The following is a 126,206-nucleotide window of genomic DNA, read 5'->3' as shown; positions in this document are numbered from 1 at the left end:
AAATGAATAGAGTTGAACTTCTTGATGGATTGTAATTCGGCGGTTTCATGTTGCAACCTCCCTTTGAAATTCCTTTATTGAAGCATGACCATTTTAAAATCAGCGGTGGACTGCTCTGGTACTCTGGCCTGAGTAAAAAATGGTTTACTTTCCCAGTAGGTAAGTTAACTAAGTACCGTACTTTTCCATCTATAAGACGCCCCCATGTATAAGAGGCCCCCTGTTTTTGGGGACTCAAATTTAAGAAAATGGGGAGAGATGGCACAGAGTTGTTGAGCTTTTTGGGGGGGTTGCCAAAAATCACTCATCCACACGCGTCCAAAAATAGCCTTTGGTCTGCCCCCTTGTGTGCCCAATTGCTGCAGCATCAGCCAATCAACACCAGCCATTGACGCAGCAACCAATAATACGGTCAATAGCCACTGACAGCCAGGGCAGCAACCAATCAAAGGTCCACTTATGCACCGCCCATGTATAAGACAACCCCCACTTTTAAGCATAATTTTTAAAGGAAAAAACCTAGTCTTATACTGTACATGGAAACGTACGGTAGCTTTATTATGTGTTATTATATTGTAAGGGCTCACCGTTTTATTGCGCATGCTTTCAGGCTAATGGAATTATCGGTTTGCATTTCGTTTTCCTCTCATGCTGCAATTTTAACTCCTCCCTTTACACTGGATGCATCTGATGTAGCGAACACAAAAGCTTGTGTTACAATTTGTTAAACTTTCAAGGGGCCACAAGACTTTGCTTTCATCCCACCCTTGTGCTGTGTGTCACCCGACACACAATGGGTGATGCCCAACAGCACCAGCCCGTTTGCAGAATTACGTCCACTCTGGCAATGGTACATGTGCCCCCTGCAGCCACCCAGATGCCCCCCACCTGCTCTGAAAGGTAGGGGATCACTGGAGCAAATGAGCAGAGGGAGGAGAGCAAAGGGAAGCTCGTCTGCTTATGTGTTGTACATTGGCCAGTACTTTTTGCTATGTGTACAACTCTCTCCCACTTCATCTGGGAATCCTTCACAGGCCAGCTGCTGCCTCAGAAGCTGGACATAGCATATTAGCCAAAGCTTTGCACGTAGATTGCTTTCAAAGATTTCTGCTAAGAGGGTTTTCCTCCCGGACACTGGTTGTTCTGGGAGTTGTCACAGGTACGGCTGGTGACACAAACACGCAGTGCTTTATTGATAATGAGGATAATTAAGTGCATGGTGGTGCCATGTCTGCGGGAATGACCTATAGAAAATAAAATGATGACAATGAAATGTTTGTTGGAAATCACCCAATTCCTTCCCTGGGAATCCTGCCCACCCACCCTCAACCCACTTCAACCTGAGGCATGTGGAAGGTGGTGCCGATTTTGATGAAACGGCAAGTTGGGCATCCTCAGGAACCTTGTCTGTCTCCAGGCAGAGAGGAAAAGAGCAAGTCATGGAGGGGGCTCTTTTGTTGCAACCATAAAATGAATAAGCCAACTGCATTTTTGGTGGTGATCAACCTGTAGCCAATTAAAAAAAAAAAACTATTACAGTGGTACCTTGGTTCTCAAATGCCTTGGTTCTCAAACGCCGAAAACCCAGAAGTAAGTGTTCCCGTTTTTGAATGTTTTTCGGAAGCCGAATGTCCGATGTGGCTGTCAGCTATTGTTTCCGGGGCACCTGCACTAATCGGAAGCTGCGCCTTGGTTTTCGAACATTTCAGAAGTCGAAGAGACTTCCGGAACGGGTTAAGTTTGGCACTTTTGTTTTCGCTATTTGTTTTGCGTCTTTGTTTTGGAGGCTTTTTCGGGTTAATTTGTTTTTGCGACCGTGTGGAACCCAGTTCAGCTACTAATTGATGGATTGTGTGACTGCGAAATGGATAAAAGCCCCCCATCCAAACAATCACTATCATTGATGCTTCTAAGATTTTTTTTCTTAATTTTTATCATCTACAATACTGTCTTATTTATTTTATAGTACGGTACATTGATTATTGCTTTCATTTTACGGATCAATGGTCTCGTTAGATGGTAAAATTCATGTTAAATTGCTGTTTTAGGGGTTGTTTTTAAAAGTCTGGAACGGATTAATCCGTTTTGCATTACTTTCTATGGGAAAGCGCACCTTGGTTTTGGAACGGACTTCCGGAACGGATTAAGTTTGAGAACCAAGGTACTACTGTACTACATATGCCTGCATGAGATGAGCAATTATTCTAGTATTTGTTGAGAAATTGTCCCCTAGGATAAAAATGCACCAATTCCCCATAGAATTGTAGAGTTGGAAGGGACCCTGATATTCATCTCGTTCAACCGCCTCCGATGCAGGAATATGCAGCTGCTCCATATGGGATTCGAACTTGCAACCTTGGCATTATCAGCACCACGCTCTACCCAACTGAGCTACGGGAGGTGAACATAGTTTGACGGTGAAAATCAGATTCTCCCGGGCTCAAATGCTGTTGGTCCGAAGGCCCTGCATCTCCCGCCGCCGGGTCACACACACCTGCTAAGGAAGGCACACAGACCCCACACAGGCGTACAGCAGCGAGGGGGGTTGTGCGGAGGAGAGGAAAGTGGGGCTAGACAGAGCAAGAGAGGACATCGAGGCAGCCAGACTTCACGCCCACACAGCCCAGTGTAAACAGTTGCCTCTCTCAGCTCCCGGCTCGCACTTGACCTTCATTATACAAATGCCAGAGGCAGGAATGCGAAACAGGATCAGGAGGGTACGAAATGGTGGCACGGAGTCAAACCTCCCGGCGGGAGGTGACGGGGCACCCTCCCAGGCGTGACTAGCAGTGCCAACGAGGCAGGCTGCTGCTCTTCAGCAAGATGGCGCGGCTACAACACAATGGGGGAGATGGGCGGGTGCCCACCAGCGACCAGTTAGCAATTCTCCGGCATGCCGGGCAGAGCTCTCAGTCCTCGCCCTTCTCCCTGCTGGCAGCAGCAGCAGGGGCTGAACTTGAGACCCCAGGAGCGGACCTGAGTTATGGCCTCATTACTGCCGCCAGGGTAAAGACAGAGGGTGCACCCTATAGAGCGAAGGCCCTTCAGACATGTCTGGTGAGAGACAGGGGTCTTTATCACACGCAAATGTGGACAGTTCAAAGGCACCCTGATCCACAGACCTACACGAGCTCCAGTGACAGCATGGAGTGAGTGCTGTCCTTATAAGCCCTAAACGGCCTTGGCCCAGTATACTTGAAGGAGTGTCTCCACACACACACCATCGTTCAGCCCGGACACTGAGGTCCAGCTCCGAGGGCCTTCTGGCAGTTCCCTCCATGCGAGAAGTGAGGTTATAGGGAACCAGGCAGAGGGCCTTCTCGTCTGTCCTGTGGAACGCCCTCCCATCAGATGTCGAGGAAATAAACAACTATCTGACTTTTAGAAGACATCTGAAGGCAGGGAAGTTTTTAATATTTGAAGTTTTATTCTGTTTTTAGTGTTCTGTTGGGAGCTGCCCAGAGTGGCTGGGGAAATCCAGCCAGATGGGCGGGGTAGAAATAATAAATTATTATTTTTATTATGTTTTTATATATGTTGGTAGCTGCTCAGAGTGGTTGGAGCAACCGAGTCAGATGGTGGGGTATAATAAATAAATAAATAAATAATAATAATAATAATAATATCCAAGCATAAATGTGCTTCTCTTTGGATCCTGGTTCGCAGTCTTAATGCGTACTGTTTCCTTGTGTGCATGCATGCGCCATCCATCACATTGCAGTGCAATGCCCTGTTGCTGCTTCAGCCTGTCCCCTCCTCCTGGTTTGGGAGCCTGTAGCCCTTTGTTGCCACATCACAAATTGCTTAGTGTTTATAAGCAGCCCTGTATCGGGAAGTTTTTAATGTCTGGTGTTTTATTGTGTTTTTAATATTCTGTTGGGAACCGCCCAGGGTGGCTGGAGAAACCCAGCCAGATGGGTGGGATATAAATAAATTTATTATTATTATTATTATTATTACTACTACTACTACTACTATTACTGCTACTACTACTACTACAGAGTACCCCATTCTTCTCCATGAGGACTATGGGTTCATGAACTGAAAAATGTTGTGGGCGCAAGTCACTTGTTGGCTGCACTGAAATGAGCAGGACAGCAACAGCGAGCTGTCTGCACAAGCACTTTCAAACTCTCCAACCCGCAGGAAACAACTGGGTTTGGAACAATGTATGGAATCCCAGTGGCGTAGCATGGGTTGCCGGGGCCCGGGCCACCCCCTAACCCATGGACTGTGGTAAAGAGCAGGAACAGAAGCGGCTTCCTGCCCAAGCCAGGAGCTCCCCCCTCCCCCAAAAAAATTATATTGTGAGAGGAGTCAGAGAAATTATCTTTAGTAAAACACACATAAAAACACTACTGTAAAAAAGGGGGTGGGGGAAAGAGACGTTAAAACACAGCTTACAAAACACAACCCCACCTCTCGCAATCCTCTTCCTGGCAAAACGTCAAATTAATACCCACCATGAGACAAGAGGTGGCAACAGACCACACTTAAATTACTACTTTATAAATATAAAAATAAAAACTCTGAAGCGGCAGCTAAGAGTTACAACAGGCTCCGCAAGTGTGAAGGAATGGACTTTTTAAGTTTCAGCAGTTAAGTGTTAAGATGGCCCCCACCCCACAAATGCGCAGAGCGGGGGTGGGGGTGAGCTTCGCATGAGGTCCAGGTGGCAGAGAAAGGAAGGGGACAAAGGGGTTGTGGCTTCCCATCATCACAGAACCAGCCAGTTGCCCCAGCCTACAGAATAAGAAGGCAGCCCTTTCTCTGCGAGAGACTGGAGTCTTCCATCTTGAACCCACCCACCTACCCCCCGCCTCCCTTCCCATTGAATCCAGTGTTGTGACTTAGGTTAAGTCAAGGATGCCAGGTTAAAGTGACCCTGTGCACGCCAAGTTTCAAAGCACCCGCGCTGCAAATAGGACCCTCGGGCTCATTGCCCAGTCCTGTCTGAAGACTACATCATTGCGGACGCACCTCTAGAATTAGGGGCAGCCCCAATGGAACCCCTCGGTTATTTTTGTATGTCTTCTGAATACTGCAGTGCACCTCTGGAGGTGGGGGGGGGGAGGGGGTAAGGGCAAGGGCACAGGCCCAATTCATTCTCCCAGACCTCCTTGGCATGAAATCTCTCGTTTGTGCCCCCCCCACCCTTGCCCCACTCATCTTTGCGGAGCAGCCGCAGAGGGAGAAGAGCAACATCTCGTTTTATGCTAATGTCAAGCAATGGTCGGGACAACCATCTGGAATGAGGGAAATCCACCCCACCCACTAAAAACCAGACGGTGGGGCTTACTGGCTTTGTGCTAAATTTAGGAGGAGGAGGAGGGACGGAGAGCGCCTTTCGACGTTTGCAAGCTCCACAGACACGTCTGGATAAAGCCCAGGGCCTTCTGAACGCAGCCCACGGCAGGCGCATTCAAGTCATGCATTCCAAATCCTACGCTGCTCTCCCTGCCGACAAACCCTTTCTCTCTCTTTCACTGCAAGTGGCTTCACGAGGCATCAGCAGATGCAGAGGTTTTCAGCCTATTTGGGTCCACGGCTCCCTTGACCGACTGCATTCTTTCTGCGGCACCCTTGTGGGGCTCAGGAGCCCAGTTAGGTCACCCCTTGCCTGCAGAGCCAGCAGCCCCTCACTCCTTGTGGAGTGTTCTCTCGGCCTCCCTCTCCTCTCCCATCTCCTTGGGCGTGCTCTGGGCAGCTGCCGCCACTGCCCTTGGTCTCTGAGCTACCCTCCTCCCCACCCCAAAGAGAGGTGCCTCCGTCCTCACACTGCCCTACAGGGAACCGGGAAGCACCCCCTGGCGAGCCCCAAAGGCACCGCTCGCCTGTGGTGCTTGTAGCCAGGGCTGCTGCTGCAACAAACAGCTGTGCCAGGCTTTGGGAGGCAGAGACGTAAGAGGGCATCAGAGGAGGGAGGGAAGGAAAGAGGGACAGAGGCCAGTGTTGCCCGCGGCACCCCTGACCATCATTCAAGGTGCCCCAAGTTGCCATGCCACACCAGTTTAAAACCACTGATCTAAGGAATTATTGCCAACAGGGGCCAAGCTGGAGTCCAAACTCTCTATCCTTGTCTTATGGCTAGATGAGCTTAAATCTGCACGGCAGGCTGGAGTCTCTATGGGCGAAGCGTGTCCTGGCCCAGCACGCCCCACGCCAGCCGGTACAGGAACTGTGAATACCAATGCATGCCCGTCTCCTGGGCGCTGCAGTTCCTGGCTTCGCCTGCGAGAGGCAGCAGCGAGAGGAGGCGGTGAGCCAACCTTAGCGGGGTGAAAGCACGATGGGCCCATTGGTGGCTTTCGAGGACGGCGTAGCACGAAGCCAGCACCCCGTTCACCAGAATGGTGCCGTGCGAAGTCAAAGGGGCGTACACCCCGACGCCCTCTTGCCGCCACACGCGGACCACCCGAGCGGGGTGCAGCTGGCGGCCGCCTGCCCGGTGCGCCAGCACAGAGTCCCCCACGCGCACGCGGCTGGCAAACACCGGAGAGAAGTCCGCCGTGCTGTTGGCTGGGTCCCGTGCGGCAAAGACGAGGTGCGAGGGCGTGAGGAGGAGCCGGCGGACGGGGCCGTCCGTCTCGATAGCCACGAAGGTGGTCCGCCGGTGCTGGTCCCGGTCGAGGAACAGCAAAACCTCGCTGGGAGTCACCTGTCCACTCTGGTCGACGCTGAGCACGTGGTCCCCTCGCCAGAGCTCCGAGAGGCCTCTCTTCTCGCCGTTCCGCAAAGTCACCGCTGCGTCGCCAGGAAAACAGCCTCCAGCACGGATAGCCATGGAGTTATCTAAGGGAGCAGAAGGAGATAATATTTATACATACATACATACATACATACATACATACATACATACATACATACATACATACCCCACCCCATTTGGCTAGGTTTCCCCAGCCACTCTCCCAACAGCAGTGCCGGATTTACCTATAAGCTAAACAAGCTATAGCTTAGGGCCCTACTCTCTTGGGGCCCCCCAAAAAATTAAAGGGAAAAAACAACTGGATTTACATTTCCAAAATGTAAGATATAAAACAAATAAAATAAGACCTTTAAATAAATAAAATATTTTGTTATATGGCTTTAGATACCTATTAGGTCCATAAAGTACCATATAGCATATATTCAACATAAAAAAACAGCGACAATGTGTTGTTGACAAAGGACAGCTTTACCTTCAGTAGCTTAGGGCCTCATCAAACCTAAATCCGGCCCTGCCCAACAGAATAATAATAATAATAATAATAATAAAGCAATAAAACATCAAACATTTAAAACTTCCCTAAACAGGGCTGCCTTCAGATGCCTTCTAAAAGTCAGGTAGTTGTTTATTTCCTTGACATCTGATGGGAGGGCATTCCAAAGGGAGGGCACCACTACCGAGAAGGCCCTCTGTCTGATTACCTGTAGCTTCATGTCTTGTAGTGAGGGACCCGCCAGAAGGCCCTCAGAGCTGGACCTCAGTGTCCGGGCTGAATGATGCAGGTGGAGATGTCATTAGAAGTGCTGTGGCCTTTCATCTCACAGAGAAGGGAAGTGTCCCCCTAGTTCCCTCAGACCCTTCAAGGGTCCCTATTTTCCAGGGACAGACCCACATTTACAGAAGCCATCCTGGAATCCCCTGCCTTTCCTTAGGATGTCCCTATTTTCATCAGAGGATTGTTGGAAGGTATGGAGTTATGCAACCCCCAAAGCCAAGGGGATCAGCAACTATACAGCCTTTAGAAGACACCTGAAGGCAATCCTGTATAGTTTTATTCTGTTATAATATACGTTGGAAGCCACCCAGAGTGGCTGGGCAACCCAGTCAAATGGGCGGGGATAGAATTTCCCTGTTCTCATGAGAAATGTTGGAAGGTATGCTCCGTATGTGGAATGCAAGGAGTTCTGTCTCCTGCTCAAGGCCAGCCCTACCATCGGACAGCCTTGGCAGCTTGTGAAGTGGGCAGCATGAATGATGTTGCAGGAAAGTATTTTCTACAAGGCTCTCTAGAAGCCACGCCTTATTAGGAACAGTCGAAGGAGCTGGGTATGTTTAGCCTTGAAAGGAGGAGCCTGAGAGGAGATGTGATTGCCGTCGTCAAATGTCTCAAGGGCTGTCACATGGAAGATGGAGCAAGCTGATTTTTCTCCTGCTCTGCAGGGTAGGACTCGAACCAATGGCTTCAAGTCACAAGAAAGGAGATTCCCACTAAACATCAGGAAGAACTTTCTGATGGTAGGAGCTGTCCAACAGTGGAACGGTCTCCCTTGGGAGGTTGCAGACTCTCCTTCCATGGAGGTTTTTAAGCAGAGGTTGGGTGGCCATCTGTCAAGGATGCTTTAACTAGGAATCCTGCATTGCAGGGGGTTGGACTAGATGACCCTCAGGGTCCCTTCCAACTCAACAATTCTATGCTTCTATGGGGAGCAGGAGAAGAAGAAAAAGAAGAAGAGTTTGGATTTGATATCCCGCTTTTCACTACCCGAAGGAGTCTCAAAGCGGCTAACATTCTCCTTTCCCTTCCTCCCCCACAACAAACACTCTGTGAGGTGAGTGGGGCTGAGAGACTTCAGAGAAGTGTGACTAGCCCAAGGTCACCCAGCAGCTGCATGTGGAGGAGCGGAGACGCAAACCCGGTTCACCAGATTACGAGTCTACCGCTCTTAACCACTACACCACAGGAGAGACATGTATGCAGCCTTGAACTTCTTGGAGGGAAAGGTGGTGTATCATGTAATAACAAACGAAATAGGCGGCAGGCGAAGAGACGCCTTGGGAAGGAGGGAAGCAAGGGGACACCAAGCCAAGCATGAGCTGCAAGCCCAGAATATGTGTGTGTGTGTGTGTAGATTCCCTGTTGGAGGATCAAGAACCCGGGAATGAATGAAAAGGGCCAGTTGTAGGACACAAACAGTTCTTTGCACTGTTGGGCAAAAACCAAACCACACTATTTGGGAAATTATATATAATGAGTTGAAAAACATGTTTAAAATAACCTTTGTTAAAAAGCCTGAAGCCTTCCCTTTAAGAGTTCTAGGAGCCAAAATCCCAAAGGAGCAGGAAAGACTATTTATGTATGCGACCACGGCTGCATGGATGTTACTGGCCCAGAGATGGAAAGAAGATAAAGTTCCTACCAGAGAGAAAAATGGCAGATGAAGTAGATGGACTATGCTGAAATGGCTAAAATGACCGGAAGAGACAGAAATAGGGAAGAACAACATTTTTACAAGGAATGGGGGAGATTTTAAACTTATTTTAAAGACCATTGGAAAGAGTTAAAATCGTTAGTAGGATTGGAATATCACTTGTAGCTTAAGGTTGAATTCTGGACATAATGGAAGAGGTAAACGGTTTGGATTATCATAAAAGATGCCGAAGGAATTGATTAATAATAGGACCCACATAGGGGAGGATGGAAGTCCAGGAGATTCCTTGGAGTCTTGTCTTTATGATTTATAGGTAGGTATATTTATAGGTAGGTATAGTGTGCATGCACACAAAAGCTCCTACCAAGAACAAACTTAGTTGGTCTCTAAGGTGCTACTGGAAGGAATTTTTTTATGATTTATGTTTGATATATTTTAAGTTGAAAAACCAAATAAATAAATTTAAAAAACCTTAGTTTACCTTAGCACACTAAGGTAGCAAAAATGTCCCAAATTTTGGTCTTGCTCCCGTTCCTTAAACGGAGCATGCGATACCTGCCCTCTCCCAAAACTGGAGAAGCATCCCACAGCCCTCACATTCATGGCCTCTTGTGCAAATCTCACTAACAGGATCTTCCACCGCCACCCTTTTTCCAGAACTGGGAACCCCAACTTGAGCTCCTTCCTCCTGTTTACCTGCTCTCACAGACACGTGAATGTGTGCCTTCGACTCGTAGTAAACCCAGTCGAAACCAGCCTCTACTGCTAAGCGGGCCAGCATGCCGTATTTCTCCCTGTCGCGGTCAGATGTCGTGATGTCCAGCGCCCGGCCTTCGTAGTGCAAGGAGTCAGGCAGGTGGTGTCCGTCTTCATCCCAGCCCTCCGTCACTCGCAGCCTCGTTCCCGGCCACATGTTCATCACCGCAATGGCCAAGGCATTCACCCGGTCCTTGCAACGCTGCAGGAAGCAGAGGTGGAGGGAACACTGAACATTCATGCTTTGTATATGGGAGGGGAAAGTGCTCTAAGGGAGAGACTCTGGACATCAGTCAAAAGACAGCATTTTACATGCGTTATAAATATGCAACACCAGGTGGCGCTGTAGAGCAAAAAACTTTTCTATGCGATTTTAAATGGAGTTTTTTTCCATTTAATTTATGACTTATTTATAGCTGTTGCTTTTCCCTGTATGTAGATCCACCCACACGTTGCCTGGAAGAAGCTGGCTTAAGAGAAATTGGGAGCAGAGGAAACTGCCTTATACAGAGTCAAGCACCTGGTCCATCTAAGGCTGCAGTGTCATAAGTTTATAGGGTGCCTGGACTCCCCTTCTGATTTCTGGGTGCCAGATATTGAATTTAGCATGTTGAAATACAAGCAAAGGGACCGACCTGGTGATGGCTTAATAAAGCTGAGTCCTTACGTGGGACAATGGAGTGGCTCTGTGCTAGGGGGCAATTAGGGACATGGGTGGCGCTGGGGTCTAAACCATTGAGCCTCTTGGGCTTACCAATCAGAAGGTTGGCGGTTCGAATCTGCATGATGGTGGTGAGCTCCCGTTGCTCTGTCCCAGCCCCTGCCAACCTAGCAGTTCGAAAGCACGCCAGCGCAAGTAGATAAATAGGTGCCACTGCGATGGGAAGGTAAATGGCGTTTTCATGCACTCTGGCTTCCGTCACAGTGTCCTGTTGCACCAGAAGCGGTTTAGTCATGCTGGCCACATGATCTGGAAAGCTGTCTGCGGGCTAACGCTGGCTCCCTTGGCTTGAAATGGGAGGTGGGGCCCTCCCTCAGTTAGTAGGACAAAAGGCCAGTGGGGCAGAGTTTTTGTAGGATTTCAGATCACAGGGCAAGGTGGGCAGGCTGTTTTTATGCTGCTTAAAGGAGACGCAGAACATGGCTGATTCCTATTTGAATCCAGGACTGTGCCTATGGGAGAAGCAAGAGCTTTTTGGGGTGTCAGTGCTGTGAACCCCTCCACGGCAGGCTCAGGTTGCATATATGTGTAAATAAACCATATACCCTAAAGACAACCACAGTCTCTGCTGTGCCTCATTTTCAAAGGAAACACAGATGCTGAGTAAATGCCTGGAACCTCTGGAATTTCACACCGCTGTGAGGATTGGGCCGGCAACTGACCCTAAATTCCCAGCAGTGCAGCAAAACAAAGACAAAGAGGCACAGAAGAAGCAAGAGAAGACCTAGACACATTGGCAACCCACCAGTCATTCTGCTGGACTACGATTATGGCCACACACTCAACTATGCGTGCAAGAAGGAAGAAACGATTGGACGTGTGTGGCATGATGATGTCACATATGATGTCATGGTGCCCTCTGGTGAAGACAGCAGCAGGTGGCATCCTCTGGCTCTTGCAAGAGCTCAGAGCTGAAGCCCCCTCCCCATGCAAATCCATGACTAAGCAGAACAGCACAGGCTCCACATACAAGGTTCCAGGTTTGTCCCCTCCCAGGAGAACAGGATGGAGAAGGCCACATACCAAATATGAAAATCAGGGTGACTAGCATTTGACCCAGTGCCCTCACTCAGGTAACAGATTTTGTGCATGTCAATGTTATCGTTAGCTGCAACAAGCTTTTGCAGGTGGAAATCAAAATAACTAAGGAAGGCAAGGAGGTACCAGTTCCAGAATAGACTTCTTCTCACCTTTCAAGCCTTTTCTCTGCTAAATCTAATTATCAAATGCCGTATCTGACAAGAAGGAGAGCAAAATAATCAAACAAGCACCTTGCAATCAAAAATGCAATTGCAGAAAGTTTTCAGGAGCCCAGTAAGGTTTTGCTTTAGAACAAACACAAATCTGCTCTGAAAGTATTTGTTTATTTTCTCGGAAATATTTTCTAAGCAGCTTTAATACACTTTCCCCTCCACCCTCCGATTGCTGCGAGGTCAGTTTATTAAAAAAAACCACCTAAGAAAGCAAGCTTTTTAAAGCAGGGGGTGAGGGAGCCAGTGGGCTGGATCCTGGCCACTGAGAATTAACCATTAACTCTTTGACATTAGCCTACCTCCTTCCTGGAGCAGCCATGTGGAAAAAAAGCAGTCCAGTTTGTTACTAGCTGCCCTGAGAAAAACACATTCTGATTTGCTCTCTGGTTTTTAATTAACCTGCTTTCGTCTGTGCAGGGTGAAGGGTGGGCAGATATAGAAATTTTGGGACCTGAGCAAAAATCCTGCTCGCTCTGGCCACTACTTCCAACAGCTCCCCCTGTTGGCCTAAATTGAACCAGGACATTGCTCTTTAACAGCCTGTTTCAAACGAAATCCCTAGGAGAGAAAAAAGGGGAAAAAGACGCTTCTGGCATCTTAAAAACACATGGCTTTCATGGAGTAGAATCGTCTTCGTTGGATGCATGAAGTTCATACCTTAAACATGTGGGTTTTTTTAAAGGTGCCCCAAAACTGTTGCTTTTGCCGCCACAGACTAGCGTGGTGACGATAAACACCATCTCCAACTCCTTGAAAGATTCCATCAATGGTGTCACCAATTTTTTTTGCACATCACTTGGGAAGACATGTGAACTAATGCCACATTATTGGAAGAAGCAAAGTTCACCAGTGTTGAAGCAATGATTCTTCAACATCAACTTCGTTGGACTGGTCATGTTGTGCGGATGCCTGATTATCGTCTTCCAAAGCAACTACTCTATTCCGAACTTCAAAATGGAAAGTGTAATACTGGTGAACAACAAAAGAGGTTTAAATACTGTCTCAAGGCAAATCTTTAAAAAATGTAGTATAAACACTGACAACTGGGAAACACTGGCCTGCAAACGCTCCAGTTGGAGAACAGCCTTTACCAAAGGTGTCATGGGCTTTGAAGACGCTCGAACTCAGCAGAAACATGCTAAGAGGAAGGCACGCTTGGCAAACCCTCACCGTGATCAATTCCTGCCCTGAAACCTATGTCCCCACTGTGGAAGGACGTGTGAATCCAGAATTGTCTCCACAGTCAATCACGGACTCACTGTTAAGACCGTGTTCATGGAAGACAATCTTACTGGGCTATGAGCGATTGCAGAAGAAGAAGAAGAAGAAGAAGAAGAAGAAGAAGAAGAAGAAGCAGAAGCAGCTTCTGGAAATTGGGAGAGAAAAGATATCTGGATGATTGTATCCATTTTCTCGCCATCACTTTGCACAGTTATCTCCTGCGATGACAGAATCACAGGCATCCCATCCTTGGTCCGTTTCTTACAGCACCCCCTGCTGTGACTAGAAAAAAATGTAAACGCGTGGAGATACGGTAAATTGTGTCACAGAAGGACAATGCATGAGCGCCTATCTCAGTTCCTAGGGTGAAGCCATAACAGTTAAACTGTTTGCCAAGGGATTGAAACAAAAACAAGAAAGTTTTTATCGCTTGTGCTACCAGTGCAAAGAGAATGCTATCATCGTATGATGGACAGGGTGTAGCCTTGATGAAACAGGAACAACTAGTGCCAATATTCCCAGTTTGGGAGGGAGGGGAGGGTCAGGGTGATGGAAGTGGAACTGGAAAAGCACTTGTCCATTTTTCCTTTGCCTAGGCCTTGCTGATCAGAAGGTCGGCGGTTCGAATCCCCGCGACGAGGTGAGCTCCCATTGTTCGGTCCCAGCTCCTGCCAACCTAGCAGTTCAAAAGCACGTCAAGTGCAAGTAGATAAATAGGTACTGCTCCGGTGGGAAGGTAAACGGCGTTTCCGTGTGCTGCTCTGGTTCGCCAGAAGTGGCTTAGTCATGCTGGCCACATGACCCGGAAGTTGTACACTGGCTCCCTCGGCCAATAAAGCGAGATGAGCACCGCAACCCCAGACTCATCCGCGACTGGACCTAACGGTCAGGGGTACCTTTATCTTTACCTACTCGAAACATCTTAGGTACATATCTTCCTTGGGGGGGGGGGAGCACTTGTGAGGGTGCTGTGACTGGCTGTGGCTTCCTGTTCTGTGCACACTGTTTGGCACTCCTAGGTTTCACCTCTGCATCATGTGCAGAAGGGCCATGTACCATTCACAGCCCATCATGCAACCAGGGGCACACTTTGGTGTTTCAAACTTCAGAAGCACCCTGTGCAAGGCCAAAATCGTGCTGCCCCCTCCCCTCGGGCCTCTCACTTTCCGATCTGCTCAATTCACTATGTCACACACTTGCAGTGCCCCCTACGCTGGCAGCTCAGTGGGGCGGAACTGGTCACACTGCCATAAATTCAGCCCCAAAATCATGGGAGGAGTGTTGCCAGGTACTGTTGTAATTTTTGCTTATTACTGTACCCCACCCTTTGCCCTTGGAAGCCTTATAAGAAACTGTTGCAGGAGAGGAACTGTGAGCAACATTCGGGGAGGGGAGTTTCTCAGGTGAAACGGCGAAGCTCCTTTGTTATTTTTCCTATTGCGTGCTGTTGTTTAAATAACCTTGTTATGATAGAATGATAGAAGATAGGGGCTGTGTATTTCTTTTATTTTTAAGATGGAAAAACATATGATATAGAAATTGCCAAAGTTGATATATAATGAAAATCAGAAAGGAGGGTCTTTGGGGAAGTCCACCTAAGATGAATATGAAAATAAGGATTAGAAAATGTATAATTACCTATATGTTTTGTTGAGTTTTTGTTTTTGTCTCAAGATGTTGTTTTGTGTTGTTTGTATTTTATGTTTTTTTTTCTTTTTCTTTTTTCTCTGTTTGAAAATCTTAATAAATTTTATTTAAAATAAATAAATAAATAACCTTGTTATATTTATGGTTTTTGGTATGTTATTATATTCACAACTGTTTTGCTATGATTACGAGATTGCTTTCGTTGTGTTTCCTTGAAATACGTCCCTGTTTCTTTGTTGCAAGCCACTTTGAACCGGATTTTTTTGTGAGCATGGAAAAGCAGCATACAAATAAAAGGAATGAATGAATCGGTTTCATCTGTTGCGTGCGATGCAGTTACACACATGCACACACACAATTCCTGTGACTTATAAAAACAGCCAAATCTGCTTACATAATTTTTGTGGTGCAGTTTGGTGACGTATAAAATTACTTGTTTATACAGAGATCCTGTGGTCAGCATTAAGATGCAGTTACAGCAGGAGTAGCCCTATAACAGGGTAAAGGTAAAGGTAAATGGACCCCTGACCCTTAGGTCCAGTCGTGGACGACTCTGGGGTTGCGGCGCTCATCTCGCTTTATTAGCCGAAGGAGCCGACGTACAGCTTCCGGGTCATGTGGCCAGCATGACTAAGCCGCTTCTGGCAAACCAGAGCAGCGCATGGAAACGCCGTTTACCTTCCTGCCAGAGTGATACCTATTTATCTACTTGCACTCTGACATGCTTTCGAACTGTTAGGTTGGACCAAGCAACGGAAGCTCACCCCGTCGCGGGGATTCGAACCGCCGACCTTCTGATCGGCAAGCTCTAGGCTCTGTGGTTTAACCCACAGGGTAGAAGCTTTTAATGTGCAATGGGAAGCTTTTAAAAGTGTAACGTTTTATTATGTTTTTATATAAGAAGTCGCCCAGAGTGGCTGGGGAACCCAGTCAGATGGGCTGGGTACAAATAATAAAATTGTTGTTGTTGTTGTTGTTGTTAGACAACAAGACACAGATGAAGAAGGAAGGAAGGAAGGAAGGAAGGAAGGAAGGAAGGAAGGAAGGAAGGTGTTAAAAATGCAACTCCCTGATTTTCTCATGATGCAAAATTACAGCAATTTGAAACAAAGGTGGAAAGCCAGATAAAGCTCTATGGGAAGATGATAAAAGCTGTGCCAGCCAGAAATTTTAACTCCCCTTCAAGGCAACCGTATGCAACTAGCTCACTGCCTCTGTCCCATAAGCTCTCTGCCCCTGCCCCATGGCTGGCAAACTGATTTCTTCCACACTCAGACAAGGCAAACATCTGGCCAAATGGCACGACCTCTTCTTAGAAAGAGCCAGGAGATGGAGATATGAGCACCGTTCTAGTAGGGTGGTGCAGAAAAGAGAGAGATGGGATTTAATAAAAAGGGAATATAAGCCTTATCTATAGTGAAAGGAGCACGCTTGAAGCCCAAAGAGGAATGTGCGACACTTTCCATCGGCTCCTGGGCCGGAGGACAATAGCTGTTTTCCAGGCCCAGAATTACTTAACGCAGCGAGAATTCAAGCTCCTCGGGTAATAACAGCAAAATCATCAACTTTGCCACAAAGGACTCTTTCAGCTGCTCCACACTCCCTGCGCTGGTGTCAGTGCAGCGGGGGGGAAAGGGCACCGTAGGACGTGTCATAGATGGGACCTTGCCGGGTTGACCAATCCTCCCCCTGCTACTCCCACTGGGGTTCCTTCAGCACCCAGCGAACGGAGCAGAAGGCGTCCAGACCAAGCGGCTGGTTTGTCTCTGCCGATTGTGAGCTGCAAGGAACTACGAAGCTAGGAGACTTGCTGGAAGGCCATTTGATTTTTAAAAAATCATCTCCCTGCCCACTCACATTCATGGGCCTCGTCACGGAACAGACTCGTTCCCCAGCCAAAAATCATCCAAGCTGGATTTATCGCTGGAGGCTATCAGAGACACCTGCCCTCTGGCACATTTGACAGACAAATGCAAATCACAGAAGGTTCAGCCCCAAAAACTATTAGCCGGCTTTTAAATCTGTTTTCAGGATCTTAACCCAAACAGAATCCACATAACAAGGGATGGATGTATAATAGCTCAGTTGGAAGAGCATGAAACTCTTAAAACTCTGGGTCATGGGTTCGAGTCCCATGTTGGGTGAAAGATCCCTGGATTGCAGGGGGTTGGACTGAATGACCTTTGGGATCCCTTCCAACTTTACAATTCTATGATTCCCTTATGCAAGCCATTTACACAGTTCTGGGAAGCCAGACACTTGATGGTGGGAAGCCTGAGGGAACTACAAAAACTAAATCCATGTGTATCATGGGCTGAATCCAACTAAGACTTCACTCTGGGGCGCTGTGGTCTAAACCACTGAGCCTCTTGGGCTTGCCAATCAAAAGGACAGCGGTTCGAATCCCCATGATGGAGTGAGCTCCCGTTGCTCTGTCCTAGCTCCTGCCAACCTAGCAGATCAAAAGCACGCCAGCGCAAGTAGATAAATAGGTACTGCTGCAGCGGGAAGGTAAACAGCATCTGGTTTCCATCACGGTATCGATTGCGCCAGAAGCAGTTTAGTCATGCTGGCCACATCACCTGGAAAGCTGTGTGTGGACAAACGCCGGCTCCCTCGGCTTGAAAGTGAGATGAGCGCCACAACCCCATAGTTGCCTTTGACTGGACTTAACCCTCCAGGGGTCCTTTACCTTTACCCTAAATTTAAAGCACCAGCATGCCACTTTAAATAGTAATGACTTCCATCAAAGAGTTCTGGGCACTAAGTTTGTTAAGAGTGTCGAGACCCCTAATACCCGCACAAAGCTACACTTCTCAGAGTTCCCTAGGAAAAGGGATTGATAGCAAGAGTGAGTCATATGGTTGGGTCTGACAGGAAGTCGGGTGGGTGTGGAATATTTCTTGGTACTGTTTTTCTAAATTTTGGGGTGGGTGGGGGAGTGAGTGTATTCCTTTTTTCCTTGCTGTTTTGTTTATGTTTTGTTTAATGATATGTTATGTTTGGTGTATTATTTAAATTATTACAGATTCCCTTGCAATAATTTATAGGGGAATAGAATTGGATATCAGTTAAGAATAATAACCAAACCAAGCGATTTCAGTAACTGTAAATATTTTTTCCAAAGCTTTTACTTTTGTTTGTATATGGAACGTTTATTGTGCATTCTTGTTAAACAGTGTACAAATGATAAATAAACGATAAAAAAAGGAAAAGGGATTGATTGTTAAACTACTCTGTGACATGAATAGGAGTTTCTTAACAACTCTTGGCACCTTTAACAAACTACCGTTTCCAGATTTTTTGCGGGAGGAACGTTGACTGTTTGAGTTGGTATGAGGCTGCTTTCAATGTACAGACCAGACGGTGCTTTCGCCCTACTAAGAACAGGACCCTTAAAATTAATGGGCAGCATAACTCACCCATTTCAGTGGGTCTCCTCTGAGTATGACTTAATTCAATAAGCCCAAATGTAATACAGGTAATTTAATATAATTAGAAATACAATTGTGGAGTGCTTGTTAAGACGTCTCTGTGCTTTTTGCACTCAAGATAGTGTAAAGTAGTAGAGACAACTTCAGCAAACGTTTCAGCAGGAAATGGGTGTAATGTTCTACATTCCTGAAAATAAAAGCAATTTTTTAATTGACTGATTCATTGATTGAATTCATATACCGCCCTATACCCAGAGGTCTCAGGGCGGTTCACAGAATTGGAGATCAACACACACAGAGAAGAACCGATTTTAAAGGGTTCCACAGATCTTATCTCTCACTTTCCAGAAGCACGTTTGAAAGCACGAGAGCCAGCACAAGTCTAGGCAGAAAGAGAAACTCCTTTTACAAGTAAGACCATGTAAGTAGCAGTTTGAAGTAGCCTTGAAATTATTTTCATATCACAACGGCAAGGCTGGAAGTCTCAACATGAGGCTGCAGACTCACTTGCATATTTGGTAGAGTTCTCCTTGCCGTTTGTCCATTTGGGATCAAATTATCGAAGCCAGGGATAGTACAAACAGATTAAAAATTGATCCTCTTATTAGTCATTGAGAAGGAGGGTTTCAGAGTTGCAAATCTGCTTTGCCTCTTCCCCAGATTGATTCTGCTACCATTTCCTTAATTTGCCACTGTCCCTATTTATTGGAGTAGGTTTTTTGTTTTTAATAATGCATTTACTGGAATTTTGCTCTGGCAAGTGAAAGCATGTCTCCATACCACTGGTGGTAAGGCTATATAACACAGGGCCAGGGAGTCTTTTTCAGTCCGAGGGCCACACTCTCCTCTGGGTAACCTCCCAGGGGCCACATGTTGAGGGGAGGAAGCAGAGGTCAGAGTAAACAAAGGAATTTAAGAAGTACCTTTTGTACAGGAGAGTATTTTCCACAAGGCTCTAGGAACAGTTGAAGGAGCTGGGTATGTTTAGCCTGGAAAAGAGGAGCCTGAGAGGAGACTGTCCTCAAATGTCTCAAGGGCTGTCACATGCAAGATGGAGCAAGCTCATTTTCTCCTGCTCTGGAGGGTAGGACTCGAACCAATGGCTTCAAGTCACAAGAAAGGAGATTCTGACTAAACATCAGGAAGAACCCTCTGACAGTAAGAACTGTTCAATAGTGGAATGGTCTCCCTTGGGACGTTGTGGGCTCTCCTTCCTTGGAGGATTTTGAGCAGAGGTTGGACGGCCGTGGATGCTTTACCTGAGATTTCTGCATTGGGAGGGGATTGGACTTAGGTGACCCTTGGGGTCTCTTCCAACTCTACAATTCTAAGATTCTGTGATACAAACCCCCTTCGCTGTCCTCCGCCCAGGGAAGCAAAATGCACTATCAGAATTCAAGGACACATTCCAGCCAGACATAAACACTCACAAAGGGGTGCAAAACTGAGTTGGGGCGGGGTGCAGCCTGAGTAGAGGGTCTGTAGCTGGGGACAGTGTATGAGGAGAGTCCCATGAAGCAGAAACAAAGGCAGGGGGGAGCTGAATCTGAAGTTTCCCACCCATGCTATAGATTCATATATATCAGGCATGTCCAACAAGGTTGACTGTGATTCACAATCCAATATAAAAACTGGCAGGGATGGGTGCAGGGGGGAAGGGCACGTGCCACCTGTGTCCCCCCCCCCCATATTGGCTGCTTCCTCTGACATGGTGGGGGTGGATGCAGGGAGGGTGTGCGCTGATGGGGTAGGGGTGGGCGCGTGTGCAGCGTCAAAACAGCCCCTCCCAACGCCTCCAGCGGAGGGTGGGTGGCGGTTGACCAGAATTCATCACAGGACCTAGCCATCAATCACAATCGACGCATTGGACATGTCTGATATATATCATCAGCGATCCCTGCTTTATGTCCCGACTGTAAAACCATCATGGCATCACATCAGAAAGGAATCCTGATGCCCTCTAGCCCTGCTCATTGCCCTAACACCCTCTAGGCCGGGGTCCCCAAACTAACGGCCAGGGGCCGGATGCGGCCCAATCGCCTTCTAAATCTGGCCCGCGGATGGTCCGGGAATCAGTGTGTTTTTACATGAGTAGAATGTGTGCTTTTATTTAAAATGCATCTCTGGGTTATTTGTGGGGCCTGCCTGGTGTTTTTACATGAGTAGAATGTGTGCTTTTATTTAAAATGCATCTCTGGGTTATTTGTGGGGCCTGCCTGGTGTTTTTACATGAGTAGAATGTGTGCTTTTATTTAAAATGCATCTCTGGGTTATTTGTGGGGCCTGCCTGGTGTTTTTACATGAGTAGAATGTGTCCTTTTATTTAAAATGCATCTCTGGGTTATTTGTGGGGCCTGCCTGGTGTTTTTACATGAGTAGAATGTGTGCTTTTATTTAAAATGCGTCTCTGGGTTATTTGTGGGGCCTGCCTGGTGTTTTTACATGAGTAGAATGTGTGCTTTTATTTAAAATGCGTCTCTGGGTTATTTGTGGGGCCTGCCTGGTGTTTTTACATGAGTAGAATGTGTGCTTTTATTTAAAACGCATCTCTGGGTTATTTGGGGGGCCTGCCTGGTGTTTTTACATGAGTAGAATGTGTGCTTTTATTTAAAATGCATCTCTGGGTTATTTGTGGGGCCTGCCTGGTGTTTTTACATGAGTAGAATGTGTGCTTTTATTTAAAATGCATCTCTGGGTTATTTGTGGGGCCTGCCTGGTGTTTTTACATGAGTAGAATGTGTCCTTTTATTTAAAATGCATCTCTGGGTTATTTGTGGGGCCTGCCTGGTGTTTTTACATGAGTAGAATGTGTGCTTTTATTTAAAATGCATCTCTGGGTTATTTGGGGTCCTGCCTGGTGTTTTTACATGAGTAGAATGTGTGCTTTTATTTAAAATGCGTCTCTGGGTTATTTGTGGGGCCTGCCTGGTGTTTTTACATGAGTAGAATGTGTGCTTTTATTTAAAATGCATTTCTGGGTTATTTGTGGTGCCTGTCTGGTATTTTTACATGAGTAGAATGTGTGCTTTTATTTAAAATGCATCTCTGGGTTATTTGTGGGGCATAGGAATTCATTCATATATTTTTCTCCAAAATATAGTCTGGCCCCCCCACAAGGTCTGAGGGACAGTGTACCGGCCCCCTGCTGAAAAAGTTTGCTGACCCCTGCTCTAGGTGTTGCTGAACTATGTCAGCCCCAGGCAGCATGGCCAATGGACCACAGTGGTACCTCTAATTACGAACTTAATTCTTTCCGGAGGTCCTTTCTTAACCTGAAACTGTTCTTAACTAGAGGCGCGCTTTCACTAACGGGGCCTCTTGCTGCCGCTGCGCCGCCGGCACACGATTTCCGTTCTCATCCTGGGGCAAAGTTGTCAGCTCAAGGTAACCCTTCCAGGTTAGCGGAGTTTGTAACCTGAGGCGTTTGCAACCTGAGACGTTTATAACTCGAGGTACCACTGTACAGGATCCTACTCCCCTGAGTGACACACACACACCCAATCCAGATTGCAGCAGGCAACCATGGGAGAGAAGCTCTCAAAGAGCTGAGAGCTACTGACAACTTGGGCCAGTGAGACAAGAAATGCAGTACTTCCAGAAGGCCCAAACAAACCGGGATCTCTGTCTGATCTGAGCTGGTCAACCCCAGATATGACCGTCAGCTCCTGAGCATGAACAAAATACCTCCATAATGGAAGCGCCCTCTGGAATATTTGCAATGGAGCCGAAGCCCACGCTGTCCAGCTTCCTGTCTCCATTTAGGGCAGACCTCAGTGCCCCAGAGGATCCAGCCAACCTTCCTGCAATTCTTCCCTTTGTTCTCTCAACACCCCCATAGCTATTAAACGTTAAATGCCGGCTGCCAACCCTCACCCACCCTGCCTTCGGATGGCATGTTGTGACTCAGCAGCAGGAAACTGGAATGAAGTCAGCTTTCTATTCACAAAAAGGCGAAATGTCGTTGTTCCATTCTCCTCTCCCTCCGCCGATGCCCTGACAAAATTGATAGACAATAAATAGGACCTTTGCGGGGAAATAATACAGGGAACAGTATGCAATTTACACCTGCATGATGCAGACATGATGTTTCTGCCAGGTTATGTCTGCTGGTGAAATGGTACTGCACAATTGTGACTTAACAGTAGCACCCTTTAGGCCAGGAATTTGCAGCACACAACTGCCCTATTCCCAAGTTCCCTATTTCTTAGGCTACACTGATGTAGAAAACACCTATCCTAAATTGAAAACATGATATATATATATATATTTCAATCCCCACCGTTTCTATCCCTCTGCCCCAATCTTCCATTTGAGGCTCTGTCATATCTTTGTATGCTCAATTTAAGGTGGGGTCATTTAACTAGGAATATAGTTCTGCAAAACATGAAAACAAAAGCGATTCCATTCACAGCTCTCCAAGCTATTGGGTCAAACAAGTTATATACCATGGTAGATCTGCACATCTTTGGACCGAGTCAAATGCAGCTCACCAGCTGCATACTGTGGACTGTCGAATGCTCAGTGCACAAACATCACTCAGAGACTGTGCAGTCCAAGGCAGGCGGCAAAAAACTGTGGCACCAATTGGAGTTTTGCATTTGGCTTCAAAGGCAGCAGGTTCTGCAGGTCTGTCCTGCCTAAATCAGACAAGATGCAAAACTTCATGAGGTCTTCCTCCTTCACATTTACAGGATTGTATGTTAGAACTGGGAACAGGAACGGTTTTCACTGTGATCCAAAGGAAACTTCAGATGTTGGTGAGACCTCACACAAATGCAAAGAGACAGACCTCTACTTTTCCAATTTAAGACGTCCTCTAGGATCAGAGTGAAAGAGATTATTGTGTACACTTCTGAACTTTCCAGGGCACAGCTGAGAAGACAGGGAGCAATAGGTGTTATTGTCATTAATGCCCAAAGACTAACCAGAACCGTGTGGCTTCTCTTAACAAGTATTTTCCCCTAAGGATATACAAAGAGTCCTGGTGGATCAGACTAAAATGCCTTCTGCCCTGCTTTCCAAAATAGCCAATGGAAATTCCACAAGGTAGGCACAAAGACAGTACAGTGCTACCTTGGTTCTCAAACGCCTTGGTTCTCAAACACCGAAAAGGTACCACTGTATATTTGGTGCTTTTGTTTTTGCTGTTTATCTTGCATTTTTGTTTTCGAGGCTTTTTCAGTTCACTGGTTTTTGTGACTGTGTGGAACCCAGTTCAGCTACCGATTGATTGTGTGACTGCAGAAATGGATAAAAGCCCCCCATCTAAACAATGACTATTATCAGTGCAGGTTAAGAAAAAATAATAATTTTAATTTTCATCATCTACAATATTGTCTTATTTATTTTATAGTATACAGTAGTGCATTGATTATTGCTTTCATTTTATGGATCAATGTTTTTTTAAAAGTCTGGAACAGATTAATCCGTTTTGCATTACTTTCTATGGGAAAGCACGCCTTGGTTTTGGAACGCTTTGGTTTTGGAATGGACTTCCGGAACGGATGAAGTTTGAGAACTAAGGTACCACTTACAGGTAGGTAGCCGTGTTGGTCTGCCATAGTCAAAACCAAATGAAAAATAAATAAAAAATTCCTTCGAGTAGCACCTTAGAGTACCACTGTAATGCTCTCCTGATCTGGCTCTCTGGCAGCAGATATCCAAAGGCCACTTAACTGCCTCTTAACATGGAGGTTCTCTTTAGCTACTAAGATTGCTCGCAATGGATAGTCCTGTTTTTCATACATTTGTCCAATGCCCAATCTACCTATTGGCTACTGATGGGACATGACCGGGTTCATCAATTTCTATCAGCCGACACTGGGTACAATCCATTGGATACAATCCAGTTTTTTAGTTATTTACTTTTACAGCTCCTGTTTGCTTATGTCCGTTGTGTGTTGCGTCGCCTATCTGATCTGAGTTTTGTGGGTTAACATGCGGAGATGAGTTTGGATTACCTTCTTGCAAGGACATCAGGAAACCAAAGAGGAAAAGCAATGAGGAGGGAGTTGGAAATGTCCAAGGGAGAAAACAAAAGCAAAGGTCAGGACATATTTAACAATTAGGAAATTGGAAAGACGGCTCCGGGGTTGTTGTTTTTTTCCCCTAGTTAGAAATTGACCAGACTAAAATGTAACTCTCTGAAAGTTGTGTTTTGCCTTAAATGGGAGGTTTGAAAGAAAGAAAGAGGAAACGGCTCTCCTTTTCTCAGCCTGTCTCAGTGGTTTATCACTCACACTGCCCAACACTGATTCATCTGAATCCCAGGAAACTTAAAGCAGGAGCTGGAAGCAGTTTTGTACCTACATTGTGCCAGTTTTAAGGGCTGTATGAGGTCCTGGAGATAGAGGGGGCACTCAGTATTATGCCCTGATTTAAACACACTCAAGTTTAACTTCCCTACCGCTTGATCAACCTACCACTGAAGGGCTCTTTCATGCATTCATCAATCTCCATGGAGAAAACATGTGCAGTCCATATTTTCTTTCCTGCACTGAAATTGATTTATACATTCTACCCCCCCACCCCTTTTCCATTTAAAAACACTCAAGGTGCCTCAAGATCATAGACTTTTCCAGCACCAAAATAAAAAATAAAAAATGATGGCAGTTAAGATGCAGAATTAAAAACTAACTTCAACAATAAAGTACCCTGAGAAAAAGATAGCCTTTGTGTGTTAAGAAATGACAAAGTTGCTACGGCTATTAGTAATAATTAATACCAACAACAACACCAACACCTTGGGCTATTCCGTCATTCCTTGCAAAGTGTAGCAAACGTCTTGAGATAAGATGGTTTTCCATGCTGCAGATTAAAGACCATACATTTCAGTGGTCATGGAATACGGTGTTCACAAACGTTATCTGCATTTAAGAGAACATCTTTCTTGTGTGAAGAGAAGCCCTCAGAGCGCTTTCAGACACAACACTTGAGACTTATCTCCTGAGTCTCTCTCATACTCTGCAACACATGTGAATGTTGTTTACTGCAGGGTTGAAATGGGAAAAAAGCCATCTAAAAACAAAGTGTTTGCTCTGGCCGCTGTAGGTTTTATGGGTGTGCACGAAGTCCTGAGAGCGATAATGTATCTCCTGCTTGATATCTGAATGCCTCAAAGGTTCTTTTCTCAGATACTGTCAAAGGGCGAAAAGGATGAAGGGGAGGCCATTCACAGCTTGGAAGGAGACCGACAGGATTAGGTCCTCCTCTCCTTCCTTCATTAGTGGATCTGTGAGATTTCAGATTAGCCAAGCGCTATAAACCTGCCTGAGGAAGTAGAGGTAGGTGACTCTCCCAGAGATCCGATTGCCCAAGAAGATAAACTAACTCCCTAAAGAAAGTTCACTGCTAGCAATTGATCCCAGACACGGTGAGTTAGCAAATGCCACCTGCTCCTATAGGCTCTGTCACTCTCCTTTCAAGTTCCCAAAGCCCGAGTTCCTGGCAGTGGCACAAAAGAATTAAGTTTGTTGAAGATCCTCTCTGTACCAAGTAGCGTAGTCTGAAAATAGCAGGTTATAACTCAGATCTGCCCTGCCCAGCAGGAAAAGCTCTCTCTCTCTCTCTCTCTCTCTGGGTGAAACAGAGATCCGCAGAACTAGTTTATCTTAAAACTAGAGGTTCCCTAGAAAAAGGCTAGTCTATAGGTAGCTACTGGTGTTTGATTATTTGAGCTTGAGCCCAGCTTCAATTCCTACATGGGAATTATGGGAGAGAGCAGTGGTTAATACTCAGAGAAAGAGATAATGAAACCTGATGAGAAGTCATATCCTCTAGTGTGGATATCGCAATGATGTGTCAAGATTTATTCCAGTTAGTAGTGAGTGGAAAGGTGGTCAACCATATAATCAAATATACTAGGCCGAGACCTGCGTCAAATTAAGCCCTGGATGTGTCAAAGGCCCCCGGAGATCTGGGCTCCACCTTGGCCCAACCAACTGGCAGCACCCACCTCAGTCATCAGCCGGTCTGCCCCTGTGTTCTCTTCGTCCTTGAAGATGATGTCTGGGTTGTAATTGGGCACCAGGTCCTTGAAGCGCTCCGAGCGGCGTCCGATCTTGCCCTCCGCTTTCCCGCTGGCGCCCAGGGTCTGCTCCGCCACATTGGGGACAAACTGCTTGTACTGCAGCGGGGTCAAGTTCTTGCGGCTAGACTGCTTCCGACCCACCGGGCCCCTACCCGGGCCGCAGCCCCGAGCAGGGCGCCAAAGGCAGCTGGCCAAGCAAAGCCCGAGCAAGACGGCAAGGCGGCGCCAGGCCATGGCAAGCCAGGTGCCCGCAGGGCTGCCTGGCCCTCTTGCTCCCCAAGCTCTCCACTCTCTCCCGTCAGTCACCAGGGAGGATGTCCAGTAAGACGGGCATCATCACCACCAGGGCAAGGCTGCCTTGGGATGCCTTGGCACCAGCCCACACATGCAGCTGCCCACCGCTGGTGCCAACCAGAGCCTGCGCCAGCACGTGGATCCTCTCTTCTAACTCATGCAGTGCCACCCACCAGTGTCCATAGGAAAGCCTGGCTCCTCCCCGTGCCAAGCGCGCAGTGCCCCTTCAAGCCGGCCATCCCAGCCGGGCAACACCTTCCGAGGGCAGCCCGGCTCCTTCTCGCGGGCGGCCGGCCCGATGCTGCCCTCCCGCCGAGGTGGCCGTGGCGGGGCACCGCAGCCGGGCTCCTGCGTCCTTCGCCCGGCTCCGCCTGGAAGCCCGGCCCCCGCGAGCAGCTGTGCCAGCGCCATCCCATCTGGTGCCGCCCTGGGCCCGGAGGGAGGCGCGCCCCGCAGACACCCGCTGCCTGCCTAGGGCGGGCTCCCACCCGCGGGGCTCGCAGCGCCTCCGATCGAGCCCCCTCGACGGCGCATCGCCATCCCGGCTCTGGCAGCGAGGGCCTCCTAGGCCGGCTCGGGGGAGCCCTCTGCTGCCGAGACGGCGTCGGTGCAGGCGGGAGGCTCCTATCTTCCTCAGCGCTCCCTGCTAATAACAGAGGGCGGTGGGCCTACATCCCCTCCGACATTTCTCCCATGAAATTAGGGACGTCCCATTCCATACCCTCCAACATTTCTCCTAAGAAAATAGGGACATCCTACCACCCCTCCAACATTTCTCCCATGGAAATGGGGACGTCCCATTCCATAATGATAATTTTACTATTTATACCTCACCCATCTGACTGGGTTGCCCCAGCCACTCTTCCAACTATATGTAAATACACAACAAAACATTCAACATTTTATTTTATTTTAAACCCCTTCCCTATACAGGATTGCCTTCAGATGGCTCAGGGGTTGGATAACTCCATACCCTCTGACATTTCTCTGATGAAAATAGGGGTGTCCTAAGGAAAAGCGGGACATTCCGGGATCAAATCAGAAAATAGGGACACTTGCAGGGTCTGGGCATAGAAGCCAACTCCTAGGGGTTGAGATCTCTTCAGTACCCCCCAATAAAATATTTAAGTGGGCTAAGCACCCCCCCAAAGTTAATGGGCATTGCCATTCAAATGGTGTGTCTGGGGTGCCAACTTGAATAAAATATTGGGGGGTGGGAGCTCCACCCCACATAATCACATGGCTTCCCTCTCTCTCTGAATGGCAATGCCCATTAACTTGGGGGGCTCAAATATTTTATTGGGGGGGGGTCAAAGATTCCTCGGCCCCTTAGGAATTGGCTCCTATGGTGTGTACGCACTGCATCTTCTGATTATGTGGGGGAGGGCTTACCTGCCCCCCCAAATTTTTTTTTAAAGTTGGCACCCCTGGCAGTTTCTAGAGGCCCAGGAAAGAAGCTACTACCATTCCTAGCTTTGGCCATATTAGACAAACCACCTCCTCTTTATTTTCAACCAATTTTCTGTCCTTCCCCCTCAACCAACTTTCCAAGAACCACATTTCCTCCCTCACAAGAGGAAGGCAGGCAGGGAGCAGGTCTAGGTCACTGGGGCAGTGTGCACAGCCAAGGGGAATTGGGAGTAGTTATGACTTCACTTCCTGCCCTCTCGAGTCGGTTTCCTGCATGCCCGGATACGTGGAAACAAACCAAACAAGGTCAAAATGCAAGACCTGTTCATTCTCTGCAGGCAAACTGCCCATCTTCCTGCCTTCCTGAGACCCCTTTCCCCTTGCCAGCCCCCTCCCCCCAATCCAACAAAGGCTTGCCTTTCTGCTTACCTTCCAGCTAAAAGGGCGAGAACTAGCTTTCCCCCTTCGAAAAAATTGTGCTTCTTATGAAGAGTTGGATTATTTTCACCCGCAACAGTGGGCAGGCAACCAGAAAACATTAAAAAGGGGGGGGGGGAGAAAACACCTTCTCCAGTATAGGGCTAAGAGCCAATACAAACACAAAACACCTCAAGTTTACCCAGGCGTGTGTGAAGCATAACCCAGGCCCCACCTTTAAGGTTAATAATGTGGCATTGCAGGAGAGGTACAGGGAGGCGGGTGGCTCTGTGGTCTAAACCACTGAGCCTTTTGGGCTTGCCAATCAGAAGGTCGGTGGTTCAAATTCCCACGACGGGGTGATCTCTTGTTGCTCTGTCCCAGCTCCTGCCAACCTAGCAGTTTGAAAGCACACCAGCACAAGTAGATAAATAGGTACCACTGTGGCAGGAAGGTAAACGCCGCTTCTGTGCGTTCTGTTTTCCGTCACAGTGTCCCGTTGCTCCAGAAGTGGTTTAGTCATGCTGGCTACATGACCCGGAAAGCTGTCTGTGGACAAATGCCGGCTCCCTCGGCCTGAAAGCGAGATGAGCGTCACACCACATAGTTGCCTTTGACTGGACTTAACAGTCCAGGGACCGTTTACCTTTTACCTAATCCATTGTGCTACCAGTTGTTTCGGTGTGCATTGTGAATTTGTGTTATGTGTAGACCACTCTTCTTGAAGTGAATTCACATAAGGATGCGCAGAAGAATTGCTGCTCCCTTTTGTCACCAATGTATGACACAGTGCCAAATTGAGGATGGCGGAAGAGCAATGTGTTGGGCAGCGATCATCACCTGTTCCAATCAAGAGTAGCCGGTGGTTGGTGCAAATAATACTGGCAACATGTGTCTGCTGGCCCCTGCCTCTTTTCTACTATCGTACAAGGGCAACCGGTGAAGTTGCTTTAATTATTTCCTCTACAAAGTCAGCTCCTTAACTTCTCACAAAAACCTTCACGGCCTGTGCAGGTAAACCGTAGCTTTAGGAACAAGCGTGCCATGTGAGGGGGAGCAGGAAGAGAATTGCTTCAGAGCAGACAAGTCATCTTTACAAGAACACCCCTCTCTGTGCAGTGCACAGGCCATGCCAACCAAGTAGCTGTGCTGCAGGGGGCTTGCCGCAAAATATGGAGGTCAAAATTTATGTTGCTTAATAAGCTTCGTTTCAGGCTCAATATACATGAGCAATTGTGCAACCACCTGTTTTAAGGCAAACACATATGTAAGTATATAAACCATGTGTCTGAAATAGTACAGGAGAGCAACCATGAAGCCATTTCGACTCTCCCAAATTGACCTCAAATATTTCTTTGCAAGGAGGAAGGAAATGGGAAAAGCTTTCCAACTGTCTTTGGACTGTAGGGGCTTACACCTCCCTGCAAATACAGTCTGGCAAGTTATCTGTTAAGCTGAGCGAACTATCAATATTTGTAAGAGATTCAGAAACTAAAGTATTTACCATCTCCAAGGAATGGCCCGGCTACCCAGAAAATGCAATTAAGTAAGGCATTATCGGGTATTCTAGCAGACAGGAGAGAAGCAACACTCTCAAATTTCTGCTGGAGACCACCTCCTTCTGTGATGTATGTACCGGTATGATGTTTTGGGGGGTGGTCTTGGGTTACAGGGTGGGCAATTTCAAATGTCTTTATAGGGGCTTGCACACCATTGTTCAGGCTTCTCCTCCCCCGTGCATGTGTTGAGTGGGGTCCCTGTTGCAACAGTTCCTTTAATAAAGACCAGGCTTACTAGCCGCCTTGCTTCTCAATATACTCTGGTTGGGCTGTTATTTTTCTCCTACCAATAGGGAACCCACTTAAGGACTCTCTCTTATGGGTTATTGCAGAGTCTGTATAAAGGGAGCAATTTTCTTATAACACTCTGGAGGCTTAAACCCACCTTTAATCCCAACCTGCACCATGGGACCAAGTTTAACATTGACTTGCGCATGTGCTTCTCTTTCTTCTTTTCTCTCTTAGAACAGGGAGGCATAAAAGGCAGCCCCAATTCCTCTGTTGGACTCCTACCTCCCATCAGCCGAAGCCAAGATGGCCGACCGTCAGGGATAATGGGAATTGTGTAACATGAGGGAGTGAGGCCATGTTTCTCACCCGTCCAAAATGAGCCAATACCAAAAAGGTCAAGGCTCCCATGCCAGTCACAGATGTGTAGGCAAGATGTCCCCACCCTATGAGATATAACAGAGCCATTCTCCTGCTTTGCACTGGGGTGTTCCCAGTCACAGCCCAGCCCTAGACAAAAAGAAAATGGGGCATGAGCGGTGTGTTGGTCTCAACCCACTTGCTAAAATACTAAGGCAGGGGTAGTCAATGTGGAGGCCTCCTGATGTCGTTGGACAACAACTCCCATCAGCCCCAAGCTGATTGACAACTGTCTATCAAGTCAATTGTCAGGGATGATGGGAGTTGACATCCAACAATTTCTCCATGCCAGTTTACAGCCCTTGGACGGTCCGGGAATCAGCATGTTTTTTCATGAGTAGAATGTGTGCTTTTATTTAAATGCATCTCTGGGTTATTTGTGGGGCCTGCCTGGTGTTTTTGCATGAGTAGAATGTGTGCTTTTATTTAAAATGCATCTCTGGGTTATTTGTGGGGCATATGAATTCGTTCATTTTTTTTTCTTCCAAAATATAGTCCGGCCCCCCACAAGGTCTAACGGACGATGGACCGGCCCACAGCTGAAAAAGTTTGCTGACCCGTTTTAAATAGTAATTTGTAATGGGAGTAGCTAGCTACTTAGCTTAAAGATGCAGAAAAATCACCCTGCCTTATATAATCTGGATCGGCTGTTGTGACTCAAAACAGTCCTTGCTTCATTTGCGGTATGACAAACCACAAAATCCAGGGTGCTCATTTGCATGGCAAATGCCTCGCTTCCCCATTAAATAATGACCCAATATTCAAATGCACAAACACACACGACGTAACCGGCTGCACATGAATAATGCTCTTCAACAAAGTGTAAAGATCAACAAAGTAAAAACAAAATAAAATAAAAAATTCCTTCCAGTAGCACCTTAGAGACCAACTAAGTTTGTTCTTGGTATGAGCTTTCGTGTGCATGCACACTTCTTCAGATACACTGAAACGGAAGTCACCAGACCCTTAAATATAGTGAGGGAGTGGGGAGGGGTATTACTCAGAAGGGTGGTGGGAATGGGTGATCGGCTGATAGGTGTGGAAAACCTGTTTGTATATTGAAGAGCATTATTTATGTGCAGCCGGTTACGTCGTGTGTTTGTGAATGTATTTCACATAACCTTAGGTTTGATGTTGGTTTCCAATATTCAAATGAACAGGATTACAGAGGCTCAGAAAGGGAATCTGAGACTCTCTCTATGAAACATTCATTGAGTAACAAACAAATGCTCGGGAGATACAGCTAGCTGGAAAGTTTTCTCTCTACCGGGTCAGGACAGACATCATCTTTTTTTCCACAGCCTCCCACAACACAAAAGAAGCACCTAGAGAGAAGAGGGGAGATAAAAGAGGACTAGGCAATTTATTGCTTACATGGATACGAGCCCCATGGACAGTATAGTACTGAGATCGGACTAGTCGCTACATGAAGCAAGAAAGGTAGGCAGGGGTCACAAGTCTCCATTTCGGTTGGGCCCCTCTGAAGCGGGGCCTGCAATCCGCAATAGATTCCTGCAACAAAATAATTCATTCTCACACAACCCTTCCCCTCCCAAGCAGTGGTGAGGATGCAGGACTTGTGTGTGTGCAGCCTCCTATGTTCAGCTCCGGCTATGAAATTTATGGAGATTATAGTTGCCACAATAACAAGAGCTCAGCAATCTCCCGTTCTTCAAAATCGCCCGCGAGGGGCACCCATGTGGCTTGAAGCAAACGTCTGCATTTTCTGCAAACAAGGGGCATAGGCAGTTGTGGTCTAGCCCGGCACACATACATACACACTGCAAAACAATGGTGCCACAAAGACAGGGAGGAAAAAGACACACACACACACACACACACACACACACACACCAGCAACTGCTACCATAAAACTCAAAAGACACAACTGTAAAATGGCCACTCCCATCTGGGCTGGTAAATTTGATACCTCTCTGCTTTCCTGCCCTTTAGGCTCAAACTGGGTAATTGACATAGAGCTTCCACATTAACAGAGAATTAAAATAAGGGATTCAACTTCCTCATATAATTCCTATCCAGCACTGGGTATAGCGTCCTGACAAACTGGAGAACACAGGCTGGCATCCAAACACTGAGAGATGCCCAAATGATGCACTCCTAGTAAAGGGGGCTGATTCCCATTGCATCATTTTTCCACATTAACCGTGTTCTAACATGCCTCTGCCATTCCCCAGATTTAAAAAATATATACCTCCATATTGAACAGATTCACCTTCCAAGCCACCCACCCAGGTAACGGGAGATCTTCCTACAAGCTGGGAGTATCTAGAGCAGTAGTCAATGTGGTGTCTGTTCTCCAGCTGTTCTTGAACTCCAACTCAGCCAGGGATGATGGGGGGGGGGACATAGTTGAGCAGCACCTGAACGACACCACGATGGCTCCCTCTGATCTAAAACAGCGTTTCCCAAACTTGGGTTTCCAGCTGTTTCGGACTACAGTTCCCATAATCCTTGACCACTGGGTCCTGCTAGCTAGAGATGATGGGCGCTGTAATCCAAAAAAACAGCTGGAGACTCAAGTTTGGGAAACACTGATAGAGTGTGGAGAGCAAAGCAAGTTATACAGGCTGTGAAGTCTGCCCTTGAAGGGAATTGGATTGCATGAAGCAAGGCATGGGGGTCACAGGGCAAGAAAAGAGCTGCGTCAGTGTTCTTGAGGTCTGTTCTTAATTTCGGAAAAGGTCAAACTCTGCAACCGCCTCTCAATGGTCCAAGAGTTGGAAGGGTGGCCATTGTGGCAAGTTCTCCCTCCTTGCTGGGCAAGGGCACTCTCTGTAGCCTGCTTCCCCTTACACAGTTTCCATTTGGGGGGAGAAACGGAAAGGAAACTTATTAGATGTGTCCACCATTACTTTGAGGCGACAACCCAGTGTTATGGACAAGGGAAGCTTACATGTTGCAGGGCAAATTTTAAAGAACACGAAGCGCTCGCTCGCTCGCTCGCATACACACAGACACACACATAAAATAGTCTCTCACAGAGATGGCTGCTGAACAGAAAGCCATGGATAGATGGCTCAATAGCGCCAGCTTATATTGCACTTGAGTGAGGTATGTAAACAATGGAACGGAGTTCGATCTACTACACAGAACTGGCTCAGAATTCCTAACTGGAAACGTTTTCGGCCCTACGGTCTAGTGAGAGGCCACCATGGGCATGAGGTTTAAGACAATGTCAAATGTAAACAAGGGAGAGAGGGAGCAAGAGCAGGAATCTGCAGCACCCCTGTGGGGGCAAGGGACTTTCCCCCACAGTCTCTCTCTCCCGCGTTGCTCCCTAACAATGCCCCGGGGCCAATTCTACATCGATCTCTCTCTTAGACAGTCCCAAGGCTTCTTTCTCCACAACCAATTCACACTGCCCCAGTTCCAAAGTCACAGTGTGAGCTACTGAGATGTTCCCTCAGCTGGCAGGAACAGGGACCTCAGAGAGGATGGTGAGGTCTCAAGAGAATTCAAGTCTATCGCCCTCCTCGGGCTTCTGGGAAACAGGGAGGAGAGGCTGAAAATGCCACCTTCCCTCCTTTCCGACAAGTCATTGGTCAAAATGAAGGCAGGGCAAAGGCAGCTCTCTGCCCTGCCCTCGTCTGCTGCAGTCCGATGGCTCAGAAGACAAGCAACAATCACGACGTCAAGGTAAGGATGTCCCGGCAGTGGCTCACAGGCAAGGTGGGCGGCCTTGCCAGGCTTGGTTCAGGCACAAACACTGATCCTAGCTGAGCTTGCACGGCTGATGGGATCGAGTCACAGGTAGAGGCAGCTTGTGGAGGCCTGGAGAGAAAGAAAGGAGGAGGAGGAGATTATGGATTAAAAGCCGAAGCCTGTAGTCTCTCATCCCAATACCCAGGCAGGAAGAAGACCAACTGAACAAGTTGTTCTGTCGTTGCAATTTTATTACAGTGCTACCTTGGTTCTCAAACGCCTTGGTTCCCAAATACCGAAAACCCGGAAGTACGTAAGTGTTCCGGTTTCCGAATGTTTTTCGGAAGCCGAACATCCGATGCAGCTGTCGGCTATTGTTTCCGGGGCGCCTGCACCAATCAGAAGCTGCGCCTTGGTTTTTGAGCATTACGGAGGTCAAACAGACTTCCGGAACGGATTAAGTTTGGCACTTTTGTTTTTGCTATTTATTTTGCATTTTTGTTTTTGAGGCTTTTTCGGTTCATTTGTTTTTGTGACTGTGTGGAACCCAGTTCAGCTACTGACTGATTGCGTGACTGCAGAAATGGATAAAAGTCCCCCCCCCTCATCCAAACAATGACTATCATCAGTGCAGGTAAGAATTTTTTTTTTTTAATCATCTACAATGCGGTCTTATTTATTTCATAGGACATTGATTATTGCTTTCATTGTATGGACCAATGGTCTCGTTAGATAGTAAAATTCATGTTAAATAGCTGTTTTAGGGGTTGTTTTTAAAAGTCTGGAACGGATTAATCTGTTTTGCATTACTTTCCTTTAAAAAATTTTTTTATTGAATTTTACTTATTTTTATCATCATTACATCATTCACGTAACAGAAAACAAAAAGAATGTTTTGCATTACTTTCCATGGGAAAGCACGCCTTGGTTTTGGAACGGACTTCCGGAACGGATTAAGTTTGAGAACCAAAGTACCACTGTATTTGTTGCAAGCCTTTCCAACCGTGTGGGTGGAAAGGGGCTGATAAGAATAGTAAATAAAATGAACACACACAGAGCAAGCCTGCCCAGACAGGAAATGAACTGGGGGTGGGGAGGGGGAGTTTCCTCACATGCAAAACAGTTGTTCCATAGGCAGAAAAGTTTTCCAGGCTTGTCAACCGACAACCCTAGGTAGGTTCAGAATGCTCCAAGCAACCCCCAGGGCCCACCACACTTCGGCCTGGTTCGTGAATCAGGTAAGCCAAATTATGGCCTAGCATCTTGTCCAAACCAAGACTGGCAGTTTAGCTGCCTCAGATAAACCACAGGGGAAAACCTTGGTTCCAGCTCATGGTTAGCTTGGAGAGAGCTGAACTTACAAAGCTGGGTTCAGATGATGTGCTAAGCCAAGCCAAAGCACAGCAAAGCGGCATGACTGAAGAATAGCAAGTGGCTCTCCTCTTCCCAAGCCCATGCGTTTGCACCAAGCCATGGTTTAGCTTAGCACGACATGGAAACTAGGTTATAGTCAACCTCCACAGAAGGAAGCCGCAACCCTAATGGGACCACATCTTATGCTCTTTCCCTTCTACCCAGGACATGGTGGTCCCTTTGTTGCTGATCAGACTACTTAACAGTTGTCTTTTCCAAAATCGCTGTAACAAATAGAGGAGAGTTTGAAGCGGGGGAGGGGGGCAGGGACGGGACACCAGCACTTACCAAATGCCCTGATGAGTTCAGCTTGCACAGCCCAGGTGAATTTTTTCACCAGGCAAAGAGTTGTGAGGCCAGCAAAGAGCATGTTGTAGAGAAAGACAATGTAGAAGTTTCCTAGCCAGTTAAACCTCCCAAAGTCGCCAAGCAGGTCAAACCTCGTGATTCCTGAGATGGAGAAAAAATAAATAAATAAATAAATAAATAAATAAATAAATAAATAAATAAATAAATAATGCTGGCCATGCAGCACACACTTGAATCTTCAAGGTCATCTGCAATATTTTAAAGATCTGTGATTAATTGTACTATCTACTGATTTATGCTCCTTGCAAGAGTTTTCTGAACATTGTACAGAGGGCGACCATTTTGCATGGGGTTTCCGTTCCTGGCCCTTGCACATGTCAGTAGATTGAGTATAAGCGTGCCCCTTTCTGCCCTCTTCTGGGTCCAAAAGGCAGTACACTACCCTCTTTGAAGCTACATAAACTTTGCAGGGGACAGGCCTCCTCCCAGAGGATCAGTGGAAGCAAAATAGTGCCAATAAAGCAAATGAATACACAAATACAGTGGTACCCTGGTTCTCAAACGCCTTGGAACCCAAACATTGCAAACCCGGAAGTAAGTGTTCCGGTTTGCAAACCTTTTTCGGAAGCTGAATGTGCTCTGTTTTGAGTGTTACGCTGTGGTCTGTCTGTTTTTGCGATTTATTTTGCGTTGGTTTTTTTTGCGGCTTTTCCATTTTGCTTTTGTGATTGTGTGGAACTCAGTTCAGCTACTGATTGATTGATTGATTGATTGTGTGACTGCAGTACATTGTTTATCGCTTTCATTTCATGGTCTTGTTAAATAGTAAAATTCATGTTAAATGCCTGTTTTAGGGGTTTGCTTTTAATAGTCTGGAATGGATTAATCCATTTTGCATTCCTTTCTATGGGAAAGCGTGCCTTGGTTTTGGAACGCTTTGGTTTTGGAACGGACTTCCGGAACAGATTAAGTTTGAGAACCAAGGTACCACTGTATGCGTAGCCCGTATTACTTATCAAACTCAAAAAAATTGGTTTGTGGTTGTTGTTGTTTTTTCCTTGAGCTGGGTGTATTTGTTTTGAAAACCCACAGCCCTGCCTATATGGGAGTTTTTCAACAGTGAGGATGAATTTTACTGATGCGCTCTTAAGAAGATGAGGAGGACAGAGTGAAGTAGGCAAAACTCACCCAAAGTCCGAGACAAAACTGGGAGGGCAGAGCTCAACACCAACAACGAGACACAGTTTCCGATTATCTGCAAGGAGAAGCATCTTGAAATAAACATCGCTCAGAGGCAGGGCATGCAGAGAGAAGTTCCCAGGTTCAAGTCATGGCATCTCGAGGGGAGGGACCCCAGCCCTGCAACCCTGGAGAGCCGTCTGCCAATCAGAGTAGAGAATCCTGAGCTCCCAGCATCCATTCCAATGACACTAGAAACTCACATGACTTTTGACTGGAGACTAGCAAGGAGGTAGCGTCATAGCCACAATTATTCCCCACTCCTCAAAGAGGAGGTCCTGTGCCTTAGCTCTTATGGGTGCGAGCTGTAACTCGCTCAGCCGCCCCCCCCCCACTGCCTCTCTGCAATTCACAAGTCTTACTCACAGTCAGATTAAATCAAATAAACAAGGAATATTCGGTGTTATGTTGGAGGGGATTGCCAGGAAACAGGGAACTATGTTCACATGTGATGGGGGTGTAAATATGTACAATTTTCCTGGCAAAGGGTGTTTAAGGAGATAGCAGAAATCACTGGGTGAAAGCTGGCCCAAAGTCCATTATTATCCATTTACGACGATAATTTACAATGCCGTGGAAGGTTTGCAGGCTATGAAGGACTTGCTCACAAATTTATTGACAGCTGCACGAATTATTATAGCTAGGAAGCGGAAGGGGCAAGCAGAATCTGAAATGGAAGAATGGTATAAGGAGGCGTGGGATATAGCTATTAATGATAAATTAACAAGCGCCATTAAGGTAAGGCAGGGAATATGCAGGAGAAATGATTCTGAGGAGATATGGAGGGTGTTTGCAGAATGAGTACTGTTAAAACGGAAAGGGGTCAAACCATCGCAAGAGGTGTTGAAATTTTGGGAGGCTGGATAGCTACAATGGAATGGTCTCGGTGGTGGGGTGCACATTTTTATTCTTATTTATTTATGATTATTACTTTGTCAAAATAAAATTAAAAAATAAAAATAAAGGCAGAGAACGAACCATTAAAAAAACCCCACCAAGTCCTACTCGTTAGCAGCCTCTCTGACTCCCAATTTCTTTGAGATTTCCTGGCCCCGCTCCTGCTTTCAGATCAGGAGCTCCCATTATTAACATGCTGTAAATGATCCCCCCTCTCCCAGCAGCTGAGATATCATAACGGTTTTTGTCTTCCTGCTTTTTCCCAGCCGAGTGGCTCAGCCAATGGGTTAGCCAGGGATGTCACCAGTGACAGTGGCGTCGATTAAAACAAAACAAAACAGCTAGATATATACAGTACCTTGGTCATGGCTGTGTCGTGTTGCTCAGGCAGCAGTTTGGTAAACAGTGGGGAGCTGTAGAATCCCACCACGGAGGAAATCATTAGGTAGCTAATACAGCAAAGGGTTAAGGAAGAACGATGGAGAAACTGTCGTCACCAAGGAGAGGCTGGGAAGCAGGACTTCCGAAGAGAAGCATGTGTAAAGGGTAAAGGTAAAGGGACCCCTGACCATTAGGTCCAGTTGCAGACGACTCTGGGGTTGCAGCTCTCATCTCGCTTTACTGGCCGAGGGAGCTGGCGTACAGCTTCCAGGTCATGTGGCCAGCATGACTAAGCCGCTTCTGGCGAACCAGAGCAACGCTCAGAAATGCGGTTTAACTTCCTGCCTGAGTGGTACCTATTTATCTACTTGCACTTTGCCGTGCTTTCGAACTGCTAGGTTGGCAGGAGCTGGGACTGAACAACGGGAGCTCACCCCGTCGCGGGGATTCGAACCACCAGCCTTCTGATCGGCAAGCCCTAGGATCTGTGGTTTAGACGACAGCGTCATCTGTGTCCGCTGAAGCATGTGTGCACACACACAAATCATGCACAGAGAAACAAATCTTTCGCTTCCCCCCTTTCCACAGAAGTAAGGCTCAGAACAGGAATCCTACTGTGATGCTCAGGTAATGAGTCTTCAGGGCAAGGAAGGTCTTGCCCTGCCAGAGTTTGACGATCACGGCAGGTAGCTAAAGTTGTGCTGCATTACGATGAAAAAGTAGGACAGGCCAGGGCAGATTAACCTTAGGACATAGTTGCACGTTTTGGCTGACGAGGAGATGATTAAGAGAAATCAGCAATGGAGAAGCAACTTTTTTTGATGGTGAAACCCTCCTGGCAATCGTCGTCTCGCAAAGTAACGGTGCAGAAGGGAAATTCCAAAACGGACAAACTGCAAAGGATACAATATGAGGATCACCTGCATGGCTGCCCCAAAAGAGCCAAAGACAGAGAAAGAAACTTTCCCCAATGGTGCATCCTGGGAAGGGAGAGACAAAAGGAGAAGTGTGTGATTAGGTTCCTTTGAGGAGGGAGGAGCTGAATAAAACAATATGCTTTCTGCAAGTTAGACTTATCTTGGTGCAGTGTACCCATCAGGCTAGACCAGTGTTAGAAACTGAGATATGAAAGCTAGGAGCTAAATGGCACCTTAAACCGAGGTTATGGGTGCAACAACGGAATGTCTGGGTGCACTTTTTTATAACAGGAATACAAAGCTGAAAATGAATGAACTGCAGCTAAAATATTATGTTTATTTTCCGCATGGTCTAGTCTTTCCCCTGCCCACCCCCCTAATATTATTAAGAGGATCTCTTCTCCAGTCTTCAGAGAGTAGCTGGAAGTGGGGAGGCAGAAAAAGGCCCTCCTTTCCTTCCACTCTGTAGTTTTAATTTGTAATCTTAAGCGCATTACTACGCCCAGAGCTCAGAAACTGCTCGCGCTAATGAAATACCCTGTCGTAAGATGCGCCTAGAACAATGGGACTTCAGAACACTGGTCTAGACGCATGCAAGGTAGGCATTTCAATGGCTAAGCCTCTTGAACCTTTGGATTTAATCTATGTCTTGCAAGTGAAAAAGTAGCTTAGAGAAATTAAGCAACTTGACAGGGTGAGACAAGAAGCCTGAGCCATGAAGAGAGTGGCTGGAGAAAGCTCCAGTACAAAAGATGGCTTAAGGAGACTCTGGCAAAAGGATAATTTCTCTCACCTGGATCCCTCGAGGCATGGCCGCATCGTCCAACAGCAGCTCCAAGACATGAAAACAGACAACCAGAACAGAGATGCCCTGGAAAAGATGGCAGGAAGGGGGAAGATATCAATATAAGGTAAAGGTAAACGACACCTGGACGGTTAAGTCCAGTCAAAGGCGACTATGGGGTGAAGCGCTCATCTCGCTTTCAGGCCAAGGGAGCCGGCATTTGTCCGCAGACAGCTTTCCGGGTCATGTGGCCAGCATGACTAAACCGCTTCTGGCGCAACGGAACACCAGGATGGAAACCAGAGCGCACGGAAACGGTACCTGCCACAACGGTACCTATTTATCTACTTGCGCTGGTGTGCTTTCGAACTGCTAGGTTGGGAAGAGCTGGGACAGAGCAACGGGAGCTCGCCCTGCACGGGGATTCGAACCTCCGTCCTTCTGATCGGCAAGTCCAAGAGGCCCAGTGGCTTAGACCACAGCACCACCCACGTCCCTATCAATATAGCACCAGCATAAGAACCTAAGACGAGCCTGATGGATCAGTGGCCCAACTCTCCTGCTCTCAAAATGGCCAGCCAAAAACATACAGGGAGCCTGCAGGCAGGATCCGAGCGCAACAGCACTCTTCCCTCCTGCAGCTTCCAGCAGCAGGTATTCAGAGGCAGGCTGCCTCCAACAGGGAAAGCATCCGTGGTTTGGGCCTTTAAAAAAGGACAGAGCAACATACAGAAATGCCCTGGTGCTCCCTTCCAGGCGTCTTTTAACACATATTGTCAAAGCAAAGGAGCTTCCCATAAATATGAGGAAGCCACTAAAAGTGCAGGGAAAGGACAGTATCCTTTCTGGGACATTCACATACTCGCCTGCAGAATCAGTAAACGAAAAGCTTGGCTCCCAGTAGCAAGAGGCTCCGCTGACGGACACAAACTCCCCTCCACCCATTGCCAAGCCTCTAGGGTTCGGCACTTTCGCTCACAGACATGAGGGAGCCACCTCTGCCTGTCGAGCTACGAGCCTGCTTCCCAGCCTCGGAGCTGCAGAGACCAAGTGGGATGGCACAGAAATTCCCACTCCAGCTAAATTCTCCAAGAAGAGAGGGGAGAAGACTGGGAGTGGGCCTGGCCAGGCCTCTGCGGAGCTTGACTAAGGCCTGGGGCTGGGAGTCTTGTTAGAATAAAGTTATAAACTGAAACAGTGTAAGTCCGACAGGCCCGTAGCAGCGACCCCCTGGCAAGCTTAGCCCTCCGAGGCCCAGGGCAAATGTAAACGGCTGCCCCCAGCCTCTGCAGGGGCCTGGTTACCATGGACCTGGGGCGATCAGAGCACCTTGGCGGCACAGGAACGCCCAGTGGGGCACAATTTCCTTCTCTGGAGAGGCGCAAAGCAGGTGAGGGCCTTTGCCCAGCCACTGCTTAGGCTGCAGCACCAATCAAGCTGCGTCAGTCAATTGCCGTTTTGTTGGCTTGGCCCTTCAGGCCAGTCCAAAATGGCAGGCTGTTGTTGAATGCGTTCCCAGAATCCTCTGCAACGCGCAGGGGGGCCGCTTGGCAGCAAACAGAGGTCACAAAGCGAAGGCTGCTGTTTTCTGACATTCATTTTTTCTGACTCAAGAGACGGCGATCGGCTATGATGTTGTCATTTAAAGGCTTTTTTTTTTTAAAACCAGACTTGCCAACCCCAGTTCCAGACCCAACATTTACCGTCAGAGATAACAAAGAAAGCATGGCCAGTGGGTATCCCAAGTTCCTTTGCCAAGCAGATGCTTTGCGGCGTGTTTCTGCGAAAACAAAACACAAAATGGGGAGTTGAATGGCTGGACATTGCCCCAGCCAAATTCTCTGACCCTCATCACACAGGTAATTAAATGCAGAACATCCTAGGGCTGGGCTGGTTCCTTTAAAGCTATGCTGGTGTGGATTTGCTTGATCTGCATAATCGATCCAACCACCGCTTCATTCTTCCTTGGGGGAAAAACTGGATTTGTTTTTTTTTAAAAAAAAAAAAAAAACCCTGCAAACTACATACAGAGACTGGGTGATAGGAATCATGGCGGTCGTTTAATAATGTGGACAACAATCTAAGGATGCTTGATCCCATATCCCACAACTGTCCAGTGATAAATTAGATACATGGGGAATATTTAAGATACAGAGCTCCTGCCTTTGCCCTGCTTTGCTCTTACCCAGAGTTATCCTGTGTGCGTGAATTGCTAGGTATTGTTGCCTCAGCACTTCCATATCAAAGTTGAGCCAGCAGGATGTTTTCCCTGTGCAATGCAAAGACAATTAAATATATATATTTAGATAATATCTACACCAATACTCAGAGAAAGAACCACTTTTATCAGCCACCATGCCCACATCTAGCAGCCTTACTTTCAGGGCATTAACCAAATCAGGTGCCAAATCAGCCATTTCCGGCCAGCTTTGTGCCACCTCGGCTGGGCACTTACCAGAGTGGATCTTACGCGAAATGGCAGCTTCCTCAAATCCTGTACAGTTCAGTTGCTCGTCTAAATCCTCCAGCAGCTACAGAGAAAGAGGAAAACGTACATGAGAGAAACGAGGCAGTCAAGAACACTAACAGCCCTACCCGCTGGATGAACGACAGGTATACCAGGCCAAGGCACGCACGCACGCACACACACCTGCCACCCAGGCAAGGCAGAGGTGTTAAGGACATATTCTAGGCAGGTAAAAGCACTTGAGGGGGGGTAGAGCAGGGTCTGTGAGGGGCAGCGCTGTGGGGTTTCAGCACTCATCTCGCTTTTCAGGCCGAGGGAGCCGGCGTTTGTCCACAGACAGCTTTCTGGGTCATGTGGCCAGCATGACTAAACCACTTCTGGTGCAACAGGACACTGTGACGGAAATCAGAGTGTGCAGAAACGCCGTTTACCTCCCTGCTGCAGTGGTACCTATTTATCTACTTGCACTGGCGTGCTTTCAAACTGCTAGGTTGGCAGGAGCTGTGAAAATCTAGATAAGCTGTCTTTGTTAGTTATATTCTGTGTAAATTATGGATTTAGTTTGGTATAAACTGTATAACTAATGGCTTCACGAAAGGGTATAATGTATATAAGAACTTATAAGTATTATAAGATTTAGTTCTAACGTAGGATTTCTTAACATTCCAGCTGACGAAGAATTAGCGAAACAGGGCCTTGTCCTGGAATTTATTTCAACTGGAATTTGTTTCAATACTATAATAATAAAACTGTTTGAAGACTTTAAAATGGATCTCCCGCCTGGCCAGAGTTCTTGGATTCTTTATTTTTTACTTCAGGAGCTGGGACAGAGCAACGAGAGCTCACCCCGTCACAGGGATTCAAAACCGCCGACCTTCTGATCGGCAAGCCTAAGAGGCCCAGCGGTTTAGACCAGAGCGCCACCCGCGTCCCTTCTACTTTTGTACTAGGCCTGGCAAGTCCAAAAAAGCCTCTCCTGCTCTTACCCTGGGCTTCACCAGCAGTGTCCCTGTGACGGTGAACATCCGTGACAGGCCAAAGGGGGTGCACACTGTGGAGGGAGAGAAAGAAGAAGAAGAAAACAGTTGTGAACAGCAGCGCCAGCATGTAATTCCATCATGGCCCCTCCTGCCAGGAGGTGGCACCATTCTCCAAGTTCAAGGGCCGGCAAGGCTCAAAGAGGAGGGAAAGCAGGCCTCCGCAGGGTCAGACACACAGAGAACATCTCTTGGAAACTGTTGGAACTCTGGGGATCCAGCTGGCCTCAAAAAAACCTGTACTTAAAAGTCTCCTCATTCCGCAGTGCAACAAAATCTCTGGCCTGGGGCTCTTTGCAGAGATGCCGTCATCCCTGTCTAACATTTATTAGGTTCTTGGTTTTGTTTTGTTTGGAACCAACGAAGAACAAGCTCCAGGAAGCTTCAAAAACACTCTCTGAGTTGCAAGGCAAACCCTCCAGCAGAAAGCAATGGGTGTTTATAAGACCCTCCTTGGAATATAGATTCTCCCAGTATGTTTCCCCCCCTTTTCTGTGGGTACTCCCCCCCCCCCAAAATGTTAAAAGTGTGGCACTGACTGTAACAACTTCATGGTGAGAAACCAACATTTTTTTCTTCTTTAAAAAAAAAGCAGCACTGTTTTTTCCCCCCAATCAGGACAACACCCAAAGCCAGAGAGCAATAATTTTGCTCAAGGGAAAATAGTCATTTCCTACTTCCGCCACAAAGCTATTCGGCAAGCATTTCTATCCCTCTGTTTCACAGGCAGAGAAATACACATGCAAAAAAAAAAAAAGGTAGCCTGGGTCAAGAATTGCCACCAATGTTCTGACAAAATACAGGATAGGGTGGGCTAGGGCAGTTGGAGGAATGATTCCCCCTCCCCCCCAAAAAACTGGTGCTGAAATGACTTCAAAGCAATCTATTACAATCTATTGCAGCCTAATAAGATGCCACCTCTGGAATTTGTCACACACACACATGCACACACACACACATACACATGAATTTGTAGACGTGTCTGTGCTTGGCTACCAAGAGCTTACCATATTTTTCGCTCCATAGGGAGCACCTCGTTTTTAGAGGAGGAAACAAGAAAAAAAAATATTTTTCTGGTTTTCCTCCTCTAAAAGCCCTGTTTTTTTTTTGAGGATCAGCTAAAAGTTTTGCAGCTTTTTTTGCAAAGGGAGAAGCCCTGGTTTTTTTGAGGATCAGCTAAAAGTTTTGCAGCTCTTTTTGCAAAGGGGGAAAAGCAAAACTCCTTTTGCAAAGGGGGAAAAGCAAAGAGGAAAAGCCCCATTTTTTATGGGGTTTAACTCACATTTCTGCAGCTTCTGAAGGAAAGGGAGCCATTTCTACAGTTTCCAGACAGATAATCTAATCAGCCAGTCACATGTCGCTGGGGAAACAAACAACCTTCCCCTGCAGCACATTCAACAATGGAGGGCGGGGCTGAAAGGGAGCCAGGACTCTTATCTCTCGCTGATCAGCTGCTGAGCGGGGTCCTTTCAACACCCCTTTTTCTCTTTGTAAAATAAAAAGCACTATCTGCTTTTGGCCCCTGGGCAATTCGGCTCCAGGGACCACCATTTGCTCCATAAGACGCACAGATATTTCCCCTTACTTTTTAGGAGGAAAAAAGTGCGTCTTATGGAGCGAAAAGTACGGTAAATATATGACCTTTTACACACCCTTTTTCAAACATATGGATTTGGAGGGGAGCCCTAACTTGGCAGAGAGAGAGAGAGAGAGAGAAATGATATATAATAAATTGAAAAGGATGTTCAAAATAACCTTCACAGTGGTACCCCGGGTTACGCACCCCCCGTGTTGCGGGCGTTCAAGTTGCGAACGCCCGCAACCTGCAAGTGTTTCTGGAGCATGTGCGACCCCCCGGATGCACAGAAGCATTCGGCACACTTCGTGCATGCGCAGAAGCGCTCAAATCGCGCTTCTTCCGGGGTTTTTTTTTGTGCGTTCGTGATATGCACGCCCGCGTTACGTACCGCGACCCAGAACGGATCACGTACGTAACCCGGGTTTTCACTGTATTTTTAAAAATCCCAGAAGCTTTTCTTTTGGGAATTATAGGGACAGAACTACCTAAACCGTATAGAAATTTATTTATGTATGCTACTACAACAACAATAATGCTATTTGCCCCAAAGCGGAAAGAAGCAGGAGTCCCAGTAAAGGAAGAATGGATACAAAAACTTAGGGAATATGCAGAAATGGCGAAACTTACCGGAAGAATAAGAAATCAAGATAACTAAACTTTTTTAAAATAAAAGAATGGAAATGGTTTATTGAATATTTTCAGATAAATCGTAAACAAATAAAAACACTAGCAGGATTATTGTAATAACCTGCAGTATATATTTACAGTAGATAGTTAAATGAGCAAGTTAAATGAACTTGGATATGCAGAAGTTATTAAAAAATAAATTCAAGGAAGCGCAGAAAAGGGGGAAGGAAGTCAAATTTTGATATGTTAAATTGATTGTAAAACTAATGAAACGTATAAATTTGAAAAGTATAAGAAAGAAAGAAAGAAAGAAAGAAAGAAAGAAAGAAAGAAAGAACTGGAAAAATGCAGGAAAAAACTGTATCAATACAAGATGTGCCATTTTACACTGAAATACGGGACAATCCTGTATTATACAGGACAGGTAGCAACCCTAGGGCTAGGGGATGGCTCTAGGGTTTCAGACAGGTGCTCACCTAGTCCTACCTGGAGATTTTGGGTATTAAACCTGGAATCATCTGCATGAAACGAAGACAGCTCAGTGGTAGAGCAGCTGTCTCCCCTCTCTTTACAAAAGATCACATATACACACACCCCTTTTTAATGCAAACAAAGTTCAGAATAAGTTGTTATCCAACAGATCCTGTGGAGCTGGCAATTCAACCCCAGGACCCCTCTCTAACCTTCTGGATCGGATCTGTGCTCCTGACACTGAGTTCTCCTTCCTCCCCGCAGCATCCCAATAGTAGCAATAATAACGATGCATTAAAAAAGACAAAAACCAACCAACTTACACAAGAGCAGCAACACACCGAACAGGGAGATGCACGAGTAGAGGTAGGGGAGGTAGTATTCCCACAGATCTGCAGAAAGAAAGGCAGTCAATGTGCGGTTTGGGCAAATAAAACAGGCCACCTGGGGGCAGTGCTCCAGCTCACAGAAAACTCCATTTGCCTCACCTGCCCAACACCTAACAGCTTGTGAAACATCAGCTGGTGCAGAATTCAGCGGCCAGGTTGCTCACCGGAGCAAGACGGTTTGAGGATATTACACCGATCCTGGTTCGACTGCACTGGCTACCAATGAGTTTCCGGGCCCAATTCAAAGTGCTGGTTTTGACCTATAAAGCCTTAAACGGCTCAGGACTCCAATACCTCAAGGACCGCCTCTTTCCATATGAACCTACCCGGACCCTGAGATCATCTTCTGGGGCCCTTCTGTGTGTGCCTCACCCATGTGAGGTCCAGAGGGTGGCAACACGAGAACGGGCCTTCTTTACAGTGGCCCCCCATCTGTGGAATGCGCTCCCCAGGGAAGTTCGCCTGCTGCCTTCATTATACACCTTTAGGCGCCAGGCAAAAACGTTCCTTTTTAACCAGGCCTTGGGTTGATCCGATTTACATGCCCTTTTAAAATGTGGTGGGGGGGGGGGTTTTGGGCAGGGGGGCTATTGGGTTGTTGTTTTATTTTTATTAGGCATTTTTTGGCTTTATATCTTGATTTTATTCTGTGAACCGCCCTGAGACCCCTGGGAATAGGGCAGTATATAAATTCAATCAATCAATCAAAATAACTAAATAACTAACATCAGATGTGAGCAGGGTGCAGATGCAAAGGAATGATCGGGAACCTAACATGGACTTCCTGGTTGTTCCTTGGCAAGTGACTCTCCCCTTTCGAAGCTGTCTGCTTGCAGGCATGGGCTCCATGGATTCAAACTGCCCTGCAAGCTGACATTCCCCCCCCCCTTTGCAGACAAAAAATGTTGGTGCACAGGGAGTTCTTGGGCAGTATCTCTCTCCACCTGCAAGGGGCAACTTTGATAGAAGGCCGGTCCCGCCCACCTGTCAAAAGGTTTGATGTTTTATTATGGTTTTATGTGCTGTAAGCAAGCCAGAATGGCTGGGGAAACCCAGCCACATGGGCTGAAGAAGAAGAAGAGTTTGGATTTGATATCCCGCTTTATCACTACCCGAAGGCGTCTCAAAGCAGCTAACATTCTCCTTTCCCTTCCTCCCCCACAACAAACACTCTGTGGGGTGAGTGGGGCTGAGAGACTTCAGAGAAGTGTGACTAGCCCAAGGTCACCCAGCAGCTGCATGTGGAGGAGCGGAGACGCGAACCCGGTTCACCAGATTACGAGTCCACCGCTCTTAACCCCTACACCACACTGGCTGGGTATAAATGACAAAATTATTATTATTCACTGGGGTGAATATATACTGGACCCCATTAATTTTGTTTTTAAAAAGGGTTATGTAAGGTATCTAACCATTAGAGATGCAATAAAGACAATGCTTCTCTAAAACATACGTGTTTTTTCCCATTGTCCTATACTGAAAGATTTTTGGCAGAAGGTAACTGAAACCATCAACAGAACTGTACGGAACAACCTTACATTTACAGAGCAAAATATCCTCTTGAATTATATACCCAGCACATGGAACCTTACAAAAGGACAATAGGAGTGGACTCTCCGTGCCCTTACCACAGCAGAAAGACTGATGCTGATGAATTGGAAAAATAAAAATGCGGCTCCCTTCTATTATTGGATTGAAGACTTATACAAACTCGCAACATATGAACAACTTGCTTATAAACGCAGACTTGCCATGGACAAATTCAATGAGATTTGGAATATATTCTTAACAAACATTGTAATAGGTTAAGATCTGGTGAAGTACAATAACAAAGTAAAAGTAAATAAATTCACTGGGGTGGAAGAGAAAGATCTGGCCCATCTGGTCAAAAAGGCTGCCCCCAGTCAAAAAAACCCCATATCTGACCATACTGCTTCCAGTTACTGCTGGCAGTATGCAGACCAGGTGGCTGAGAGTTCAATCTGATGCATATCTAGCCAGCGATATTGACTTACCCTTGCACACAGATGGGTTCTAGTCTCCCTTCCTTGGACACAAACCCTGGGAAAAGCGGAAAGGGAGCTAAGGGACACACAAACTCACCATAGAGACTCTCCCTGCTGGCTGCGTTGTTGTCCAGAATGGCAGATGCGACCCAGACCATTCCCAGCACCAACAGGGTCAGCAGCAGGAGCACCACAAATGTCTCATAGACGCGAGCCATGATCCCCTGGAAAAAGGGGAGGCGACAGGAAAAAAAGGATCAATCGCTGCTTTGAATCTGGGGGAGGAGGAAGGGTGGAGGAGCAGAGGGGGCAGCTGTTACCTTCTTTGATCCTGCAAAACCTTCGGATTCGGTGAAGAAGTAGGCGAAGGGCATGAGGAAGACGAGGGAGAGGTTGGAGAAGAGGAAGACGAGGTTCCAGAGCCCTGGTGGGAATGAAAGAGAAGCCTGATTTAAGCAACGGCAAATCTCTAAGGATATACAGTTCAAGCTTTCCTTCCTTTTTATCTGACCAGTGGTGGATGCCCCACTCCCAACCTTCAGCCTAACCTACCTCACAGGGTTGTTGTGAGAATAAAAATCCTGGAAGGGTGGGATACATGCTTGGGGGTCTCCAGCTGTTTGTTTGTTTTTTACTACAACTCCCATCATCCATAGCTAGCAGGGGTGATGGGAATCATAGTCCAAAACAACAACAACAGCTGGAGACCCAAGTTTGGGAAACCCTGCTGGAAATAAAGAAAAGGTAGCTTGCTTCTTAAAACTTGTCTGAGCTAAACAGGAGTCTCAAGGCTGGGGTGCTCAGAAACCCAATTAATGCCCTGAGAGCCACAGTCATTTTCAGTGTAATGGGAAGTATTCAGCAAATAATTTCCCTGGCTATTGCTGAAGATGCAACTGCTCTCTCTAACTCCCCTATTCGCTCTCTCTTCCCATAGAGCAGCGCACTGAAGACCCAGGCGGTCGAATGTACAAGCCACGGCATGGAGCTCACCGTGGATGAGGGACCCATTGAGCCACTGGATGTAGTAGTTTTGCGGGAAGGTGAGCAGCACTTCGTTGCTGATGATGGAGAAGGGAAGCAGGAGCACAGCTCCTAGAGATACTGCCAAGGTGAAGGTGCACAGCCAGAGTCTGGGGAGCAGAGCAAAGAAGGGGGGGATTAAGACCCATGTCTCACGACTGACAGCTTTCCACCCACCCACCCACCCACTGCCCCCTTTCAAGCTGAAAACATTTCTTCCACACCAGGAATGAAGGTGAGCAGCAGAGAGGCCAAAGACAAGAGGCCAAAGGCTCTCCACAGATAGAGAACCCCCAATATTTAAAAAAATACATACTGTGGAACAGCTATTGCAGGAGTGTCTATGTATGTATGTGTGTATGTATGTATGTATGTATGCATAAAACAAAATAAAATACAGCCCAAGCTGCAGCTTTCCTTGACTACTTATGGGAGTCTGTTGATGAATGCATATGAGTTTAAGGAGACATGTTAACTTAATTCAACAGTGTAAATATGTTTTGATGGATGGAATAATGGAATGGTTTAGTTTATGTAAAATATGCAGGGATTTATGTTATGCAAAATGAACCATGGAAAGAGAAGAAGGGAAGGTCATTGTTATTTTAAGGTTGTTTAAATGAGTATTCCAAATTGTTAAACAGAAAATTTAAGAGAGAGAGAGAGGAGAGAGACATGTTAAGTGCCTTTTTACCCATATAGAAATGTATCTTGTGAATCATCTCCTTAAATGTAGGTGAGACATAGGGCAGAATCTAACTAACACATCCTGTCAACACAAGAATTTTCACTTGAATAACGAAGCTTCCCCCTTCCAATTCCCTGGACCCTCCCCAAATCTGATCTGGAGGGTTGGGGGAACCCCTGGAAGAGATCTAGTGGCTGTTTGGGAAGAGAGAAGTTCTGTTGTGCAACCAGGAATCCTGGTGCCGACACGACACGTCAATTGGATACTGCCCATCTCAGACATTAAATATCAACTGGTGACCATAATTCACATACAGGTATGAGAGAACTAAAGAGAACCAGCATTTTAACAATGGTCACAGAAAATGTGTAATTGTCTTATATGGCTATACACCCTTTCTTAAAAGTATACCCCCAAAATGCATGAAATTGAAAGATGCTGCTCCATTTTTCAGCCAGCAAATTCAACAAGTCATGAGCAGCACAGTCCTTTGCATGTTTTCCTCCAAAGTAAGCACGGCTGAATTCAACAGGACTTACTTCCAGGCAAGTGGGGATTGCAGCCTTAATTGTCATTTATACAGGTGAAACTCGAAAAATCAGACTATCGTGGAAAGGTTCATTTCTTTCAGTAATTCAACTTAAAAGGTGAAACTAATATATGAGATAGACTCATGACATGCAAAGCGAGATATGTCAAGCCTTTATTTGTTATAATTGTGAGGATTATGACGTACAGCTGATGAGAACCCCAAATTAACAATCTCAGTTTTGGGGTTTTCATCAGCTGTACGCCATAATCCTCACAATTATAACAAACAAAGGCTTGACATCTCTCACTTTGCATGTCATGAGTCTATCTCATATATTAAACTCCAGTAGCTAATTAAAACAATTGCTTACATAAATGGACTTTTCCACGATATTCTAATTTTTCAAGTTTCACCTGTCGTCGGCTTCTTGTTCAGCTATTTACAGATAATACTTAAAACATTTTTTAAACATATGTACGGGGGGCTGGGGCTGGGGGGGAGGTAAAGCAGGAGGATGGGAGAGAGGAAAGAAAGGATTCCAGGAGTTTTAAGTACCAGGAATGATGAGGAAAGGAACTTACGCAATTCTGTTGACAGCAGCATCTTCATCAACTAAGAAAGAGGGAACAGCGTTACTTATTACATTCACATCCAACTTTCCTCCAAAGGAACTCAGGGTGGAAGGGATTGGGGGGGGAGAAGTCTCGAGATTCAATCTCACTTTATGGGTATGTAACTGGTATTGTAATTAATTTATATTTGTAAAATCAAATAAAAATGACTTCAAAAAATATATATAGAATACATTTGCACTGCTTGCTTGGCAGGAATGAATTACCATTAATAATGCAGCTTTAAAAAAAAATCAAAAACAAAACCCTACATAGATGCCCCTAACATTCTAGCTGCTTTAATGGAACGGCAACCCCCTCAACTAGGAGGGACAAACAGACACCCCCTTCTCTCCCCATTCTGCAGCCATGTTAAGCCCTTCGGAGCGCAGCTGGTCTCCTTGGTATCCGGAATACAAGGCACGCATTGTCTGAGAAGACTTAGTTCCCTATAGAGAAACGGAACTAATCCATTCTTTCCTGGGTCCGTCCGCCTGTAACCCAGATGCATTGTGATGGAAGTTTTGCTTAATTGCCATTTTGGGACTGGCAAAATGCCTGGCAAGTAGCAGACTATATTCTGTGGGAACTTGGGGGGGGGGTAAAGGGGGGGGAGGTTCACGGAAGGGGGGACAGGCAATTTCCATCCTCTGCCAAGCCATTTCTCTCCCCTCCTCAGACACTGTTCTATAAACACCCATTACTGTTTTATTTGAGCACTTCTAGATCATGTTCTGCCCCCCCAAAAGGTGTTTTACAGTAACAAAAACCAAAATTTATTTATTAAATTTATATCCCACCTTTTCTCCAAGGAGCTCAAAGTGGCATACATATTTCTCTCCCCCCCCCCTCTCCATTTTGTCCCCACACCAAACCTCCGAGGTAGGTTAGGCTATGAGGCGGTGACTGGCCCAAGGCAGTAAAATGTTCTTATTTTGTTGAGCTTCCAGTGAGCTTAATGGCAGAATGAGGTTTTGAACCCTGGCCTCCCAGCTGCTGCTCTCTCGCCGCTACACCAAAATCAAATTAAACAAATTTATAAAGTTATGGAATCGTGTAAAAGAAAGATTAAGAACAAAGATTAAAAACGGGGTTGAAAAAAGTAAAGCTTCCATATTCTAATTCAACACCACTGAAGGCTCAACAAAATAAAAAGGGTTTACTGCCTGCCCCCCCCCAAAGATAAATCAGGGCTGGGGATTCCAGAACTGAGGTGCCACCGCAGAGAAGGCCCCGTCTTGAGTTCTTCCTTTGTTAACTGCTCCCTTGCTGGCGCATTATGCTCTTTGATACGTGTGTTTTCTTTTCTCCATAGGGAACTTAAGATACCTTGCTTCAGTTGACATCTTCCCAGAATTACCGCACTTTTCCATCTATAAGACGCCCCCATGTATAAGACGACCCCTATTTTGGGGGCCTCAAAATTTAGAAAATGGGGGGGCTGAGCTTGAGTGGGGGAATGCCGAAAATCGCTCACCCGCCTGAACGCAGCATACAACCACTCACGTTGCAGAAACCACCTATCCACTGGCCGTTTGCCGCCATTACCTGTAGTCCTCCTGATTGCCGCTGCGGCAGCCAATAGACAGCTGCCCTTGCCGCAGCAAGCAGGAGCGTGATTCACGGCGATGATTGGCCAGCGGATAGGTGGTTTCTGCGACACGAGTTGTCTGCTGCATTCCGGCAGGTGAGTAATTTTCAGCATCCCCACCCCCAAACAATCAAGCGTTCAATTGCCGCTTAAAATCTCGGGCTCGCGCTTCGTTCAGTGGGTGAGCAATTTTCGGCATTGGCCGCTTGATTGTTCCAGGATCCAAGGAGCGCCCCCATGCACATTGGCATCAGAGGAAGTTGCGCTCCTGCCAATGAGCTAGCTGACGGCACCCCACTTCACCCCCCCCCCACTATCCGTGTATTGGACGACCCCAGTTTTTTGACGTGATTTTTGAGTCAAAAAAACCTCGTCCAATACACAGAAAAATACGGCAAGTTTCTAGTCCTCCAGATAATCAGGAGCAGCCCTGATGAAATCTATGTGAGGAGGAGGCTGGAAACACAAGGGAAACAGCGACTGCTTGATAAGGGGATTCAAATGCAGGCAATTGGGAGCAGAAATTACTGCAGCGCCTTTAGTTCTATGGGCCAGCAGCACTCCTCTCGACTACTCCTGTGCTGGAACTGAGCATTGTGGGAAATAACCCTTGGGTTGGCATGGAAACCAAGGGCAAAACCTCTGCAACTTGGGGCTGCTCATGGCTTCTTCCTGGTCTCGTCACGGAACCTGTGCCTAGGAAGTCATCTCCAGGATCAGATTGCACAAACAGTTCCAGTGCAGGGGTGGAAAAAGGTTCTCAAAGAACGGTACTCCCCATGTCCCCATGTTGCCTAGGCCAACCGCTCCCAGGACAACTAGGCTAACCACAGTGTAAACAAACAGAAGCGTGAAGGAAAAGGCCTTTTCCACAGGGTTTAGCTGTGTGTGTGTGTGTGTGTGTGTGTATATATATATATATATACATATATATTCATGCTGGGAGCAGCAAATCACAACAATGGGCACCAGCAAAAATCACAATGCAGGAAAAACCGCCAATGCCTTCGCGTAGCTCCATCCTTATTTCAGACATCGTGCTATAGCGGTATATTGCAATGTTTAGCTGGTGATATAGCACAATGTTGAAAACCAGATATCCCTGAATATATATAGGGAAATGTTTATTATGTATTTGCAAAAGTATTGTAAGCAAGTTAATACATTGGCAGGATTTTAAGATCACTTGTAATTGTAGAGATAGTATAGGAAAATTTGGAGGAAAAGAGGCTCGGAGCAGTAATGATATGCAGCTGAAACAGAAAATATAAGGGACCAGGGGAGGGGGTAGAGGGAAGTCAAGGGATTCAGAGAATCCTATTTCATGGATTGGATACTGCTTTTGTAGATGTTGTTGTTGTTGTTGTTGTTGTTGTTGTTGTGTATTTGTATTTATTTTTATTCTTTGTTGTGTTTGTAGAAAATCTATTTTAAAATGTTTTTTTTAAAGAAAACCAGATATCACCCAGCCCTATCAAGCATAAAAACCCTAGAGACAGAAAAGCTTGCCCAAAGAGCATTGCTGTAGCAGAGATGTCGTCCCCAAACATGCACAAACATTAGATGCACACAGGACGACAGTCACACTAAGCTGAGTTGGCATCTCCTGGCACAGAGAACAAACGCTGCTTCCCATGCCTCCCTAAGGAATCCAAGCCACCCTTTTTTAAACGTTGAGAAAGACATGAACACAGGGGGTTAGATCCTGTTCACCCAAGTTCCTCCCCCACCCCCACCCCGGCACCCCCGTTACCTGTTGTGAAGTCAGTGTGCCTTTTGAAGCGAGTTAGGATGAAGTAGCACAGGATGTAGAGGCTGGCAAAGAGAAGGGCACAGATCTGCAGGACGAGAAGGAAACGCTGGTGAGATGCTGGTTAGAATAGTAACATTCATGTTAAATTGCTGTTTTAGGGGTTGTTTTTAAAGGTCTGGAATGGATTAATCCGTTTTGCATTACTTTCTATGGGAAAGCGCGCCTTGGTTTTGGAACGGACTTCCGGAACTGATTGAGAGGTTCCACTGTATTAAAAAGTCTTGTGAAAAAGCCGGCAGCGGTGCATGACAGAAAACATCCCACTGTGTGTGCTCAATAGACATGGGATACTACTGTAAATGTTGTTGGGGTGGGACTAGGAAAATGGAACCGCATGGCTGAAAACCTGAACAGGAGCAATTCTATACTGCAACTTTTTGTTGCAGACCCCACTCGCCAACACACACAGACAGCCCCTCTCCAAATGCCTTTGGGAAACCCAATGTCCCATACCAATAAGCATGTAAACTAAAAGCTGTAACCCTTGCAGCAAAACAAAATAAAATAAATTCTCTAGACTTGCATCAGACCCCTGGAGGACCGAAATAATAAAGCACAGAGGGAGCAGCTTCAAAGAATTCAAGTGTGGCAGCTCAACTTGCTTTGTAGGGTTATAAAAAGAAAACATAAAAGCCATGTATCTAGCCCTCAGTGTTTCAGGAACTTGGAAACATTTGGACAATGAAAGCTTGGGTGGGGTGGGTAGAAGTGTTTGCAGAGTTGTGTTTAAGAGTTTGGTCTGTCGCAGGGCTTGTGCTTTTAAAAGGAAGTGCCAAACAGTCAACTCATACGAAAAGGGCATCCTTGAGTTTTGAAGGGTGGACTGTCCTGCCTGGGAAGTGGCACACCAGAGAGCTATGCAGCAGAACAGGTTGGAGTGGTTTTGTTTAGAATCTTCTAAAAGATGCCCTCAAGTTAACGTTTCCGAATGCAAAGACTGGGAACACACAAGGAAAACATTGTACGGCCTACCCCACAGCCCTACCCCAACTGAAGCCAAGATGAAGCTGTGATAAAACGTTCGCCTGCAAACCATTTCACTCCTACGAAAAAAATTGCTGCAAAAACTTTCTGAGACGCACAGCTTATAATGTTTTAATCAGAGTGGATAAAAATCAATTATTATTTTTTAAAAATCCAAAAAAATCGGATTTTTTTTTATTTAAATCAGATTTTTTTTATTTAAATCGGATTTTTTAAAATAAAATGCTTTTTGGTGAAAATATATTACCATCCAAAGATTATTCAATCATGAAATAAAGATTAGTTTTTTAATTATGTAGAATAAGGCTGTATACGTTTAATTTTTTTGGTAAATAAATTCCATTAATCCATTCACAATGTCATTTATGCTCTTCCAGAGGTTTCTGTATGATTATTGGGCAGTTTCTCTGCTTACAAGATATTATCACAGATGCTTGGTTTACTTTTGCAGTTCTCAAAACTGAATTTGACTCAGCAGAGATCACTTGCCTCTTCTTCACAGCAAAAATGTTATAAATGAACAGAGTTGAGAAAAAGACCTTAATCCTATTGTTCTACAAACCTATGAATACAGAATCAACCCCTTCAGTGTTAAGTTTCAAGAAGTTCAGTGAATAGAATAGAAACAATATTTTTCTGATTGTTTGGAGTGGAATGGATCTAATAAATCTATTTAAATTGTTATTATTAAGGTAATGATTATTTTTCTCCTTCCTAAGTACAACAGAAAAGTTGTCCAAATATGAATGATTAATCTATTAAACTGGGGATAAAAAAAACTAATATGAAAAGTTGTTATTCTAAAAATCTTCATCTACTTGCGTATTAAAGTTATACCAGCAAGAATTAGTCTTTATGTAGAAAACTGTGATTTAAATCAAGCCTTACTGACTAGTGATTTAAATCGTGATTTAAATCAAATCCACCCTGGTTTTAATGCAACACCCCCCCCCCTTTTAAAAAAATGCTTGCAACCTGCCAGCCAATAACTATCCAAAGAATGCTGAAGAGCCTGCCCACAGAGGTGGGGAAATTTTGTGGCTTCTCAGACTCAAATTCCCATCAGCTCCAGTTGTCATGGCCAAGGGTAAAGGATGATGGGAACTGTAGTTGAGAAAAACAAAAATCTGGAGAGCCCCAGATTTCTATTCCTGTGTTTGAGGGAGAGGTCGGGAACAAGACACGGACCGGTGTCTAGATAATAAGAGGATCTCTACATTATTAGGGTTGCCATATTTCCAAAACTGGAAATCCCGATACAGCTGTTGAGCTTTTCTTTGGGGGGGGGGGGCAAAGTTTTGGACCTATTTTTAAGGAAATTTGCCAAGAAATCTACATTGACAACATGGGTTGCCATACACCAGGGTTTTCCCGGACATTTTTTCTGATTTTTGAAAATTTCACCCGGATGCTGTTTCCGAAGGATGAATCCCAGGTGCGTCCGGGAAATTCTGGACGTAGGGCAGCTTTAGTTAGGTAAAGGTAAAGGTACCCCTGACCATTAGGTACAGTCATGTCCGACTCTAGGGTTGGGGCACTCATCTCGCGTTACTGGCCGAGGGAGCCGGCATACAGCTTCCGGGTCATGTGGCCAGCATGACTAAGCCGCTTCTGGCGAACCAGAGCAGCACACAGAAACACCATTTACCTTCCCGCCGGTGGTACCTATTTATCTACTTGCACTTTGACGTGCTTTTGAACTGCTAGGTGGGCAGGAGCTGGAACCGAACAATGGGAGGTCGCCGTCATGGGGATTCAAACCGCCAACCTTCTGATTGGCAAGCCCTAGGCTCAGTGGTTTAGACCACTGCGCCACCCACGTCCCTATTAGAGGGTTGATTTCCCTGCTGAATTGCTGAGGTGGAACTGACTTGGAAGGAAGACAAGAAGCAGAGAAGACCTGGAAGACTTGATTTGGTAGGGCAACCAAAGGCCAGCTGGCCAGCCAGCATTTCTTACACACATACACACAGACAAGAGTCCAAGCCAGCCAGGAACCTGGAACACTAAACCTTCCAATAAGCATGCCTATCAGTACTGACCTCTGGCATTAGATTTCTGAACTTCTTTCAGAACCACTGGAGATTATCTCGGCATGCAAAAAAACTTTTTTATTGCTCTGCATATTTGTACGCAGTAAGATGTTCCCTGACGCAAGAACAAGCAAGTAATCAGAAGCTGAAAGTTCAGGTTCGGAGTTCCACGCTGTCTCTGCTGAAGTAAGGAGTTTGGCTCAGGAGATTTGGCCCATTGTGGATGGGTGGAGGGAGCAGTGAAGATAAAAAAAATCAGGACAACTGTTCAGAATCCGAGTGTGGGAGGGAAAAACAGGTCTTAGCAACCAGCTGCCTCTCCTGGTTTCTCAAGTGATACCCTCAAATGGAGACTACAGCTTCAGATGGTATTTGCACATAACTTAAATGCAGAATTACTCTTCCAGATGCCTGAAAGCTGGAAGGAAAGGGGGAAATGTGAATGGCTTTATAATCGGAGATATTTGGGAAGACGATGCTTCTTTGTCTCTGCAAAATGCACCTTGAACATCAGGAAAAAGGTTTATTGTCTTCACAGAAGCACTAAAAAGCAAAATGATTGTACATGACTCCAGCTCAGCAACACGCAAACCTCACTTGCTTTCCAAGACTACCAGGCATTTTGCAAACCAACTTCTACAGATAGATAGATAGATAGATAGATAGATAGATAGATAGAAGCTTGCTTTTAACAAGAGAGAGATTGTTTAAGATGCTGAACTCTAATCCAGAAACAAATTGTCACCATTAACAAACATGGTGGTGGTTGTTGTTGTTGTTGTTGTTGTTGTTGTTCAGTCGTTCAGTCGTTCAGTCGTGTCCGACTCTTCGTGACCCCATGGACCAGAGCATGCCAGGCACGCCTATCCTTCACTGCCTCTCGCAGTTTGGCCAAACTCATGTTAGTAGCTTCGAGAACACTGTCCAACCATCTCATCCTCTGTTGTCCCCTTCTCCTTGTGCCCTCCATCTTTCCCAACATCAGGCATGATGCATATAAGTTAAATAAGCAGGGAGACAATATACAGCCTTGTCGTACTCCTTTCCCAATTTTGAACCAATCAGTTGTTCCATATCCAGTTCTAACTGTAGCTTCTTGTCTCACGTAAGAGATTTCTCAGGAGACAAATGAGATGGTGCCATTGTGCAATTGTAGATTGCACACAGCCCTGTTTGAGATTGAGGCATCCAATGACATTACATTTTAAACCAAGAACGCAACAGGTTATAGAGCAAAACACACACCGGTGACTCAAGCAAGGTGCTGTGAGGGTAGAGAATATGAGTGCTTGGGCAAAGAGGCATCGTGAAGAATTCAACACTAGGAAGAAAAGCTATCAAGGAATAGGAATAACAGGAGGAATAACACTTTGGCTTTTGAAGCGCTGGATGAATATGGTATTTAACAGGAAGTAAGTTTTCCTGTTATCAGTTCCATTCTGCCACAAAGACTACCACGTTGGGGGGGGGGGTGAAGTGCATAGCCTGCCCATCTGCCCATCCTTCAAGCTGGCTGCCACATCCAACTATTCTGGCAGAAGGACTCCATGTGCAACATTTATTTGGGAGCAGCGGCGGCAGCCAGAGCATCTGCTAAGTCAGCTTTTCTGCGAGCCACAAACTGCTTGTACTCTCAAAAGGCCCGTTCCAAAGTGCAAAACCAACTATGCTGGGAATCTCAACACGGATGGCTACAAGGCAGGCCATGCCCATAGCACAGATCCCACTACAGACCATTTTAATGATATCAATGAGCCCAGGTGCCTGGCATTGACGACTGCAAATGCTGATCTATTTGGGCTGGGGGAGAAATGTGCTACGCAGCAGCAAGCCCACAAAGGTTAACCTCAGAGCGCAGCAAGGCCTAGAGCAGAGGTTGGCAATTTTTTTTAGCAGGCCGGTCCACTGTCCCTCAGACCCTGTGGCGGGCCGGAGAAGCAGCATTGGGGGGGGGGAGTTGGAACAAGAGGCGAGGGGGGCAAGTAGTCCTCCTCCCCACCCCCCCAGCCCTAGCCACTGCGCTTACCTTCCCTGGGGCTGCCGCCGCTGCTTCTCGTGGGTAGGCAGAGGGAGCTCGTCCGCTCCGCTGTCTGGCCCACAGGACAGGAGCACCCGGGCGGGCGGCAGTGGCGGAGGGAAGATGAGCAGCGTGAAAGGGCTGGCTCCGGAGAGGGGCTGCTTAAAATGGCACTCAGCCAGCTCATCCCAGCCCCCTTCCTCCTCTAGGCAGGGCAGGGAAAAGCCAGGAGGAGGGAGGGAGGAGGAACCGCCGAGGTGTGTGTGTGGGGGGGAATGGCACAGCCCGAACGAACAGAATCCCCACACCGATCCATGGACAGCCCGCAGGCCAGATCCTGAAGGCAATTGGGCCTGATCCAGCCCGTGGGTCTTAGTTTCTTAAACCAAAGCGTTCTTAAACCAAGGCATGCTTTCCCATAGCAGTGGGGGCACTCAATTTACAAATGGAACACACTCAACAGGAAGCAAAACATGTTCTTATTCCAAGGCAAAGTTCACAAACCAAAACACTACTTCCGGGTTTGCAGCGTTCTTAATCCAAGTTGTTCATAGACTAAGCTGTCCTTTAACCAAGGTACCACTGTACTGAAAGACATCCCAGTGGTACCTTAGCTCGAGCCCTCTGGAGAATGGATCGTTTTTTAGAGCTCTGTTGGGTGCGCAATAGATTGAAAATTGGAAGAATGGAGGCCTATGAAACAGGATTATATCAGCTATAAAATGTTTGGAACACCCTTGAACTGACTGTCCTAACCCAGAGGTTTCTGGTTTTTGCTTGTTAAAAGGCTTACTGGAATCTGCTGTCAAAATCCATCATTTAAAATCAATGTTGGAGGCTGCCTTGCACAAACACCAAATTCCACGGTCCATTAAAAAAATTACTCTTCGCTGTTCTTACAAAAGGTTCCTTCCACCTGCTGCTGAATCTGGAAGCTGCTATTGAAAGGATTGATCAGGGCTGTAGGACAAAAGGCACACAATTCTTGCTCATCAAAGGGTGGGGAGAAGGTTCCACAATGTTATGTCTCCCCTATTTTTTTGTTAATTTAGGAGGAGCGGAGCAGAGAAAAGATAGCATTCAACTAACTTTTACTTAGAGTAGACCCATGACAATTAATATACCTAACATTGTGATGTACATCAATTTAAATGGGTCTACTCTATGAGGAGAAATTAGAGGAAATTCCCACCAATAGTACTATAAAGTATTCTTTCGGTAGTACAGTCATACTTCGGAATGGTGCTCTTCATACGTTCAGCGTTAAAAACTCATTATGAGGTAAGCGCCAAATGGCTCCTTAAACCAGGGTTGCAGTCCCCAAATCAGAATGCCTAGTTGCCATTTTGGAGCCAGATGACTCAAAAGTCCTCCCCTCCCCCCCATACAACTATTTGGTTCCTGAAATTCATTCCGATTGTGCAGACGTAATATAACAGGTAGAATTCTGCAGGATATGTTGCTAGTGTGTGGAAACAGTCCAGATCCAACGATGCCCAGGCACGCACCTCCAGCTGGTGGAGAGGTCAGGCGTCACCCTGGCACCCGGGCATCTTCATTTGGTCACAAGCGGCCAATAGCCAGGCACAAAATCTGCCTGTCGCCTGGCAAATTTCGAACACTGATGTTGCTCAATAGACCCAGCTGACATAAGTCAGTGGCCAGGAATTATGGGAGTTGTAGTCCAGCAGGAAAGGAAAAGGGCACTATGTCGCCTGCCCCTGGGCCCAGACAAAATTCCTTGGACATGCTTGTCAACACATGCCAGTGGCTCAACACCGGCTCCTCCCAAGTGAAAACACACAATTTTAAAGGTCGCTTCTTCTGTCAACATGGCCCTCTAGAGCTATACACTCGGTCTTACGTAACTCCCCAGCATTATCCCTGCTAAGCAGATTACTGAAGCCGTTACAGAACTCCAAATCCCTGCTAACACTCTGGAGTCCGCAGATGGGACTTCGGACTAACCTTTAGCACACAAAGCCACGTTGGGAAGGCCGAACTCGCTGCACCAGAGAGAGAGAGAGAGAGAGGGATGCCAGGAATCTCTCGGCTTGCCAACCTCCTCATATTATGCATAAGCTGCATGCGGAGCGGAGCTGTCTCTGGGCAGAGACAGGGCCGCAAATAGAGATGCAACTCTTGCTAATGCTGCCGTCCAGGGGGAAAAAAACCCATCCCACCCAGCACTCTGAAACTGAGCTGCTTGTGCATCAGGTGCCAAAATGGAACTCTTAGCAAGCATTCAAGAAGCTTCACCTCAGAAGTCCCTGTGTGACACAGCAGTCTTGACTTAAATCTGGGGAAGGGAGGGGGACAGTGAGAGAGAGAAAGGCCATTACCTTAAAAACCATTATAAACAGTTTGTAGGATTTGAATAACACTTGTAGTTTAACAGTGAATTTTGGATATAATGGAGATGTCAACGATTTGGATTACAGTGGTACCTCAGTCCTCAAACAAAATCCGAAAACCGAGGCGCGGCCTCCCATTGGTTGCAAGAGCTTCTTGCACTCAGCAGAAGCTGCGTCGCACATTCGGGTTCCAAAAAAACATTCAAAACAGGAAGCATTTGCTTCCGGGTTTTCAGCGTTCAGGAACTGAGGTTCCACTGTATTCTAAAAGATGCAGGAGGAAAGGATTAATAATAATAGGACCCACCAAGGGGAGGAGAGAAGTCCAGGAGATTCTTTGGAATCCTGTCTTTATGGTGTATGTTTGTGATTGTAAAAAAAAAAATTAATCTGAAAGCCAAATAAATATTTTTTCAAAAAAAGAGAGAGAAAGAGAAAGTCCAGGAGATTATCTAATGGAGGTCTATCACAGGCTACTCCCCCCATGGTGAAAGCAGCATAGTTTAGGGAAGGTTCTGCTCACTTCAACTCATAAAGGATACTGTAGAGCTGGAAAAGATTCAGGAAGGGAATCTACAAGTTGAAGGGGTTGGTGCAAGTCTCCTATGCAAGACTGGCAGCTTCCAAGTAAAGGGGGGAAGGCATGGTAAGAGGTGTGTATCATGACTCTGGAGGGAAGACATCAAATTTACGGCATGCTACGATTTAAAAGGGAATTGCATGCAAATGCTTTACAGGTGGCATTTGACACTGCGCTGTGGTCTAAACCACAGAGCCTAGGGCTTGCCGAGCAGAAGGTTGGTGGTTCAAATCCCCGCGACGGGGTGAGCTCCCGTTGCTCGGTCCCTGCTCCGGCCAACCTAGCAGTTCGAAAGCATGTCGAAGTGCAAGTAGATAAATAGGTACCACTCCGGCGGAAAGGTAAACAATGTTTCCGTGCGCTGCTCTGGTTCGCCAGAAGCGGCTTAGTCATGCTGGCCACATGACCCGGAAGCTGTACGCCAGCTCCCTCAGCCAATAAAGCGAGATGAGCGCCACAACCCCAGAGTCGTCCATGACTGGACCTAATGGTCAGGGGTCCCTTTACATTTAAGTTAGCTAAAATGTCTAGATCCAGGACAAGTATATGTTAGAAATGCAGGGAGGCTGAAGGCACATGGACTCACATGTGGTGGAACTGTAAAAAAAAACTAGATAGTTTTGGGAAATGATTTACAACGAGCTTAAGAAAATGTTTAAATGCTCTTTCCCTAAAAAACCTGAAGCCTTCCTGCTAGGAATTATGAGTCATGAAATTCCAAAACAGTTCAGGAGAATCTTTACGTATGCCACTGTAGCAGCCAGAATTTTAATTGCAAGAGACTGGAAAGGAGAGGATATACCATTTAAACTACGGTAGACTGGAAAAACAAATTAAGGGAATATGCTGAACTGGTGAGACTATCAGCAAGGCTAAGAGACGTTGCAGATGAAAAATTTACCAGAGAATGGTACATATACAGAGTTTATGTAAAAGAACACTGTCAAATTACTAATCCGTTGGCAGGTTTTGATTGAACTTCTGTGTGTAAAATAGGAAAATTTGATCAAAAAGTAAGCCAGACAACATGGGAAAACCTTAGACAAGTGCATATTTTAAGGAATTTAATCAGCGAACGCAATGGGAGGATCAAAGGTCAAGTTAAATTGAATTACAAAATTATTTACAATGCAAATATCAGTTAAGGAATGAAAGAATGTATACTTGTATTTTTATTTCGTTTTCAACATCAACTTTGTTATGTTATGCAATTTTCAACCAATAAAACATTTATAAAATAAAATAAAAATGATAAGAGGTGTGTAAGATTAGATATAGAACTGGGAAAGTGAACAGAGAGGTGCTTTTTTTCCTTTCTCAGGGCATCCAATGATGCTGAACGCTGGTAGATGAAGGACAGACCAAAGAAACTACTCTTCACAGTGCATAGATAAAGAATGGGATTTGTTTCTACAAAATGTAGTGACGACCACCAACTTAGATGAACTTTAAAAATGAACTGGACTAATTCAAATGGAGAATAATGCTTCCAGAGGCTATAAGGTGGCTAGGTTCTCCCTCTACTGTTGAAGGCATTACAGGCAGCCCTGTTTAGGGAAGTTTTTAATGTTTGAAGATTTATTCTGTTAAATATTCTGTTGGGAGCCGCCCAGAGTAGCTGGGGAAACCCAGCCAGATGGGCGGGGTATTCATAATAATAATAATAATAATAATAATAATAATAATTAGTTAATTCTTCTGTTGCTGGGGATCATAAATGGGGACAGCCCTGTTACGCTCTAGTCCTGCTTCTGGGCTTCCCGTAGGCATCTGGTTAATCGCTCGTAGAGTCATGGAATTGTAGAGTTGGAAGGGACCCCTAGGGTCATCTAGTCCAACCCTCTGCAATGCAGGAATCTCAGCTAAAGCATCCAGGGCAGATGGCCATCCAACCTCTGCTTAAAAACCTCCAAGGAAGGAGAGCCCACAGCCTCCCGAGGGAGACCGTTCCACTGTCAAACAGCTGGATTAGATGGCCCTTTGGCCTGATCCAAAACAGTTCTTCTTGTATTAAGGCAACCAGACTTAGGCGAAGCTTGGGTTTCTCCACTAAGGATAAATGTGGGAGATTCCATGGAATACTTTTTGCTGTATACAACTATCCCAATACTGCGATGGACTTCGCCCTTTGACTATTTGACAAAATCCCACCTGTTTTCCAGGAACAGAGATCCATATACCGTACTTTTCTGTGTATAAGACTAGGTTTTTTTTAAAAAAAAAAAAACTATGTTCAAAATTGAGGGTTGTCTTATACCCGGATACAATCTCCCGCCATTTTCTCAATTTGGAGTCCCCCAAAATAGGGGACGTTTTATACATGGGGGCGTGTTATACATGTAAAAATACGGTTTGTGGATTTTGGCAAACCCCACAAGGACAAATACAACTTTTGAGCCATCTGGCCCAAAAATGGCAACTAGGCATTCTGTTTTGGTAACTGTAACCCTACTTTAAGGAGCCATTTGGCACCTAGCTTATATACTGTATATTCTGGCGTATAAGACTACTTTTTAATCCTGGAAAATCTTCTCAAAAGTCGGGGGCCGTCTTATATGCCGGGTGAAGAATCTGCGGTCGAGTATATCTCAAACTCTATATTTTAACTGGAAAAGTTGGCGGTCATCTTATACGTCCCGTCGTCTTATACGCCGGAAAATACGGTGTGTGTGTATTTGTGTGTGTGTGTGTGTGTATATATATATATATATATATATATATATATATGTATATATATACACACAGTATCTGAGTATTTAACACTGCCACAAAACTAATGTTTCAGATAACAAAAACCTGCCAATATAAGGGAACTTGATAATATGCCACAGTGGTTTTTACAGCTGTATCTTGCCCTTCCTTCTAGACACTGAGTGAGAGCAGTGTGCTTGGCATTCCCAAATGGTCTTTCATTCAGGTCCTGATCTTCTGAACTTCAGAAATACACCAAGACAATAAACGCTCATTCAAATGTACAGCTCACAGAAAAGGGAAAGCCCCTGAAAGCAAGTGTCAGTATGGCTGAGAACAGTTATGAACACCTTTGAGGCTTGTTTGGCTAAGCAACTTATGCCTCCCAAACATACACCTTAACAGCAAAACAGGGACACGTATTCCAATCCTTCACAGACACAGACAGCCATCTGCATGCACTTCTTAAAGGTTGGCATCCTGGCCAGGTCACACCTCAGAGTTTCTCCCACACACCTTTAAATTGGCAGCTGAATTGGGGCGTTATGTAAGGACAGTTTCTCCTCTCTCTTCCTCCTTCATCCCCTTACAGGTACATCCCCTGTTAGGAAACACTCTAAGGAGGTCACACAGCATGTGGAAGAGGAAGACAGGCATCAGGAGGGGAAGTGGGGAGACACAAAAAATGGCTGTTACCTCTCCCAATTCTGTTTTTAAAAGGTACAGTGAGAAGTACCCAGGCTGCGATCTGGAAATGCCAACTTTATTTGCATAAAGGGCAAGCAACCAGTTCACCGAAGGAAAACATAGGCATGATGTTTGTTGTCACATACTCTATTGTGAAGCAAGCCACGATTATTCCAGTTTCCAGAAATGCTTGAAGGTGGGACTAAGATGCCTCAAGGTTACCCAGTCAGAGAAGACGCTGTTTGAGGCACAAGCAGTTAATATAATTTTGAGGCCTCTAGCCCAGAGATGGAGAAACAGCAGCCTTTCATTTTATGGAACTTCAGCTCCCATCGTCCTTTGGCCTTTGGATATGCTGGCTAGGACCGATTGGAATGGGAATCCAGCAAAATCTGAAAGATCAGAGTTTCCTTACTCCTGCACTAGACCACCTGCTGTATCATCACCAAGAGCAAATCAAATGCGCGCGCACATAAATCCTCCAGAAATTAACACAAACATGCAACCTTCTGCTTTCATGAACCAGCTTGGAATAAGTATTTGAACATTACAGATAGTCTGGCCTGCCAGGTCCTGACTCAGCCAGCCCATGACACCAGACTTCTCTTGGTCAGGAAGCCTGACAGCCATGAATGCTTCTTATTTCAGCTGTCTAGGCACACACATACACCCAGACCATACAACTCACCCATGCGAAACATGCTGTTGGAGAATGCAAAACAAAAGCAGTCAGCAGCTCGACTCTAGGCTTCTCAAAGCAGAGGACAGCCTGCCCTCGCTCACCAAAAAAGCACAATGTACACCAATGGTTCTAGAGAAATACTATCAGGCACCTGGGCAAGAAGACTAGGGCTCCAATATCCACTCGGTTGTGAAGCTCACTGGGTGGCCTTGGTCAGGTCAGGTCACTATTTAATTATTAGCCATTGTTATATTTATATCCCACCTTTCCTCCGAGCAGCAAAAGGTGGTATACACGCTTCTCCCCCTCTCCTTTTTATCCTCACAACAACCCTGTGAGGTAGGTTAGGCTGAGAGGTAGTGACTGGGCCAGTGGGCTTCAGCAGACTCAATCAGTAGAGGCTGGGCAAAATATTTTTGCATTGCAGGGGGTTGACCTAGATCAGGAACGTCCAACAGGTAGATTGTGATCTACTGGTAGATCACGGGACGTCTGTGGTAGATCACTGGCTCCCTCCAAAGAAGCTCAACAACTTTGCCTCCCCTAAAAAAATGCTCAACATTTTAGCCTTTCACCCCCCAAAAACAGGGCTGACCTGAACCCCTAAAAATGGGCCTTCCTCCTTCCTAAAAAAAATCTCAACAACTTTGACCTGAACCCTTAAAAAACGGGGCTTTCCCCCTCCCTAAAAAAAGCTTAACAAGTTTGACCTGAACCCCCCCAAAGGGGGTAGATCACTGCCAGTTTTTAACTCTGTGAATAGATCGCAGTCTCTTCAGAGCTGGCCACCCCTGACCTAGATCACTCTTGTGGTCTCTTTCAACTCCACAATTCTGCTATTCTATATACAGCAAGTTGTCCCAAGAACTCCTGTTATGAGGGCGGCTCTATAAATTGGGGAGGGGGGCACACACAAATAAGTAACTCAAATAAAAGGAACAACTTTGTGCAGCAACATTCATTTAGTCTTTTAATTACTGCATAATTACAGATTACGTTGTTGCGAACTTAAGAACTCCACGAAGTCCCCGGAAAAACGGAGATAATAACAAACAGGAAAAAAAGATCTCAGCTGCCGTAAGTTGACTCGCTGCTTATTCTCACCAAGTGAGCAAAAACTCTGCAAGCGACATGCTCGACCTCAATTTCTCAACCCGCCTTCTCAACTACCAGGTTATGACAGCACAATCCCTGGGTGGGAGAGACGTTTCACTGCAGAGGAGGAGGCCTGACGGGACTTGTTGCTCTTCTCCTACCTGAAAATCGTGGGCTTTTCCGCCTCGCCAAGGCCCGCTTTCACAGCCTGTGTGCCAAGGCAGCCTACGGTACCATCCCAAACGGGTCTACACGGGAAGTCAGAGCTGCTAACCCGCCCCCCTCCAGCTCTAGGGTTCCCATATTTCAAAGACTGAAAATCGGTGGACAGAAAAGTTCTTGGGCCATTTATTTACGCCAAAGTTGTTGCCGTCTTCTAGCTATTTTAAGCGGAAATCGGCATCCAGATTTCCCCGGACATTCGGCCGTGCCATCCGTGTCCGGGAATTTCCGGGCGCGCGCGGCCACCCGAGAACGGTTGGTCGGGGGGCGCAGGAACGGTTGGTGGGGGGCGCAGGCTGGGGGGGGGAGGGGGCAAGTCGCTTCCTCTTCGGTGACCCAAAGCCCAACTCCCCCCCCCACTCCACCTTTGCCGCCCCGGGAACATCCCCGCACCGCCAGCCGGCTACTCACGAGGCACTCCCGGACCCGCTCGTGGAAGAGCTGCTCCCGCGTCGACAGCACATCGCGTTCCCCGGAGTCCATGCTCTGGTCAGCATGGCTAAAGGCGAGAAGGGCTGGCGCGGGAGCCGGGGGAAGCAGCGCGCGGGAATCCCAAAGGCGACCCAGGGTGGGAGCCACAATGAAGAAGAGAGAGCTCCGTCTGCTTTCCTCCTCCGGCTTCGCAGGCGCCTCTTTTGGGGGAGGGGGGGGTCCGTTTCGACGTCACAATGGCGCGGCGACGTCACAATGTATCCTCGGCCGCAGCGGACGGAGCTCCGTGTTCCATTCTTAAAGAGACACGGCCCCCGCCAGCCAACGACGCCACACTTGGAGCAAAGGAAAGAGGTAGCCTGACGACACCAGCTCCCCTTCGACGGAAACCCGCCGATTGGCTGGAGAAGGGCTCGTTTTCATTGGCTCCCTTCGCAGACCGCGGCTCAACCTGGTAGGCTGAGCGGAGCGTCCATTATTCTGCAGGTAGCCACGCCCACCCCCGCCTGTGTCCATAAGGCAATTTATAGGTCTGTATCTCTTCCTTTCTCTTTCTGGGTGCGGCGCCCTAGTTGCTGCTGGTCGCCCAGCGGAGACAGCGGGGCTCTTTTGAAGTTAGGGGGAAAGTTTCTAGAAGATCATAGACCCTGAGGATAATCTGTGGGAAATAACTGTATACAGCCGAAAACGCTGGCAGCATTAAGATAAATTCAACAGCGTAAACAAGTTTTGATGGATGCAATAATGGAATACTGAATGGTATTGTTTTTGTAAAATATGCGGGGATTTATGATACGTGAAATGAACCATGGAAGGAGAAGAATGGAAGTCATTGATATCTTAAGGATGTAAAATGAGTATTTTAAAATAGAAAATTTAATAAACATTATATATATAAAGGTTCAACCCCATGCAATGCAGGAATATGTAGTTGCTGTCCCATATGGGGGTTGAACCTCCAACCTTTGGCATTATCCACACCATGCTCTACCCAAAATCCGCTGGGAGCTCAGATGCAGCTGCTAAATTTAATCGGGAGTGTTTAGTCCATCTGCTAAAGATCTGGGTCAGTTTGCTCGATAAAGTTCATTTGTGCTCTCTGGAGCTGTTGAACTGCTGGTTGGAAAAGCACTAAATGTTATTACATGAAGCTTGCACAGTTCTGTTCTCGGTGTGACTCCCTGTCCCAGAACTAGAGTAAAAAGACGCAATTTGGCACACACAACAACAACAACAACAATTTATTACTTATACGCCGCCCATCTGGCTGGGTTCCCACAGCCACTCTGGGCAGCTCCCAACAGAATATTAAAAACACAATAAAAACATTAAAAACTTCCCTATAGACAGTTGCCTTCAGATGTCTTCTAAAAGTCAGATAATTTGTTTATTTCCTTGACATCTGGTGGAAGGGCATTACATAGGGAGGGCACCACTACTGAGAAGGCCCTCTGCCTGGTTCCCTGTAAGCTCACTTCTCGCAGTGAGGGAACCGCCAAAAGGCCCTCGGTGCTCGATCTCGGTGTCCAGGATGAACGGTGGAGGTGGAGACGCACACACCTCACACGTGTTTACATACACATGCACAAACACACAACATGAACACACACACGATTCCATACATTTTATTGTTAAAGGGCATAAAATGTCCAACATAGACTCACAGAATTGTAGAGTTGGAAGGGACCCTGAGAATCATCTAGTCCAACCCCTTTGTTGACAATGGAAGAGTGCGCCATTGGGAGGGAAGTCAAACCATTACAGCGCCTGTTGTGGCCATATAGAGATCGATACCAGAGAGACATGTTTTCTTGCAGGTTGGTGCAGATGCTGTGACAATGTCCTACTTGGGGCATGGCCCTTCCACTGAAAATGTGAAGCATTTATTTATTTTTTAATCTGAAAATCTCAAAACCACATATAAAGATTGAAATATTTGAAGTGGGATCGTGCACAATTGTGATTATGCAATAAAAGACATCTGGAAGTGCCATTAAACTCTCAATGACTCCCTTTGGTGCGTTTCACAGTGTGGACAGTTGGTTGTAGCACCTTGCCATGCGGCAGAGTCAGGACAAGCCTCCAAGGTAGGCATTTGGGGCTCATGTGGATCCATGGGGCTGCCAACTCCAGGGCCATGGCCTTTCCTCGATGTCCTCTGAAAATACAAACAGTAACAAGAGTGAGGAGTCGTCAAACAGTAACAAGAGTGAGGAGTCATCACAGGGTCCTCTTTCACTTGCCTTGCGTTCTCCTGCCAGTCAGTTGTACACATTGGGCTGATAGGCAGTGAGGAAGAGAAGAGCCTACTAAGGGGATCTTGCTCAGGGGCCCCCCCAAAACCTGGAGCCAACAGTGGATGAGACAAGCATTGCCTTATGTCTCTCTGCACAGAGTAATTGGGGCACCTGACTCACTGCCATGTGCTTAGCCTGAGACGCCACATCATATAATCAAAACCACTAAATAAGGGTTTGCATCACAATTAAGATTCTGTGCTTTATTACACTGTCGAGGGTTCACTGCCAAGCGTGACCTATAAAAACATACAGCATCCCGGGTTATTGTTCTCATGGCAGCTACTCATTGTGACCAATTTCCCAATTTCCCAATTTCACTGTGCATTAAGTTCAGGCCTGCTCTCATGCGCACCCCGGAAATAACCATATGCATATAGTGCCATCTAGAGGCCTTGCGAGAATTAGAAAAACAACAGGGGGCGGGGGGGGGGGTATATTCCAAGAAGGCATGACATTAGAAAATGGTATTCCTCTCAAAAGACATCATATAGCCCACATTGGCACCATATATCTGAAGCAGAACGGTACCACTCTAAACACTCACGGCCCACAAACGCCCAATTATGGGAGCTGCGGTTCGTTAAGAGTGCTGAGCATTGTTAGGGAGGCCCCTATTGACCTCCCAGAGCTACTTAACAATCCCTCTTCACGGGGAAAGATAAGAATCGAGGGCTGCTGTGCTCATGTCCTGCTTGCAAGCTTTCCACACACATCTTGTCGACTTCTGTGAAAGCAGAACTAAATGGACCCTTTCAGCAAGTTCTTCTTTTGTTCTTCTGTTCATACCTCTCCCAGGGCAGGCTTGTAGGTCCTTTACTGCCAGTTAATCCAAAATCAGGACGAGGGAGCTGGCGTTCGTCCACAGACAGCTTTCTGGATCATGTGGCCAGCAGAACTAAACCGCTTCTGGTGTAACAGAACACTGTGATGGAAGCCAGAGCGCATGGAAACGCTGTTTAACTTCCCGCTGCAGCGGTACCTATTTATCTACTTGCACTGGTGTGCTTTCGAACTGCAAAGTTGACAGAAGCTGGGACAGAGCAACGGGAGCTCACCGCATCACCGGCCTGATCGGCAAGCCCAAGAGGCTCAGTGGTTTAGACCACAGCGCCACCCACTGTCGGAGGGCACCAGGTGCCAACAGTGTGTCTGAGCCACATCCGCTCCCACAACGCACAGAGGAAGACGTGCAATCTCCAATCGCATGTATGCAATTAACACTTCGCCGAGATTATGCAGTTCGACAGTAAAATATTTATGTGCTCGCTGTCGCAGAATGTATTAGTAGCAAAATATTATGTGTGGGCTACTGTAGGTTTTAGTACATCTGCTTAGGCACCACTATGTGCAGCACAAAATGGAAGGCAACTTCAGAGGCATAGCCAAAACCAAGGTGCTGATAGTAGTAGTTGAACTTCTCCAAACCCGTCCTAATGCAACTAATTGGAAATGGAGGAGACAGACGAGCCAGGCTGCGTTTAATACAGCTAATGATCAAAAGCCTCTCACAATTGTTCTCAGTCATTTATCACAAGGGAAGAATACACATGTGAAAACTGAGCCCGGCCATGGGGCAAGTTTCATGCACATTACAGCTGGGCACTCAATAAAATAGTAATCTGATTGCTGTCAGGTGGCCAGATTAATTTTTTATCCCCTGAATGCACAAAGGAGCCTTGTTGCATCAACTGTAATGTGCGCAGACTGTGCTATGTAGCCAGGGCCCCTTTGCCCCAGCTCAAAAAGGGCAGCATGCAAGCCTCAATCTATCTGCCCTATGCACCATCATAATCATCCCCATCTAGTATTTACACTGCACCTCTAGCTGATATAAAAGCAGCACAGGTTGAGAGTATCGGTGGACAAAGAAGAATCCGCCTGTGTGGGCCGACATGATGCTTTTAATACATCTCCAGCAATAATACAAAGATTTTCAATTTTTTAGTGGCATTATCAGTCACCAGGACATTATTGGTCACCAGTGTCTACTATATATATATTGGGGGGGGGGAATTATGTTTGCTATGCATTCAGATATCGTAACCAATTTTGCATGAGATCAAGGAGTAGGTTTTTGTCTATGTCTGGGTACAATTGGACACCATTTTGAATCAAGATGGCAGACTACATCCTCCAAAAATTTAAAAACTGCTTTTTTATGCTTAGCATTCCATTGTTTCCAGATGTTATCTCTTAACTACAACAGAAAAGCGGGCCACACTCCTCCTGCTGCTTTCAGTGGGAGGTTGTGACGGCATATTTGCACTTATCCTATGGCTGCAATCCTTATACCAAAAGTTAACCTCTTTTAACTTAATGGGACTTACTTCTGAAAAGACATTTAGCCAGCCAATTAGCACTATTTCTTTCTCTCTTTTCTCAAGCCAGTTTTAGTAAATCACATTGGGACATTTTATTTTAAATACACTCAGCTGCAAAGCTATGGGCAAACATCTGCAGGTTTTTGCAGTTTGCACAGCTGCTTTTTGCTTTCAATGTTTTTCATGAATTGCATGTGTTTCCCTGTTAATGTGTCACTATGTTCTTTTGTCTGTAAATATGGTGCAAGTTACTTAATGATCTGTCTGTAAAAACTAAGAAGTCTAATAAATGATGATGATGATATTGTGTACTTATACTTAAAAGTCCAGACATCAAAGGAACAGTAAATGAGCTATATACAAGTTTGCATATTGGCTTATATATTAATGGCTATTGACATCAGTTAAAGAGATTATTTTCTGTCCCACCAGTTTCTAAAGGAAGTGACAATGCTGAATAGTGTAGTAGGCAAGAACTACCATTTCCAATACTTTCGGTCCATGCAGAATAACGCTCGGTGTTAAGAAAATGCAAATAATTCAATGATGCATATCCAGATCCTTTTAAAGCATTTATTTCACAGACATGATGATAAGACATGGAAAATTGACATAATCACATAGTGGAATGGAGAGATAACCTAGTGAAGACTGCTGCACTTTTTCATAGGCAACACTCCCCCAGTTAACAGGTATGCTAAGTGTGTTAAGCTGAAAAAACCGTGGAGATGAGCCATGCAGCAGAAGTGACTGGTAAAAGGCTTAATATTCCTCTCCTTCCTCCTCCCCTTCTCCTTCAATGGAATCCACACCCACTTCTTCGTAATCCTTCTCTAGGGCAGCCATGTCCTCCCGGGCCTCCGAGAACTCGCCTTCCTCCATCCCTTCCCCAACGTACCAGTGGACAAAGGCACGCTTGGCATACATCAGGTCAAACTTGTGGTCCAGGCGAGCCCAGGCCTCAGCAATGGCTGTGGTGTTGCTCAGCATGCAGACGGCACGCTGCACTTTGGCCAGGTCGCCCCCGGGGACCACCGTGGGGGGCTGGTAGTTGATACCAACCTTGAACCCGGTGGGGCACCAGTCTACAAACTGGATGCTACGTTTGGTCTTGATGGTGGCAATAGCAGCGTTGACGTCTTTGGGGACGACGTCACCACGGTACAACAGGCAGCAGGCCATGTATTTACCGTGACGAGGGTCACATTTCACCATCTGGTTGGCTGGCTCAAAGCAAGCGTTGGTGATCTCTGCTACAGAAAGCTGTTCATGGTAAGCTTTCTCAGCTGAGATGACTGGGGCGTAGGTGGCCAGGGGGAAGTGGATTCGGGGATAGGGCACCAGATTGGTCTGGAATTCTGTCAGGTCTACATTGAGGGCCCCGTCAAATCGCAGGGAGGCCGTGATGGAGGACACAATCTGGCTGATAAGGCGGTTGAGGTTGGTGTAAGTGGGGCGCTCAATGTCCAAGTTCCTGCGGCAAATGTCATAGATGGCCTCGTTGTCTACCATGAAGGCGCAGTCGGAGTGCTCCAGGGTGGTGTGGGTGGTCAGGATGGAGTTGTAGGGCTCGACGACAGCTGTGGAGACTTGGGGAGCTGGGTAGATGGAGAACTCCAGCTTGGACTTCTTGCCGTAGTCAACGGACAGGCGCTCCATGAGCAAGGAGGTGAACCCAGAGCCGGTGCCCCCACCAAAGCTGTGGAAGACCAGGAAGCCCTGGAGACCTGTGCATTGGTCAGCCTGTTAGAAATAATCACACAATATTTAGTGCCAATTTTTAAAAGATTCTGTACACTCTACTCTCATGCAAGGCTTTCCACACCTTTGCTGAAAAGCCCAATCACAGAATTCAACAAGCAAAATAAACATTCAGCAACTAAATTGACTCCTGGCCCTACTTAATAGTTAATTAACAGCCTCATACACTGATCTCTTCAAGACTGTTTTGGATCCCAACACTAACACCAAACTCCAGCTGTGCTTCTCTAGCCACATTATGCCACAGAAGCAGCAGTTTTGAAAGGATGCTGGTTTTAAATAAAAGTTACTAGCACAGCCCTCAAGGACTTCTTCACATCAATACCATTTCTCTGGCAAACCTCAGACTAAACCATGCATTTTATCTACTCAAAACTCCCTCATGCATTTGCAGTTAAGTCTGGGCTGCTTTTCATGATCAGATTTCCCCAGACGTCTCATGCTGATTGCGGTTCATCTGAGGATCCCACTCACCCACCCCCCGGTTTTATCCCTTTCATCGCTCACATGGTGATTTTTGTTTAAATACACTTGCCCTCACCAAAGGGCAGAGGCTAGTGCTTACATAGGCAGAACAACCAGGATGGATCTGAGAGTCTGGGTAGCTACAGTGGGCATAAGCTTTGTCAGGGAACTGCCACCTGGCCCACTGAGGGGAACGGAGGGTCCGTTAGCATACACAGAGCCCCGACGCCAATTGAGCAGCACCACCTCTTCCAGCGGGGAAAACCGCCACACCTCTAGTGGGGAGAAAAGGGAAGGAACCAGCCAGGCGGGGAGGGGGCTTAGGGATGCCACTGAGAGCCCCAGCGCCTCTTCTAGCCAGGAGCCACAAACAGGGAGCCTGGCGGGGAGAGGGCTTGGGGATGTCGCTGAGACCCTGCGCTCACCTCGCCCGGCTGGTCAGGAGGGAGGCACGCCATTTCCGCTGCCCCAGTTGTGCAGAGGGGTGAAACGCAAGGAGGGTAGGAGACTTGGGGTGCCGGAGTTATTACGCTGGGGGAGAAGCCGGAAGGGGCCACTCCCAGATTCTGCCAGCGACTGTGACAGACATGCATTTTGTAGCTCTGCACTGTAAATAGTTTGCACAATAAAACTGCAAAAGACTGTTTGGGCTCCTGCTCTGTTACTCGTGAGGCACCATCACACGAACCTTACAAGCTTGTTATGGCTCCACGCTTCCAAGCCTTCAGAAATCAAAGTTCTGGTTATGCAGTGCTTTTTTTTTTCTTAAAAAATGTTTATGGGTACTCTCATTTTGACTCAAGAAAATCACCACTTTATAGTTCAAATCGGGGGAAATACATACAGTAAATGGACAAAAGTACAAAGATTCACAAAATGCTATGGGGTATGTGTAACCCTGCATCCCCCCCAGGAAAAAAGCACTGTGGTTATGTAAATCTAAAACAAATTCCAATCTGCAGCTGAATTTGGGTGTGAGAAAAGGCTCACTCCTTGTTCTCTGAAGGTCTAGAACAGGGAGGTCCAACACATTGCTTCAATGCCTTTTTTGGCAGCCCTTGGCAACATTGGACACCCCCCCCAGCCCTTGTACTACCTTTCCAAAACCAGCTAAGCAAGGGAAGGAGGTAAAGGTAAAAGGTAAAGGACCCCTGGATGGTTAAGTCCAGTCAAAGGCAACTACGGGGTTGCAGCGTTCATCCACAGACAGCTTTCCAGGTCATGTGGCAAGCATGACTAAACCGCTTCTGGCGCAGCAGGACGAAGGCCAGAGCACACAGAAATGCTGTTTACCTTCCCGCCACAGCAGTACCTATTTATCTACATGCTTTCGAACTGCTAGGTTGGCAGGAGTTGGAACAGAGCAACGGGAGCTCACCCTGTCACAGGGATTCGAACCACCAACCTTCTGATCGGCAAGCCGAAGAGACTCAGTGGTTTAGACCACAGCGCCACCCACATCCAGGTAAGCAAGGGAAGGAAGTGTCAGGTCCCCGCTCTCCTCCCTCCATGCACTGTAGGGATGCGGGTGGCACTGTGGTCTAAACCACTGAGCTCCTGTTGCTCTGTCCCAGCTTCTGCCAACCTAGCAGTTTGAAAGCACACCAGTGCAAGTAGATAAATAGGTACCGCTGCAACAGAAAGGTAAATGGCATTTCCATACACTCTGGCTTCTGTCACGGTGTCCCATTGTGTCAGAAGCGGTTTAATCACGCTGGCCACATGACCCGGAAAGAGGGTGCCAGAGTCTGGCTCTGGAGACAAGGGATTGCAGCCACAGACAGAGCAAGAGTGGGTTAGTTCGCCCCCCCCTTCATCAAGAGTTCCCAGACTCAGATTGAGCTGCAGTCTCAGAGAGCTCACAGGCAGAGGGAGGGGAGGAGATAGATGACATTGAGGGAGTTGCTATGCAACCAGGAGGTAGGAAGTGCTTAGAAGGATCTTCATTTGATGGGGGGGGGTTCAAACACCTTCTCCCCAAACCAAAGAGCTGAAAGGGTTAAAATCCAACATAAATACAAGAGAGGAAGGGCTGGACTTTGGCACCCTTTGTGCTCCAAAAGGAGCAGCGATTCGGAGCTGCGCTCTGGATGTTAATTGTAAGTAAACGTACCATAAAACTGCCAGAGACTCATTAATTTGCTTGCCTGCCTGGTGCCCTCAAATGATTTATCCTACTAAGCTCACCCGGGTCCTCATTAAAACATGTCTGCAAGTTATTTACCAGCTTCCTGATCCTGTCAAGGACCAAGTCAATGATCTCCTTGCCAATGGTGTAGTGGCCCCTGGCATAATTGTTGGCAGCATCCTCCTTGCCAGTGATGAGCTGCTCGGGGTGGAAGAGCTGGCGGTAGGTGCCAGTGCGCACCTCATCTGCGGAGAGAAGCAATTGGAAACATCAAGACCACTGGAGTCCCTCCTGTAGACAGGCACACAGGAGAGCTGGAAAGCTATTAGAAGTGGCTTGTTTGCTCACCAATCACAGTTGGCTCCAAGTCCACAAAGACTGCCCTGGGGACGTGCTTGCCAGCTCCCGTCTCACTGAAGAACGTGTTGAAGGAGTCGTCTCCTCCCCCAATGGTCTTGTCACTTGGCATCTGCCCATCAGGCTGGATGCCGTGTTCAAGACAATATAGCTCCCAGCAGGCATTGCCAATCTGGACTCCGGCTTGGCCAACGTGGATGGAGATGCACTCGCGCTGCAACAAGGAGAGAGAGAGGAATAGTTGATGAACGAATTTAGCAGGTTTGTTTTGTTTTGTTATTTATATACAACCCTTTGCACAAGCCACAGGGTGATTTGCAGCTAAGCAGATCATTGACTGAGTTTCTATACCACCCTTCATCCGAAGATTTCAGGGCGGTTCACTGGGTAAGATACATTATAAAATAGAAACACATTCAAACAACTCGGTTATTTAAAAACGTTGCTAATAGCAGCAGCGATCAGGTCTCTCCTTCCCACAAATACCTGCCAAAAAATGATGTGTCTGAACCAAACTAGAGGCCGGACACGCCTCTGTCGGGAGTTTCCAATACAAGGAGGCCCCACCATAAATGTCCTTTTCCATTGAGAAGGCCCTTGCTGGGTGCAGTTCTTTGATTGTATCAACACAATGTATCAGGATCAGCTGCACAATAGATACAGTTCCCAACTAGTTTTGAGAGTAACATGTGAGAAATGGAATAAAGTTTTGATGATTCATATTAGAAGAAATGTTCCAAGCAGTCCTTAATCAAGACCCATTTTGCATTTCCCTTCATAAACAGTTTACTGAACCACAATGCGGATTGTATGGCAGATGAAAGTGATAAGACTGACCAGGAAACTCCGAGACCAGAGGGACGACGCGGTGGAGAAAGATTGGATTAAATTTAAAGCATATTTGAAGAAATATGCTAAAATCATTATCTAAAACAGGCAGGTGGAAACTGTTAGGCTACAGATACAGAACTTAGATAAGGTTTAGTGATAGTGGAAGTAATGATAAGGTTATTTAAAAAAAGATAAGATGATTAGAGCTTTAATTTAGAATAGAAAAAGGTAAGGAAATTACTAATGATGATTTACAAGGAAAGCAGCCGGAGAGGATGTGAGGAAGTCAACCTACAATGTTATACAGAAGAATAGATAGGTTTAAATAAGTATTTTTGTCTGGTTATATTGTTTTTATTGTATGTAGTTTTTGTGTGTAGTGTTTTGTTTGTGTTATGATAAAATTTTGAAATTGTTTTTTGGGGAAAAACACAATGGGGACTGTATGCATTGAGCGGGTGTCCTTATTACTTTCATATTTTTCTATGGCTCTTTGCATCAAAGATTACGTGGTCCCAATGTTAGAAACTGAGATAAGAAAGCTAGGAGTTAAATGGCATTTGGTTACGGGCACAACAGCGGAATGTCTGGGCATGTTTTTTTATAACAAGAATGCAAAGCTGAAAATGCAGCTAAAATCTTAAGTTTATTTTTCACGTGGTCTAGTCCTTCCCCTGCCCATCCCCTTAATATTCTTAAGAGGGTCTCTTCTCCAGTCTTCAGAGAGCAGCTGGAAGCAGAGAGGCAGGAAAAGGTCCTCCTTTCCTTCCCCCTCTGCAATTTTAATCTGAAATCTCAGGCACAGTACTGCACCCAGAGGTCAGAAGCTGCTCGCGCTAATGAAATTCCCTGTCGCAAAACGCGCCCAAATCAATGGGAATTCCAAACACTGTGTGGCCCCTCCCTCGGACTTTTATGAAGGAAAATGTCCAAAAGTGCTTTATATAATGGATCAAAAAGAAAAGAATTGCACAAATTTACTGGTAACGGGAGCAATGTCCTGCTCCAGTTAAGATTGCTATAGCGAGGCACGTTTACAGTTCAGCTGGAAAGGCCCTAGCTCAACATATCGAAAGAGGCATCTTTTTAACCTTAGCTTTCATTTGCAGGCCTGATGAAGTTCCCGCACTAAGAAAGACTTAATCACAGAGGGGAATTCTGCGGTCTATAAATAAAAAAAAAGCAACGTGAATAAGCTGTTCAGTACAAAGCTGTGACTGTACTCTCTGCAGTCAGCAACCAGCAGGTCACGCCACTTGCAGTCAGCTGACTCTGACTCGGATGGAATCGGCTTCTTCCCCCATGTGTAAAGCAGAGACCGGAAAAAACGCTAGCCGCCCTCCCCGCCCTCCCCCCACCCCTCCACGAGCATCAATTTACACTGTGCAGCACCTGCTGGCAGCCTGTTGCTAGGATTATCTCAAGCCTAGATCTAGATTCCTGTCAGATGCCTTCTCCCCTTCTCCCCATCTCACGCATGCAATCTACTTGTGCTCATCAGGCACAGGCAACCCCCCCACCCCAGGGTGCCACCTGCTTTGAAACATGCCTTTCGAATCTCCCTCCCAACAGATGGCACTTGAGAGGGCATCGGGCTCTCGAGCATTTTGGACATTAGTCGTTCTAAGCAGAGCAAATTAGACAGTAGCAGAGCGTGCCCCAAGCAACCCCAAATTTAACCCTCATTATTCAGGAGAGCCCCTTTCGTCGTGCTAACCCCTGGTTTCGGCGGCCTGCCCTGGCCACAGCTTTCGTCAAGTGTCAGGGCTTGGAAATCTTAAAGCAGAGGTTGGATGGCCACCTGCCAGGGGTGCTTTAGCTGAGATTCCTGCATCGCAGGGGGTTGGGCTAGATGACCCTTGGGGTCCACTTCCAACTCTACCACCTACTAGCCTGAATGTGCGTTACTGAGGAAAAGCAGCACTCCAGCCACCCAGTTGCCTATTTAATTGACCTTTCTATAGGTCTCCTTTCCAACTCACACTGCACCTTATTACTTAGGGATTTTGTTATGTCCAGTCCTGAAATCTTGCAAACATAATAATAAAAAGGGGGTGTAACATAGCAAAGATAGAGCTCTGGATCAGGCATAGGCAAACTCAGCCATCCAGATGTTTTGGGACTACAACTCCCATCATCCCTAGCTAACAGGACCAGTTGTCAGGGATGATGGGAGTTGTAGTCCTGAAACATCTGGCAGTTTGCCTATGCCTGCTCTGGATCCTAATGTCCTGCAACGTTTCCAAAAGGTTTTGGGGGGGGGGGAGATTTGCACAAGCAAGCAGGGCATAGGGTCGCCACATTTCACAAAAAAAGTAAAAACCAGGACACCCCAAAAGTTGTTTTTCTAGATAAGACCCCAAAATTATTGGGCTATTTTCAGTTAAACCCGGTGCGCTCCCCCCCCCCCAATTGAGCAACCTCTGTTCGCCGAAACAGAATGTGATGTGTGCCCTGCTGTGCGGATGGGGGGAGGGAAGCATATGCAGCTGCGGCATCTTTGCTGTCGCTGCAGCGGAAGCAGACCTCGTGGCGCGGGCTCAGCGCCCCTTCCGCGCGCCAAAGGCAAACAGCCCCCTCCTCCAGCCTCGCTGCGCGGGAAAATGTTAACGGCAGGAGCGCGGGGGGGAGGAGCCAATGGGGGCTCCATGCGCCTTTTCAACTTCTCCCCATCACCGTCACCGTCACCGTGGAAATAAATCATCATCATCACCATCATCATCATGCGAATAACCCACTGAAATTAGCTAAATCCCTCCCACGCATCTTGGATGACAAGGCTTGCAATTCCAAAAAAAAATTATTGGGAGGCAAGCCTTGGCTCCAGTAGTTTTTCCCCAGTGGCATCAGCAAAAATGTCTATTCCAGTGGATAACGGGGACTATATGTTAAGGGCTTTTAGGATATAGAGGTAATCCTTGCAGAGCCTTCAGATCCTTTTAAGAAGGTGGCATCTATCTTGCAGTGGGCGGGGGGGGGGAAGCCTTCTTGCATCGCCACCTCCAGAAACAAGAAAAGCCTTTCCTGGATGCGCCCAATGGCTCATCTAGTCGGTCCCCCTGTTCCACCGGGGCCGACCTGATACATTCTCCGCTCCTGCAATCGAAATTCAGCAGCAGGGCTGCCTCCGACCTAAATGCTACCCGCCCGCCCCCAGCCACGCTCACACACCCTCTTCCAATCCTGCCATTAATCCGGAGGAGGTAGTGAACGGGTCGGGATCAGAGCCGAGGATTGACCCGGCTTCGCATCGCGTGTCTCGGTCAACTCAGCTGAACCCACCTGACTGGAGGGTGAAATAGAAAGGGGGGGGGGAACCGTGTAGGGAACGGCCTAAAATGCAATAAAGCTTCCCCCCCCCTCATTAGCACCTCCGTCTTTTGAGATCCCCCCCCCCACCCCACCCTTCTCCATCATCGCCCCCCAGGCCCACCACCAGCTAATGGCCACCCAGTCTAGAATATTCTCTCCGCCCCACCCCTGGCTCTCCAGCGCTCCCCCCCCCCACTACCTTCCCTCCCGAGATCAAGGCTGGCCCGGCTCCTGCCACGTTCATTTTCCACCCCCCTCTTACCAAGCACCTCGCATTTTTGTTTTGTTTTTCAGACGTGCCCTTTCAAAGATCCAAATCGATTTCTCCGCCAGGAGACACATCACATCCTCTTCCTAACCATTCTGGGCGAGCTGCCTGCCCCTTGGGCTCCCCCCTTCCCCCCCCACTTCTCGATGCTTATTTCTTTCAATGTTCCTTAACGTAAAACCTCCCCACCCCACGACCCTCCAAGCGGCGGATCCCGTAATCCTTGCGCGCGCGCGCTACAGCTTTGAACCAGCCATCCTCGCCGGTGGCTTTCCTAAGTGGGGAATCCATTCCTGCCTCCGGATAATCCCCCTCCCGCCCGCCATGATCCCTTCGCCCCACGCTTCCCTGGACATCGGAGGGGGGGGGCCACCCCGGGAGCTGCTCCTTTGTAAAAAAATAAGCATCCCCTTCTCTCTCCCCCGCGCCGACACTCCAGCTTCCTTCTCCTTCTCCTCCTCCTCCTCCTCCTGCCTCGCCTCACTCACCATGATGTCGACGAGGAAGGACTTCAGGAAGCAGGAGAAGGAAAGAAGGGACAGAAAGCAGAGATGTTACTTCTCCCGACAAGCTAAGAGTCGATGTAAGTAACCGAATGGGAGAAGGAGGGGCCGCCCGGCTGCTTTTATCTCACATCTCCCTCCCAGGGCTGGGCGGGGGAAGCTGGGCTGGCATGCATTTAGGATAATAATTCTGCTGCGCGGTTGCCATTGGGCAGCCTGGCACGTCCATCTGTGAGCTCACAATCCGTGATTGGCTGAAACCAATGCCCCCCCACCTTTTCGCTGGGAAAGATGGGTTTTGGGGAGAGAGGGAGGCGGCGAGGTGTGTGGGATCCCTGGATCCACTCTTCCTGTTCTTCGACGAGGGCGAATCCTTCTTTTTTTTATTTTAGGGGACATTTATTTGAGGCTTCTTGATAGCACCCAGCTGAATTCCTTGCATCGAAAACTCTTGATACGATGAGGTTAGACTTCCTGGTCACAGGGTATTTTTATTTATTTATTTATTTATTTTAAAACAACAATTCTTAGATAGATGTAACAAAACAGTCCTTCTTCCCCCCGCCCTCCTCTAGGGAGATAAGAGCCCTAATCATTTAACAGGGCAATTATCTTTGCTTTTGGAGAGGATCAAAGGGCCATTCTGTAGGAGGAAAAGCAGGGAGGACATGAGGCCACTGGAATGGTGCCACTGTCCCTTTTATTCACATCCCATTGTCCCCATAGGGATACAGTGGCGCGTTTGGCTTATAATGTGTTATCTAAGCAGTCTGCCTGGGACACAAGAGTTGCAGGCCTCCAGTGGAATCGTGTGCGCAGACACATGCATTCATAAAAGCTGTACACAGCTCCCTCCTCCTCCCCCCCTTTGAAAATCTAAGCAGAGAAATGGGGCTGCATTTTGCCATATCTCCAACAAACCTTCCCCAAACCACACTTTCCCCCAGTACGGTCTCTGTTTTTAACGCAGGGCTTATATTCTTTAGGATAATTCCATCGTTGCCGTGTTTAAAATAGGATTTAAATGCATGGTGCAAAATATTGCTTGTGGCATTAAAACGAAAACCGACTTCAGAATGATCTCAATCCTGCTGGAATTGGGTGGGTGGGTCTGGAAGGCAAATGGCCGACAGCTGCAGGGGCTTCTCGGCATATTTGGTGGTCAAATAACTGGCATGCTTTCTGGCTGAGATACAATATGCGTATCTTCCCCCATCCCCCTTGTATCTGGATCTGCTGAGTGATTTATAAGACAGCCGTGGAATTCAAGGAAGGCCAGCGCAGTTGCAGTTGCATTTTGATTTTATTTTGGCTTTAGCCCAACCTGTTGTAGCGTCATCATAGGTCGATAAGCCTCCCCTAAGGAAAAAAGAATCAGAAAGACTCGGCCCCAGTCTTTGTCCTAGATAGAGATGATCGTTCATAAAAGCAAAAACAACACGGCCATGTGCAAGAGGATTAAAAGGGCTCCAGAACAACAGGAGAATGGGGGGCCAAATGCAGAGCATGACTGAGGAATGTCCTGGATGCCATAAATAATAAGATGGGAACTGCAGAGCGGGGGCGATCGAGCTGACGCTTGAATGGTGCGTGGCTGCAGCTTCATCCTGCAGAGGAAAACTGCGGCAGCCACGACGATATTAATATCTCTGGGGTTTGCTGCAGACGGCAAGACACTGGGACTGGCTCTGCCCTACTGCCCTTGGGCAGAAGCAGCAAATGCTGCGAAGAGGCAAATATGCACACGACTGCCAAGCAAAGGCTCCTCTGCTGCCCTTATATAAGGCTGGAGAAGGGATTGAATGAAGGGACGTTTCAGAGATTGGTCTCCCGGCTGTGGGTACTGGGTGCCAATTGTGTAAAGCTGGATTTACATTTTTGTAAAATTGGAGAGGGCGGGGAAGGAAGGATGGGCAGGAAACAAGGTGAACCTCCTTGCAACGCCATATTTTGCCTTGTGTTGCACTCGTTTTGCCGGCTCTACTGTCTGTGTGTGCAGGCAGAATGGAAGAGACCTGGCTTGTCGCCCAGCACCCACGTGGCATCTCTGCCCCTGTTCACTGCACTCCCCTCCTGCGCATTGCAGATCCGACGCCTTTCTGCTCTGTGAAACGTCCCCACCTGTGCCTTGCCAAATGAAAGGTGGTTCTTTTAAAATGAGATTTGCAAGTAATACAAAACGCAAGTGAGTGAGAAGATTAAAGATTTTATTCCATACAGCAAGCAATATATACACACACCAAGCAAGCACTTCGATCTGCCACTTGGAAGCCCTCAAGAAGCGGCGAAGTGACTCCCCCAGGTAGCCTCGGTGTGCATGGCCCTGTTATAAAAATTCTGTAAATGGGTCCGTCTCCAGAAGGGAATCCATAACCCCGGGAAGAGCGCTATATTTTAAGAGCCCCTTCCCGACAACGCAGCACAAAGACAAATACCGAGTCTCCATCAGTACGTGCATGAGCCTGTCCTAAAAACTCTGCCCAAAATCATCCAATTTATAGATAACTAGCCTGTGTGGCTTGCCCAACTGGCTATGTGCAGATAATTCATTAGCCCCCCGCCCTCCCAATGCTTCACTTTCTCAAAACAGTACCTAGCACCCTGAGCGCCCCGTGGAGGCAGGGCTAGCCGCCCATGGGGGTGCAGTGGCAGTCCCAGGGCGGTGTGCCAGTCGCAGGGAGCGTCCCAGGGGGGTACGCCAGTGGTGGCATGTGTCCCGGGAGGGGCACCGCCCACGGCGATGTCACCCCCCTCTCAGGGATGACACAAGGGGCGACCCACCCCCACCTTTCTCCGCTACTGCCTAACACTATCACTTCCTCCCAATTGATTAGGACATTAAAGGCTGTTCTCATGCCATCAAACAACAAGAGAGAAGAAGAGGAAGGCAGGAAGGGCAACCATGTTAGATCATTAACTCCTCGATATACAATTTATCTTCCGGATAGATTGCCCATACAACCTGAAGCTCTCTAAGCTTCTAATTGAGTTGATAGTTAACTGTTGATGTTTTCTGCTAGCTTTCACATGGATGTTTAACCTTAGATCATGTGAAAGATATTCTATTGCAAATCTCCATCTTGAAGGGTGTTGCCTCTTGGCCATTTGTTCCCAGGCACAGTGAGAGAAAGATGTGATAAATGAGTCTCTTCAGGAGCTGCATAGCCTTAGGCTGAATGCAGGCTAATGCAAGCTATGGGGGACTCAGACCTTTCATTTTTGCTCTAATTATAATTATGTTATGTGAACCACCTATGTTTGAATATGCATATGCTTTATACAACTTTCTGGATGTATCATTGATTGTTTTGTACCTGTTTTGAAGACGTTCTGGTTAGAAAAGCTTTGAATATTATTTATGGGTCTGGACAATTTTTATTTCCAAAGGACATGGTTTTTATGCACCCAATTGCTTCATGCTGTGCAGTATTAATATCTACAATAGGAGAGGAATTCTGTCCTCCAACCCAACTAGATTTGCATTCGGCTATTCCTTTGTGCTGAACCTCCACTAAAAATGTCAGTAGTACGAATCGGTGCAAACCACAGGCACAAAGAAGGCAGGGGATGATTCTCAATTTTTTTCCTACTTCCTGCCTGCAGCCTGCACACTTCTCACAAATTTTGCATGTTCCAGGTGCCTACTGTGCACGCTAGCACTGCCTTTAGGTAGGAAAGAAATCTTCCTAAAGAGAAGGAAGAAACTAGGATTACTCATCCTGACATGTGATGCCAAATCTGTAATGAAGGCAAAGAACTGGAGTGCTTTGGATTTGAAGACGGTTCCTTTCTCCTCTCCAGATGTTCCCAGTCTAATGAAATGTCAAAGAAATATTAGCATCATCGCATGTTGTTGGTAATACTATCACCTCAAACATAAGTTTATCTTGTTCTTGAGGGGGACTAGGAAGACTCAGTTAAGGCTGTATGACTCACTGTTAGAGTCCGGAGTTTGTGTTTTATTGTGTTGGGAGCTGCCCAGAGTGGCTGGAGAAACCCAGCCAGATGGACTGGGTATAAATAATAAATTATTATTATTATTTATTAAAACAGATTTCCTTTTTTTTACGTCTCTTTTTATTTGAGGCATGTTGACTTGGTGTAAATCTTTGGGCTGGACATTTTTCACAGCACATGTGAGTTTATTCTTTCATGTCATGCTCATTCTTCTCGGCTTTCCCATCTCCAATTTCACGCCGCTTCTTACTTCCTTTTCATTATTTATTTAAAACATTTGTTCCCTTCTGTGTCGGAGGAGCAGAAATGGTAGGGTTTGTTTGTTGTTGTTGTTTTAAAAAAATGCAGATTACAATCCCATACATGTCCATTCAGAAGGAAGCCCCACTGAATTTCAATGAGAATTACACACCGGGGTGAGTGTTTTCCATAATCGTTGCTAGGTAAATAACCTTTAAAAGTAAAAACACCAGCAGATAGGAATTGTCTGCGTTTGCATCTGTGACAACACAGGAGATAAACTGCAAGTGCTTTGCGGTAGCCTTCTGAGGTTGAGCACCCTGAAATTGTAGTAGGATGAAAGGTATCCTATACACATTTTAATAAAATAAATTAAGCTAAATTTTGGATCATTCCCCTTGCACTAGCAGTGCTCAAATTATGGGCTGCTGGTGGTGGAATATGGGAGTTCTTCTGGTCCCCTGATTTTACATACTGCTGTAGTATGTCCAAGTCGCAGAGGCTGCTATTCAGGGGTAGCAAACATAGTACTTGTCAGCTGTTGTTCGGCGGCCAGATTATTAATAGCGAAAAACTGGAAAAGGGGAGAAAACCCCAATATTAACTGAGTGGAGAAGCAAAATGTGTGAGCTGGTAGAATTGGCAAAATTTAACAGCAAATATAAGAGGCCGTTCAAATCAAGAAACGGGAGGGGATTAAGCAAGGTGAAATAAACAAATAAACAAAATGGAATAGTAGTATTGGAATAAATAACACAGCGAAAGATAGGAAAGTAAAGGAAGAATTAGGGAGATCATACATAGTTGAGGGGGAGTGGGGAGCGAGGGGTAGGGGGGGTAAAAAGATGGGAGAATGTATTTTTTGTGATTGAATGTTTGTATGGTTTTTATTCTTCTTTTAAATTTAAAATGAATAAAGTTGTTTTTAAAATAAAATAAAAAGTACTTGTCAGCTGTTGTTCGATTCCCATCAGTCCCAGCTGGAATAACCAATGATCAAGTCTTACAACAGGGTTTCTCAAACTTGGGTCTCCAGCTGTTGTTGGACTGCAACTCCCATTATCTCTCTAGCTAGCAAGGTCAGGGATGATGGGATGTGTAGTCCAAAAAACAGCTGGAGACCCTGGCTTATGGGAATTGTGATCGGTAACAGCTGCAGGGAGCACCATGTTGCATACCCTCGATACAAGTGTAGCAGAGACAGGCAGGGGTGAGGCAGTGAAGAAACAAAGCTGGAAAGCTGTGTCGTTTGAAGTGACAAGGGCTAAGGCAAGTTTGCTTTTCCTGTGTGCAATTCTGGTGGTTTCAAACCGTGGGTGTCTCCCTCTCTGCTCCTGGGCTCATCATTCATTGGCCAAGACAGCCTTTAGGCCAGCGCCATTGTAGAGTACACCCAGGCCTAGTATATTGCAAATACAGTGGTACCTCAGTTTTCAAAAGTCTCGGAAGTCAAATGTTTCGGTTTTAGAACGCCGAAAACCCAGAAGTAACTGTTTCGGTTTTCAAACACATTTTGGAAGTCGAACATGCCACGCAGCTTCCGTATTGAGTTTTCTGTAAGTAAATGCTTCAGTTTTTGAACGTTTCGGAAGTTGAATGGTCTTCCAGAACAGATTACACTCAAAAACTGAGGCACCACTGGATAGGAATGTGCCCCCAATTGATGCCCAATATCATATTTTTTTCAAAAAATAAATATTATATGTGTTAAGAATAAAGACAAAGACACAAATCTTCTAGGACAGGGAATGCCTTTTATTCACAAACCCACAGCATTAAATGGCTTGGGCTTGTAATAAAAACCTTCATGTTTTAGAGCACAGATCAGTTATTGTAGGGCAAACAAAGGTTTCTGAACACGGCTACATAAATTAACTGATCAGACCAAAACTTGAATGTTGATAAATAGCTTTAATTTCCCTGTAAGAGCAGCACCATTGTGACATTTTGCTTTAGTATTCCTCTCCTTCCTCTTCACCCTCCCCTTCGACAGAATCCACACCCACTTCTTCGTAATCCTTCTCTAGGGCAGCCATGTCCTCCCGGGCTTCCGAGAACTCGCCTTCCTCCATCCCTTCCCCAACGTACCAGTGGACAAAGGCACGCTTGGCATACATCAGGTCAAACTTGTGGTCCAGGCGAGCCCAGGCCTCAGCAATGGCTGTGGTGTTGCTCAGCATGCAGACGGCACGCTGCACTTTGGCCAGGTCGCCCCCGGGGACCACCGTGGGGGGCTGGTAGTTGATGCCAACCTTGAAACCAGTGGGGCACCAGTCCACAAACTGGATGGTACGTTTGGTCTTGATGGTGGCAATAGCAGCATTGACATCTTTGGGAACGACGTCCCCACGGTACAACAGGCAGCAGGCCATGTATTTACCATGACGAGGGTCACATTTCACCATCTGGTTGGCTGGCTCAAAGCAAGCGTTGGTGATCTCTGCTACAGAAAGCTGTTCATGGTAAGCTTTCTCGGCAGAGATGACCGGGGCGTAGGTGGCCAGGGGGAAGTGGATTCGGGGATAGGGCACCAGATTGGTCTGGAATTCTGTCAGATCTACATTCAGGGCACCGTCAAATCGCAGGGAGGCTGTAATGGAGGACACAATCTGACCTATCAACCTGTTCAGGTTGGTGTAAGTGGGGCGCTCAATGTCAAGATTCCTGCGGCAAATGTCATAGATGGCCTCGTTGTCTACCATGAAGGCGCAGTCGGAGTGCTCTAGGGTGGTGTGGGTGGTCAGGATGGAGTTGTAGGGCTCGACGACAGCTGTGGAGACTTGGGGAGCTGGGTAGATGGAGAACTCCAGCTTGGACTTCTTGCCGTAGTCAACGGACAGGCGCTCCATCAGCAAGGAGGTGAACCCAGAGCCGGTGCCCCCACCAAAGCTGTGGAAGACCAGGAAGCCCTGGAGACCTGTGCATTGGTCAGCCTGTTGGGATAAATGGATGCTAATGTAAATAAATCATTTATTTTCTCTCTCCATTCTGTTTAGATGAGAAAGGACTGTCCACTTATGTAACTTCTTACAAAGTGTATCAATCTAGTTCATGACATTGTGTGTCACCAAGCTTTTTGGGCCAGTGAGCATATTTAGAATTTTGCTTAAAAAAAAAAAAGTTTAGAATGTTTAGTTGCTGTTCAAAAACATTACAAGAAACATCCATTTCCCCATAAACTTATTACGATGATTCATACATATTCTCTTTAAGTAGGTTAGCTTGATCTTCAACGTGACTCCAATGTCAAGCCAACTTTGTAATCCCTAACATTATAATAAGGTCTATAATTAATGTGTATCTGCATTTTCAATACTAACCTAGTAGCTAATATCAACGATGATCTTCTTTTAACTACGGATATTATATGGCAGTAAACAAAACAGCAACATGCGATCATGTTGCTTCGTTTTCTATCCTTCACAAATCTTCCATCAGACAAAACATGTTTACCAGTTTGCGTATCCTGTCGAGGACCAGGTCAATGATCTCCTTGCCAATGGTGTAGTGGCCCCTGGCATAATTGTTGGCAGCATCCTCCTTGCCAGTGATGAGCTGCTCGGGGTGGAAGAGCTGGCGGTAGGTGCCAGTGCGCACCTCATCTGCGGAGAGAAGCAATTGGAAGCATCAAGACCTCTGGCGTCCCTCCTGTAGACAGGCACACAGGAGAGCTGGAAAGCTATTAGAAGTGCCTCGTTTGCTCACCAATCACAGTTGGCTCCAAGTCCACAAAGACTGCCCTGGGGACGTGCTTGCCAGCTCCCGTCTCACTGAAGAACGTGTTGAAGGAGTCGTCTCCTCCCCCAATGGTCTTGTCACTTGGCATCTGCCCATCAGGCTGGATGCCGTGTTCAAGACAGTAGAGCTCCCAGCAGGCATTGCCAATCTGGACTCCGGCTTGGCCAACGTGGATGGAGATGCACTCACGCTAAAGGTGAAGAAGCAGCACATATATGTATTAATTGGGATTTGGTTTTGGGCGCTCTTTTAATCATCCTGCCATTTAGGATTCCGCTCGTAAGCTACAGCTGTAATCGCTACCTCAGTCCTGTCAACTGGACATTGATAGAAGAAACACAGGCAACCAGTTTTGTGGCAGATGCTTACAAGGTGAAAAGCAAAGGTCAGCGAATGACAAAACACAAAATTGTGCTAAAGAAGAATGGCAATTTCAGCTGATGGAGTAAGCACAGCTTGCAGCCTTAACATACAGAATAAGAGAACAAGAAGAACATACATTTAGAGAAGATTGGAAAGCGTTTATTGAATGTATGGGGGAAATTGTGTACACTTGAAAACGTTGGCAGCATTAAGATAAATTCAACGGTGTAAATAAGTTTTGATGGGATGCAATAATGGAATACAGAATGGTTTAGTTTTTGTAAAATATGCAGGGGTTTTTATATGCAAAATGAACCATGGAAAGAGAAGGGAAGTCACTGACATTTTAAGGATGTTTTAAATTGTAAAACAGAAAAATTTAATAAAAGTTATTTATATATAAAAAAGACAAAAATTGTGTAGCAGGTCCATTGTTCAAAAACACTGTTCAAATGGGAATAAAAAAAACAACAGGGTGAGAGAGCCACCTTAATCCCCTTGAAGAGAATCCAATGTAATTTCTATGATCTAGTAGCATACCTATTAATTAGGCAAGGATGCCACACCCAGCCTATTGTTCCTTGGATACTATGAATCTCAGTGAATTCACTATCCAACTTTCTCTCTGTTGTTCATGGAGATTTGGAGACTTATTATCCAAGAAGGATCAACCTTACATGGCACATAGCAGATGCCTGAATTTTCAGAAGACCCAAGTCCTTTGAACCCAAACTTTTCCTCCTACCACTTTGCCAAGCACAATGTGCTCAATCCCAGGTATTGTCTCGATTGCTGTCAGGGACATTTAGTCATTTGAGGAGATATATTCCTTAGCCCATAGGGAACACCAAGAAATGCCACACCCTGTCCAGGAATACTGGGTATTCTTCTGCATTAGGTATACACATTCTAGTCAATTATTTTTGCTGACTACGCCCACGCTGACTGCTGGAGTCTGCGTTCTGTGATGGATTAACACAGCCGAGTCTATTTCCAGCATGATCTCATTATAACGTTTTGCCAATTTTCCCTTCTCTGACCTCGGCTGAGAACATGCTTGGGAATGAAATAAATCAATTGGTTGGGGGTGTATGGCTGGACCAGAAGACAAACCTTCTATCTGCTGCCAAGGAAGGCATGTTGCTGTCTCTTCTTCCCATGAAAAATGACAATGCGTGTGTGTGTTTTTAAAAGTGCCAGTATCTTTTTTCTATATTGGGAAAGTTTCAGGGGTTGTTAAAGAGTCGTTCCAGAGCAGAAAATGCATAGATGAAAGCTATCTGCAACAGAACGGCGAGGGTGCTTTTCGAAAACGGCAACCAAGGCAGTTAAGCCGCCCTGCAGCATTATTGTCTCTCAATAATTATTCTGGTCACATCTGCCAGAGAGGAGTCACCCTCTTTGTCTGCTGTCTCAGCCATCGCCTTCTGCATTCAGACCAATCTGTGGGCTGAGAGGGGGAGGGGGGAGGGAAGGAGCTGCCACTTAAACCGACGTGATTCTCGGTGGGTCCCCAGCCCTGCCCTCCCCACCCCCCTTCCCGACTGCTCCCCATCCTTAACACAGATTCTCCTTGCTAACAATGCTGCTCTTTATGCGGAATCTCTTGGAGCGATGCAAGGGCGTGGCTTCTGCCAAGACGATCCCCTCTGCTCGCAAGAAATCGGCAGAGCTGACAACTCCTGAACTGGTGGCGATTTTTTTCCCCAGACTACGCATGCCTCTGCTCAGAAGCAAGCTCCTCAGCCTCTAGTAGCATTTCCTCCTAGAGCGCAGGATTGCCGCAGAAGACAAGAAAGCTTCTGTGTAAGCCGCCCCAGCCCCACAGGACCCACCACAGCTACACGGGTGATAATTTTTGTCCCCTTGCGGAATCAATAGTGACACAGAAATCAATAATACTATTTAGTTTCAAACGGAAACCTATTGCTTTTGTTTGCTACTGAAACACGTTTACTTCCAAGGGGGTGTGTGGAATCCTGAAGCTTCAACCCCATAACATTTGCAGAGGCGTAGCGTGGGCGGGCAGAGGGGGTCCGTGGCCCCACATTTTTGAAAGAGCGCAATCGGGTGCCTCCGCAACGGGCACAGAGCCCTGGCAGCTGAGGCATGGCGGCAGGCGGGTTGGTCTAGTGGGCAGGCACGCCCTCCCAACCACCCCAGCTTCCCAGTTCACCAGGGGGCGCAACACTCGCCCTACCCCGAGCGCCTGCAACCCATGCTACGCCTCTGCATTTAGTGCGCGTTGTTTCTGTTTGGATTCTTTTTTTTTTTAAAGGGGTTTTAATTTTATAATCACTGATAACCCCCAGTCTAATCAGGTTTACATCCTATGAAATAACCTCCCCCCCCCCCACACACATCCATCCCACTTCCTTCCGAGTCAGGAGAGCAGCCTTTAATTGCAGATGGCTCCATTTGCATTCGGGTTAAAGCACAGGCTTGCTTGGGGCTGGTACCGTTGCTTCCCCGCTGACACTGCCTCCTCCTTCTCCTCCTCCTCCTCCCTCCTATGCGCATCCGCAGCTGGGAAGGGCTGGAGATGGAGACGCAAGCCTGCAGCCAGCGCTACGCAGGCAGGAAGCCACCCTTGCCTCGCCTTTCCCAGCCAAGGGGAAGCCATTGCGTCAGGCTTCGCAGATGCACCGCTGCCGCCGCTTTGGAAAACAACAGCTCGTCCTTTTTATTTTTATTTTTTATTTTCTTTTTGCAGAAGGGAAGAGAGAAAGAGGAACTAGTAGTAGCCCCAGGAAGGCTCTCTGCATTTCCACAGCTCGGCAGCGGCAGCAGCGAGCCGATGGAAGAAAAAGAGCCGCGGCAGAGGCGCAGGGACAAAGCATGCCCAGAAGAGCCAGGAGAAAGATGGGAGAGAAAGCAGAACTGGCTTGGGGCGGGCCAGGAGAAATGCTGCCAGAATTGCCTGTGCTTTGTCCCACCCCACCCCCCCTCCTCTGAAACCCCCCGCAGCCGAGAGGCGCTGGCGCTTACCATATCTGCCTCTTGGTTGCCGAGCTTCGAGAAATAAAACGGGAGCCGAGGAGGGTGTTGCTTTCTTACAGCGCGACTCTTAGGAGGTCGATGTAAGAGAACCTGTAGCACACAGGGCAACGCGGCTCCCTATATACAACCTCGTCACCATGGGGACGGGCGAAGGCTTTTTGCGGTTGGTCGAGACACCCCCAATCTGCCTGGAGAAACCAGGGGAGGAGAAAAGCCATTGGCTCAGGGCGCATAGGATGAGGTAATCTCTTCACACACCCCGCCTCTCCTCAGCATCCAAAGTCGGCTCGCATCCTCCAGACAAAGAGACCAAACAGAAGAACAGATATTCTCTTCCATGCGCCATAGCGCGCGAGGCGAGGCGAGGCGGGGCGGGCCGGGGGGGGGCAGTACCACAGGAGCATCTGAATTTAATGATTTTAAACAACATTTAAGTACTGCCCTCTCCTGCATTGACATGCAAAGAAATAATGTTGCCACGAGATGCGCATTTCTGCAGGTCGCTGGGCTGAGATTCCCATAATTTGCAAAAGAAAAAAAAAGTACTGTATTTTTATTATTTTTATTTTTTGGAAAGAGAGGTCTGGGCAACTGGCGATTGCTTTCCTTTGATGAGCACAGAAGATTTAATACATTTTATTTTTTTAAAAAAATATTTTATTAGATATAATGAATATAATTAATAAAAAGATATAATGGAGGAAACTTGGGACTTAGTGGGGCCACAGCGGTGCTGACGAGCAGGCAAAAATGTTAGGGGTCAGCAGAATTATGCATTCAAGGAAAAAGCTGCGGAAGAAGGCTCTCTACGCCCAACTGTGCGTTCGGCTGCTGCCTTACGCTGCAGACCTGCTGTAAAAGTGAGTTGGTTGCAAACCTGCCGTGTGACACAGATGCCCTGGGCAAATTACGCAGCGAGCTGGGGAGAGGGACGCAGCGCCCAATGGGAATCTGAGCTGACGTAGAAATAAGTCTGGGATCGGGTCCCTGTTCCTCCCAGTCTGCTAAAGAGTGAGACGCGCGTGGGTGGTGAGGGAGCCCTCGCTAAGGAGAAAGCGCCGCAGGCAGCTTCCGGGGCGGAGGTTTCTTTCCTACCAGGGGACGCAGTGAAGGGGAAGATCTGAACCCAGAGCTTGAAAAGAAAGGGGCTGAGGGTGGGCCCGGTGGGGATAAAAAATGATAAACTGGGATGTTCTTTTGTAACTGGGAGAAAGAAGGAGAGAGAAACCCAGAGCTAAGCAGGGGCGCCCAGATCAGGCGGCAAAGCCTTAAGCGCAAGAAAAAAAACAAAACTGCCGCTTTCCTCCTCTCCAGCTCCTGCTTCCAGCAAACCGCTCCCAGCTTCCTTTCTGCAGCCAAGAAGGGCGAAGGAAGGTGGGTGGGTGCGCGCGCCCTCCTGTAGGGAAGGCCATCGGAGCATTTGTTCAAACGCCCCAAGGCTGGGTGTGGCTTTTTGTCTGGGGAAGAAGCAACAGGGAAGGGGCACGGGGGAAGGAGGAGTAACCATCATCACATTCTCCGTCGATCCGGATCATGCCTGACAACGGCTCGCAGTTAACGATCTTTCCCGGTTCTTCAGCCGCTTCTTGTCCATCCACGCCTTCCTCCCTTGCTAGTCTGGCAAGACAGACGGCGGGTGGCGGGGAAGGGCGCGCGGAGGAGAGAGAGACAGCTGCTTGCAGGTGGAGTCGGAGGCAGGCAGCCAGGCTACTCCCTCCCCCCAACCAGAAATATAAAAATCCACGTTGTATCCCCTCACCCTCTTCACGCCAAGATCCCGCATCTTTTACGCATTTTCTATGTTATATAAATGTGCTCCCCCCCCTCAAAAAAGCTGGTTGCATTGCGCCCCCTCGACCTCTCCAGCGGATGCCCAGATCTTCACCCGACCTTTATTTCAGAAGAACCATGCCCGTTTGATTGAAACCTTTGACTAGCAGCCCTGATTCCCTGACATTGACCTGCAACCAATTCCCCACCCCGCCTCCCCAGATATAGCTCCCTTCTGGCAATAAATATTTTGATGGAATAAGCAGTAGCTCCTGTTGAGACAAATTTTAATGCACAGTTACTAGCTGGCCCTCAGATCAATGGCTGAGTTTCCTGAGCGTGGACGATGCGTTTTACTCTGCCCCAAACTTCAACCGTACAGCTTGGTATTCAGCGGTGTGGGATCTATAAGCAGAAAATTTTCTTTTAGCGATTCTTGAAAGCCGGTAGCTAATTCATTTCCATTAGGTTGCCACCGTTTCTCCTGGGAGTGGTCCTGTGCTTTTAGTAGTGGCACAGCCTGCAGGAGTGCGCCTAGGGAGAATTATTCATTCATTCATTTATTTATTTATTGTAATCATGAAGATGCTGTGATTGGGAAGCAGCCTGGATTTCTAGCTGTCACGTTGTTTTCAAAGGCACAGGGGAGCCCTGCCCCAAACAAAAGCTGTAACCTAATGTAACCTTATGGCACAGACGCCATAAATAGTTTTGTAACCACATTCTGTAATTGCTCCAAATGATGGAGCTGACTCCTTTTATTTTATTTATTTTTTAAAAAATCTAGACTGCAGGCATAAATCTGGGATTTATGGAACACTCAAATAGCAAAGTATATTATAACAAAGAAGGAAGGAAGGAAGGAAGGAAGGAAGGAAGGAAGGAAGGAAGGAAGGAAAGGGTAGTTTTAGCTTTGTCACTAGAATATGGTAAAGCCCTAATACAGAGCACAGGAACATCATTATTGCAATTCCTCCTTTTGGAGTTTTTCTTGTTCCATGAGGACTAGAAAAGCTCTCTTTTTTAAAAAAAAGAAATGGAGATTGTGCTAATATTTGGTAAGTGAAAGGGGAGGGGAGATACTTCATCAGGCAAGGCCTTCTTCCACCTGCCTTGCCCCACTCTCCAGTCTCTGCTTCTCAATTTGTATTGTATTATCTTATGCACTGTGACCTGCCGTCTTATTGATTATAGTTTAGAATTTATTTATTATTACTGTTGTTGTTAAGAGTGGGTTTCTGTTTAATTTTTTATATGTTGATATTTAATATTCTATGGGTATTACTTCATTTGATATAAGTTGCTTATTTTAAAGTTATGTTTTATTGTCACATTTTTGTATTGGATTGGATTGCTATAAGGTGTACATTCTTTGATTCTTCAGCTTGTAAACCGCCTTGGGTATTGTAAAATAGAAAGACAGTATACAAATAAAAAATGTTGATGGTAAGTAAAAGAGAGCCAGTGTGGTGTAGTGTTTAAGAGCGGTAGACTCGTAATCTGGTGAACCGGGTTCGCGTCTCCGCTCCTCCACATGCAGCTGCTGGGTGACCTTGGGCTAGTCACACTTCTTTGAAGTCTCTCAGCCTCACTCATCTCACAGAGTGTTTGTTTTGGGGGAGGAAGGGAAAGGAGAATGTTAGCCGCTTTGAGACTCCTTAGGGTAGTGATAAAGCGGGATATCAAATCCAAACTCTTCTTCTCTTCTTCTTCTAAAAGAAGCCTATCCCAGATAAAAAAAAGAAGGAGCTAACTTGCAGCGCAGACAAGTGTTCCAGAGACGCTAAAACATAGCGGTCATAAAAGAAGAAGAAGAAATCTTATCAATTTGCTGGGGAATAATAATAATAATAATAATAATAATAATAATAATAATAAAGCCCAACTATTTCCTAACATGTTTAAGAAGTTCATGAGCAAATAATAATGCAATTTATTTATTTATTTATTTATGAAGTTCATGAGGTTTAGTAACAAAGCAAGTATACCTACAGAGACTTCATTAGCAATAGTGGGCTGTTGGCTTGTGCCAAGTGAGCATCAATATTTCACTCCAACCAAGCTGTCCCCTGCTAAGAACTTCCAACTAATAAATGAAACAGGCTAAATGGAAAAGGATGGGAGGGGGGCATGATTGTGGGGTTATGCATGATTTCTTTACATTAGTAAATCTAGGGGGGTTTGCATGTGGGGAATAATTGGGATAGGCATATTTCAGCTTCCCTGGGGAACAAGTAGAATGAAGGGTATAATGCTTTCCATGCATTATATAATAGGATTCTGAGCTGAGCTTTAGACAGACACAGCAAACTGCTACGTTTGCCTTCCCCTGCGGTTCATTGAGACACATATTGCTCACTTGCAATACTGTATCTCTCTTCCTGGATGATGATCAGTACTTTCTGAGCAGGGCTATTTTGTGCCTATTCCTTGCCTTGTGGGGGGAAGGGGATGCCAGGAAACTCAATTCTCTGTATGGTCTAGTTCTCAGGGTCATTTTACTCTGGTTTGTGCAATCGCCTTTCAGTGCATTTGTGACAATAGGAACCAGGCTTGAAATGAGATCCAGTTGAACGCTAGCCAGAAATGCTACAACACAGGAAGAAGAAGAGAAGAGTTTGGATTTGATACCCCGCTTTATCACTACCCTAAGGAGTCTCAAAGCAGCTAACATTCTCCTTCCCCTTCCTCCCCCACAACAAACACTCTGTGAGGTGAGTGGGGCTGAGAGACTTCAGAGAAGTGTGACTAGCCCAAGGTCACCCAGCAGCTGCATGTGGAGGAGTGGAGACACGAACCCGGTTCACCAGATTACGAGTCTACCGCTCTTAACCACTACACCACACTGTCACACAGTGATTCTTGTTCTATTGGGGTTTTCTTTTCCTGGTCTACTTACAAACTGATTTTTTTAAAAATCTCATTAGGGGCTTTAATTGTTATTATAATTTGCCTGATGACACTAACTGCTGTGGCTTTGCTAAGGAGACAATCCAAATGCTCACAAATGATGAGCATACAGTGGTACCTTGGTTCTCGAATGGCTCGGCTCCCAAAGAAATCGGCACCCTGATGCTACAAACCAGGAAGTAAGTGTTCCGGTTTGTGAACATTTTTCAGAAGCCGAACGGCTTCCGCTTGAGTGCAGGAAACTCCTGCAGCCAATCGGAAGCCGCACTTGTTTTCGAACAGTTTCAGGAGTCAAACGGACTCCCGGAACAGATTAAGTTCAAGAACCAAAGTACCACTGCACTTGCACCAATCACGGTGGCAGATGAATCACGTTTATGAGTCCCATCCTGCGGCCACATATGTTGGAGGAGATGCCCTGGCCCAACCATTAGGCAGAGTGAGGCAGCAGCTGATTTTGGGTGTCTGCCTCAAGAGCTGGAAGAGACCCAAAGGACCATCTAGTCTTGTGGTTCCCAACATAGGGCACACACCCCACAGGGGGGCAATTTGATTTTTAAGGGGGGCAATTCAAGAATGAGTTATTAACAGTGAACGGCCCTTTAGGCTTCCACCATGTGAATAGGAGTTCATTTTTTGAATAAGAAAAATTATATTTCACCGGGGGGGGGGGGAGTCATCAGGATTTTAGAGATGCTTAGGTGGTGCATGGCCCAAAAAAAAGGTTGGGCACCACGGATCTAGTCCAACCCACTTAAATATCATGGGCTGGCCTAGTGGTTACATGACACCAGTAGAGTTGCAATTGAAGAAAAGAAAAGAAAAGGCTCCTGGATTTCTCTAGAAAAGCTTTCCTGGAGACAAAAATTTAGCAAGGAAAACATTTCCCATTACTTCATAGCTTTTATATGCTCGTCTTTTTGCAACACTTCTTTTGATCTCAGCTTTCTGACTCAGAAACTGAAGCAGGTTTGTGACTTGACAGCTCAGATGAGTTCCCCTGGCAGTGAGCTTCAGAGCCTGAGAAACAGAGTTCTCTCATACCAAGCCCTGGCACATCCTTGTCAACATGGAAATAAAGATCAGGGCAATGGAACAGAGAATTGAGATGGGACACCAAAATGCTGCTGTAGATCAGTGACAAGAGAATCTGCTTTGCTTCCAGAAAGAGCCAGGTTCAATCCCTGGCCCCCCCCCCCCAGGTAGGATGAGGAAAAAAATTATGGTGGTATTTGACTAAGTCCTACTCCAAGTCAGGGTCATTAATTTCAGGGAAAGGTAAAGTGGGTGGCGCTGTGGTCTAAACCACTGAGCCTCTTGGGCTTGCCGATCAGAAGGTCAGCAGTTCAAATCTTCGTGATGGAGTGAGCTCCCATTGCTCTGTCCCAGCTCCTGCCAACCTAGCAGTTCGAAAGCACGCCAGTGCAAGTAGATTAATAGGTACCACTGCAGCGGGAAAGTAAACGGTTTTTCCTTGCGCTCTGGATTTCGTCGCGGTGTCCCATTGCGCCGGAAGTGATTTAGTCATGCTGGCCACATGACCCGGAAACTGTCTGTGGACAAACGCTGGCTCCCTCAGCCTGAAAAGTGAGATGAGCGCTGCAACCCCATGGTTGCCTTTGACTGGACTTAACCATCCAGGGGTCCTTTACCATTAATTTCAATGGGTCTACTCTGAGTAGGATTGGTGTTGAACACCACCAATGAACTCTAGAAATATGCTGCAAGTCAGTGTACACAGTACTGAGCAAGATGCTCCTATGATCTGCTTTGGTATGCTCTGTACAATCTCTCCACTCAAGATTTTAATAAACAAAGGAAGCCTGTAAATGGGCTTAGGAAGTGACAGCTCACCCATACTCCATGTGTCATGTTCCTCCCCTTCCCTCACATCATTGTGCAGGTCACAACGAAGCAGCAGAAAACCCTGGTCAATGTCAAATGCTGCTTTATTTCATTCCTCCCATGCGCAGCCCGCATGCCTCATCCCTCGGTTGGCCTGTTTGTTTCAGCCAGCCACTCAAACTCTGTGCATGAAGCTTATCCGCAAGGAGAGACAACAAAGGAGAGTCTTACAGCACTTGCTAGCCTACCACATTTATTGTAGCGTAAGCTCTCTGTCTAGTTCGTCAGATTTGGAGGCTAAAGGGGTGTCCTTGTGGAGAATCGCATTTCCCAGGAGGTGACGGACAGAGTGCACTCACATCAAATTAGCAGGTAACCATGGTTTTGAGAGACAGTCACGAATGTTAACCCATCTTTCTAGCACAGCTGAGGTCCCAGTGGCTCCAGTGAGAGGCAGAACAAAGCAGACCGCTGCTTCCTAAGAACTCACCTCTCTTTGTTTCCAGGAGTTTTCCTGTTCGGTTCATTCAGACTGCGCTTTTTCATCCTTTGCTGCTTAGAGGCAAACAATATCCTTCCGCGGAAATGAATCCCACCCGTTCCATTTGTGGATTGATTCCAGGACTCCATTCCAGCTGGGACCCCCCCCCAAGCCAGGTGCACCCAGCCCCTCTCGGTTCTTCTCTTGTTGCTGCCCCCACCCGGAGGTCCAAATATCTCCCAACCATATGGTCAAATATGAGCTTGAGCAGCTCATCCCTACTTAAGATCAACATAGGTCACAGCGGTACTCCCGGAAATAGAAGCCAAAAGGAGGTCAATCCTTGGTCCTACTAGGCTTTGATGCCAATTCCCAAACTACAGCTGCCCCCCAACTGTGCAGGGGTCTGTGGCTGCCTTCAGTTCCACTTAAAATCCAATTGACCAATTGGTAGCTTATAATTTGCCATGTGTGCTGTGAATTTGCTAGTATAGTTGTGCTATTCACTGTGCTGATATTTGGTGACTTCATGCTCATTTTCCCTTCTGAATTGTGAAACAGATTTTAACACACACACACACACACAAAGTGCAAGGATTTGAAAATCCTACAGAACTGACTGAAAAGGCTGGAGTTTGGTCGGGGGGGGGGATCAGATGAGGAAAAAATGCACTGTACAGTATACATTTGCAGTAAAGTCGTACCTTGGATCTCGGATGCCTTGGCTCCTGAACAAATGATTGAAACCTGGAAGTGAGTGTTCCGGTTTTTGGACGATTTTTGGAAGCCGAACGTCCGATGGGGCTTCTGTGGCTTCTGTGGCTTCTGATTGGCTGCAGGAGCTTCCTGCAGCCAATCAGAACCTGCGCTTTGGTTTCCTGAACGGATTCTGTTTGACTTCCAAGGTATGACTATATTTCATATGCACTTTGTTAACATGCTTTTCTTCCCGCCCGTCAACGCTTTCCTCAGCTTGGGATTGCCCAGGTACAATCTGGATTCTGACTCTTTGACACATGGGGTGGAGGGTCGCAAACCTGACCTTGCTTGACCTTGCTGGTCCTTGGCTTCCCCCACCTCTTCTTGTGCAGCCGTTCGCTTGTCATGGTAGATGGGATACGTGATGTCTTCTTGCGATTTGATCCACTTGTGAGACCAAAGGACAGGTTGCAAAGAAACAGCTCTTTCCTGAGGTCGGCACTCTTGTGACTGAAGTGTGCTTCTGCTACTCTAAAGCAAACCGTTTGTTTTTGTGTGTGTTTAAATAGGAAGCATACTTATCCGGGGAAAGTTTTATGATGACAATTACCAAAGTGATCAAGATGACCATACACAGTATCCTCTTGGAAGTAGATCAGCAACCTGGTTATATTTGAATTTAGAGTGCAATCCTCTACTATCAGAAGTAGTAGAAAAAGAAGAGTTTGGATTTGATATCCCGCTTTATCACTACCCTAAGGAGTCTAAAAGCGGCTAACATTCTCCTTTCCCTTCCTCCCCCACAACAAACACTCTGTGAGGTGAGTGGGACTGAGAGACTTCAAAGAAGTGTGACTAGCCCAAGGTCACCCAGCAGCTGCATGTGGAGGAGCGGGGAAGCGAACCCGGTTCACCAGATTCCGAGTCTACTGCTCTTAACCACTACACCACATTGGCTCTAAGGAGGGAACATTGCTCTTGTGCTTGGCTCCTGTTTTGTGGGTTTCCCACAGGCAATTGGTTGGGCACTGTAAGAAGAGGAAACTGGACTAGATGGACCATTGGTCTGATCCAGCAGCGCTATCTTTATGTTCTTACAAGAGATTTAGAAACGCCAGGGTTTAAAAGTACTTTCCCCCAAAAAACAGAGTCCTTTCTGTTGGGGATAACTCAGACTGAAATTCCCAGCTCTCAAAAAAAGGTTATTTATGCATGCCACTACTGCAGCCCATGTTTTGTTAGCCCCAAAATGGAAAACGAGCGAGGTCCCAACCAAAGAAGAATGGCAACTGAAGCTGACAGAATATGCACAATTCGCAGACTTGACATATAGAATAAGAGAATAAGAGGAACATACGCTTAGAGAAGACTGGAAAACGTTTATTGAATATATGGGAAATAACTGTGTACAGCTGAAAATGTTGGCAGCATTAAGATCAATTCAACAGTGTAAATAAGTTCTGATGGATGCAATGATGGAATACTGGAACGGTATAGTTTTTGTAAAATATGCAGGGATTTATGATATGTAAAATGAACCATGGCAAGAGAAGGAGGGAAGTCGTCTACGGTATATCTGAAGGATGTAAAATGAGTATTTTAAATTGTAAAACAGGAAAATTTAATAAAAATTATATATATAGAAGCCAAGCACAATGCCTGCAGGTCACCATATACACTTCCGGCAGATCACCTCAGATGGGCCAGTGGAAGGGAGCAATGGGTTTCCAAAGCTTCCCCCATACAACTCACCCAGGACACAGGAGAGCCAGTGCGGTGTAACAGTTAAGATTGCTGCCCAGGACCTGAGAGACCATGGTTTGAATCCCCACTTGGCCATGAACCTTGCTGGGTGACCTTTGGGCCTGTCACTGCTTCTCAGCCTAACCTACCTGACAGGGCTGCTATGGAGATAAAATGGAGAGTTGGAAAACCAATATGCACCACCTTGAACTCCTGGGGGGGGGGGAGGTGGTATATAAATGGAATGAATGAATGAATAGGCTAAAAAAATGGCTCCTTATACACCTTTAGGCACCAGACAAAAACGTTCCTCTTCAACCAGGCCTTTAGCTGATTAACATCTGATACCCTTTTAAGTGTTGTGGGAAGGGGGGTATTGGTTCGTTTTTGTTCTCATTTTTATTATGAATTTTGTGGGGGTTCTCGCGTTGTCTTTTTATGTTATGAACCATCCTGAGATCTTTGGATGAAGGGCGGTATACAAAATTATAAATAAAAATAAGGAGAGGAGGAGGCCATGCAAAACATTTCACACACACACACATACATACACACACACACACACACACCCGCATAGCCTCCTGAATGCTTTACTTCTTCCTCAGGGTCTGGAGAGCATTGGCTGTTTGGGTCAGAGGGGCCAGGCAAGGCTAGGCTTGGACATGGAAGGTCAAGCAGAGGGCCTTTTCGGTAGTGTTGCCCACCCTGTGGAATGCTATCCCATCAGATATCAAGGAAATAAACAACTCTCTGATTTTTAGAAGACATCTGAAGGGAAGTTTTAAATGTTTGATGTTTTATTGTGCTTTTAATTGTGTTGGGAGCTGCCCAGAGTGGCTGGAGAAACCCAACCAGATGGGTGGGGTATTAATAATAATAATAATAATAATAATAATAATAATAATAATAATATAATGTTAGCTCTGAACCCTTGCTCCATAACAGCTTCCTGGGTGATGAGTGGACAAAGAGCTGAGGGAGGTTTGGAAGCCTTTCTTCCTTACCTTACCTTAGCTAGCAATTTGTGCTGCACAGGATGCTGAGTGGGAGATGCAGTGGGTTGCCGGTAACATCAGGACTAAAAAAGCTCTCTTCCAAATGCAGCAGAAACAATCAATAGACTGCTCTCAGGAGGAGCAGGCCTTGCTTGCTTGAGAATAAAAATCAATGCCTTCGCATCCCCAAGGCAAGCAAGATGCTCGGAGATGCTTGCAGCCTAATTATGTATGTAAGATGGCCCCTCGCACTGCTAGGCAACGAGCTGTTCGGTTGCTAAGAGATGGAACAGGAACCCTGGCGGCATTTGGTATCCCCCTTTTCACCTTGCAAGTCATCGGAGCTGTGCCTTTGGGAGTCGCTGTGCTGTGCCTTGAACGTGCGCGACAGCCATAGCTGTCAACCTTTCCCTTTTTTGCAGGAAATTCCCTTATTATAGCACTGGGAAACAGCAGTGAGGGTTGACAGCTATGTATATAGCAGTGGGGAACAGCAGGGAGGGTTGACAGCCATGGCGACAGCAGCGGCCGGGAGACAGGAAGCAGGAACAACACAGTGTAGAGTTGCCTTGCCTACTTTTTGGTTGCTAGGAATCTCCTGTTTCTTGGCCTCCCACTCTCCCTGCCGCCAGTACAATACACACCGTACAATGGTACCTCTGGTTACGAACTTAATTTGTTCTGGAGGTCTGTTCTTAACCTGAAACCGTTCTTAACCCGAGGTACCACTTTAGCTAATGGGGTTTCCCCGCCACCGCCGTGCGATTTCTGTTCTCATCCTGAGGTAAAGTTCTGAACCCGAGGTACTAATTCTGGGTTAGCAGAGTCTGTAACCCGAAGTGTTTGTAACACGAGGTGGTACCACTGTATACTTAAAAGCACATTTTAAATCACCCCTCCTGCAGGAATCCTGGGAAATGTAGTTCACCTGCCACGGAGCTACAAATCCCAGCGCCCTTAACAAACTACAGTTGCCAGGATTCATGACGTTTGCATGCTTTAAATGGCTTTGCGAAGGGTCCTCTTCATCCTCCTCCTCCTTTCTCTGATGAAGGAGGGGTGAGGAGCAATCACAAAGATGCCGACACTGCGCTTCATCGTTTGGTTTGGCATTTTGACTGCAAAGAAAAAAAGAGGCCTGGGATTTTAAAAAAAGGAGGAGATGAAGCCTACTGTCAAAGGGAAACTGCAATTTACAAGATCCACATTATGCAATAACTGGCCTGTAAGCGTACGATTTGACAAGGATTGCTGACATAGAAGCAGAAGCGTGAAATGTGGCTCAAACGTCAAATTTTTCAGCAGGGCCAAATGCAACCCGGCAGCTCAAATCATTTTTTGAGATATCAAGTGAGTAATCCTAATGTAATACTCTTAATACTTGTAGTAAGAAACAGGATACCACAGTTTCCTGTAATGGCTTGAGCGCTGGACTAGGAGACTAGGGTTCAAGTCCCCAAGCTTACTGGCTGACCTTGGGCCAGTCCTTATTCTCAGCCTAACATACCTCACTGGGTTGTTGTGACGATAAAATGAAAATAAATAATAATAATAATAATAATAATAATAATAATAATAATAATGGTTTATATACTGCCCTATACCCGGAGGTCTCAGGGCAGTTCACAATAGATCACAACATACATAATCAGAATAAAAACAACAACCCAATAACACACACACACACCCCGGAAAGAGCCACATTTTAACACATCAACCAAAGGCCTGGTTAAAAGGTAACGTTTTTCTCTGGCGCCTAAAGGTGTATAATGAAGGTGCCAGGCGAACTTCCCTAGGGAGAGCATTCCACAGATGGGGAGCCACTGCAGAGAAGGCCTGTTCTCGTGTTGCCACCCTCTGGACCTCTCAAGGAGGCATACAAAGAAGGGCCTCAGAAGATGATCTCAGGGTCCGGGTAGGTTCATATGGAAAGAGGTGGTCCTTGAGGTATTGCGGTCCTGAGCCGTTTAAGGTTTTATAGGTCAAAACCAGCACTTTGAATTGGACCCGGCAGCCAGCACAGTTGGACCAGGATGGGTGTAATATGCTCAAACCGTCTTGCTCTGGTGAGCAAACTGACCACTGAATTCTGTACCAGCTGAAGTTTCCGAACCGTCTACAGAGGCAGCCCTACGTATAACACACTGCAGTAATCTAACCTTAAGGTTATCAGAGCATAGACAACAGTAGTTACATTTTCCAAGAATGATCAATTATAGAAAATAGCTTTCCAGCTTTTCAGGTGAAGCCCCTACTACCTAAACGCTATAGCGGAAATTCAGTTGTGTAAACACACTGTGCTCATTGTGCTTTGTGTCCTCTGCGCTAGATGTATCCAGATATTGAAAGTCATAGAGAATCTTTGCTATTTCAAACCCCGAAGCCAACCAATGTTGGAGAATATGTTGATTTTCAATCAGACCAGAGGCACTAATCTTGACATAGGCATTAATCTATTTGTCAGGATGATCAATGCAGTCAGCAAGAATGCGCAGCAAGCAGCTTCTGTGAACCAGAAACAAGTCTTGTAGGACTGTTTGTGGATGTTGGATTCTCTGCGCTGAGGAACATCATGTCACAAGAATATACATTTAGCTAACGTGTAGCTTGTGATCCAAAACACACAAAAATAATTATATTGGGTATTAAAGTGGAGTGCTATACAAATATATGTGTTGTGCATGATTGCAGTGTAAATACAGAAAGCAGTTGCATCTTACACCATTCAATTTTGCTCAGCTTTTGAATCCAAACAATGGATTGCAAAAGCAATGTTGGCACCAAGGCTCATGTTTCAATAGCAACGACACCAGCCTATAAAGGCACCAGCTTATAAAAGCAATTTAAGCTCACCTAGTTACTTGGCACGAACAGCCAAACGGTTACAAGTGGGGAAATACTCACTTTGGAGCAGAAACATGAACTTTGGGTCGCATCTAGTGCTTACTGTGCTTATCAAGAGACCCTCGCCATCTGGCCTTGTTTGACAATGGCGTCCTTTTTCTAAAATGGTCATTCAGTTGATGCATAGATTTTTATTAATGTGGTATACCACTTGATAGATAGGCGTGCCTGGCGTGCTATGGTCCATGGGGTCACGAAGAGTCGGACACGACTGAACGACTGAACAACAACAACAACCACTTGATTAAATTGTATAGTGTTTGTAAACCCATCCTTGACATCCACGAGGCAGCCCTTAAAAAAAAGAGAAAAGTCTAACAGAGTTATAAACCTCTTTTAAATAAGAGAGTCTTCGCAATGTGGTTCACAGAAGACACAGCCAAACACAGCCAATAAAAATATATATTTAAACTATTTAAAACATCTGTTTCACAATTCCACCCAAAACATCAGCATGAAGACTCAGCAAAACTTGAATGTACAAAAACCAGACCATAATACTATTTTCATGGCTCAGGTCAGGTTACCATCAGTCACTGAAGGCACATGGCAAAAGGGAGGCGGGGAGTGGCAACATTCAAGGCCTGTTTAAATGGAATGCCATTTCCAAAAACCCATGCAAAAATTGTTGAAAATGCAATGCGTTCCACTTTGAAATCAGATGATATGGTTGGCATTTCATGCGGTGCAGAACCAGACTGTTATTTGTCCTTTAACTGAACTTGGTCTTCTACCATCATAAAGTCCTTGTCTCCATGATTTTTTGGGCAATGGAATGTGTGAAAGTAGCCAGGGACCAACTGAATCCTGGGCAGATGCCTCTTATCGCTAATATGATCCAGATCGCTTGCCACTGTGAAGACAATTGAGTAGACAGCGCCAGCTGTAGAGGTGAAATCTTGTGATAGCTTTATTGCCCATCATACAGAAATGACAATTTACGAAGTCCTAGGTGACTGTGGCTGTTGGGGTGTGTCTTCAAGCCTGCTGATCAGCAGAGCTTCCAAGCACAGCCCAGAGACCTTTGCAAGCCCCGCGTGGTCATTTGAATCATGGAATTATAGAATTGCAGAGTTGGAAGGGACCCTCGGGATCATCTAGTCCAACCCCCTGCAATGCAGGAATATGCAGCTGTCCCATACGGGGATCGAACTTGCCGTCTTGGCAGTATCAGCACCACAGTCTAACCAACTGAGTCCCAGCAATCCTCAACAGATGGCTATAGAATAACCTAGGAAAGGAAAAGGAAATGACACACTTCTGATAATGACTAAGCTATGTATAGGCTGCTGATTGGACTCATAGATTTGCGGAGCTGAAAGGGACCTCAAGGGTCATTTTGTCCATATATAACAAAGGTATCCCTAAAAAGAAGATACACAGCTTACGAAGTGACCCAGACAGGAAACTGAAGGTACATAGGGCCTGTGAGCCCCCTAGATATTTAAAGCTCATGGCTTCCCCCAAATACAGTTGTACCTTGGTTTTCAAACAGCTTAGTTCTCGAATGTTTTGGCTCCCAATTACCGGAAACCCAGAAGTGACTGTTCCGGTTTGCAAACTATTTTTGGAAGCCAAACGTCCGACGGGGCTTCTGCGGCTTCCGATTGGCTGGAGGAGCTTCCTGCAGCCAATCAGAAGCTGCGCTTTGGTTTCCAAACATTTTGAAAGTCGAACGGACATCCGGAATGGATTCTGTTTGACTTCCAAGGTATGACTGTAATCCTGGGAACTGTAGTTTGCTAAGGGTACTGTGAATTTTAGCTCCATGAGGAGGAATCCGCAGCTCCCAGGACTTTTTTTGGGGGGGTATGACAACCATGTGCTTTAAATGTTCATTGTGTCTGCACCATGGCCTCTCAAAGGGGGGGGGAATGCCATGGCCCCTTGACCTCAGATCCCCCCCAAATCTCCTGGGATAAGCAGCTTCCTTTCTTCCTTTTTGTTTACTGTTGATAGCAACTCTCCCAAGCAACTGTTGTCATGGCCTTCCCTCGATGCTGTTTCAGGCAGAGGGGGAGAGGGCTAAAGGCACAAAGAGATAAAGAATCACTCCAAGGAAAGCATGCAGGACTGTTAGGAACCACTTATTTCCCCCCAATAAAACAAACAAGGCGTTCTGGCCAAAGCTCCTTTTGGAGTCGCATAGGAACCAAGTACCTCCCCATCTGTGTTAGGGCAATAGACCATGATGGAAAGGGGAGATGAGCTACCCATTAGAGATCTGGACTCAGAACCGGTCATAGAATCATAGAGTTGGAAGAGACCACAAGGGCCATCCAGTCCAACCCCCTGCCAAGCAGGAAACACCATCAAAGCATTCCTGACAGGTGGCTGACAAGCCTCCGCTTAAAGACCTCCAAAGAAGGAGACTCCACCACACTCCTTGGCAGCAAATTCCACTGCCGAACAGCTCTCACTGTCAGGAAGTTCTTCCTAATGTTTAGGTGGAATCTTCTTTCTTGTAGTTTGAATCCACTGCCCCATGTCCGCTTCTCTGGAGCAGCAGAAAACAACCTTTCACCCTCCTCTATACGACATCCTTTGATATATTTGAACATGGCTATCGTATCACCCCTTAACCTTCTCTTCTCCAGGCTAAACATCCCCAGCTCCCTAAGCCGTTCCTCATAAGGCATTGTTTCCAGGCCTTTGACCATTTTGGTTGCCCTCCTCTGGACACGTTCCAGCTTGTCAGTATCCTTCTTGAACTGTGGTGCCCAGAACTGGACACAGTATTCCAGGTGAGGTCTGACCAGAGCGGAATACAGCGGTCCAGTCATTAGGCAAGGTGAGGCTGCTGCCTCAAGTGGCACAAGCCCCCCTCCCCCCCCCCCAGGCGGCATTGCCTACAGATTCCCAGCTTGTTCCGCCATCTCTGCCAGTGGCAGAGAAGCACTGCTGCCATTGGTGTCTGTTTAGGGCAAGATCACATCCATTAGGGGTGAGATCTCACCCAAAATTGGCACGGTCTTGCCCAAAATCGGCACTGAAGGCAGCAACGCTTTTCCACCGGTGGCAGACGTGGCAGGGCGTGTGATGGCGGTGGTGATGGCAGAGGCAGGGCAAGGCGGCACGACCCATTTCTCCTCAAGCAGTGAAACGGGACACGCTGCCCCCGACTTGACTCCAATGTTCCCCCCCCACTGACAAATAAATCAATGCTTGTATGGCTCCTAGCAGCTATGGCCCAGTGTTAACGGCAAGGACACTAAATTGCAGAGCAGGGAGCTGGTTTTGTGTGGCGGTCCTCATCAACAGGGTCGCGCGAGCATTAACCAATAATACGACCTGCCGCTACATCAGTTAGTGGAGAGATTCAGTAGCCCTCCTGAAGTGCTCCTTGGGTGGAAAGCGGCCCAAACATGGAAGGAGGAATAGGGCTGTGCTGCTGGACTTGCCCCTAAGATGTAAATGGTGTATGTGCGGTTAGCAGTGAAGTTAAGGCAGCAGAAAATAGAAGGCAAAAATAAGGAGTGGGCAGTATCAGCAAGCTGTCCCTTTTTAAGTGTGACCAGCTTTCACTGCCCATGCATTAACACCCCTATAGATCAGTGTTTTTCAACCACTGTTCCGCGGCACACTAGTGTGCCGCGAGATGTTGCCTGGTGTGCCGTGGGAAAAATTGAAAAATTCAAGAGAATTACTTTATATATAGTCAATATAGGCACAAAGTTAATTTTTTTAACATTTTCTAATGGTGGTGTGCCTCGTGATTTTTTTCATGAAACAAGTGTGCCTTTGCCCAAAAAAGGTTGAAAAACACTGCTATAGATTACCTTTCCTCTCTGAGCACTCCCATAAGTATGAAAAAAGTAATTCTGTCATGTACAGTGGTAATTTGGTTCTCAAACGCCTTTGTTCCCAAACACCAAAAACCTGGAAGTAAGTGTACCGGTTTCCGAACATTTTTTGGAAGCCGAACACCCGATCCAGCTGTCGGCTATTGTTTCCGGGGCGCCTGCGCCAATCAAAAGCTGCACTTTGGTTTATTATTATTATTATTATTATTATTATTATTATTATTTAATTCTTATTACATTTTCTGCTTTACAATTTAAAATACTGATTTTACATCCTACCATTTTTGGACTCCAACTCCCATCATCCCTAGCTAGCAAGACCAGTGGTCACAGAAGACGAGTCCCAAAGCAGATGCGAGACTCAAGTTTGGGTCTGATGCAAAAGACCTGAGGCTCTGGCCCACCCCTTAACGAGAATCCTGAATCAGGGGAACCCAAAGAAGGGTCTCCTTGGATAACCTTAGTAATGGGGACACAAGATCGGGATAGATATGGGAGAAAATAGTTCTTAAAGTGCATTTCATTCCTAGGGTGATGAGTTCCATAAAAGAGGAAAGAAAGTGAAACTCAAAAACAGAACCTGCAAATGTCTTCAAGGGCTATGGCTGGTGGGCTCCATCCTGCCCTGTTTAGATAATCTGCTGGTTCTCTTTTGTTTTCTTAATGAAGCCTGCCTGTCTTTCAAGCCCAGTCAATTATGCAGGGCCGCAGGATAAAACAAAGAGGATGCAGCTCAGGCACTGCCATGAGAGGCAGGGCGTCTTCAGAGGGGAAGTCTTCGGAGACGGAAAAGAGATGCTTTTGTGCCACTGCAGCTGCTTGCTTTTGCTGCGGTTTGGGGTGTGTGCATGTTGTGATGTGCACTGATTGATCTCGGCGGAAAGAACCGAGCCTTTTAGATCCCATGAAATATGTATGCGAGTTAAGCGACAGCCGCAGCAGATGGGCCCGCCGCACACTCCGCTGCTCTGCTTGGAAGGTGAGACAGGGGCTCAGAGGACCAAGCCTAGTTGTGCGTTATGCATGCTCCCAACCAGAGGGCAAGGAGGATGTGAGGCAGGAGCTTACTATATACAGTGGTACCTTGGTTCTCAAACTTCATCCGTTCCGGAAGTCCGTTCCAAAACCAAGGTGCGCTTTCCCATAGAAAGTAATGCAAAATGGATTAATCTGTTCCAAGCTTTTAAAAACAACCCCTAAAACAGCAATTTAACCTGAATTTTACTAACTTAACGAGACCATCGATCCATAAAATGAAAGCAATAAACGGTGTATTGCAGTCGCAAAATCAATCAGTAGCTGAACTGGATTCCACACAGTCACACACAAAAAAGAGCCGCAAAAACAAAAACGCAAAAGAAATTGCAAAAACAGACAGACCTCATCGTAACACTCAAAACAGTATGTGGCACTCACATAGGAAGCGCGGTGCTCAAAATGGAGCATGTTCGGCTTCCGGGAAAAGTTCGCAAACGGAACTCTTACTTCTGGGGTTGCAGTGTTTGGGTTCCAAGTTGTTTGAGTACCAAGGCATCTGAGAACCAAGGTACCATTGTACAGTATGTTAAATATGCAAGCTGCGTTTATTGCATCGGTTTAAGTTGCCATTCTTCTTTGGTTGGGACCTCACTCGTTTTCCATTTTTGGGCTAACAAAACACGTGCAGCAGTAGTAGCATACACAAGTCTTTTGACACCTGGGAATTTCCCTCTGAACTATCCCCAGAATTTTTTCTGGGTGCTTATCACAAGGCTGGGCTCCGATGTGACTTCCCAGATGACGTCAGAGACCCTGCCAATAAAAATAAATAAAATGGCCTCCAAACCTCAGAGCTCAGAAGACTCCCAGTAAAGTAGAGCTACAAATGAGCACAGATGGGGTTCTGTTCTGTAACTAGCAGAATCCGCAGCATGCTTACTCAGGAGCAAGCCATGGTCATAGCCAGGATTTGGTGGGGGGGCAAGAACCTCAGTTTGCTATGTATTTTTTTAAAAAGTCTGTAAGAGTATTAAATCAGCCTTATAAAACAAAACAAAAAACGCAAATTCAAAATGCAAATTGACATATAACTCTTGAGAACAATTTAAAACAAACCCACCCCAAATAAACGACACCCACCCAAGTCAAAACCACATCTTTAGCACAAGGGGGCTGGCCCACACCCTCGCAACCCCCCCCCCCCGGAAATGCAGCCCCTAAGAGACGAACCCTGCAAAAAAAAAAATGGCTATATCCATGCTGCCGCAGAAAGCGGTGCCGCCCCTACTTTGGAAGCCCAGTAACCTCGACGGCGCGTGGGAGGACGCGCCTCCCCCCCCCCCCGCACTTTCTCCCCATCTCTAACCCCGCCCAGTCCCTGGCGGCTCTTTGTCTCTCCCCGGCGGCTGCTCGCCAGCACCCCCTTCCGTCCGCACTGCGAGAGGCAGGGCGTTGGCTGGGAGGCTTTGCGCCTGCTTGGCTGGGGAGGAGGAGCGGCGCCACCACCCGCCGCCTCCTCCTGCCGCCCAGCGCGGGCGAGGCGCGCTCTTTGTGCCGCGGTGGCCGCGCGGACTCGCGTGGCGCGGGGGGGGGGGGAGGGAGGGGAGGCGGGGACTGCAATGCGGCAAAGCCAAGCTCGCTCGCTGGGAGCCGAGGCTAGCTAGCGCGCATCCTTTCCACGCCCCTAAATATCCTATCACTGCAATCGGAAGAAGAAGAAATAGCAGCCGCAGGGGTGCCGGCTTGGCATCGCGACCGTGGGTGCCATGCGGCGTGCATGCCCCCCACCCCGGCACCGAAATTTGTGGGTGCCTGGCCCCTGGGGAATTTTGTGGGTGCTCGGGCACCCAGGACCACAGGGACTTGGCACCTACCGGTATGAGCAGCCGCATTCTCGGCATGCATTGTTTGCTTGCTCCTTGGTGACTGAGTCTGACGGGTGACATATAAATGCGCAAAAATGAAAGCACGTGCCCAGCAGCCGTCATGGGCGTAGCCAAGGGGTGGCGGCGGCAAGCGGCAGTGAATCAATAAAATATATCAAATAAAAAGGCATCGAGTAAATCGATAAAGTCAATCAAAAAAATACATCAAGTAAATTTTTAAAAATCCTTAAATAAATATTTTTTTAACTGAGGTTCTGTCCCCCACAAAAAAACACATAAAGCCTGCCCTCCCCAATATAAATTCTAGCTACACCAATGTCAACTGTGGGAGACACCTCCATCTATAACCTACCCCAACCCCTAAACAAAAGCCGCTCAAATTCTGCTTGCCACTTTTAAGCTTTCTGCAAGAGAATAAAATCCAAATTAGGAGCAGAGCCCGGCTATGGTTTCCCTGTTCCTCTCTCCATTTTAGTTTGCCCATGCAAGCTGCAGCTGTCATGCCCATGAGAGGCAGCTGGTGGGTGGCTTTGGTGGAGAGGCAACATTTGCTCCTCTGCAGACAGCAGCCGGAAGGGAAAAGGGGGGGGGGGGGAGAGGGAGGTGACCATTTGTTCCAAGAGACAGGAAGATACTTTAGGAACACAGTGGGATTTCCCATTCGTTCATCCCCACTGATCAACTTGAGTCCCTAATAGTGGACTCTTCGTTTTCTGGATGTTCTTTGGCAATTGGTGATAAATTAATGTGAAAACATTGCAATCGGTGATGGAAGTGTTCGTGCTCTGCTCCTAATTTGGATTTTCTTTTCTTGCAGAAAGCTTAAAAGTGGCAAGCAGAATTTGTTGACTGACATGAGATGGAGATTCAGGATAGTTGCACTCTGTGGGTGGCCTGGGCAGGCCGGGTTGTCCTCTTATATACCTGCTGGTATTGACAAGTCATCTGACCCTCACCTGAATCTCATAGCTCTCCAGCAGCTGCCTCTGATCAGTTATCATTTAACTCTTGGGGGGAATAATTAGCATCACAGGCAGGCCAGGTCATCCTCTTACATACCTGCTGGGATTGACAAGTCATCTGACCCTCACCTGAATCTCATAGCTCTCCGGTAGCTGCTTCTGATCAGTTCTCATGTAACTCTTGGGGGAAATAATTAGCATCACACATCATGTGCCTGGAAGTTGCCAAACCAATTAACCAACCAGAAGGATTACTGTTAATAGCACCAGTTTTCCTATAACTTGATATTGCTGGATAGTTTTGATCAACTGCAAAAGCATTTTTAGTTTGCTTTCTGTTGCCACACTGGAACATTTCTTTATTAGTGCCACTTTAGTGGCATATTTGCAAGGAATCATACAATACAAAGTGCCCAGGCCTGCCCAGGGTTTGGGGGGAAGAGGTGACAAAACTGATTTCCAATAAGTGCCCCCCTTTATTTCCATAACAAGTCCTTGAGTCTGTACTATGAATGGTGACATCAGGGGCCTAGAAGGTGCAGGGCTTGTCAGTCCAACCCCTACACAGTCTGGCACTGGAGAACGGGCAGGCTTATTGCACGATGGGGATAAATTGCCCTGCCTTGTGCTGAGGAATATAGGAATTAAAAAATCCCAGCAGCTTGCCCAGGTACAGCTTGCTATGAGCAGGAGGGAATTTGTGTCTATTCAAAGGAGGAGACTTGCACAGCAGCAGCAGCTAAGCATAAAAGCTAGTTGTCCACTAATCTGGCCTTCTGTCTTTATGAGCCTGTTTTCTCTTAGACTTAGGGGAAAGCGGAGGGTTTGTGTTTTTGTTTTTTAACGTTGCCACGTTGCAAAAAGGGATGAAAATAGAAAGCCTTGTATTTGCATTTTTGTGCAACACGGTGCTTCCGGAGGCCGGCGAGTAGGATAAAATTTTTCTTGCGGCACCACCTTCTGGAAGCAACTGGAAGCAACAGCCACAAAGAGGCGCCATCACTGATAATGCAAAATTATCTGTTCAGTGTGAGGCCTTAGCACAAAGCAATCTGATCCTAACTGTGCTTACTTGGAAGTGCCACTGATTCCTCTGAAAAGCTAGCTTAGGGTGTCATCCTTTGGCATTGCCAATAATAAATTTGTTGCATTGATGAGGCTTTTCATCTCTCTCTCTCTCTCTCTCTCTCTCTCTCTTTAAAGTGTACAACAGATTCTGCCCTCCAAATTATACTTTGCGGAGGGAATAGCCCTTGCAAACATTCCAGGATGCACAGGGGGTGTTCTTCTGGTGCAAGGTCCACCAACTAGGTGCTCAGGGGCACCCAATGGGTGGCCCTCAGGTTGTTGTTGTTGTTGTTGTTGTTGTTTTAATGGGGAGGGAAATTGGATTTTTTTGTTTTTTTAATTGAGGGGGAATGGCATGCACTTCCTTCATCAATGGAGGTTCTTTCTGAATGTGTAGGCGCTGAAGCATGCTCTGTGGGAGACAGAGAAATGCACTTGGGCAGAGAGACAGGGATGTCTGTGTGTCTTATATGTGAGAGACGCGGGTGGCGCTGTGGTCTAAACCACTGAGCCTCTTGGGCTTGCCGATCGGAAGGTTGGCGGTTCGAATCCCCATGGTGGGGGTGATCTCCCATTGCTCTGTCCCAGCTCCTGCCAACCTAGCAGTTTGAAAGCATACCAGTGTGAATAGATAAATAGGTACCACTGTGGTGTTTCCATGCACTCTGGTTTCCGTCATGGTGTTCCATTATTCCAGAAGCGGTTTAGTCATGCTGACCCGGAAAGCTGTCTGCGGGCAAATGCCAGCTCCCTTGGCCTGAAAGCGAGATAAGCCCTAGCAAACCCATAGTGGCCTTTGACTGGACTTAACCGTCCAGGGGTCCTTTACCTTTTCCTTATATGTGAAGTGTGTGTGTGTGTGTGTGTGTGTGTGTGAGAGAGAGAGAGAGAGAGAGAGAGAGAGAGAGAGAGAGAGAGAGAGGTGTTGACCTTGTATATTTCTGCTGGTCCTATGGAATATTCCCTGTTGTCCTTAGACGGCATAATTGTGTGTGGACTGGGATGGTGGCGAGATTAATATTGTACAGTCTCCACAATCAGGACCAGCAGGGCATTGATGACTCCCCCCCCCAGAAGTATGGGGCTATTGGCAGGCTGGTGGAGGGAGGAACAATGACTGCACCCCTCTCTAATTTCGTGTTGTGCCATGCCCCTATGGCAGCCATTTGGGACTTGGCACCTGTCCCAAAATTCAAAACGTGCACCAAAAAAAGGTTGGTCGTCCCCATCATTCCTCATTGTTGACCCTGCTGCCTGGGGCTGATGGGAGTTGGAGTCCAACACTGTACTGGAGGGCCACAGTTTCCCATCCCTGGCTTAGAGCATAATTTGTAATTTCTGAAACCCAATGGAAATCTAACCCACTACTCCTGCATGGCATCATGGTATGGGCAGAAAAATACACCCTTCCAGTCTTTCTCAGAGCCAAAGCATTGCCCTCTGGCACGCAGAGTCATGGGAGATGATTTTCAACACCCATAAATTCCTTCTGCGTCCCAGGGAAACCAGGAGAGAGTCAAGCTGGGGAAGAATCATAGGCTTGCCACAGGAAAGCAAAGCAACATAGCTTGCATGTTGACATTCTGGGCCCAAACATTCCTCATAAATCAACAGGACCTCGGAGGACGATATTGGATCGTTGCCCAAGCTCCACATCATGGGCACAGACAGCATTTGGTTTCTGCCCCCTATCTCATTTCAGCTTGCTTGGAATTTGGAAAAAAACAGCACTGGGAAATTCACACACATCTATTCAGAGCTATCTTTTCTTTAGCTGGTTGGAAAATGCCGTTAAATCAAGGGAATAAAATATGCGGACTCACATACCCATGCAGAGAATGTTAACAGACCTTGCCTATTTTTAGATGTTCCCAGCACGATGTTAGAATGGAACATCAGATTCTCACTGTAGTCTTTTTGGGGAGAAATCCCTAGTAAATCATTGGCGTTCGCCTCCCTCACCGAGGACTTTCTCATTTGCTCCCTGCCCATGTTTGTGTGAGGCTTAATTCCTGTTTTGCTTCAACATTTATTTTTATTCCGAAGTCCCTGCTGTGCAGGGTGGACCTTCCGCATTTGCAAACCCACCACAGTGTGTGATTTATCTCTCTGCCAAAGAAAAGGGCAACACCAGTTAACGCTGATGAAAACCATCGGACCTGAATCAAACCATGCATTTTGTCGCATTTCCAGACTGATTTCCTGTTTAATGTTATTATTTAATTCAGGAAATGTATTATTGTGGGGGGGGGAAGGATTCACCCACCTTGAATGAATAACAGCCCCTTTCTTCAGTTATTTTCCCTTCCGGGGGGGGCATAGTGTGCGTCCCAGGCGGGGTGTGTGCGGCAAGCAGTGCGCACCCTGGGGGGTGCTACCGATCAGGGGTCAGCATCTTGTCATCCCCCCTTTGGAATGGCACCCGGGGCACCCTTTGGAATGGCCCCGCTGCCCCACCTCGGACTGCCCCTGCCTCAGTGTCCAGGCTGAACGATGGGGGTGGAGATGCTCCTTCAGGTATACTGGGCCGAGAGGCCATTTAGGGCTTTTAAGTTCAGCACCAACACTTTGAATTGTGCTCGGAAATGTACTGGGAGCCAATGTAGGTCTTTTAAGGATTTTGGGTCTTTAGCATGCACACCCTTGTACAAAGGACCATCTAATTGTTTATAACTATGGTGAGTAGGACCCATGAGCTGACCAGTAATACTAGTCCTCAGGACTAAATCATGGGAATAGGAGAGGGAAAAGTAGAAGTTCCTCAAAGCTTCCCAAACCGAGCCAGGGAACAAGAGAAGAAGAAGGTCGGTCTCCAGTACTGCATTCAACTGCCTGACCAATCTCTTTTAACAATATGGACTGACGGGAAATACATTGGCTTGAAACCCCAGAGATCCACTGCCAAATGTTGTAGACATCCTGAGCTAGATGGGCCACTAGTCTGATCAGGTATGAGACAGTCGCCTCTGCCAATGAATCATATCTACCCAAACCAAAGGGCATGGTGCCATGATGAAGGAACAGAACATCTCTTTCCTGGCTGCTCGGCTTGCTTTGCTGCCAGCTCCAGGGCAAACCTTTGTCCTAGCTCTTCCCACGATAGAGCAAACCCCTGGGAGTGCAGAAAACCCACAGTGGTTATGTGGCAGTCGTCTCTCACGGCTGGCTTGAAACGCTGGCCAAATATCATTAAGCCTAGTTGCTAGCAGCAGGGGCGTAGCAAGGGGGGGCGTAGGGGGCGGGCCGCCCCAGGTTCCATAATGGAGGGGGTGACAAATTATCAAGGAACAATTACTGCCCTACTAGGGCGGTTCATAAATTATTTTTTTTTTAATGTCTGCTCTGAAGGTCTTACTATACTAGGGAGTATATAGCTATATATGAAATTTCATGCATATTGGTTAATATCTTGACCCTCCTCCACCAAAATAGCTGTTCACTAGGCTGTTTTCCTATGTCGTGAAGGCTGAAATTTCAGTTCAGTGGAGCACTTACTGTCCCCAACCCTAACCCTGTGGAAAGCCATCTAATTAGACTTTAATTTGATTTTGAGATGTTTTTAGGAGGTAATTTAATTATTGTTTGGTTTTTATACCAATGTTATATATCTGATGTTAGCCACCCTGAACCCGACTTCGGCCGGGGAGGGCGGGATATAAATAAAAGTTTTTTTAATTATTATTACTTGTTATTATTCCTTTGTAAGAAAATACGAAATAACGTAAAACCATTTTTGCAGGGGGGGGGAATCAATGGGGGTGTGTGTGACAAGGAATTTTCCGCACTGGGTACCACCTGACCTTCCTACGCCTCTGGCTAGCAGTGCATAAATTTAGGTAAAGGGACCCCTGACCGTTAGGTCCAGTCGTGGACGACTCTGGGGTTGCGGCGCAGGGCAGGAGCAGAGACCGAGCAATGGGAGCTCACCCCGTTGCGGGGATTCGAACCGCCGACCTTCTGATCGGCAAGCCCTAGGCTCTGTGGTTTAACCCACAGCGCCACCCGCGTCCCTTAGCGTATACAAGGGCAAATGGGTAAGGGGGCTGTGTGGGAATAATACGACCAGTAACAAAACATATAGGACATGCAAAGATGTGGTTGGGCCCCTTCTGTTTAATGAGTCATTTAAAAAGGATGTTGGGTGGGTGGGGACACACAGCCTTGTCAAGTGCAGTCCTTTGGTTTTTCCAAAGCTGCTCTCTGTGTGTTCTGTTACGAACTGGGGGGGGGGGGTGGAATACATATTTGGCTTAGGTGGATGAGAGAAAAGGCTTTTTTCCTGAATGGGTTTCTCAGCTGCCTCGTACAGTTCACCCCAGGCCTCTCCTGCTGGGGAGAATAGAGCTGGCACAAGGATTCACCATCGCTGGCCCTATGCCTGAGCACGGTGTGGGTGGTTGAGGACAGGGAAGGAATGCAGTCAATGAAATGTGACCGGAGATAACTAGTTAGAGCAGTTAAGGGAGAGAAGGCTTTGCATGCCCAGAGAGGAGAAGATTACAAAGGGAAAAGCCATGCTGAGATTCTAGCTCTTTCCGAGGGTTGTATAAAACGCAAGTTTCACTAGGGCAGAGACCCACTGAAATTAACTTTGTCATGTCTATTAATGCCAGTGTGTCTACTTCTGGGCATGATTCATATTGAATATGAGTGCAATATGAGAATTGGCTTCCTTCTTGTAAAGCAACCACTTTGGGTAATTGCTCCTTGATTTTTTTTTTTTAAAAAGAAAGCCTTGATAGATCAGACCCAGAATTCCACTTGTTGTATTATTGTCTTTCCAACAGTGCTCAGCCTGATGCTTGAGAGAGGTTGATGAACTGGGTATTATTATTTATGGAATTTATATATACCACCCCATACCCGGAGGTCTCAGGGCTGTTCACAGAACAAGATCAACATAAAAACCACAATATATATAATAATTCCATATAATATATGAATGTAACAGCCCCCCCCCAGGGCCCCAGCATTTGGTATTCAAAAGTATCTGGCATTTATAAGTGAATTCGTGGTGTAGCTAAAAGGCACCATTCATGCACAAGAGGAAGATCTCTGGTTGGGGGAATCCCAAGGTTTGGAGCAGGGGGACCTGTCAAAAAATAAACCTAACTTGGGTGGGAAATTCCAATACAGCTCAAAGAATATGTTGTGTAAACTGAGCCCTGGTTGACTTGGAAGGGATGAGAATGGGATGGAGTTTGCTGAAAGAGGCATGGCTGGCTGGAATACTGCCACATTTTCTTGCACATGCCGCAGCTAATGTGTTTCGAAAGACATCTAATGCCTGCTCCAGAATCAAACGTATCAAATCCATTACATCTATTTTCTCTGCTCTTTCTGCTCCCGGTACTAAATAAGCATCAGAGCAAGTAGCACTTTTCCAGGCACACTCCCCCCCCCCTTGCCCAAGGTTAGATTTTAATTGTTTTGCGAGAAGGTACATTAGATTTTTATAGCGTAGCTGCATCTAGGCCACATTGCACCACACTAGTAGATTATGTTGCAAACGGCAACATAAGGCAACAGACTTATTAATGCAACAAACTTCAGTTAGCACCCAGTCCCAGGAATTCCCAAGGCCTTACAAAGAGGACAGCCAGCCAATTGTAACAAAAAGAAAGCTTCTACCCAGAAACAGAGCTAGGCCCACGGGATGCAGATTTGTGGCTAGAGGAACAGAGACGTTTAGGGAACCATTGACAGATGTGGAGAGGCACCTCGTATTTAACAGTGGGGAATACTGCACAGTGCATAGACTGACAGAGACGTACCCTTCCAAGGGTTGTGGTATGGACTCCATGTTCTAGGGCAGCCTTTCTCAACCTTGGGTCTCCAGATGTTGTTGGACTACAACTCCCATCATCCCTGACCACTAGTCTTGCTAGCTAGGGTTGATGGGAGTTGTAGGCCAAAAACATCTGGAAACCCAAGGTTGAGAACCACTGTTCTAGGGAAAGGTAAAAGGTTGGGGTTATGGCACTCATCTCGCTTTCAGGCCGAGGGAGCCGGTGTTTGTCCACAGACAGCTTTCTGGGTCATGCAGCCAGCATGACTAAACCGCTTACGGCACAATGGGACACCGTGACGGAAACCAGAGCGCACAGAAACACTGTTTACCTTCCCACCACAGCAGTACCTATTTATCTACTTGCGCTGGTGTGCTTTCAAACTGCTAGGATGGCAGGAGCTGGGACAGAGCAACGGGAGGGAGCTCACTCCATTGCGGGGATTCGAACCGCCAACCTTCTGATTGGCAAGCCCAGGAGACTCAGTGGTTTGGACTACAGCATGGTGGTGGCATTAATCGACAGGTGCCAACAAATAGTTTTGAGCTGTTGGTGTTTCCAGTGCTTTGAGGTCTGTGGGAACAGGAGCTATGGTTCCAAGCACATATTTAGGACCAGGATACAAGCCTGTATGAATTGCTTTATTTTATCCATAAGATCGTAAAAAGAGCCTGCTGGATCAGGCTGATGGCCCAGCTAATCCAACAAACTTTCCCAACGCCTTGCTGTGCTCTGGGAGTGACTGCCTTGATCTGGCTGTTGTCTGCTTCCCTCCTGAGGAGAGGGCCTTTTCTTATCAGTGGAGTCAGTTCACCTCATTATTGCACCCATTCCTCTCTCAAGAACAATGTCACATCCTGGGGAAAGGGCTACATCATGTGTGTCAACAACATATTAACTAGTTAATCATGGAGATGTAGCAGAGAATAAATGGGGGTGGGGGGACTGGATACTCTCTGGTTGAGTCTCTTTCCAGCAGTGGATTATTTCCAATCCCTGAACTAGTTGAAAGGAAGGGAGGGGGCAACTGGGATAAATTGTAAGGGAGAAGTGTGTGTGTGGGGGGGAGTAACCATCCACTCCATCTACAGATTCCCCTGTGCAAATTCCCCATCACAACAATAGTGTCACAAGTCAAACATTAAGTGTATGGAAGTGTGAGCTGGACCATAAATAAGGCTGATCGCCGAAGAATTGATGTTTATGAATTATGGTGCTGGAGGAGACTCTTGAGAGTCCCATGGACTGCAACAAGATCAAACCTATCCATTCTTAAGGAAATCAGTCCTGAGTGCTCACTGGAAGGACAGGTCCTGAAGCTGAGGCTCCAATACTTTGGCCACATCATGAGAAGAGAAGACTCCCTGGAAAAGACCCTGATGTTGGGAAAGATTGAGGGCGCAAGGAGAAGGGGACGACAGAGGATGAGATGGTTGGACAGTGTTCTCGAAGCTATCAACATGAGTCTGACCAAACTGCGGGAGGCAGTGGAAGACAGGAGTGTCTGGTGTGCTCTGGTCCATGGGGTCATGAAGAGATGGACACAACTGAACAACAACAAAGATGTGGATAAATTCTGATTCAAAACCAGATCCATGTTCACAGGACATGCCAGGACATGGGTTTCCTCCCCACTCCCGCCTGCAACATATATACACATGTGACACAGTCACATGTGACAATCTACATGCAGGGAACACATTTTTTTTTTTTACACACGTTTCCAGTGATTTCAGTAGTCCTTACTTCCTGGTACATGCACAGAGATTTATTACTTTGCCTGATACACCTATGTTTAGGAAGGTCAATGCATCATAAAAGGGGCTTCCAGGCACCTTCTCATCCAGGCACTGATCAAATCTGGATATATATTTTTTAGGAGTGACTCCTCCTCCACCACCACACCACCACCCTGCTCCTTTTGCACTCAGAGTTTAGTCTGACAATCTGCAATTTCAGAAAGTTCCTGAAATAGCTTCCAGATCTGCAGCATAGATTGCTGCCTTGCTTTCAGCTATCAACTGATTTGATTCTATGTGTGTGTCACTCCAGAAGCCTTGCCCAGAGGCACAAATGTTGATCTGGAAAAAGCCACAGGGGAAAAATAAGCCCTGTTGCCCAGGGAACAACGGTTATTTATTTATGAACGTGAATGACAACTGGCACATATCCTCAGGGCACAACCGTCCAGGAGTGCTGTGGGGGAATGAAGATGGCAGGTTGCTTTAATTGCAGCGAGACCCCATAGGTAACAGCTATCAACATTAAATCAGCCTAAAGCAGGGCTGGGAGCCCTTGCATGGCAGAGAATCAGCTTGCAAGATTTCTCACGAGACTGCAGAATGGATATTATGGTAGGAAGATCTGTGGGAAGCACAGAACGACAATCAAGTCTTTGTGCTCAGACCAATACTTCGGTCATGGCCCAAGGCATCCCTCAAGAACCACAGGCAGGAAGAGCTGACTCAGATAATAATAAGTCCTGTTATTTAAGATGGAATTGACTTTCAAGTAAGACATGCTTTCATTTGCAGGCATGGGAAGCGTGGGGCTGAGGTCCCTTCGTCCTCGCCTCCCCATATAAAATATTGGAGGGGGCTGACACACACACACCCCCGAAAGAAAGTTGGTGTGTATTGTCATTGGGTGTGTGTGTCTTGTGATCGATTACGCGGGGCGGGGCTTACCTGCTTGCCCCACCCCGTATTTTTTTATTCAAGTTGGCACCCCAACTCTGTTTCGTGGAGGTGGAAAGCGCCTTTAGCTCGGGTCAAGCTCTGGGTTCCACTTCTGCGCTCGCTCGTCCCCGCCTTCACCTTTCGGGGAATTCGAACGTGCCAATCAGGGGCCAGAGCGGGGGCGGTGCGCCTCCCTCCCCCCACTTATGTTCCAGCCACGAAGCCCCGCCCCCGTTGCATACGTCACTCACGCCTTATAAAAGTAAAAGCACCCCCCACACACACACACCCCCGCCGCGGCAAGTGCTGAAGTTGGGAAGAAGTTTTTGCTCACTGGCGACTCCCTGAACGGGTCGATTCGTGAGGAAGGCGGAGCTCATCCCGTTTCTCAACCCTCTCTTTCTCCTTTATCTTCTTTAGTCTCTATCCTGCCTGCCGGGAAACATGGTAAGTCGTGGGTCGGGTGCTCCTGCAGCCTCACCTCGGCTTAGGTTCTGGGGATTTTGGTGCCTTGGGAAAGTAAAAACAAGGCTGGTTAAAGCGTAATGCGTGTTTCCTCGTGGGTCTTGGGAAGGCACGCAGTACTGTGTCCCGGGAGTGTCAGCTTGGCCCGTGGGTGCCATGCAGCGTGCATAGCCCTGGCACCGAAATTTGTGGGTGCCCGGCCCCTTCGTGGGGAATTTTGTGGATGCTCGGCACCCCAGGGAGTTGGCACTGTGTCCTACGCGTGTTGGCAGCCAGCCGGGTCTCCCGGAACACGTGTGTAGCGGGAAAGCCGGTCATGGGTGTGGCTGAAGGGCGCCAGGTTGAGATCTCGTGTGAATGGGGAGGTGTGGCGAGTCGCCCTTCCCTTCCCGTCGGGAGATGGCCCCTGGCTATTCTTTCCTGAGCATCGGCTGCGCTGGAGCTTTTCTCTTGACTCCTGCGACAGGACAGCGTCCTCCAGCGCTTAGGAAAACAAAGACAAAAAAACATAGCACTTGCGTGTAGGACGTTGAGATCATAACGCGCATACACGTGTCTGCTGGGCTGATGTCTTGAGGAGCCGCATCCAGGCTCTTTCCGCACGCCAGGGGTGGGGTGAGCAAAAATTATGCTCTGAGGTTTAGGTATATCTGGCCAGGATACGCAGGTCTATTGCCAGCTTCCTCATGTATAGACATCCACTCCCACCCAATGGGCGAACCCAGCTCTGGGAAACTTTTCTGAATCTCGGTTTAGCTGAGATGACGTGCCTTCTCTGCCTGAGTCAGGTTCTGGATACTGATAATCCTGGGGGAGAGGGCTTGGAGTATATTTGTTGCTCTCTCGCAGCTCTGTAGAGAGCCTGATAGGAGATAAGCCAGAAGCAGGGTTCACTGGTAGTCAAGGAGCCACAAGACAGGCCCAGGAGGATAATAGTATGCGCGA

The 126,206-nt window shown here is 46.7% G+C and overlaps 5 protein-coding genes across 5 annotated transcripts in view; 1 reads left to right on the top strand and 4 right to left on the bottom strand.

Moving 5' to 3' along the window:
• Nucleotides 1-6,051: 6,051 nt before the first annotated feature.
• DHH (desert hedgehog signaling molecule) lies at nt 6,052-26,781 on the bottom strand. The gene is made up of 3 exons (XM_033138805.1): nt 26,125-26,781; nt 9,835-10,096; nt 6,052-6,792 (listed from the first exon to the last, which is right to left on the bottom strand). The coding sequence occupies exons 1-3, from the start codon at nt 26,431-26,433 to the stop codon at nt 6,125-6,127; spliced, it is 1,239 nt and encodes a 412-aa protein (XP_032994696.1). The 5' UTR covers nt 26,434-26,781; the 3' UTR covers nt 6,052-6,124.
• Nucleotides 26,782-33,516: 6,735 nt separating this feature from the next.
• Nucleotides 33,517-69,257, bottom strand: LMBR1L (limb development membrane protein 1 like). The gene is made up of 18 exons (XM_033135886.1): nt 69,078-69,257; nt 68,721-68,939; nt 54,905-54,989; nt 51,531-51,561; nt 49,700-49,839; nt 49,027-49,130; nt 48,804-48,930; nt 46,635-46,703; nt 43,584-43,648; nt 42,586-42,661; nt 42,316-42,399; nt 41,834-41,910; nt 40,140-40,217; nt 39,336-39,409; nt 38,407-38,497; nt 37,101-37,167; nt 35,892-36,053; nt 33,517-34,319 (listed from the first exon to the last, which is right to left on the bottom strand). The coding sequence occupies exons 1-18, from the start codon at nt 69,255-69,257 to the stop codon at nt 34,261-34,263; spliced, it is 1,788 nt and encodes a 595-aa protein (XP_032991777.1). The 3' UTR covers nt 33,517-34,260.
• A 4,664-nt stretch (nt 69,258-73,921) lies between these two features.
• LOC117040798 (tubulin alpha-1B chain) lies at nt 73,922-83,113 on the bottom strand. The gene is made up of 4 exons (XM_033138803.1): nt 82,973-83,113; nt 78,065-78,287; nt 77,813-77,961; nt 73,922-75,105 (listed from the first exon to the last, which is right to left on the bottom strand). The coding sequence occupies exons 1-4, from the start codon at nt 82,973-82,975 to the stop codon at nt 74,125-74,127; spliced, it is 1,356 nt and encodes a 451-aa protein (XP_032994694.1). The 5' UTR covers nt 82,976-83,113; the 3' UTR covers nt 73,922-74,124.
• A 5,805-nt stretch (nt 83,114-88,918) lies between these two features.
• On the bottom strand, nt 88,919-94,411 carry LOC117040797 (tubulin alpha-1A chain). Its single transcript, XM_033138802.1, has 4 exons — nt 94,274-94,411; nt 90,890-91,112; nt 90,638-90,786; nt 88,919-90,117 (listed from the first exon to the last, which is right to left on the bottom strand). The coding sequence occupies exons 1-4, from the start codon at nt 94,274-94,276 to the stop codon at nt 89,137-89,139; spliced, it is 1,356 nt and encodes a 451-aa protein (XP_032994693.1). The 5' UTR covers nt 94,277-94,411; the 3' UTR covers nt 88,919-89,136.
• Nucleotides 94,412-125,225: 30,814 nt separating this feature from the next.
• The window catches only part of LOC117040796 (tubulin alpha-1C chain), an 11,993-nt gene continuing 11,012 nt past the window's right edge, over nt 125,226-126,206 (top strand). Inside the window, exon 1 of the mRNA XM_033138801.1 lies at nt 125,226-125,243. Coding sequence (XP_032994692.1) covers nt 125,241-125,243 — 3 coding nt within the window. The 5' untranslated portion in view covers nt 125,226-125,240. The remainder of the gene's footprint in view (nt 125,244-126,206) is intronic.

This window comes from Lacerta agilis, chromosome 2, assembly GCF_009819535.1.
Source record: "Lacerta agilis isolate rLacAgi1 chromosome 2, rLacAgi1.pri, whole genome shotgun sequence".
Taxonomy (NCBI): domain Eukaryota; kingdom Metazoa; phylum Chordata; class Lepidosauria; order Squamata; family Lacertidae; genus Lacerta; species Lacerta agilis.
The sequence above is the reverse complement of the archived record's forward strand: the minus strand, read 5'-3'. Positions and strand labels throughout refer to the sequence as shown.

Excerpts from the sequence above, each read along its gene's own strand:
- DHH (XM_033138805.1), bottom strand. The coding sequence starts at position 26,433 with ATGGCCTGGCGCCGCCTTGCCGTCTTGCTCGGGCTTTGCTTGGCCAGC. Across the intron at positions 10,097-26,124 it reads CAGACCGGCTGATGACTGAG|CGTTGCAAGGACCGGGTGAA; the intron begins GTGGGTGCTGCC and ends TGCTTCCTGCAG. Across the intron at positions 6,793-9,834 it reads TCACGTGTCTGTGAGAGCAG|ATAACTCCATGGCTATCCGT; the intron begins GTAAACAGGAGG and ends CTGCTCCCTTAG.
- LMBR1L (XM_033135886.1), bottom strand. The coding sequence starts at position 69,257 with ATGGACACAGGCGGGGGTGGGCGTGGCTACCTGCAGAATAATGGACGC. Across the intron at positions 51,562-54,904 it reads GCACACTGACTTCACAACAG|TTGATGAAGATGCTGCTGTC; the intron begins GTAACGGGGGTG and ends CCTCTTTCTTAG. Across the intron at positions 49,840-51,530 it reads GCTGCTGTCAACAGAATTGC|ACTCTGGCTGTGCACCTTCA; the intron begins GTAAGTTCCTTT and ends TCTGCTCCCCAG.
- LOC117040798 (XM_033138803.1), bottom strand. Across the intron at positions 77,962-78,064 it reads CTTGGAGCCAACTGTGATTG|ATGAGGTGCGCACTGGCACC; the intron begins GTGAGCAAACAA and ends TTCTCTCCGCAG. Across the intron at positions 75,106-77,812 it reads TTGACAGGATCAGGAAGCTG|GCTGACCAATGCACAGGTCT; the intron begins GTAAATAACTTG and ends TATTTCTAACAG.
- LOC117040797 (XM_033138802.1), bottom strand. Across the intron at positions 90,787-90,889 it reads CTTGGAGCCAACTGTGATTG|ATGAGGTGCGCACTGGCACC; the intron begins GTGAGCAAACGA and ends TTCTCTCCGCAG. Across the intron at positions 90,118-90,637 it reads TCGACAGGATACGCAAACTG|GCTGACCAATGCACAGGTCT; the intron begins GTAAACATGTTT and ends TTATCCCAACAG.